The following is a 142,689-nucleotide window of genomic DNA, read 5'->3' on the forward strand; positions in this document are numbered from 1 at the left end:
GAGGCGGGGCTTGGTTCCTATTGCTTTTCTTTTCCCCCTTCCAAGCCCGCCCAGGGCCGAGTGGGCGGGGCTTCCCGCCGAGACACGCGCGGGAGGCAGGAGGGAGGGAAGGGGCGTGGCCCAGCCTCCCCACACAGAGTGGGCGTGGCTTCCTTCTCAGCTTCGCCCCGCCCCCTCCCGGGAGCCCGGCAGCGGCGGGTTGTTGTTCCCCGGGGCGGCCGCGCCTTTTGCTTGGGGGGGGGGTGTCCTCGAGGGGGGGCCCGAGGGAAAGTGGGGTGGGGTGGGGCGGTGGGTGAGACCAGTGAGAGGCTGTGTGTGTGTGTGTGTGTGTATCGGGAAGGGGGGAGTTCTTTGTAGGAGAGGAAGCATTAAAAATTGGGGGGGGGGAGGGAGGGAAATAGTCCTGCATGCGGGGGGAGGGGCGCCTCTAAAATATGCAGATTTCGGCCTTCATTAAGGCACCCCCCAGCCAGCTTGGTTAGCTCCTTGGTGGGGGTTTCATCCTCTCTTCCCCCCCCTTTCCAACACCCCACAACAGCCCTGCAGGGAAGGGAGGACGAGGCCCCTCCCCCACTCCCTCCCTCCCCTCCCAAATTTTAGGAGCGCCCCTCCCCCCTCCTCGAGGGTGGCCCTTCCCTCCTCCGGGGGGGTGCTGGGGGTGGGAGGAAGTGAGGAGCCCCGACGGCAGCCAGAAGCATCCCTCCCCCTGCAGGTGTGCGTGTGCACGCGCGTGTGTTGTGCAGAGGTGCGGGTGCAGCGCCGCTTGCACGCGCTTGTGATCGGCCGCCCCCTTCCTTTCCTTGCCCCGCTTGCTGGCCTTCCGTCCGGTGGAGTGGCCATGGGAGACGGCCGGGAGGAGGAGGAGGAGGTCGGGGACGTGAACTCGAACCTGCTGCTCATCAGCCCCTCCAGCACGGGGGACGCGGAGCTGGACCGGGCGGTCCGGCAGTGGCTCACCTGGGACAAGGTGGGTACCGACCTGCCCGCTCTTGGGGGGGGAGAGGGGGACCCCCACCTTCTCTGCACTAGGATGCCCACCCAAAGCCTTGCAGGATTCTGCCCTTTCGGGGAAAAACCTCGGTGGGTGGGTGGGTGGGTGCCCCTGGGTAGAGCTGTCAGGGAGGGAGAAGGATGATGGCTAGCTGCGCAGGCGGGTGGGTGGTGGTGCAGAAGGCGTTGCTGGGTGCTGGAGAGGGGTGCGGGGGGGGGTGTCTGGCCAGCGTCGATGGTGCTAAGTGCCGAAACCCATGCCTGGGTGGAAATGCTGGCCGGAGGAAAGACATCTGAAAGAAATCTTGGTGTTTTTTTCCCCTTTGCAGGGCAGGGGGGATTTTGGGCAGGAGGTCTGAAGGATGTCAAATGTGCCAGGAACCTCCCTGAAATATATATGCAGTATTTGAATATATGTTTGTGTATTACCCCCCCAACCCAATTGTCCATCACCTTTCTTCCCTTTCCACCTGTCTATTGTATTGCCAAGCGTTTCCAGCGGGTGACCGTCGTGCATCGGTGATCGATCCATCTCTCAAAATCGTACAGTTTCTGGGAGTGCTAGGAAGCGTGTCTGCCATTGGTATGGGCACCTCTTTCTCGGCCAGATTAGCCAGGGTCTCCTTGCTGGGGCTTCAGAGGACAACGGAAGGCTTGCCCCTCCTGCTCTCAGCCCCTCCGGGTTTCAACACCTATGTCTTGCTATCCCAAAACATGCACAGGGATGCTGAGCGTAAAGCATCGTGACGCATCGGATCAGCGCTAAGCGCAAGGAGCAGTCAGTCGAGGGAAAGGGATTCAGCCAGCTGGATCCTTAACCTTTCTCTGTTCCAAAATTCAATATTTACAGCAGAGAGCAGCTCAGCCTTTTCGGTTTCAACGCTCTTCACCTACTTTCTCCGGAGAGCCGTTTTTGGCCTTAAGCTCCCCATAAATTCTTTTGACAAAACAGAGCATTTTCAGAATTCCACGCTATTGGCAACTCGCCCTTTCTGGCTTGTTTTGAAAAAAACGCTTCCCTTTTGGGAGGGGCGAAAACCGGGTTTGCTTTTATTTCCTTTTATGTTTTGGTTCCCACAGGGAAGTTGCTTTAGACCAGCATCAGTTTAGTTTTCTCCTTAGTTACTGGTAATGTTTATATGCTTTGGCGAGCAACACCAGATCTAATTCTCTATATTTTCTCCCCTGTCCTTTCCTTTCTTGGTGAGGTCATAGAGAGCTGGACTAGCATTCTGACGTGAGACAAGGCGAGACCTTTCTGAAAGACACCAGTGTGCAATTCTGAAATGAATTCTGGAATTATTGGTCAGTGGGGCAGTTATTTTTAAAGCAACTTTTATTTTTAGCGCTAAGACAACACCAGGAAGCAAATGTTTAAAAACTTTTCACCTACCAGCTATATTAAGCAGGATGGAAGACATCTTAATAGCGTTGTATTTTTAAGTAAGCCCTGAAGATAGCAGTTTGTGATCTTATTGCAACATAACAAATAATGGTGTAATTGGTTTTGGCAAAGACAGGCCTGATGAGTTAATACACATTAAATCCACCCGCTAAGAGGTACTGATGAGAGAACATTTTGTCTGCTTTGTAAAAGAATATTAATATGTTTTCCTTAAATAGCTGGGATAATACAAATTCTGGACACGTTTGTAGGAAAGAAAGATGCTTTTCCAAAAGATGCATCTTGGTGTTGAGAATATACGTTCTTTATTTTGTATAGCACTATTATCTAATTGTTTAAATTACGGTGTCTGCATGCTATAATTTTCAGAACTGAGCATTCAGAACTGATGTAGATGGCATACTCCATAAGCTGTTGTTTAATACTTGCAAAAACAGCGCCAGAGCCTTCTCATGTAAAGTTAAAATTAATTCCACCCGTGTTCTGTATTTTTTAAAAAATTCTAACCATGAGTATACTTTATTATTTGGGTAGTCTGCTGATGTTGCAGCTTAGCTTCTCGGCTATTTTAGGCAGCAATTCTTTCTGGGGTGGGATATAACAAATGATTAATAATATATGCTACCAACTGTAGCGGTAGGGATAAGAAATTGAAAACGTTGCCTGCGTATGAGAGAGGATGTGAATCTCACCACTGCTTGCTGTTGGAGGAGCTAAAGTGAGGGTGGGGGGGAAAGCAGAGAGTTTTCTCATGTAAAGTGCTTGCATGAAATCTCAAAAGGATTTTTCCAGGAATTTTTGGGTCATTTTTAAAAGGCATAGTGGTCCCTTTGCAGAGTGGCATCTTTCCTGGGAGGAATCCCCTAGGAAAGGAGAGGAGAAATCCCAACCTGTGCAGGATTGTTCCAGCTCTAGTTGCAGAGTGGCACCTCTCCTGTGTAGGACCTGCCAAAAACATTTTTTTTTACCTGTGCAGAATTCAGCAGCTTCCCATGCAGAACGACAGGCCAAAACTTCCTTTTTCTTTGGAGAAGACATTTTTCTATATTCCTTGTTATGGATTTGCCTTGAGGTTCTAAGAGGTCCCAAATAGCTAGAACCGCAACCCCCATCAGGGCCGAAATGCTTTTGATTCATAGGGTTAAGGTCACGGAAAAAGTGACAAAATGGGACTCAAGAGGCCTGGGTTCGAATCCTCTCATCCCTGTAGAAAGTCAATGGGGATAAAACCCATAAAACTGCACCTTTAATGTCTCACTTACCTTAAAAGCCCTGTTAAGGTTGCTATGAGTCAGTTTTGACTTGACAACACATAACGTAACAAGCATTTTATTGCTGTCGGTGGCTTCCGGCATTTTTTTCTGAGAAAAGCTCCCTGACATTTTTCCTGTAGCAGTTGGTTGGTTTTCTGCTCCCCCTTTCTCCCAAGGTGGGGACCCCAGACAGCTTACAAAAGCCAACAATCTAAAAATCGAAAATCCAGAGTGCTGCCTATGTCTTGTGTTTAAGTCTATTGTAGTATGTACTTATAACTGTTTTTTAAACTATCCTATTAACCTGTTTTGAGGCCCACTTCTGTGAGAAAAGTACCATATAAATGTACAATAAATTAAGAACTGCTGGATCGCTCAGTGGTCTGCCTATGTTGGGAGTTCGATTCCCCGCTGGGCCTCTGACAGTGTCCGGACTCAATGACCGAGCTCTGCCGTTCTAGGAGGCTGATGATAAATTCATTTCTGCTTTATGCAGTAGAATTTTTGGTGCTGAACTTTCCATTCTGTTGAAACAGGCCAGAGCTTTCTGTGCTTAGCTCAAGGCTGCTGTGGGTGAAGGTCTTTAGGGCTGGATCCAGCCAAGTGCATGTAGCCTGCTTTGTCGCTTACTTCTGATAAAGGTACCGCGGACAGTAGATCTACACCCCTGGCGCTCTCCGTGATCTCCTGGGACGCCGCTGGGTGGACAGGATCCCTCCCCAATCAACGGAACTCATCTCTGCTGTTCAGGGGGATGTGTCACGTTCCTTGTCTTGCTCTCCTGCAAATAGTAGATGGGTGTTTACTGGATCCTTCATGAGCCCCGCTGAGCAGGAAAGGGATAAACAGAGGCTGTAAATTAAGGTTAGGACTGTGCTTTAAAATGTTCCATGTGTTTTGTGTAGTCTTGCTCTAGAGCAGTGGATCCCAACCTTGGGCCTCCAGATGTTCTTAGACTGCAATTCCCAGAAGCCTTCACTATTAACTGTGCCAGCCAGGATTTCTGGGAACTGTAGTCCAAGAACATCTGGGTTATCCAAGGTTGGGAACTACTGCTGTAGAGGTAACTAAGGCCATGTGAATGAAATGTGTATCTACGCTTGGAATAGGCCAGTGCAGAATGGAGAGAGACTGGGTTTATTTTTATATATATATACAGCGGTGCCTTGCACAACGAATGCCTCACACAACGATGAATTCACACGATGGCTTTTTTTGAAAAATTTGCCGCCTCACACAACGATGTTTCCTATGGGGAATTTTCGCACAACGATTTTGGGACCATGCTTCGCACAACGATTGCGTTTTGGGTCCCCTGTTTCACTGAACGATGTTTGCAAAAAAGAGCAGGAAAGGTGGCTGTTAACAGTTTTAAATGCTTGGGATCATTGAAGCACCTTCTAATACGGGTGCACACCTGATTTGGCTTTGATCTGAGTCTTCGTTAATTTATGGTGAATATTTTTGTGCCCCATAGGAAACAATGGAGCTGTCAGATTTTGACAGCTGTCAAAAGTTGGTGGGGGGGAAAATTCAGCAAAAATTAACGAAAAGTGAGATCAAAGCCAAATTAAGTTTGCACCCGTTTTAGAAGGTGCAGAAGCTGTTCCAAGCATTTAAAACTGTTTTTGACCCTTTTATGACACACTTAAATTTGCAAAAATTGACTTCGCTAAACCATTAAAATGCATTGGAAAGGCTGCAATGCATTTGAATGGAGGAAACATTGTTTCACACAACGATGTTTCCTATGGGGATTTTCACTGAACGATGGCAATCCGTTCCAATTGGAACGGATTAACCAGTTTCCAATGCATTCCTATGGGAAATGGTGTTTCGCAGAACGATGATTCACACAACGATGAATTTTTTGGAACCAATTAACATCGTGCGAGGCATCACCATTTTTGGAACCAATTAACATCGTTGTGCGAGGCACCACTGTATATATATATACAGTATATATATATATATAAAGAGAGATAGATGTGGATAGATAGATAGATAGATAGATAGATAGATAGATAGATAGATAGATAGATAGATAGATAGATAGATAGATAGATAGATAGATAGATAGATAGATAGATAGATAGATAGATGGATGGATAGATAGATAGATAGATAGATAGATATAGCCAAAGATCTTTGTTTGGAAAAACTGTATGCTTAGGCTACTTTGCTTTCTTGTCCTTTTTTTTAGCTTGCCTGCCTTTCAGATAAAACCCACAGTTTCAGCTACTGCCCTATCAGTTTCCTGCTGGTTTTATGTTCTGTATTGTTTTGATTATTCAGGCAAAATAATGTGGAATGCCGGCCTCTCATGAGAAGATAGCTTTCATGGAGGTGAGCTTGAGCTGGGAACAAGGTCCTTATGTAAGAAGCTAAGAAGAAGAACCCTGTGCTGGATCAGGCCCAGGGCCCCTCTAATCCATCTCCCTGTATCTCCCAGTGGCCCCAACCAGATGCCTTTGGGAGCACAGGAGACAACTACATCCCTGTCTCCTGATCTCCATCTTCTCCAGCATCTGGCCTTTGGAGGGACCTTCTTTTTTAATCCTGGAAATGATACATCCTCATCGTGGCTTGTCACCTGCGATGGGACGTTTTGTCCAGTAATCTGTCCAATCCCCTTTTCAAGGTCTCTAGGCCAGATGCTATCCCCACATCCTGTGGCAAGGAGTTCCGCAGGCTAACCACATGCTGGGTCAAGAAATATTCTGGGAAGAGATGGCTGTCTGCGTCCTGGGAATCAAACAGGGGAGTAGGTCAGTGAATATTTCTGTTGTGTCATGTGTTTTCCCGTGATGGTGCAGAAATCCCATTAGTTTGTGAGTGGCTCTTACAGGCTGCTTTAGTTGTGATGCATGATAATGGATAGGTACCATTCAGATGCATTATATACGTGCAGTCTAATGATATCTTTTCCTAGGTGCAAGAGTAGAAAAGCTCAAGGTTTTGATGTTTCTGAGGTGTTATTTAATCCATTTCTATCCTTCAGACCCTACGTAAAATGATAGATTGAACCCGTATTAGTCTTGCGGTGAAATAGAAAAAGTGTTATTTCTCAAAGGGGAAAATGAAAACTGGTTCAGACACGGTCTCCTTGAGACGACCTGAGTGACCGGCTTTCAAAGCCTTTTCTTGCTATAATCTAAAGCAGCCTAACTAGAAAAGTTTTCCATTGACTGGCGTCTGACGGGAGAGACTTGACCTGTGTATATATATGTGCTTTTGTTTGTACACTCTATTCTTGTAGGCTGGCGCATGGAGAGAAAGGGCCCGTTTACTGCTTCCAGTGGAAAACTAATTTAATCGCCTTGCAAGTGAGCTCGGAGATTCGGGGCTGTTCGGTAGTTAAAATGATGATGATTTTGTCTGGCAGACAGATCAATGAATAACTCCCTGGCTTGTTCTCTCCTTGGCATATGACTCTCCGAAAGGCAAATCGAGTTCTGTAGTGAGATTTGAAAGCAAAGGTATGGGGTTTGACGTCCCCCCCACCCACAAAAACATGATGACAGCATTATTTTCAGAGACTTTATTACTGACTCAACTGTCCAAGTGCTTGGAGATAGTCTAGAATAGCACGTTTTCAGGGATAACTTAGATGCATGTATTGTTATTCACGGTTTTAGCCACTGAAGGTGTGTGTGTGTGTTTGTTTCCTAGAAATAAATAGCTGGTTTCTGCGCCCTTCACCATTGGAACAGTAGAAGAGATGCGTCTTTTGCTTGCCCTGCTGTGCTAGTTTAATTGGAGCAAGGGGGGTTTTCTGTTTGCACGAATGTTCATGCTATCCGTAGCTATAGGGTCGCTATATATTTATTTTCTGTTTCAAGCAAATTAAGGGAAGTTGTGAGAGTTGTACGTTTCATATTTCCCTGTGTATCTCATTATAGAGTTGTCCTGTTACAAGGATGGGAGAATCTTTGGCCCTCCTGGCATTTTGGACTTCATCTCCCGGAAGTCTCAGCCAAGAGGCCCGATGGTAAAAAATTATGGGAACTGGAATTCAGAAATCAAAAAGGTCACTAATTGTTCACTAACAGCCAACTGGATAATCTGGATGTTGCATGTTGGTTAAATGATGTGATGGGGAGGGGGGAAATATCCCTGTCATTTTCCTCAATCGCTTCTTGCTCTTTCTGGAGAATCCCTGTACAGGAAAAGTGTTATTCCTGCACAGGACTAAAGATTCTCTGCAGCATTGTGTTCCTTCTACCTGTTTCAAAGGGATCCTATGCATGAAAGATGCTGTTCTCTGCAGGAATTGTCCAAACCCTTGGCCTGATGGCATTTCTTCCTTCAAAAACATGCCAGTGAAACGTCCAGGAAATCCTGTGAAATTTCTTGGGGTAAAAAAAGTCTGACGGAGAAATTTTGCTATGTGATGAAAAGGATGATTTCTCCTCGAGGGCGAAAGCTGCAAAATGAACACAGGTGTTACACATCCTGCACAGGCATCTTTTTCGCTAGAAAATTTTCTGGCCATAAAAACACAAAAACTACTCTCTTTGAAGTTCCGGGTGCTTAAGACTTTTCCCGTATTTAATGAACCATAACTGGGAGAAGGTGAACCTAATTTACAGTACATTAAATTCTAAAGCTCGTAGGTTTGTGGATAATTGGGCAACGAGGGCTGAGCCAGTAAATCAAGGGCATTCTGTTAAAAGGATTAGATCTTATTGGAACACTCGGGGTTGTTTTGCTGGATGCAAAGCAATGTTCATCTAGTCAAATGACAGAGGTCTTGTTGGGATTATCCAGTAGACCTACCTTGTAATTAAAAGCTTGTGATTTTAAAGTAAATCTCTTAGTCATCAGAGTATGACAGGACTTTAAAAACTGTGTACTTGTTCTTTTCTGTTATACTTGGTAATGCATGGCATAATCCTTCTTTATTGTTTCTTATTCTCTCTCAGAGCTCTGAATTGGCAGCTGTTTCAGGCTTGTGAGTTCTGCCCCCAGGATTGGAAACTTTCCAAATTATGGAAAGGTACAGGTTTTCGTGATCTTTATCAGCCGTTGTTCCTGAGTGAATCAATCCTTTTGGCGATTTAAAGTACAAATACAATCAAACAAACCCTTTCAGAGATCTCATCGATTAAATAAACTTGTAGTATCAAGTGCCCTGTTTCGTGTTTAAAAGATAGGATTAAATGCCTGAAGGACACCCTCGTCACTTGGGGCGGATTATGAGACGGGCGCCAACTGTAGTACAAACCAGAAAAAAACAGCGAATTGGGCTGATTCGTGCTTCGGTTCACAACCGAGTTCGGGGATCCTGTTTTGACAAAGCAACATGAAGTGCCAAACTCCACCCCCCCCGGGTGCTTCGTTTTGCTTTGGCAAAAACGATGCCCCCTTCTGTTGGGTCCTGCCGCCATGTGTCGGAGACGGTGGGCCGGCTTCCTTTCCAGGAGCTGGGCTTGCTACCTCCGTCCATGCGCCAGCTGCCCAGTGGATCAGGGCGCATGCACAGAGAAGCAGCGCCCAGGCTCCTGGTGGAGAAGCCACTGTGGCAGCCCGACAGAAGCAGGTAGCTCCCTCCATAGGGCACAAACTGAAAACCAAACCGTGAATTGGTTCGATTTTCTAGTTCGTTTGCAGTTATTCGTGACACACCACAAACGATTACAAACCATCCTTTTCCAGGTTCGTGGCCCTCTCTTAATGGTGAACCTCTGATTTTTGGGGAGACAAGTAATTTCCAGAATGGAAATGGTGTTGTGGAGTGCAGGAGCTGAGCTGAAAAAGCTGTGTGTGTGGTTATGCGTTACGTGATGAAGGCGATGGAGGTGTGTGAGGAGAGGGCCTCTGAGCTCGTGTGCTTGGCGGGACTTGCAGCGTTGCGGGCAGGGAGGCGGGAGCCTTGGTGAGGGAACAGGGCACCGTTACGTGGAGTTAAGAGAATGACCCCGACAGTCTCCGTACCGTGCGCCCCTATTTCAGCGGAAACTCAGATTCACTTCATTTGGGCTTACTCTCAGAAGGTTGTGGTTGAAATCTCTTCCATAGGCTGCATTTTGTTGTGAATTCATGGCCTGGCGTAATGGAAAGTGACACTAGCGCAAATGGGCCTCGCAACCAGGAATGGCGCCGGGCCGTTGTGCCGTCAGTGGTGCAAACCCTTGCACAATGCGTTGAGGATGACAGTTCCTCCTCAGATGTTTATTTATTTATTTGATTTGTATCCCGCCCATCTGGTCTATACGGCCACCTCCATGGGTGACTTCCATGGGCGGAACCACAAGCTGCAGAGTGGTGTGGCAGGATTTTTGTCCATGTTTGTAAATGTTTTCGGCTTACAAAGCCCGACACCGTTCGGGGCCAGACTGTCTTGAGAGTCCACATCTTCTTCTGTAAAGACCTCCTCTGGTTTTTAGATTCTGAAGTGCTGGAAGAGCTGTGTGTAGTCGGCACTCGGGTGAGGTTCGTTCGGTTGTGGTGTAGAGGAAGGTGGTGCAAAATGCTTTTCCCATGGATGTCAAGCATGCCCCCCTTTTTAAAATGTATTTATTTATTTTATTTATATCCCACCTATCTGGTCTTACGACCCTAAGACAGGGTGTTTTCTGACATCAGTTTCAAGACTGATCTGGTGATTTAGACATTTCGTTATCTCTGTACAGTGTTTGAGTCAACAGTTTTGAATGGATACAAGTGGTTTATCACTTTTTAAACCTATTGATAGATATTTATTGCAAGCCACGCCGGGATTTTCAGAATAACCACTAGTATGAAATGCTACGAATACCCACATTTTAACTGGGGGATGCATGCTTGTCTGATTATGACTGGACATCAAGGAGCGCATAAAAATAATCAAGTTCGCCTTGCTGGAATATTTTTAAGTCATTATTTCAATTAGGGTCGATTTAAGCAGTCCGTTCTGTTGTCGACATGGTGGCGCTGTGGGTTAAACCGCAGAAGCCTCTGTGATGCAAGATCAGATGACCCACCGTCGTAAGATCGAATCCCAACTCCTGCCAACCTGGCCGTCCGAAAGAATGTAAAAATGCGAGTCAATAAATAGGTACCACCTCAGTGAGAAGGTCACGGTGTTCCATGTCTAGTCGCGCTGGCCACATGTCTACAGAAACTGTCTACAGACAAAATGCTGGCTCTATAGCTTGGAAACGGGGATGAGCACAACGCCCTAGAGTCGGACATGACTGGACTCAGTGTCAAGTTCATTACCTTTCCCTCTGTTGTGAAAAGATTCAACACTGAAGCTGTGTGTGCGGGATTAGCTGTGCCATAAAAGCAGTGCAATGTCTGGCTGTCCAGAGCGCTTCCACGGCCATACTTCTTTAGCCTATTTTTTCCCCCTCTTGCTTCCAGTAATTTTTCCCCCCAGTGCTTCCTGAGTTTCCATGGGACTGACGGCTGTAATGGGCTCTCCATGGGGCAACCTCTGAAAGCGGTTCCGATAACTTCAGCTGGTTGCGCATGCTTGTCTCTGCCTCCGAGCAGATGTGAGCAGAGAGGATCATATTCAGCCGGTCCTGCTGTGGTCGGCAGTTGTGTTGCCATCTGGAGGCCATCCAAAGAGAGGGTGCCCATCTCTAAAGCCCTTTACAACCTTGTCATGCCTGCCTTTTATTCCTTTCCTCTCCAGATCAGGGATCAAAGTCCCACATAAATGTCCTTCCGTGAGAGGTCCTAGAACATAAGAGATGTAGAACGGGAGGGACATGGCCTCAGAGCTGAACCTCCAGGAGTTCCAAAGGCATGGTCCAAAGACAGTCAAGAACAGTCCAGGAACCCAAACCAGGGGTCCAGTAACACAGGGAACAGGTAGAGGAACTAGTAAACACATTGCCTACGGTCCCTTAAGAGTCTCGACTGAGTGTTTTTAAAGAACTGCTAGAGCCACCCTATCCAGCACTCAGCTGCAAATGTTTGGTAGCAAGAACGAAAACTTATTTCCAGAATTTGGCCTTTGGGTGGGAAAAAAAAACCTTCTCCCACGGAGACCCTTTCTCTCAAAGAAGCCTTCCTTAAGTAGTTAGAGTACCTAGCCCTCATCAAAATAGATTTTGACAGGTGCCCTGCCCCTGCGAGGCAGGACTAAGAGCCTAAAACCAGAAAACCTTTTCTTGGGCCTTCTGGATGGGATAGTGCCTTCCGTGTTCTCAGCTTTCATTGACTGGGTGGGGGTCCCAGCTCCCCCCCTCTTAATTCGGCCCCTGTGTTGTTGTTGTCTGCAGCCTGAGGCTCCTGGATCCCTGGGTTTCCAAAGTCTTTGGGGCTGCCCAGTTTCTCTTGACTTGGATCTCGAGTGTGGGATTCTGTTTGGAGTGGTCAAAGAAAGAAGAGGAGGAAAACTCCAATTTCTATCCCTGGTTTTGGAGATTGCTGACTGTTGGAGATCCCCAAGTATTTTTTCCTACCGTATTTTTCCATGTATAAGAGACCCCGTTTTCTAATGCAAGATTTCTTCAAAAAAAGTGTGTGTGTGTGTGGGGGTAAGCAGGAATCAAAGTGCTTTGATCCCTCCCCCCTCCTTACTTCCGTGTATAAGATGACCCTACATTTTTAATCTAAATGTTTTAGACAAAAGTATTGTCTTAGACACAGAAAAATACGGTACTTCCTAAATTGTTATTTTTTTTAAAAATTGGTATCCTTCCTGGGCACTAACCTCATTATGATGATGATGATGATGATGATGATGATGATGATGATGATGATGATGATGATGATGATGATGATGATGATTAGTGATTGAGTAGAAAAGCAATAGCTGCTTTCTCTTTATTATTTTAACGGACGCAAAATATGAGCGATAAATTATACGAAGCATGCATAGGAAGGGGGAAAAAAATAAGTGCATGCTGGCCGAAAGGGAGAGAGGAATGAAAAAAGAGAATTGTGTTATTTTTATAGGTTAAAAAATGTAGGGGAAAGGGAACATAATAGAAGTGCGTAACATTAAGTTTGATATTGAGAAACTTAGTAGGGAAACTTGAAGGGGCCGTCTGCTGAAGCCGAAGGCTGGATGGCTTAGGGCAGATTATTGTCACAAAAGAAAATATCTCCGGAGCTGCTCCCACTTGGGAGAATGAGTCAGTTCTTATATAGTCCGTGGATGTACAAAATAGAGTGCTCTTTACTCCGGTGTAAATTGGCCAATGTGGTTCGGCCCATCCGCCTCCTTCGTAGGTGTCTTTATTCGAATAAGTTCTTTTTTCGTTCGTTCGGTCTGTGACCAGCTTCGTTACATCGATTCGTTCATCATGGAGCTGGTCACAGGGCAAACGACAAGACAAAGAACTAATTAGAGCTTCATTAACATGCCCTTGAAGAAGACTGATGAGCTGAAACGCATGGAGCATTTTATCCTGGAATAAAGAGCGCTATTTTTTCCCCTACATTCTAGAACTACAGTTTCCTCTTTTTTCAACCTAATATTTCAGTGGATGTACCAGTTCCTCTCGTTATTTTCTGAAATATTATCAACAGCCATTCTAAAAAACGCCCTTTCCTGTGAGCGGGTCCATTTTCAGCTGCCTTTTTCATTGATATAAAATTAAAAGAAAATCTGCTAAAGGCATGGCAGAACCGATGGTTCTTCTTTGTAAAACCCAGCTAAAAAGAATCAGTTTCTTCCTCAAAGCTAAAGTCTTTGTGCTTCAAAGACAGCTATTGTGCACAAACGTATAGATGTTTACAGTTGTTAATGACTTCACTATTGCCAATATATTTAACTAATCAGCGTTTTGGAAGTTCGTTACTTGAGCGATTGATGCTGTTGTTGCTTAGGAATTTCATGACCTTGTCTGTCTCATTTTCCACTTATTTGTTACCCTGCAACCATATGCATTGTTTGTATAGACCTGTAAATCATAGAATCACAGAATAGTGAAGCTGGAAGGGGCCCCTGAGGCCATCAAGTCCAACCCCTTGCTTGTTGTTTAGTCGTTTAGTTGTGTCCGACTCTTCGTGACCCCATGGACCAGAGCACGCCAGGCCCTCCTGTCTTCCACTGCCTCCTGGAGTTGGGTCAAATTCATGTTGGTCACTTGACCCTGTCCAGCCATCTCATCCTTTGTTGTCCCCTTCTCCTCTTGCCTTCACACTTTCCCAACATCAGGGTCTTTTCCAGGGATTCTTCTCTTCTCATGAGATGGCCAAAGTACTGGAGCCTCAGCTTCAGGATCTGTCCTTCCAGGGAGCATTCAGGGTTGATTTCCTTCAAAATGGATAGGTTTGTTCTCTTTGCAGTCCAGGGGACTCTCAAGAGCCTCCTCCAGCACCACAATTCAAAAGCATCAATTCTTCAGCGGTCAGTTTTCTTTATGGTCCGGCTCTCACTTCCATACATCACTACAAGAAAAACCATAGCTTTGACTATTCTGACTTTTGTTGGCAAGGTGAGGTCTCTGCTTTTTAAGATGCTGTCGAGGTTTGTCGTCGCTTTCCTCCCAAGAAGAAGGCGTCTTTTAATTTTGGGGCTGCTGTCACCATCTGCAGTGATCATGGAGCCCAGGAAAATAAAATCTGTCACTGCCTCCATATCTTCCCCTTCTATTTCCCAGGAGGTGATGGGACCCGTGGCCATGATCTTCTTTTTTTTGATGTTGAGCTTCAGACCATTTTTTGCGCTCTCCTCTTTCACCCTCATTAAGAGGTTCCTTAATTCCTCCTCACTTTCTGCCATCAGAGTGGTATCATCTGCATATCGGAGGTTGTTAATATTTCTTCCGGCAGTCTTGATTCCAACTTGAGATTCCTCCAGTCCAGGCTTTCGCATGATGTATTCTGCATGTAAGTTGAATAAGCAGAGAGACAGTATACAGCCTTGTTGTACTCCTTTCCCAATTTTGAACCATTCACTGTTTCCGTATCCAGTTCTAACTGTTGCTTCCCGTCCCACGTATAGGTTTCTCAGGAGATAGACAAGGTGGTCAGGCACTCCCATTTCTTTAAGAACTTGACACAGTTTGCTGTGGTCCACACAGTCAAAGGCTTTTGCATAGTCAATGAAACAGAGGCAGGAATATAAATCAAAGGAGATGTTCCAGGTGGTTTTCCAATTTTCTCTTGAAGGCCTCCAGCGTTGGAGCGCTTGCCACCTCCTGAGGGCATGGGGTTCTGTTGCCGTACTGATGTTACTCCAAATATCTAAGAAAGGATAATGTAATCAACAAAAACTCACATTCAAATAATTCTGTTAGCTTTAAATGGTGTTATTATTCGTTTATTTTCATCATCCTTTTTTTGCAAAGATGTTTGTGAAAGGACATTTAACCTTCTCTTCTTGCATGCTCTATTTACTGAAGTAGAAAAAAACCCTCCCCCCCCCACCCCGTTGTGTGACTGATTTTACAAACTTTAATTTATTCTTCCTATGTTCCAAGTGGAGATTAGATTGGGAATTAAACAGCTTTTCTGCTGCAAGTTACTGGTCGGGCTGTATAGTAGGATGCTTACTGCTGATGATGCAAGCCTGTTTTATCAGGCTGTGGTGAGAAAGCAGCTAGAATTCCTTGATAATAGCAGAGTTCAGCCAAGGTTAATTTCTCGAGGCTTATGAATCATCCATCTGTCTCAAATCTCATTGTTCGCAACAGACCACATCTTCTAGAATTTAGTTTTCGAAGAGGTAGCCGCATTAGACTGTGCAAGCATCTCGGGCAAAAGCGAAAGAAGAGTAAAAAAATACAGAAGACAAAGACACTGGGCTGCTACCTTGACTCTTTTTGTTGTCTTTATTTTTATTTTTTTTATTTTGTTTTTGCCTGATCTTCCAGAAAGAAGCATAAGAATATTGGCATGCTATCTCAGGTGTTAGGAAATGGTGCTACCACCAAGGAGAGCAGTCACCTTCAACAGATGCAGAAAATACAGTTGTGCCCTGCTTAACGATTACCCCGTATAATGACGAATCCGCTTCACGATGTTTTTGCTATCGCAATTGCGATCGCAAAACGATGTTTTCAATGTTTTTTTCTCGCTTTGTGAAGATCCGTTCCCTGCTTCAGGAACTGATTCTTCGCATTACGACAATCAAAACTGATCGTCAGGTTTTCAAAATGGCCGCCGGGTGCTCAAAATGGCTCCCCACTGTGCTTAGGGACAGATTCCTCTGCAGGCACTGAAAATGGCTGCCCCTATGGAGGATTTTCACTGGATGGTGAGTTTTAATGCGTTTCAATGGGCTTTTTAAATTCGCTTTATGACATTTTCGCTCTACAGTGATTTTGCTGGAACGAATTAACGTCGTTAAGCGAGGCACCACTGTATAGCTGTACATAGCCAAGTATTGATAGGGAACACAGTTGCATGCAGTACTTGCTGGCTGTCATCGTAAAATCATTGTCATGGATTGATTGATGGATTGATTTACATATAGTACCTCCTATCTAGAACATGCCTACTCTGGGTGGTTTACGCTTTATATATGTTCTGATACAGCGAAGCACCCTGCAGCAGTTAAAAAAAGAGACTTAACCATTTTTGTTTGACACAGTTTTTTGTTGGCGTAGGGAGCGAAGGTTGGCAAAGCCCAGGAAAACGCACGCCAAATACATTTTTTAAAAAAGTCTGAAAGATGCTGCTTAAAACTTTCTGTTGTTTTTGTTGCCAAGGCTCCGGTGGCTTGTCTTCACAGTAAATCTTTTTGTATATTCAAAGTATTATTATTGTTTTAAAACCCCAAACCATACTTACTTGCGCAAGAGTTGCTTGTATGAGCCAAAGGGATTTTCCATGTGCACAATGCAAACTCTGTGCAAAACTGTATAACGTCATTCCCGCTGTCTTCCAGGAAATAAAAGGAAGGGTTCCTCTACTGTGATATTTTTTTCTTCCTCACTACTAGGGACTTGAAACAGGACTTGGGGAAAAATGGTTCTGGAGTCGTTGAGTTGGGGTCTTTAAGCCACTAGGTAATGGTGAATGAACGAAGAGAAACTTAAAGATCTTATTTTAAACCGTGGGAATGCGAGTGTGCAGAGCTTTGCAAAAGTGCCAAAAAGGTCTGGCTGGAAGCTGAAGATAACGAGCGTCTTAGGTCGTCTTAGCGCGCCAGACTGGCTCCCTGACTGGGAGGCTGTTTGGGGTGCTGGGTTTTTAATCGTTCTCTGCAATATCTGTTAGCAACAGGCCTCACTGTGCTGCATGTGATATATTTAGGAAACATAACCCATTGACTTGGGGGCATTTGCGCCGAAGGGGGTTCATCTTAAATGTCTCCGTGGTGGGTGTGGATGGTTGAATGGAGGTGAAACTTCCCCGGTGGTGCTGTTGCGAACCTTGACCCATCCTAAGGGAACTCTTCTTCTCCTGTTCGGCTGATCCGAACGGCACCTGGACAACTGTGTCTCGGTTCGTCCGCCAGCTTTAGGATGATGAAGGCTCACAAGTCCAGACTCTGATGCTCTTTCCTTGCTTGTCCCAAGTCCGAAGCTCTCCCTTGACCTCTCCAGCTGCCTCGGTTGTTGGGGAGCCCATCTGCAGCCTATCCGTAGGGTTATTAGAGTCATTCCTTCCGGTCACCCTGAATTGTACAGAAGCTAGAATGAGAAAGACTCGGGATCTGTGCCATTGCGTAGAAAATAAATGCCACCGATCTTGTACGAATGATCCGTTCGGTTAGACCGAGGGTCCCCGGTAGTCAGACCTTCTTTCTAATTGCCAGGTCCCTCCCTGTTGAAGCACAAAGGCAGAATTCTCTCTTTTTGCTCTGAAATTTGAATGCTCTGAAGAATACAGTGGTGCCCCTCTTGACGACGATAATCCGTTCCAGCAAAATCACTGTAGAGCAAAATCGTCAAGCGAAAAAAAAACATTGAAATGCATTGAAAACTGGTCAATGCGTTCCAATGGGGGAAATACCTCACCATCCAGCCAAGATCCTCCATGGGGCGGCCATTTTCCGGTGCCTATATAGCGAAGAATTCATCCTGAACGCAGTGGGGAGCCATTTTGAAAACCTGATGATCAGCAGTTTTTGATCGTCGTTAAGCGAAAAATCGGTTCCCAAAACAGGGAACAGATTGTCGTCAAACAAAAATTGCCCATAAAATCATCGTTTTGCTATTGCCGTCAAGCGATTTTGTGCATTAACGAGGTAATCGTCAAGCGGGGCACCACTGTAATTGCTCTGAACATGAAGTGAATTTTTTTAAAAAAAGACAATCAGATAAACTACTGACGAGGAGTATCAAATCAAAAAGCAGGGGTGCGATGCTGAAAAGTTTGGGAATTGCTCATGGAAAGAGGAGGTCCGACGGGCAATTTCTCAAGGAAGGATTTGTCAGACATGGTAGGTTTTCACTTGCAGGCTGGGTTGGAAGAAATGCTAGAGAAGCGTTTTCTGTCACGTAGAAACTTCTGTGATTCTCCTCATGCCCCCCCTTCTCTCTCAGTTTGAGACTGAAAGGTTCTTGCGCTTGAAAACTCTGCCTTCTCAATGCATGAATGAGCCACGCCCGTCCCCAACACACCAACCCCTATGATCGCTGAGATTGTTAAAACAATCAGGTGCTGTCACATCAGTCCTGACAAAACCTTTGCAGGGTTTTCTAGGTAAAGAGTACTTGGAAGTGGTTTCCCCCTTCCCGTCTTCTGGGGGTATTTTTATTAATTATTTATTTGTTGGATTTCTATCCCGCCTGTCTAGACCAAAGGTCTGCTCTGGGCGGTTTACAAATTTAAAAACAATAATACCAAAACCTAGGTAGCCCTGGGACTGCGGTGCAGCTGGCCCCAAGGCCACCCAGGCTGGTTCTTCTCCTGGGAGGCCCAGTGGGGGGAATCGAACACCCAGCCCCTGGCTCTGCAGACCTGAAACCACGGAGCTATCCAGAATGTTCCCTGTGCATTAACTGTGCTCAGATAATTTGGATTTGAATCTGCCTCGGCTGGGCTTGACAATCTTGCTTGCCAACCATTTGATTGGATGAGATTGTGGCTCAAGGCTATTACAGTGGAATGTATAGAAATGGGACTAGACTTGGCCAGTGCACAGGGTTCAGATCCTGAAGGAGCTTGTGGCGCAGTGATTAAACTGCAGCACTGCATTGAAGACTCCGCTCACAACCTGTATTCAGTCCCTGGCAGGGCTCAGGTAGCCGGCTCAAGGTTGAGTCAGTCTTCCATCCTTCCAAGGTCAGTAAATTGAGTATCCAGCTCATGGGAGGGGAGATGATAATGTGTAGCCTGCATAATTAAATTGTAAACCACCCAGAGAGCATTTTAAGCGCTATAGGTGGCATAGAAGCAGCCTGTTTTGCTTTTTGCTTTCCTTTTCTGCAGTTCCATAAAGCACGTCTTAGAAGGGAGTGTGAAGCCTTAACCCTCACCACGATCTCTCAAGGCGTTCTCTAACATGCTTTGCCCTGTCGGCTTGATCTGGACCCTGAAGAACTTGGAACATTTCACCATGGGCTGAGTTTCCTTCTGAAATATGTGATATTCCAGCCCGCGAGCTGCTGCTTTCCGTCTCTTGGAACCTAGATGTTGGCTGACCTCTTTGTGTTAAATGTCAGCGTTGCTCTTTCACCCCTGAGGTTTTGGATTGCATTGCCTTTTTTTAAACCTCTGCTCCGGAGTTCGGTTTACCGGGTGTGCTGTGGAGCGTAGCCGGAGAGCCAGACCGCAGTCCGTTAAGACGTCATGTTGGCTCACCGACTAAATTTGCAGTCAAGATTAGTTTTGTTTATGAGGCAGTACAAATTGCACATCACCGCGTTCTGTGCTCTCAAGCCCGTGGCTCCAAATTCTGGCTGAAACTTGAAAGCATTTGTTAAAAAATGCAATTTGCAAGGTTCTCGGGCTGTGATGATATCTTTCTTCCATTTAGAGAATTTTGCTGTTTAATGTGTACCAGGCTTTCTGGAGTTTTTCCCTGGCTCGGAAAAGGTTCTGTCTTGTGTTTAGCATTTAAGGACTACGACTGGAACCCTGTCATGGTAGTAGAGCGGTGTGGCAGAAGTGCCGTTCGGTGCTCGGAGGAGAGTTATGCACAGACATGTTCTAATAATCTGATCAGTGGAATTTAAATGTGTCAGTTGTTCAGATAATATCTTCAGTGAGAAATTAGGCAAGGGTAAAACAGTCGGGAAAGGTGGGAAATTAGAGAGCAGCTGACAAGCGTCCGCTTTTGGAATTAATGGCACATACCGTATTTTTCTATGTATAAGATGCCCCCATGTATAAGACCCCCCCTTTTCTAACCCAAAATTAAGAAATCTAAGTGGGGCTTAGCAAGTGGAGGGGAAATCATGGATCAAAGCGCTGCAGGATCGCTTTGATCCCTGCTTTCCCCTCCATTTGCTTTTGCTCTCTCTTCAGCTTACTTCCATGTATAAGACTACCGTCAATTTTTAGTCTAAAGATTTTAGACAAAAGTATAGTCTTATACACAGAAAAAATACGGTACCTTCTCAGGGTCCATACTTTGAGGTGTGCACAGACAGGGTTCTGTGGGGAACCTGAATTCTCTGCCAGCATCGCCTTCAGTAACAAAGGTCTTAATTTCTTGATAGAAGATGTACACAGTAGGGCTGTAATGTTTATGTCGTTGTCATGTGCCGTCAAGTGAACCCTGATTTATGGCGACCCTTTGAATGAGCAAATCTCCAAAATCCCCTGTCTTTAACAGGCCTGCTCAGCCCTTGCAAACACAACCCTGTGGCTTCCTTCAGGGAGTCAGTCCATCTCCTATTGGGTCCTCCTCTTCCCTTGCTGCCTTTCATCTTTCCCAGCATGATTGCTTCTTCCAGATAATCCTGCCTTCTCAGGAGGTGCCCAAACCACGGTGGCTTTGATCTCAACATTGTTGCCTCCTGAGAGAATTCAGAATGGGACCCACTTGTTTCTCTTTCTCGCCATCCAGGGTACAGTGGTGCCTCGCTTAACGACGATAATCCATTCCAGGAAAATCACTGTTAAGCGAAAACATCGTAATGCGAAAAAAACACATTGAAATGCATTGAAACCCCTTCAATGCATTCCAGTGGGGGCAAAACACACGGTGTGGCGAAGATCCTCCATATGGCAGCCATTTTCGCTGCCTGTCTTGCGAGGAATCCATCCCAGAAAACAGTGGGGAGCCATTTTGTTTACCCGGTGGCCATTTTGAAACTGCCGATCAGCTGTTTAAAAAAAGTTGTTTTGCGAAGAATCGGTTCCCGAAGCAGGGAACCGATCATCGCAAAGCGAAAAAACCATAATGCGGTTTCGTCGTAATGCGGGGCAATCATAAAGCGAGGCACGACTGTATCCTGAAAGCTGTCCTCCAGCCCCACATTTCAAGCAAACCAATATTTTTCCTGTCCCCTTTCTCAAACTGTCCAGCTTTTACGCCCGTGCACGGTGATCAGAAATGCAAGAGTGTGGACGATCTTGGCTTTCGTCTCCAGCGACGCCTCCATACATGGGATGAGCTTTTCCGACATTCCTCATCACATGCTGTTGTTTTGCGTGATTTCTCCTGCGCCGTGACCTCCCGTCCTGCTCCAAAGCCACATGTAAAATGCTGAGCCTCAGAGGTCCACTCCTTTTACGGGGCACTTTGCCAAATAATTCGGCTCCATGAAATCTAAAATCCAAAATGCATTAAAAAGAGAAGCAGCTTGGAACAGATTTTTTTTTTTTAAGATGCAAACCAAGCTAACGGGGGCAGCTCTCTCTTGATTTGCCGGAGTGAGTCAAGTCATGTCCCTTGAGTGATCTTTGTACAAGAAAATAGAAAAAGGATCTCGTCTCATTTGAATTACAGGAACGTGGCAGAGGAAAGGCTGGGGGGGGGGTACCAGCCTCCCTGTTCATTTGCATCGGTTGTGCATTGGTTGACTCCATGCATGGGGAATATACAGTTCCCCAACCTCTGTGTTCTTTACCTATTGTATTAGCTATAGGATATAAAAATAAATCTTTTATCTCTTTCAGAAACTCTCAGGTCAGCTTTCTTAACAGCCAGGACTACTTGATACATAAAATAAACCTTGGATAAATCAGAGAGAGCGAGACAGAGGGAGCCCTGGGTTTCCGATATCTTTTGTCAACGAACAGAGCCAAGATAACACTTTCCAGATAATCCAGTGACTTAGATTTGCTCGTTGGCATGGATAACTTATTACATCAAAGAACCGTTGAGATTAATGACTGCATATTAAGCAGCAGAGGTGTGTGGTCCAAATGTGGAAGAGGTCAGTATTTTTATTGACACTACTAAAAATCAAACATTCGGTACAAGCTGAATTCCAGCCAGGTGGCACCAGGGGTGAGGCATATAAAAACACAGATATCCCCACTGGTTGAAACCAGCTCTTGGCTCACCTCAAATCAGATACGCCCGGCAGATCTCTGCCATGACTGTTTTGGGTATAATTTTCTACCCGATGTCTGCTGAAATGAAATTTTACTCCCCACAACGGGCTGGATGTTTGATTCTTAGTGGTCCAAATAAAGATGTTGTTTCCTCTTTTATATTTGGAAGGCACATTAAAAGGGACTCAGCGTTCAGCATCTTGTGTTAACAGTTCTAGTTTGTAGTGAGATGATGTCGGATCGTTCCAGGTTTTGACACGGACTTCATTTATGATTATATTTGTTTATTAGGAATTATTTGTGTTTTGACTGCTCTTTGGTCAAGGAAGGTTCCTGCAGAAGCTTATAATGGTCTCCTTGCTAGTTGGTAACATTTAAGGTGTATGTTTGCTTGAAGGGTTCCTCAAGTGTCTAGTTTTATATCATACTTATCGGTCCTCCGATAGCTCGGTGGTTTAAGGCATCGGCTGGGAGTTCGAGTCCCCCCAGCCTCCTTGACAGCCGCCTAGAGTGGTCCTGACCTGACCAGATAGGCGGGATATAAATGAAATAAATAAAAATAAAATTAAAAATAGACCTCTCAAGCGCTCCTCCAACAGATCTGTGTGCATCGTAATTTCAGTCCTTGCTTTCAGTTTTCCCATCGTTCGGGCCATTTGTTTGGTGTGTGGTAATTAAACGGGCTTCAGTTTTGAACATGTGGAAATATTACAAAAAGACAGGGTGTCTTTGCACAGAATTATAAAAGGGGAAGGAGAAGGTCTTCCGGATAAGAGGATGTGGCTTTGAGGTGTTTGTTTGACCACCTCCAGAAAGATCCTGCTTCAATAATCATGATTTTAGTGTCTTTGGGGCAAAGCTGCATCATAGCTTGTTTTCCTCCCATACAGTGTGTTTGAACGTTTCTTTTTGCAGATTGTCATGGTGGAGGTTGCCGTCTGAAAGCCGTGGCTCCGAGGGGCTTCTCTGCTGGATAGCTCAGTGGTTTAAGGCATCGGCTGGGACTTCGATTCCCCCCAGCCTCCTTGACAGGGGCTGGATTCGGTAATCCATTGATTTCCTTCTAGCTCCGCAGTTCTAAGATGACGATTTTTGTTATTATTATTATTATTGTATTGGACAGATAGCTGCTTGATTTCCTGGTTCTCGGGCTTTAACTTTTTTTTCCTTTGCAAAATACACTCAGAAACGGCAGGTTCTGTCACCAAATTAATTCTGAAGGAAAACAGGTCCCGCGTTCTGTGGTCTGGACGGACATCGGGGTGTTATCTCCTAGACACCTTGAATCCTGCTTTATTTATCTGAGGCCATTGGGTATGTTTAGCCTGGGCAGAAGATGGCTCCGAGGTGATACGATAGCCGTCTTCAAATTTCTTAAGGGCTTGTCACATGGGAGGTGGAGTAAACTTGTTTTCTGTTGCTCCGAAGGATCGGACCTGAACCGATTCCAATTGCAAGGAAGGAGGAGATTCCAATTAAATATTAGGAAGAGGTTCCCGAGGGCAGGAGCTGATTTAGCATTGGAACCACCTCTCTTCGAAGGCGGTGAATTTGCCTTCCTTGGAGATTTTGAAAGGGAGAGATGACATCTGGCAGGGACGCTGGAGCGATGGATTCCTGCACTGGCAGGGAGTTGGACTCAGTTGCTCTTGGGATACTTTCCAATACTACCGTTCTGTGATTCTAATTCAGATCTCAGTAGACAGCAGCCACAGACTTAAAATTAGCATCAAACAATGGTCAGGATGAGCAAACGTCTGCATGGCAAGCAGGTACAACCCAGTAGCTCTGTGCTGAAATTTAGTACGTCTCGCGTTTAATATTCATTGAAGCTGGCCTGCGGAAATATTTGACACGTCTGTTATATCATTTTGGAACTTACTAGAGCATACACTGTTCTTCACAAAGTTAATGGAAAGAAGAGTTTCTTTTTAAATAAAAAAAGCATATGGGAGGACGCAAGACTAGGATATTTGTCGTTCTCTAGAGAGATCTAAAAAAGGTTCCCGACATTGCACTTCATGGAAGCACAGAACTATAGAGCTGGAAGGGGATCCCCAGGGATCATCTAGTCTCACCCGCTGCCAAAGCAAGACATCCATACCTAAGGCCTCTCTAACTGGTGGCCATCCAGCTTGTGTTTAAACACCTCCAATCATCCTCTGAGCCAATCCATTCCATTGCTGAACAGCTCTTACTGTCAATATGTTCTTCTTCATGTTAAGACCAAATCTCCTTGCTCATATTTTCAGTCCATTAGAATCCTCTGGAGCTGAAAGAACAAGCTTTCTCCCTCTTTCACCTGACTGCTCTTCAGGTATTGGAAGGTGGCTATCACATCTTCTGTCAAGTCTTCTCAGGTATTGGAAGATGGCTGTCACATCCTCTGTCAAGTATTTAAGCTGAATACGTCCCTCTCCCTACGCCACTCCTCATAGGGCTTGGTTTCCTGATTGTCCATTCTGGTTGTCCTCCTCTGGACCTGATCAATATCCTTCTTAAATTGTGGTAATCAGAACTGGGCACAGTATTTCAGGTGAGGTTTGACTAAAAAAGAGGTACTAGTGGATCCGGACACTGTTCTCTGATGATGCAACCCAGTATTTCATTGGAACCCCCCCTCCTTTTGCTACCACATTACCCTGTTAACTCGAATTAAAGCTTTGGTCCTAGATTCCTAGATTCTTTTCCCTTGTGCTCTTGTCAAGCCAGCCATCCCCTGTCTTATATTTCTACCTCTGGTTCCTTCTGCCTAAATGCAGAGCTTTAAAATTTTCCCCATAGAAGCTCTGTTTTGCCCCAGTTTCTTCAATGGGTTTAAGCCGTCTTGACTCCCGATGCTGTCTTCTGGAATAGGAGCTAATCCCTCTCAGTTTGGTCACAGGCTCTCTAGAAGGGAGGCATCGGCTTGTGGCTGCCCAGCCCTGATTTTGATCTTTATGCCGCTTTAAACATGTCGTCTGCTTTCTTTACAGAATCCTAAAACGAGAGGGCAAATCGAAGACCTTCTACAAAATGGAAGGAACAAGGAGCTCCGGGACCGTCTGTGCCGCAGGCTTACCTTCGGGACGGCCGGGCTGCGCTCTGCCATGGGCGCCGGCTTCTGTCGCATCAATGACCTGACCGTGATCCAGTCGACCCAGGTGGGCTGCTTCTCCATGAAGTCCTCTTGCTAACCTTGTATAAACTGACTGTTTCAATTTTTTGCTACTAAACCCATCCACAGTACAGGCGAGAAGTCGTTATTCACACAGTGACATCTGTGGGCCATATACAGTGGTGCCCCGCATAGCGACGTTAATCCGTTCCGGATTAATCGTCGCTATGAGGAAACATCGCTAAACGGAACGGAAAAAGCATTGGGTTCCTATGGAGCCCAAACTCACCGTTCAGCGAAGTTCCTCCATAGCACCGCCATTTTCGCGTCCTCGGTAAGCGAGGGAAGGGTGCGAAAACACTTGCGGCGGCCATTTTGGGTGCCCGGTGGCCATTTTGGAACCGCCGATCAGCTGTTTAAAAAACCATCGCAATGCGATGTTTTACCCATTAAAACATCACAATGCGATCATCTTCGAAAAGGCACAACCCAAAAGGACAGGAGGATAGGAAAGGTTGGTGGGGCTGGAGAAAAACAGGAAAAAAAACTGCCGTGGTCTCAACTATCTGGGTGGACGCTTAGGACACATCCAGGCAAGGGGACATTGGAGTTGCCAGAAGGTGCTTGTGTTCAGTGCGATCTGTTGCATCTCTCACTTGAGCGATCTTTCCGTTCCCATTGATTGCTCCTTTTCAGAGCCCTGCGGAGGGTTTTCTCTCTCTTAGACATACAAAATCACACATTCTGCTGTTATAGTAGGTGCCCTGCTGTATATAAATAGAGCCTCTCGTTTATGTTTTTAATTACTTCCCCTTTGCTGGGATCGTGAACATCTTAAGACGTTCATTTAGGAGCGCTTCCCAGTTAAATTGTCAGCCGTGAAAGTGTTTGTGAAGAAGTCCTCCGAGGGCCCCCCTTCTCCGAATTGTTCGGCTGCGAGTGGAAGCAGTTTTCTTCTAAGAAACTTTCTCTTCCTGTTTCAAGAAGCAAGCCCTTCATGTTCCTGTCTGTGGGGCCGAGGAAGCAGCTGGAGCCCTCCGCGCTTCCTGCTCGGAGCAGTTGTGTTGACTGTGGAGCTGTTCATGCTCCGGCCGCCTGCGGGGGCACGTGCTGCCTTTGTGTTTTGGTCTGCGGGAAGCACGTGGAAACTTTGGATTGGCTGATAAGGAGGAATACGCTTTCTTGGCAGGAAAGTTCAGTTCCAGGCGCTCGGGAGTTGCTATGCCTTTGTACTGTATTGCTCGCTTTGCGGTTATGTTCTGTACTTGCGGTCGTTTGGCTGGGTAACTCATTTTGCTTGCATAAATAAGCGTCTTCTGACCTTTGGCTGAATCCAGATTTGTTCCGGAACTGTGAAGGTTCTTGTGGATATTTGCTTGTTAGTGTTCTGCTAATTCTTTCTCATTTCTATTTTGAGTTCGGAAAACTGGTTGCAGGGCTATATTGCTGGCTTTCAATCAAAGCTGACTTGCTCCCTCATCCCACGTTTTTGCATCGATGGCTAGAGATGAGACGAAGGTGGGCTAGCCTACATTTGTCACTCTGTGGAGCCACAAACTGTGTAGGCATCGTTCTGTCTCGAAAGACAATGGTCACATGCTCTGAATGGAGGACTTGGAAGAGAGTCTAGTGTGGCTGAGAAGGCCAATTCGAGAGTGACAGTCCCTTCCACACAGAAGACAAATACAATCTGTACCCCATCTAGCTCTCTTCCACATTGAAGACAAATACCATCTGCCCCCTGTCCAGCTCCTTGATTTTGCTGGTTTCGGGACGGCCTCTTGGCCTCGGCCTGCTGGACAAGAGTCTCTTCAAATTGGGAGAGGCCATGATACACCGCCTACCTCCAGGCTGAACGCTCAGACGTCGAGGTTTCCCATCTGTTGAGGTCAATTCCTAAGGCCTTCACATCCCGCTTGCAGGATTCCTTGGATCGCAACTGTGGTCTCCCTCTGGGACGATTTCCCTGCACTCATTCTCCATACAGGAGGTCTTTTGGAATCTGACCATCAGCCATTCTCACGGCATGCCCGAGCCAACGTAGATGTCGCTGTTTCAGTAATATATATGTACATGATAAAAAATTCCAGCTCATTCCAGGACTACTCTGTTTGGAACTTTGTCCTGCCAGGTGATACCAAAAATCCGTCGGAGGCAACGCATATGGAAGGTGTTCAGCTTCCTCTCCTGCCATGCACAAAGGGTCCAGGACTCACTTCAGTCCAGGAGTGTACTCAGCCACAACCTGCAGACCAAGAAAAGGACCTGCCTGCCTTTTCTACCTCCCACTGATTCCAGGGAAAGAACAGGACCAAATATCATCTGCCTGCAGGCGGGCCCCCCTCCCTGCATTCCCAAGCCGACTCTCTAGCAGCTTCACATCAGCATCAAAGAGCAATGAGGGGCAATGAGCCTCTCTTACGACCTTCTCAAGCTTAAATATCCCGGGGACTGAGAAGGGCTGCTGTCAGGAGGTGGTTTTTTACAAAGGGTCGACCCTTGTCTTGCTGTGTCCCCAACTCTAGCCATGGCCAACCTCCAGGGCAATCCGCATGTATGCATTTCAGATCTCTCTCGTTCTCTTTCCCTGTTTGACTGGAACAAGTCGGCCACGAGAGTGACTGATCTACGGGTGCTCCCATCCGGCTGAGGCCCGATTGCCGTGGTTTAGGAAATGGGTTTCATCCAGACACGCTTGCAGTTTGTTGACTGCCAGCTGATCCACCGCGTTGTCCTCAAAGAGGATGTTAGTGAACCAGGGAGTGACTGTCGAAAACCTCAGGGTGCAGGAAAAGTTCTCATGGTGCTACTCCTGGCAGGCCAGGGATTCGAGCGCATGAGCGTCTCCCTAAGAGCTCTGTGGGTCTTTATAAACCTCTAGGGGAAATATCAGAAGCCTGTGTTCATCGCAGCTGGCATTTATCCTGTTTAAGGGTTAATTCCAGAATTAAACCAGAGAATATTTCATGGTTGCAATAAACTCAGGCAACACCAGCTTCTCCTAATTCTACAAGTTTTTAAAAACCTATATGGCTTCTTTGTTCCCTAAGCACAAAAATGAATCAGCATTGTTGTAAAACATCTGAAAGTCTTACAGCTTTGAAAATTTAAAAGCAAAAATGCTTTAAAATATATGAAAAACTTACTTATTCATTTAATATGCTAGCTTTTTCCCCATAGGGGTACCCAAGGCAGCTGGCTCACAACAATTAAACATAAAACCATAATAACAAGTTAAAAATGCCCAATAAAACTCTATATTAAAAAACCATTAAAGATTGGTCAGGATTAAAAACAATTTGGGGAAAAGGTTTAAAAAGCAGCAAGCAAATACTTAAGTCAGAATTCAATCCATGGGATGGGAGCATAAAAAAAGGACAGTAAAATGCCAAAAATGATGTTTTAGTTGCATTCTAAAAATTCAAGTGTTTATAGCCTGAAAAGGCACATTTAAAAAAAACGAAAGGCAGAGAATACATCTCTAAAAATATCAGTTGTTAAAATTAAAAATCTATTACGTGTATTTATTTAAAATATTTTTTACCCCATCTTTCTTCTTAAAAAGGAACCAAGGGTCATTTTATAATGAAAATAAAAGGTGTTATTTAGCCTTTTAGCATATCTAGACACCTATGAAAATTACGGTATTAAGTAATGTTCTCCACCAGCCAAGCCACTTTGTGCTAGTTTGCATCGGTGGAGGGAAATCCATGCAGATTGTTGTTGGAATCTGGTGCATGCGCCGTATTGTGGAGTATCATAACAATGTGTTGGATGTTGCTGTTCCTACCATGGCTTCTTTAGTCATTATTTATAGTCTTTTTTTTCCTTCATTGACTATCAGCAGTCCTTCCTGCAGGTCTAGGGGCCTGGTAGAGCAATGAAAAAAAATTAATATGAAATTCTCTGCACTTTGTGTACAGCTCCAGGGGCCTGCAACTCAGAATCTGGCAGGCTGCCCCTTGATGTTAAAACATCCTTATCTTGCAAAGCCTGGAGGAATTAAGGCTTGCACCTTTAAAGCTTTTGGTGCACCAGAATCTTGGAAGACCAGAGAGTGTAAGCGATCAGTCCTGCATCCTTTCATTATGCTTTGTTGACATTTTGTGAAACAAGTTTAACAGCCAGGAGCGTTATTGTACCCCGACCTTGCTTCACTGGAGAGCTGGCTATTTGTTTTGCAATAACTTTCTATCCTTCAAGCTTCAGTTTTGAAAACACTTTCGCTTTCAAGCCTTTGGGCATGTTTAGACTTGAGAAAAGAAGACTCAAGGCTTCAAATATTTGAAGAGCTGTCGTCCAGAGGAGGGGCAGGATCTGTTCTCCATCATCCCAGAGCGCAGGACATGTCATCATGAGCTCAAGCAACAGGAAGCCAGATTTCGGTTGAATATCAGGAAAAACTTCCTAACTGTTAGAGCAGTACGACAGTGGAACCATTGACCTGGGGAGTTGGCGAATGCTCCAACCCTGGAGGCATTCAAGAGAAATTTTGATCATCACCTGGCAGATACGCTTTGATTTAGATTCCTGCACTGAGCAGGGGGTTGGGCTCCATGGCCTTAGAGGCCCCTTCCATCTTCACTTTTCTGTGAGTCTATGATTTTTCCACACACCTTGTAATTATTTTAACACTTTATACCGGTGGTTCCCAACCTTGAGTCCCCAGATGTTCTTGGATGACAACTTACAGAAATCTTGGTCAGCAGAGCCTAGTGGTAAAGACTTCTGGAAGTCTTCTGGAAGAACATCCGGGGACCTAAGGTTGGGAACCACTGCTCTACACATGCAAAATTTCACTTCTGGACACTCCTTGCTTGACCCTCAGTGCCACCCCATCCAACAGAAAATAACTGATGGTCACTCTCTTAGACCCACCCAACTCCCCTCCAGCTAGCTTTTATTCAAGGTGGTTAAGAAGATAAAACACAAGAGATGACATGCAAAAAAGCTTATTTTCTGTGTCCTGTTGATGTTACTGGTATAATGTTGGACTAGATGGTTGGCGTGGTGGCGCTGCGGGATTAAACCACAGAAGCCTCTGTCCTGCAAGGTCAGAAGACCAGCCGTCGTAAGATCGAATCCATGTGACAGAGGAAGCTCCCATCGCTTGTCCCAGCTCCTGCCAACCTAGCCAGCCGTTCGAAAGCATGTAGAAATGCGAGTAGATAAATAGGGACCACCTTGGTGGGAAGGTCATGGCGTTCCATGTCTAGTCGCGCTGGCCACATGACCACGAAAACTGTCTTCAGGCAAACGCTGGCTCTACGGCTTGGAAACGGGGATGAGCACCACGCCCTAGAGTCGGACACGACTGGAATCAATGTCAAGGGGAACCTTTACCTTTACCTAGATGGTGGAAATCTGGAGGAGGGTTGTCAGCTGGTGGACGTCAGCCATCCATATCGTTGCCGTGAGTTGGGAACCTGATTGTACATATCATTGCAAAGCACCCTGGACGGTCGTTTGCATCCTACATTTCATACCGTATTTTTACTTTTCGAGCACTCCACCAAGTAGTTGTACCTGACGAGGGCAGCCCACGATCATCCAGAAGTCAGCCTGGTTATGTTTCTGTGAAAAAACAGAAGTGCCATGAAATAGTTACCGAAACAGAACAACTCCGTCCCTTAACGAAACCCAGCTAAATCCAAGTTGCAGTCAGCATTGACAATGAAAAAGGCTGCGTAGTGCGGAGTTACGGAGGATCGGATCAGCATGCGAACGGGCCGGTCAGCAGTCTCGTGACCGAGATTTGTGCTGGCCAAGGGGCCAGGCAGGCGCTTGATCAGCATTCGGATTTTGAGCTCCTGTCGGGGTTGATCTCATGCTGAGTCAGAGAGGACCCGGCTTACAGGGCATGTGCGAACAGCCACGCCAGGCCGGTGGGAAACGGAAAGGCTGTCTTTCTATTGCAGACCCAAAGTGTGAAGCAGGAACCATGCTAAGGCTTCAGGGGTGTTCAACATGAAATGGGCCCTATTAGAAAGGTGGACGAGGGAATGGAATAGAAAGGAAGGGAAAAGTAGAAAAATGACCAAATTTGATTATTGAAAAAAAAGATTGAAATCGGAGGAAAAGACAGAAAGAAAGAGAACTGTAAGTCAAATATATAAATTATTAATGCAAGCGGAACAGGGTACACAAGGATTAAAAATGCAATGGCAATATGATCTGGATTAAGAAGTACGTAATAGGTGAAGAATGGGATAAAATATGCGATCAAAGAATTATGAAGAACATGTCAGTAAGGATAGAAATGGGCACAAAACTACCAGTTCATGCCGGTTTGTACTTCGGACCAGCAGGTGATTGGCGCTTCCAGGTCCCGCCTCTTCCGGTGGGCACCCACTCAAGAGGCAGCCCCCCCACTTCCCTGCGCCACCAACTCTGGGTGTTGCCTCTGAGTGGGTGCTCACCGGAAGAGGCGGGACCGGGAAGCGCCAATCACCTGTTTGTCTGAAGTACGAACCGGCACGAACTGGTGGTTCGTGCCCATGTCTTATCACTAGATTGGATGACGTTAAGAGGGTGTTAGACACATTCCTGATGGTGCAGAAAGAGATGTAAAATTTCCAAAAATTTCCATTTTTCCCTGAAGAAAACTGTCTCTCCCCCTTCCCCCCACTTTTCCACCCCAAACACTTCTAATGTTTTTCTAGGTGGGAAAAATATTTCCCCTTTGTTTGTTTTTTTCCTGGGGAAAACAATGGGAAATTTCAGTTTTTTCCCCATTTTTTTTTTTTTTGAAAAGTGGGTGTTTTCAAAAATTTTCCATCTGTACACTAGATGTAGAATGGCTTCTAGCTGAAGATGATTTTGCATGTGCACAATTTTATCTCTCTGCCTGCAAGTTGTGCATGACCTGAGGTTGAAGCAGGAACTTTTTAAATCTCTGGCAATGTGCTGGCGACAGCATTTCCATTAAGCTGGTGGAGCCATGGAACAAGATACCGGCCATGGATTTACTGCTTTTCTGCACCCTTGGAAAAAAAAAAAAGAGGCATAAGAGATAAAACACTCTTCAAAACAACGAGGAGGCCCGTCCTTTAAGTACAGATTTAAGACATTATTTGAAAGCAGCTTTTAAGACCAATTTGACACCTGGAAGGCCATGGGGAATCGTAGCCAATTGGCTGTCGGCTGGCAAGGGAAGAGGTTTGGCACCACCATGGCTGGTCCTCAGGCGGAAGTTCCACGGTAGAGCTGCTGCAACCCAAAAAGGCCCTGTCTCACCCTGGACTCCCCTGCTGAGCCCATCAGGATGTCGGGATCCTCAACGGGGCGACAGGTTAAGGAGATGTGGTGGCAGACAAGCCCCTCTGAGATTTTTCAAAGAGATGTCCTGGCCCCAAAGCCATTTAGGGCTTTGTGAATCAAGAACAGCATCTTTCTGAACCAACTTCAAATTCTGACGTGCATCCTGAACCTGAGATATTGGTTCAACTGGTGCTGCTGGTTGTTGATTCCAAATAGCTACCAAACAAAGCGCCATCAGGACAGTTCCAACGGACAGCCATCCATTCAGTGTTTTCTAGCTGTAAAATACTCAGAAGTGGCTTCCCCTATGGAGGATCTTCGCTGGACGAGCAGGTATTTCCCCCCATTGGAAAGCACTGACCGGTTTTCAATGCATTTCAGTGGGTTTCCCCCCCGCTTGATGACGATTTCGCTTAACAGCGATTTGCCTGGAACGCATTATCGTCGTCAAGCGCGGCACCACTGTGCAAGAAAATTGTCTTGATCTAGAGTTCCTGTGTTCTCATGCTTAATCCTTCAAATCATCTTAGTTACTAGGCACAGAAAAGACGCCTACAAGCTTGCTTCCAAGAAACATTTCAAAATCTTCATAGTGTGACCAAGAGAGGTACGACCTATAAGACTGTAACATCATTGTAATTGATATTCAGAACACACGTTAATTAATGTAGCTAGTGCTTCAGTTTGCACCATGCTTTCTGCATAGATTTGATTTTTTTTAAACCTTTCTTCCCAAAATGCAGCTCACAACAGTTTTTCTATTGTTTATGAAGTCTATGCAGATGTACGAATGCACGGGGATCTTGCTTTCTAATTACACCCATGGTCTACATTTCTCTCTCTTTCTTGGGTGTGTGTGTGATTTAAATCAATATGCTTGTGCACGCTGCAAGTTGCCAGCCTGAAATATTTTTCAGGGTTAATGGCGGAATAACAACAAGGTGGCCGGCTCCTTTCATGGGGAAGTCCTGGCACCGAGCACTCCAACACACGGGCTGGACCAGCTCTAAATTATTGTCGAAAAGCACTGTATTGTACCCTCTCCTGATACTGCTGAATAAAGAATCAAAGAGGGCTAAATACGGCTTGTGTGTCTGATGATCAGGGGAGGCCCCACCACCCTCACAGATGCATTTGGTGGGGACATGGGAGAGGGCCTTCCCTGTGGCTGCTCCCAGAGACTTTGGAACTCCCTCCCACTGGAGGCCAGCCTGGCCCCCGTCTTGGCTCTCCTTCCGCAAGCAGATGAAAGACCTTTCTCTTCAGGCAGGCTTTTTTAATTGACTGCCTGCCTGAGTGGGTTTATTGAAATGCACTTGTTTACAATGTGTTTCAGGGCTGATTTTATTTGCTGTTTTCAATAACTTGTTTACTTCTTTCTTAAACTTTTAAATATTGTATATTCCTGTCTTAGCTTTTCAATATCGTCTTTTCAATGATACAAGCTGCCTTGGGTCCTTTTTTGAAAGGTGATAAGGTGGGATAAAAACATTTTAAATGAACAAACAAATCAGGGTATGCCATTGGAATGTGAGCAGGTGTGTGTGTGGGAAAATGTCTCAAAATCAGAGCAAACAGCCGACATCTGTACACGCCGGTTCTGTTTTTGTTTTGCTGCAGGGGATGTATAAATACCTTGAGAAATGCTTTTCAGACTTCAAGCAACGAGGTTTCGTTGTCGGATACGACACCCGAGGCCAGGTGGCCAGCAGCTGTAGCAGCATAAGGTAGGACTTCGGTCCAGGTGGAAAACACTGGTCAGAAGAAAAAGGCCAGTCTCTCCTGTAGAGTCAGATTTTATAATTTGAGGACGAAAAAAGGTGGAAGATATACACTGAAAATAAGACCTAACCTGAAAATAAGCCCTAGTGTGATTTTTCAGGATGCTCGTCATAGAAGCCCTACCCAAAAAATAAGCCCCAGTGAAGTGAAACCCCGACCACCTCCACTCTTGTGCAGCAACCAGAAGAAATTGGCATGACTGTATTTGAATCTATGTAGATGGTTTTATATGACAAAAATGAAACATCCCCTGAAAATAAGCCCCAAAGCGTTTTTTGGAGCAAAAATTAATAGAAGACCCTGTCTTATTTTCGGGGAAACACGGTCGCTGCCTGAAACCGAGTGTTACAGAGAGCCTTGGACCCATTTCTGTTTTCGGTCCCTTGTTCAGACATGTATCTGATGCTTCCCATGGCACTTAGATCTGTCACAGTGGCCTGCCTCTTTTCACCCAGGCAAATGTAAACATCATTTAATGAACCGTTTTATACTCTGATGCTGTTACATCAAAGCTAAAGACATATAAGACCCCAGTATCTGTGGGGGATTAGTTCCAAGCGCCCCCCATGGATGCTGAAAAACATTGAAATAATGAATCCTATACATTGGGACGTGGGTGGCGCTGTGGGTTAAACCGCAGAAGCCTGTGTGCTGCAAGGTCAGAAGACCAGCAGTCGTAAGATCGAATCCACGAGACGGGTGAACTCCCATCGCTCCTCCCAGCTCCTGCCAACCTAGCCGTTCGAAAGCATATAAAAATGAGAGTAGATAAATAGGTACCACCTCGATGGGAAGGTCACGGCATTCCGTGTCTAGTCGTACTGGCCACGTGACCATGGAAACTGTCTACAGACAAATGCTGGCTCTACGGCTTGGAGACGAGGATGAGCGCCGCGCCTGTCCTAGAGTCGGACACGACCGGACTCAATGTCAAGGGGAACATTTACCTTTACTTTTACCTTTACCTTTATACATTGCATGGTCTCTGGCTCCCTCTAGTGCCCAGTTCTTTGAAATAAACCCTAGAAATACAGTGGTGGCTTGCATAACGAGCGCACCGTTTAACGACGAATCCGCATAGCGATCTATTTTTTTAGATCGCTAATGCGATCGCATTGTGATGTTTTAATGGGCAAAACATCCAATTGCGATGATCGGTAAGCGTTTCGCTTACCGATCTTTGCATTGCAATGTTTCTAAAACAGCTGATCAGCGGTTCCAAAATGGCCGCCAGGTGCCCAAAATGGCCACCGCAACCATTTTTGCGCCCTGCCCTTGGTAAAATGGGCGCGAAAATGGCGGCGCTATGGAGGATCTTTGCTGAACGGTGAGTTTGGGCCCCATAGGAACGCATTAAACCAAGTTTAATGCGTTTCTATGGGGTTTTTCGATTCGTTTAGCGATTTCTGCATAGCGACAATTAGTCCGGAACTGATTAACGTCGCTATGCAGGGCACCACTGTACATATAAATACTACATATTTGGGGGTTTTTTTATTTAGTATTTTCAGGCATGGATAAGTGAATCAGTGGACACCGATCCCAGGGATAGGGGAGGTCCTTTTGTCATTTACCCTTCATGCGAAGAAGCTCCTTCTAACCCTCCAAGCCGTTTTGTGACAGAAAGTGGCTTGGTCATTAGGAGAGCTGTGTAAAATAAAAAGTTTCTGCACCTTATTGTATTTTTCTTTTTTTCTCTGGTATCATGCTCAGAATGTTTTCGTGGCTTAGGACTTGGGGGGGGGGAAGTGGCACTGGGCAGTCAGGCCACGTCATCGTTCCTTCTGTTTCGTAGGCTTGCCAAGCTGACGGCGGCTGTCCTGCTGGCTAAGGGCGTCCCGGTCTACTTGTTCTCCAGATACGTGCCGACTCCATTTGTGGTAGGTGCCTGGCGCTTCATTACCTCTCCATTTCTAGGCAGCAGGCTCTAAAAAAAACAGGTGCATTGCGAAATGTTTTGCAACCCAGTTGTGGGACGACTTAAATGAAGATTCTGCATGCTGAGCTGGCTTGCTATAAGGCCAGCATCTTCATGTGCCAATGAAGCTGGGGTGGGCTTCATGGTCTCTTATCAGAGCAAATGTCTGTCCGCCATGCGATTGGTCAGATGATACAGTAAGACGCCTGTATCCATGGGGATCGGTTCCAACCCCCTCTACCGTGGATGCTTTAAAAATGTGAATTACGGAAAACACTATTTCAAGAATGAACCCTATAGATGGCATGCTCTCTGCCTCCCTCAAATGGCTAGTCCTGGGAATGGCTTCATGGAAATATATTTCTCAAGAAAGCGCTATACATAACATGGTCTCTGCCTCCTTCTAGTTATTTATTATATTTATATCCTGCCTGTCTGGTCATTGCGAGCACTCTAGGTGACTTACAGACACGTAATACAACAAAAAATAATAAAAAAAGAGTTATTACATTAAATAGCCAATACTTCAAGATGTGAAAGAAAAAATGAAAGATAAATCACAAAAAAGAGGAAAGAATCAGATATTAACTGGAGGGGAAGGCCTGCCTGAACATCCATGTTTTTAAAAATACCCAGTGAGGAGGCCCTGCGAATCTCTGGGAGCAGATTGTTCCAGAGGCGAGGAGCCACCACCGAGAAGGCCCGGTTTCTTGTTTTTTCTTTCCAGGCCTCCCTCTGCGCCAGGCTCCTCAGCCTCACCTCTTGACTCGCTCGAGTGGCACGGGTAGAACTTGTTGGGAATAGGCGTTCCGCCAAGTATCGAGGCCCTAAACCGTTTAGGGCTTTGTACGTAAACCTGAAGACTTTGAAGTCGATGCGGAACCAAATGGGCAGCCAGTGCAGTGCGGCCAGAGTGGGCGAGATATGTTGGTATTTTCTCGCTCCACTAAGGAGTCTGACCGCCACATTCTGCACCACCTGCACCACTCTAGTGGCCAGATCTAGTGACTTCCTTGTTAGAAATACATATTTATGGAAGGTTTCTTGTAATATATTCACGAAGGCTTTCACGGCCAGGATCTAATGGTGTTTGTGGGTTTTTCGGGCTCTTTGGCCGTGTTCTGAAGGTTGTTCTTCCTGACGTTTCGCTAGTCTCTGTGGCCATGGGCATCTTCAAAGGACAGGAGACGGAACTCTGGCTGTGCTCTGGTGCAGTTTGTGGGATAGTTGAGTATTTATAGCTGTGGGATCAGCTCTTTGTCCTTTTCAGGAGATTGGGTGACTATGGTGATCATCTCTCCCCCTTATCACAATACACCCACAACAAAAAAAAAAAACCACGCTGATCACCATAATTACCTCGTCTCCTGAAGAGGACAAAAAGCTGATCCCACAGCAGCAAATACTCATCCATCCTACAAAACTGCACCAGAGCAGAGACAAGAGTTCTGACTCCTGTCCTCTGAAGATGCCGGCCACAGAGACTAGCAAAACGTTAGGAAGAAAAAACTTAGGAACACAGCCAAACTACCTGGAAAACCCACAACAACCATTTCTTGTAATGGTTTAAATATTTTCAGACCATGAATAAGCAAATCAGTGGATACTGGTCCCGTGGATAAAGGAGTCCTTCTGTATATTCTATAGCTAGTGAGTGTTTTCTGCTAGAGTAGGAATACATTCCTTGTGTCCCTGTTTTAAAGCTGGTCTTGCTGCTGTTTGCAAGTCAGATGTGTTTTATGCCCGCTGAAGTCTTCATGACCCCTTGCAGTAATAATTTATATTCTCATTAGAAATTGAAGAAATAGCACGGTGAAAGAAGAGCATTTACTGGAAAAGCCTGAGGACTATGCCTGCTCTTCTCCAGTTGCTGCTCTTTGTGTCCGTTTACTTCTGAACTCGTGAGAAGTTAAAATCAGGGCTTGTGATTAAGAAAGATGAAGAGACCTGCCATCCCGAGAAGACCTTTGGTCTAGATGGGCGGGGTAGAAACCCAATAGAATAAAATAAATAAAAATAAGTTAAGAAAACTGCCTGGCTGGGCGCTCCCCGCAAACTTCCAGACTCCTGTTCTAGGTTTGCAGCCCTGTGTGCCGTATGGCTTGCTGCTTTTAAAAGTCATCGTCAGGCAGCGTGGAGTGAGGTCTGCACTGATTGCTAGAGTTCAGCCAAAGCCTTGCTTTTGAGATGCCTAAAGTTCCTAGTCCTTGGGGGGCCTGAGCCGACAGCGGAGGAATACACACACAAGACTGTTTGAAAATCCAAGCACCTGGGCAAACTTCTGCCTTATCCCCACGCGCTGCCGTCGTGCAGCTTCTGCGTAACTGCGCTCTCAGAAGGATGCTGAGATCACATTCGTACACCTACGAACGATGGCCTTGAGTTCCCAAACATTTGTAGCAATTGTGTATGGATTTTGCCTGCCAAGAAGAGGCTCCTTCTGGAATGTCTTAAAAAGCCTGCTTTTAGCCTAGCAGCTGTTGCTCATTCAAGGCAGTTATTAGTGACTCTTGATCTTTAAAAAGGTCGTACGGAATGGTGGTTAGTTTATTTTTATTTGCTTTTATTTGCAATCATTCCGAAGCTTCAGTGTTTTACATCCAGTCATCTTAACGTTCTCCTTTTATCAGTTGTATGAATACGTGGCGTGTCTTTTTTCTTTCTTTCTTCCCCTTTCCGAGGGGTGCTTTCAGAACCCCTGGCAAGCTAGAAGAAACATGATTTTTGTCTTGCAGCCCTACGCCGTTCAGCAGCTCGGAGCGGTAGCGGGTGTGATGATCACAGCTTCCCACAACCGGAAGGAAGACAACGGATACAAGGTTTGTGTAGAGAGCTGGTTTCTAACAATGAGAAAGTCTCGAAGGAGAAATGCTTCAATCCGAGGGAGCGCATCGGCCCTTCCCAACCTGATTCGTGCCCAAACAAGGGCACCCGGATTGGTGTTCAACCCAGCCTGTGCTGTTTTGGGAACAGCGTGACCTGGTCCCGGGGGGGCGTCCATGCACCTATCTTGGATCTCCACGAAAACCCCACACTCTCCCCCTTGCAGATCTCCTTGTATCGCAGCTGTGGTCTCCCTCTGGGGCGCTTTCCCTGCACTCATTCTCCATCCAGGAGATCTTTCGGAATCCGACCGTCAGCCATTCTCACGACATGCCCAACAATACCTGTCAATCCTTCTGTAATTTTGATAGACGGTGCCTGATGTTTTTGAATCATTATGGTCATCATCTCAGAACTGTATAGCTGTAAGGGACCCTATAGATCCTCTAGGCTGCCGTGCTATTTATGAGGAAATGGGGCTTTTGGGTGAGAGCCAATGAAAATGCGTGCATTCATTTTCGTGTCTTCTGTTGCTTTCCAGAAGAGAGCTTTGGAAATGCTAAAAGAGGCATCTTGATGAATGAGAGGGACAAAGGCCAATGGCGCTTCCCTCGTTAGTCGCCTTCACTGTCCCCCATATGTACGTTAATTCAACTTGCCTAGATGGTTTAGCAGCCTGCAGGCTGGTTATTCCCCCCTCTCCTTGTCTAGCCGCTGCTGTGGGCCTCCTGTGTGTTGAATATTGATGTGCTAGGAGTGGATGTGCGGCTGCCTAGTGCACAGAGCGAAACGTAAAGGCTGCCTTCTAGAAGAGTCACCGGGGCGCTGAACTCTCCTGACACCCCCACCCCCTCCTGCTTTAGGTGTACTGGGAAAACGGTGCTCAGATCACGTCGCCCCACGATAAGGAGATCCTGAAATGCATCGAAGAGTGCGTTGAGCCCTGGTCGGATTCCTGGAACGAGAATCTGGTGGAGAGCAGCCCTCTGGCCCAGGACCCTCTGCAGCAGATCTGCGCAAGCTACATGGAGGACCTGAAAAAGATCTGTTACCACAGGTGAGGAGCATCCAAAAAAAAAAAAAAAAAAAGGAAACAGGCAAGCATTCCGGTCAAGCGGGTTGGGATGCGCGGGGAGGTTTTGGGTTGAAGAAGGCTGGAGAGATGAGGCAAGGGCTTCCCTGATCGGCCTGGGTTTTACAAGCTGCCCCTTTAATAACTGTGTTGTTTCCCCTGTAGGGAGCTGAATGCAAAGACTCGTCTGAAATTTGTTCACACGTCTTTCCACGGCGTTGGGCATGATTACGTGCAGCTGGCGTTCCAGGCCTTCGGCTTCCAGCCGCCCATTCCGGTCCCCGAACAAAAAGATCCGGATCCAGACTTTTCCACGGTGAAGTGCCCAAACCCAGAAGAAGGGGAATCTGTGCTGGTAAGTGAGTCGGGGGACTTTGGCCCTCCTTTTGCGTGGGCCCACGAGGTTGCCTTTCTTGCACCTGTTGTGGAAGCAGGATGAGGCCTCCTTCCGTCTCGAGAGACGAGGGTCACGTGCTCTGAATAGAAGACTTGGAACAGCATCTGGTGTGGCTGAGGAGGCCATTTCGAGAGGGACCATTCCTTCCACACTGAAGACAAACACAATCTGTCCCCTGCCCAGCTCCCTGATTTTGCTGCTTTCAGGACGGCCTCTTGGCCTCAGCCTGCTGGACAAGGGTCTCTTCAAATTGGGAGAGGCCGTGATGCACCGCCTGCCTCTAGGCTGAGTGCTCAGAGGTCAGGGTTTCCCATCTGTTGAGAAAATCTATTCCTAAGGCCTTCAGATCCCGCTTGCAGATCTCCTTGTATCGCAGCTGGGGTCTCCCTCTGGGGCGATTTCCCTGCACTCATTTTCCATCCAGGAGATCTTTTGGAGTCCGACCATCAGCCATTCTTACAACATGCCCAAGCCAACATAGATGTTGCTGTTTCTGTAATGTATACATGCTATAAATTCCAGCTCGTTCTAGGACTGCTCTATCTGGAACTTGGTCCTGCCAGGTGATACCCAAAATGCATCAGAGGCAACGCATATGGAAGGTGTTCAGCTTCCTCTCCTGCCATGCACAAAGGGTCCAGGACTCACTGCAGGGCAGGACTGTGGCTCTATAGACCTGGATCTTGGTATATCTGCCGTCAACTTTTTATTAAGCCATGCTCTCTTTGTGAGTCCAGAGAACATGGTAGCTGCTTTGCCAATGCGTTTATCCAGCTCGACATCTAGGGAGAGAATGTCAGAGATGGTTGAGCCAAGGTACACAAAGTCATGAACAACCTCCAATTCTTGTGTGGAGATGGTAATCGAGGGAGGTGGATCCACGCCCTGGCCCATGACTTGTGTTTTCTTCAGGCTAATTGTTAGTCCAAAGTCTTGGCAGGCCTTGCTGAAACGATTCATGAGTTGTTGGATGTCTTCAGCAGAGTGGGCAACAATGGCTGCATCATCTGCGAAGAGGAGGTCCCGCATGCATTTCAGTTGGACTTTGGTCTTCGCTCTCAGTCTAGACTAGAGAGATTTTAAAAGGTTAGCTTAGGCGGAATTTGGACTAAAGATGGGCATGAATCACAGTTCGTTTTTCTGGCCGAACAGCTGATCTGTGGTTTTGTGCCCTGCCGCCTCCGGTGGATGCCCAATGGAGGGGGCAGGGGGCCGAACCGCAGATCCACTGTTTTGGCAGGAAACGAACTACACTGAACCTCCAGACCGATGGTTCGTGCCCATCTCTAGTTTGGACCCAATGACCCTTAAGGTCTTGTTTCTACTACTGCAGGATCGACGAATCCTGTAGCCAGAGCACGTTGGCTTTAATCAGAGAGGTTGAATCCGACAGACTGCTTTGCCCTGATTAAAAGGAATCTATGGCTTCTTGCAGGACCTGTCTTTGCGTCTGGCGGAAAAAGAAGGGGCCCGGGTGGTGGTCGCTACCGATCCCGACGCTGACCGGCTTGCTGTGGCGGAACGCCAGGAGAAGTAAGTGGCAGATTCTTCGCTGAAACCCCGGGGGGGGGGGGGAAGGAATTAGAAAGAAAGAAACGAACAAGAACAAGAACCTCGTTCCTGCTCGTGTCTCTTGCGTTGTGCTCTTTGGTCCTTGTGAATCTTTCTGTGCTTAAGTCGATGCGTTTAAATAAACCGGTAAGGTAGGAAAAAGGACCTTTATGTGCTTTGGCACTAAAAATGTAGGTCGCTTCCATTGCTTCAAGTATTTCGGGAATTAAGGTGTTGGAAAGGAGAGTCCAGTCCTCAAATTGCAGTTCGGGCTAAGAGTACGGTAGGACCCTCTTTTTCACTGGATCGGTATCCGCGGACTCACTTATCTGAGACTATTAAATAAAAAAATCCATGGTGTGTTGACTGGAACGAGCCACGAGAGGGAGCCAGAGACCATGTTCTATACCAGTGATGGTGAACCTTTTTGAGCCCAAGTGCCCAAACTGCAACACGGAACCGACTTAATTTATTTCAAAGTGCCAACACTGCAATTAAAATTGAATACTGTGGTGCCTTGCTTAACAGGCGCCCCGTTTAATGAAGAAACCGCATAGTGATTAAGTTTTTGCGATCGCAAAAGCGATCGCATTGCGATGTTCCCTAAGGGAAAAAATCGCTTTGCGATGATCAGCTCGCTGTTTCGCTTACCGATCAAAGCATAGCGATGATTTTCCAACAGTTGATCGGCGGTTCCAAAATGGCCACCACGTTAAAAAAATGGCCGCCCGCTGTGTTTAGGGACGGATTCCTCGCTTACTGGGCAGCGAAAATGACCACCGTATGGAGGATCTTCGCTTTAAGGTGAGTTTTTTCCCCATAGGAACGCATTGAAGGGGTTTCAATGCATTCCTATGGGCTTTTAAAAATCGCATAGCGACGAAATTGCTTTGCAGTGATTTTTGCTGCACAGATTAACGTCGCTATGCGAGACACCACTGTACTGAGTTTTTACTTTAGAAAAAACAACCCTGCAAGAATTAAATGCTTGGGTTTTTTCCTCAGGGGTGGTATTAACAGAGAAATACCAGTCCTCCAACCCCTTTCCCCATCGGATTAGATTAGTAATGGCCACAGTTGCACCCCTCTGCTGGACCACTGCACCAGCAGAGAGGAGTGCCAAAATCCAGGATCGGAGGATGGATAAGTATTTCTCAATGGCAACTTATGGGTCACGTGCCCACAGAGAGGGCTCTGCATGCCAGTTGTGGCATACGTGCCATAGGTTCGCCATCATTGTTCTATACAGTGTCGTGTTCACACCTTCCAGTACTGTTTTCCTACACATCTTGCAGAGTGGCTGGTACTCGTTTATTCCCCCTCCTCTGACTCGCCCTCCTTCACTCTCTTAATTCCCTCCCCCCCCCATTCTAGGGAAGTGGCTGTTCTTTCAGTTCTACTCCGTGTAGAGCCGTTTGCAAATTTGCTCCAGGCGAGTGTGTTTGTGAGTGTTTTCAAGGACCTCCTGAACACATCATCTGTGGCCAAATGCCATTTTCCGGGGAGTAGAAAAAGGTGCCCTGAGCAGGCAGATTGTCCGCTCCTTCCTTGCTTCAGAGAGACAGGAAGGAAGGAAGCCAAGTTTAGGTGGAATATCATGAAAAGCTTCCTAACCGTTCAAGAGTGGGAGGCGGTGAGGGCTCCAACGCTGGAGGCCTTCAAGAGGAAAAAAAAATGGGACAATCCCTCCGCCCGATCTACTTGGATTGGGATTCCTGCCTTGGAACAGGAGGGTTGGACTGGATGGCCTTAGAGGTCCCCTTCCCACTCCACGATTCTAGGATTCTCGTGGCCGTTCCTGTTCCTTTGGCTCTCTCTTGACGCTTGTCCTCCTCTTTCTGCAGCGGCGACTGGAAGGTCTTCAGCGGCAACGAACTGGCAGCTTTGTTCGGCTGGTGGATGTTTACCTGCTGGAAGCAGAACTGTCCCAAAGAGGCCAACGTCAAGGATGTTTACATGATGGCAACCACAGTCTCTTCGAAGATCCTGAAGGCCATTGCGGTCCGGGAAGGGTTTCACTTTGAAGTAAGGGATCCGTAGCGTCTTCTCCCCTCCTTTCCGCCGAACCTCCGCACGCAAGCGTGGAGCCGCACTCTTGGCTCCACTGCAGATGGGCGCCTTTTCTGTCTTTGTGGCTGAGCCCAGATGCACTCTGCGGTTCTTTTTTGCTAGCTCTGGCTGCCCTCTGCAGAGCCTCCGGGAGCCCAGCGGCAGTGCGGCCCCTTCCAGAGAGAATCTGTCCTTCTGCTCCTCTCCGCTTTTCACTTTCAGCCTTCCCTTGCAGTGTGATTGATCTCTTGCATGCCTTTGGTTAACCATTATCCATGACAGTCAGAATCCTGTTGGCTGTTTATGTATGTCTAAGAGAAAACATGGACATGACTACCTTGCTAGCTAGCCACAGTGATTTTCCATATATTCTCTTCCACCCATGTAAGTAACTAGTAAGATTTTGGCCTACTAGCCTTTGCAACATGCATACAGCAATCAATTGGTTTTCTTAAGGTGCCTTTTCTCTTGGTTGAGATGTGGAGTTGGAAAATTGACACACACACACACACACACACACACACACACACACACACACACACACACACACACACACACACACACACACACACACACACACACACACACACACACACACACACACACACACACACACACACACACACACACACACACACACACACCCCCATTATCATCATCATTATTATAGAAAAATGCAAATATAAAATTCTTGGGCAATTCTTTCTGGACTTCCAGGGCCAATTGTTTTTCAGCCAGAGAGCTGTCATGAATGTATCTGTGACCCGTGAGCCCATTTTATAATATGTTTTTAAGAATGGACCTTTTTTTCATCCATGGACTCCAGAAGTGGTCATTCTTTCTCAACCAGCCGTAAGGGCTAGTTTGAGTTAGGGAGACATTGGCCCAACCAATGGAATCTATGACTCCGGTTTCCTCCATTGACAATAATTCCATACCATCAAGTCGCTTCCAAGTTATGGCCACCCGTTTCCAAGGTTTCCTAGGCAGAGAGAGAGAGAGGACTCGGAGGGGGTTTCCCCTTCCTTTCTTCCAGGATTGCCCTGGGACCACCAGTGGCCCGAGGCCACCCCAGCTGGCTCTTCTCTCTGAAGGTGCACCGTGGGGGAATCGAACTCCCAACCTCTGGCTCTCACCACCAGGTGCCCAGCTCATTGAGCTATCCAGCCAGCGGTGATGCAACAATTAGGCTTGGATAAAAAAAAAAGCATGTTGCTCTGCCCGCTCTCTCCCCTTAGCCCTACTGGCAGCCGGGTGGCCCCTGGAGGGTCAGCCCCAAGGAAATGGGGACGGTTGAACTGAAAAGCATTTCCCACTCAAGTGGTTGGGAGTTCCTCTGCTCTGACTTCGAAGGAGTCTGGCTTCTATGCGGGCTTGGGCTGGGCCGTAGCCGTTCTCGGGCCCTGCAGCATTTCACCTCCGTTGGCGCAAGAGCCTGTTACCAGAAGGCCTCCGGGAGAGCAAGACCCATTGTGAAATCGGCTTGGCAGTCTCTGCCATATCATGAGAGTATTCTGTATTTAGAGGAGGCGCCTTGTTCCCTTGCTCGTTTCAGGACACCCTCCCTGGCTTCAAGTGGATCGGCAGCCGAGTGAAGGACCTGCTGGACAAGGGGAAGGAAGTGCTCTTAGCCTTTGAAGAATCCATCGGTAAGCAGGCCGACAGACAGACCCGGGTGGCGGGCTCTTCCTCGTGCCCTCTGTGAATCACCCACCCTGGGTGATTTGCGCCTGCGTGGAGCCTCATCGGAAGATTCTGGAGCTTCTGCGGTAGCAGTGAACACATTAGAATAAGGCCCCCTCCCCACCTGTAGAAGGACCTTGGCGCCAAGCGTCCATAGCTCTAGAATCTTCCGATGAGGCTCCGTGCAGCCGCGAATCACCCAGGGTGTGAATCACGGAGGTTCCCTCGAAGAACTACGACGACAGGTGGGTAACCTGTCGTTCTTCTTCGGAGACCATTCAAGACGGCAAGGGGTGAATTGCTCCCAGCATTTTAAGCCCAAACGGAGCGGAACTTTTAATGGAGTTAGCTCTGAACGCCCCTCCCTTCCCTTTGCGTAGCTCTTAGTACGAGAGCTGAGCTCGGGTGACAACTCCCAGAATCCCCCGGGAAGCATGCTTGGTGGCCATGCTGCTTGGGGGAATTCTGGGAGTTGTAGTCCAGAAGCACAGAGCAGCATAGCTGTACTTAAGGTCCTTCCGCTTTCTTATTTTGGTTACTGTGAGCCTTCAGAAAGGCTCTTTATGGAGAAGAAAGGTGCCATCTAGTGGGAAACTCTTGCGAGTTCTTCTGTTGGAGGCAGAAGCCGAAGGCACGCCTAGTTAAACCTGGTCTGCCTTAGGGAGGGAGCCATGTCGAAGCAGGGGCTCCTGTTCCTTTGCCAGATAGAAGGCAGGTCTGCATGCCAGATCTATGCCTGCACTCCCCCCCAAAAAAAACAACCCCAACTGGCTGGCACTCCAACAATATGGCTGCTTCCTTCAGACTGTTCTTTCCCCAGAGCTGTTCTGCATGGTTCAGTTTCTGAATGGTTATGTTTGGTGGCAAGCTGCAGAAAGGATAAGAATCACAAAAATCATAGACTTTTAGAACTAGAGAGGATCTCAAGAAGGATAAAGCCCAAGTTCCCGCGAAGAAGAAAAATTTGCAGCTAAAGCATCTCTAACAACCAACCTCTATGTAAAAGTCTTCAGTGGAGGACAGACCCTGGGCTTCTGAGGTAGTTTGTTCCATTGTGGAACAGCTCTGACTTCCAGAAACATCTTCCTAATGTTTACTTGGAATTTTCCTTCCTGCAAATTGAAGCCATTTGTTTGCATCTTACACGCCCAGGCCTCAGGAAACAAGCCCATTCTATCCTTCACATGACAGATTATCGTATCGTCTTCTCTTCTCTACCCAGCAGTCCCAAACATTCCTCACAGAATCTGGGTTTTAGATCATAGAATCAGAGAACCATAAAAAAGTGAAGTTGGAAGGGGCCTGTGAGGCCATCCAGTCCAACCCCCTGCTCAATGCACGGATACAATCCAAGCAGATCTGCCAGGGGATGGTCCAAGTTTTTCTTGAATGCCTTCAGTGCCCAGATCTTTCATCCTCTTGGCCTCGCCTCTAGACCATTCCGGTTGGTCGATATCCTTACCTGTTTCGGTAATGCCCGTTAAATCACATTTGCCTTCCTGCGTTAAGAGTTCAAGCTTATCTTAAACACAAAATAGAAATAATAAGTTTTTTTTTAAAAAATACAAAAACGTGGTGGGACCTTAAAGACTAACTTATAATTTTTAATGTGAGCTTTTGTGTACAAGGCCACTTCCTCAGACTTAAGAGGAAGAGATCTAACATGGCAAATATTGATAGATGGCATTGAAATATAAAATACAGAGATTGTGGTTGGTTGGTAAGAAAGTCAGTGGATGTGACAATGTGGAGACACCGTCTTTGATACGCCGGTCTTTAATTGATGCTCGTGCGATAAAGAATATGAGAACTTCTGTCATAAAACAACAATGGTAGAGTAACATGAATGTTAATTAGATGGGCTGTTTACTCATCTTAGCAAAATCAGGGAGCTGGACAGGGGACAGATTGTATTTGTCTTCAGTGTGGAAGGGATTGTCATTCTCGAATTGGCCTTTTCAGCCACACTAGACGCTGTTCCAAGTCCTCCATTCAGAGCACGTCACCATAGGCTCTCAAGATGGAAGGATGCCTGCTTACTCATCTTGTTCGTTTCCTACCCTCTGTGCAGAGACATTCAAAGCTCTTTTAAAATATTTGTATACCCACTGTTTTTAGCTTTTATATAGGGTCTTTTAATTGTTGTAAGCTGCCTTGGGTCCTTTTAAGGAGAAGGGCGAGGTAAAAAATATTTTAAATAGATTAGATTATGCATCCTTCCATCTCGAGAGATGATGGTCACGTGCTCTGAATGGAGGACTTGGAACAGCATCTGGAGTGGCTGAGTAGACCATCCCTTCCACACTAAAGACAAAGACCATCTGTCCCCTGTCCAGCTCCCTGGTTTTGCTGCTTCCGGGACTGCCTCTTGGCGTCGGCCTGATGGACGAGGGTCTCTTCAAACTGGGAGAGGCCGTGCTGCACCTCCTGCCTCCAGGCTGAACGGTTAGACGTCAAGGTTTCCCATCTGTTGAGGTCCATTCCTAAGGCCTTCAGATCCCGCTTGCAGATCTCTTTGTATTGCAGCTGGGGCCTCCCTCTGGGGCGATTTCCCTGCACTTGTTCTCCATACATACACTCAGAGGTCAAGGTTTCCCAACAAAGCTGCCTTCTAGAAATAGATGAACGACATGTACTGTGATAAAATGCTGGTTCTGAGAACGGATTGTGCTCCTGTTTGCAGGCTTCATGTGTGGGACGTCGGTGTTGGATAAAGACGGTGTAAGCGCAGCCGTGGTAATCGCCGAAATGGCAGCCTATCTAGACACCAAGAACCAAACGCTGGCCCAGCAGTTAACAGAGATATTTAAAACGTAAGTCAGGATACGTGAATGAGAGAAACTGAAAAGAGAACTTGGCATCATAACGATTCTGTGAGGTAGGCGAGACGGTGGCGCTCTGCATTGTATGAATGCCGTGGGACTGGAGAGAAGGCCGTGGGTTGGGGGGAGCCTAACCGACGGAAGCAGAATCTCGGTAAGGAGCATACGCTGGGAGGAGATGGGTTCCGGAGTCTTGGAAATGGGTGGTTGCCCTGTTTTGAAAGGGATTGGAAGCTGATGGTGGTTGTTTCTTTCGGGCTGTTTGGCTGTTTTCTGAAGGTTGTTCTTCCTAACGTTTCGCCACTCTCTGTGGCCGGCCTCTTCAGAGGTCAGGAGTCAGGACACTGTCTGTGTTCCAGCTCTGGCTGAACAGCCGTCTCCCAAGCTATATTTATAGCTATATACCTGGTACAGGAATACAAGACTGCTAATGCAGTCTTCAGCTGCCTCAACAGGAATTTAGTGTACTCTGCCACCTCAAAATCCAGAAAGAGCTAAGGACCATATTCTATTTTGTATAAGTAAAAGAACTGGCTTTGAAGAGTAGGTTGGGGGTTAATATGTATGTTTCCTGTGTTTTTGAGGGGCCTGAGGGATAAGATAACCAGGGAAAAAGTCATTGAGGTCATAGACTTATAGAGATTCTGGTTGGCTGAATATTACCCCTTTGATGGTGGTCATTGTGACAAACCCAGACCTACTGGGATATGCCACAGTTTAACTAAGCTGCCACCAACCATTCCCTATAAGAAGTCACACAGACCAGGGATGGATTTTTAACAAATAAAGGAATAAGGTTTATTTACATAACACACAGGGAAAATAAAATGATCAAGTGGATAAGATACAGTAACGTGGCTTAGTCTCAATCATACATACACACAGTTTGGTTCACACAGAACACTTAACTTGAAGCACAGACCCTGAACCTATCAGTTCTGGCTAACCATACAGACACCTGAACCTATCAGGTTGGTACTGACTGACACACAGTAGTACCCTGTCTGACACACAGACTCCCACTCAAGCTTCTTCTCTCAGCTCTTCTCCAGCTTCTCCTAAACTTCTCCACACAGGATCCCCATATATATACAGTACAGCCCCTCCTCCTGATGTCCCGCCTTCCACTCCCCATAGGATGGAACTTTCCCTCCAAACCCATGACAGACAGGTAACATCAGTGCTGTATGTAACACCTCCCCTCTTTATAAGTTGTTTTGTAGGGGGAAAGCTAAGGTGCTTTTCACCAAAAAACAACCTGGATAAAACACACAAAAACAGTTATACATACAATATCATACTTACTTATACTTACACTCTAAGTGAAACATTTACCATTTACAATACATCCAGTTACCTTTATTCATACAAACCAAGCATGTTTAATAAACAAGTACATTTAACCTTTGGTCACCAAAATATATACATAGTCCATGTTCCTTCGCCGTCTTCATTCTTCGGGTCTTCTTGACAAGGCGTCAGCAACACAGTTCACTGACCCTCTGACCACCTTCACTTCAAAGTCATAGTCTTGCAGGTTTAAAGCCCACCTCATAAGTTTGCTATTGTGGGTTTTCATTGTCTTTAACCATTGCAGTGGTGAATGGTCAGTGCACAGAATAAAATGTCTTCCCCAGATGTAAGGCTTGGCCTTCTGGATCGCGTAGACTATGGCCAGGCACTCCTTCTCCACTGTTGCCAAATGTCTCTCACCTTTCTGGAGTTTCCTACTCAGGTAGGACACTGGATGCTGGTCACCATTTTCATCCTCCTGGCAAAGAACTGCTCCTACCCCGCTGTTAGACGCATCGGTGTATATGATGAACTCCCGGTCGAAGTCTGGAGCACGCAGCACTGGATAGTTGATGAGGGCCTCCTTCAACCTCTGGAACGCCTCCTCACAGTCGCTGGTCCACGGGATGCGGTCATCAGTCTTCTTCCTCGTCAGATCGGTCAGCGGAGTCGCTATCTCGCTAAACCTCGGGATGAACTTTCTGTAGTAGCCCACCAACCCAAGAAATGATTTGACTTTTTTCTTGGTGTTGGGCCGGGGCCAATCACGAACTGCTTCTATCTTGGCCTCTAGGGGTTTGATCACTCTTCCCCCTACCATGTGACCCAAGTATTTTATTTCTGGGCTACCCAGCTGCAGTTTGTTCTCTCTGCAGGGCCTAAGCCAAAGCACTTCCTCCCCTGGGTCAAAGTGCCTCTCTCTAGCTTTGTGGTCATACCATGTTTTCTGTCTGACCTTCTGAGCTTGCAGGTTTTCTGCTGCTAGCTCTAGGTTTCTCTTTAGGTCATTCATCAAGGTGTCTATGTATGTCACTACGTCTTGTGGGTCATCCTGGGTGATCTGCTCCCAATTTTGTTTGATGAAATCAAGGGGCCCTTTCACCCTTCTCCCAAATAAAAGTTCAAACGGACTGAACCCGGTACTGGCTTGTGGCACTGATCGATAAGCAAACAAAAGGGACTGCAGCTTCTGGTCCCAATTGTTTGGATTCTCTGCCAAGTAAGCCCTAATCATGCGCATTAGAGTCCCATTGAACTTCTCAGTTAACCCATTACTTTCAGGGTGATAGGCAGTGGTTTCCTTGTGCTTAATTCCACAGATTTGCCATAAGCGTTTCATGAGCTTCGATGTGAACGATGCGCCCAAATCTGTGATTATTTCTGAGGCAAATCCCATCCTGGACATATACCCCACCAAGGCATCTGCCACTGTGTTAGTTTCAATGTTAGTCAAGGGTATGGCTTCAGGGTACCTCGTGGCATGGTCCACAGTGGTGAGAATGAACCTGTTCCCCCTCTTTGTGGCCTTGGGCAAAGGTCCCACAATATCCACCCCTATGCATTTGAACGGAGTGTCAATCACAGGCAAAGGGCACAACTTTGCTTTGGTCCTGTCGCGGCTATTCCCCTGCCTTTGACACACATCACATTGTTTACAGAACTCTTTGATCTGCTTCCCTATTTCAGGCCAGTAAAAATTCTGTGTGATTCTCTGCTGTGTTTTGTTCACCCCTAAGTGCGCAGCAAACATGTCAGAGTGCCCCCTTTGTAAGATCATGGGGCGATACTTTTCAGGTACCACTAGCTGACTTCTGATCCCATCTCCCCCTTTTGAGATATTCCTCAGGGTCTCTCTATATAAGATTCCCTTTCTCTCACAAAATCTCACTGGGGTCTCAGGTGTTAGCTGGGCATCTGTCACCTGTTCAAAACACTTTTGGAGAGTGGCGTCTGCCTTTTGCTCTTGGCCAAATCGGCTGTCTGTGGTCAAGGTTTCCACCTCAGCTTCTGAACTCCCCCCACCTGCTTCCGTCTCGGGCTCATCATTACCCCCCTGAACTGTCCCCGTGGTGGCTTGTGAACGTGTAATCACTAGCACCCGTTTCACATGTTCAGCCAGGTCATTTCCCACGAGCACGGCTGCTGGCAGAGTCGATGAAATCGCTAGCCGCCAAACTCCCCTCCAGCTTTGAAAGTTCATAGGTACCTCAGCTATTGGCAGCGAGATCACCTGTCCCTCAATCCCTGCCACCTTTATGCTCTCATTCGGGATTATATACTCCCTAGGAATAATATCTGGATGGCACAGGGTCACCTGGGAACAAGTATCCCTTAACCCCCGATACTGATGGTCAAGTATTCCTACGTCCACCCCTGCTGTTTCAAACAACTGAGAATCTGTTCTCACAAGTAAGCAGCGCCTGACCTCCACAAGAGGACCATTTTCCTCAGCCTGATCAGCAGATGTAACTGTTCCAGATTGAGTAGCCATGGCAACAGGCTCCCTCAGTGACAAGGAGCTTTGCTCTTTCTGGACACAGAACACAGCTTTTGGCTTGGTTCCACTCGAATCATGAGGCACATTTCCTTTTAGCTGCTTTAATTTCTCACACTCTGAGATTAGATGGCCCTTTCCTTGACAGAAATAACATTTTCTGCTGTATTTGGAGTCTTTCTCATCTGGTTTTGGTTTTCCCTCCAAAATCTGAGGTCTTGGTTTCATGTCTGAGCGCTTCCCTTCACCATGGGCCCCTCCCCCTTGCTGGCTTTTCCCTGGTCCCTGAGAGTACTTGCTGTAGGTTTCTTTAGGTTTCCCCATCGATTTCCCCTCACCCAAGGGCTTTCTTATTTGGGAAATAAAATCTGCGATCTCGGCTGCTTCTGCCACAGATTTCGGTTTCCTTTTCCTCACCTGGAACTTCAGTTCCCCATGCAGGACTGAATAGAACTGTTCCAGCGCTATCAGGTCTTTGAGCTGCTGGTAGGTCTCTGTTCCCTCCTGAGATAGCCATTTCTCGAGCAGCCTCACCAATTGGGCCCCCACTTGGGTAAAAGTCTGCTCTGGTTTCTTGGTGAGTGACCTGAATCTCTGCCTCAGCTGTTCCGCATTTATCCCATGTCTGGCAAACACCAGTTTTTTAAACTCAGAGAAGTCTTTTAGCAGCTCCTCTGGCATCTCTGCATAGACTTCTGCCAGGCTGCCACTGATTAAAGATCGCATTATGGTCATCTTCTCAGTTTCCCTTACTGAGAAGTCCACAAACGCTCTTTCCACGAGGGAAAAGAACACCTCAGGGCAATCTCCCTTGTGGTACACAGGGAATTTCTTCAGGTCAGCTTTAGACAATTGGCCCCCCTCAGAATCCCTATTGTTATTATTGTTCTGATTCATCAGTTCCAATCTTCTTAACTCAAACGCCATCCTTTCCTTTTCCAGAGCAATTTTCTCTCTCTCTAATCTTTCTTCTTTTTCCATTCTCTCTATTTCAAATTGCCTTTGTTTCTCTCTTTCCCTTTGCTCCATTTCAAATTGCCTTTCCCTTCCCTCCCTTCTTTCTCTCTCTAATCTTTCCTCCATTTCCCTCACCCTCAGTTCATGCTGTTGGGCTAGGAGTATTTTCCTGAGTTCTGGGTTCTGTTCTCCTGTGCTGTCACCCTGCACTGAGCCAAATTCATCCTCAGAACCTTGGTCTACCTGGGGGTCTTTCACTTCACCCATTTCTGCCATTTGGCTTCGAGTCAAGGGCATAATCCCCCCCCAGAACAGGCTGCTTTCAAAAGTCAAGCCTCAAAATAAAGCGACCACTTTTTTTTTCCTCTCTTTTGCCTCAGAACCAGCCTTCTATAGATTGCTGCTGTTCTTCAGCACTAACTTGCAACTGTTGCAAGCCGGAGTCCACCCCCCTCTGCTAGGCCTCTCAGCAGACAGGCTAGATCAGTGGTTCTTAACCTTTGTTACTTGGATGCTTTTGAACTGCAACTCCCAGAAACCCCAGTCAGGACAGCTGGTGGTGAAGGCTTCTGGGAGTTGCTGTCCAAAACTCCTGAGTAACCCAAGGTTAAGAACCAGTGGGCTAGATCACTGCTACTTCACACAGTTTTGCCTCAGCTTTTTTCCCGCCAAAACAGGTTGCCTCAGAGCTCCCTAATCTAGTCCCCAGTTGGCACGTTCTTCCACTAGCGCACCTCCCCGTGAGGTCCGCCTAGAAGATTACCTACGCGCCCTCAGATTGTCCCTGACTAGACCCCCCTTGCTCTGGGCACACTTGCCAAGGCTTTGCTGGACCACTGGACAACTGGACCAGTCGTATCCCACACGCTGGACACCAATCAATGTGACAAACCCAGACCTACTGGGATATGCCCCACTTTCACTAAGCTGCCACCAACCATTCCCTATAAGAAGTCACACAGACCAGGGATGGATTTTTAACAAATAAAGGAATAAGGTTTATTTACATAACACACAGGGAAAATAAAATGATCAAGTGGATAAGATACAGTAACGTGGCTTAGTCTCAATCATACATACACACAGTTTGGTTCACACAGAACACTTAACTTGAAGCACAGACCCTGAACCTATCAGTTCTGGCTAACCATACAGACACCTGAACCTATCAGGTTGGTACTGACTGACACACAGTAGTACCCTGTCTGACACACAGACTCCCACACCAGCTTCTTCTCTCAGCTCTTCTCCAGCTTCTCCTAAACTTCTCCACACAGGATCCCCATATATATACAGTACAGCCCCTCCTCCTGATGTCCCGCCTTCCACTCCCCATAGGATGGAACTTTCCCTCCAAACCCATGACAGACAGGTAACATCAGTGCTGTATGTAACAGTCATGATTTAGCTTTCTGTAGTTCCCCTAAGGACCGAATCCAGGTGTAACAAAGCCTTCCATTTCTAACTTTATCCTGTCTTTTTTTGCAGGTACGGCTACCACTTTTCCAAGACCTCTTACTTCCTCTGTTACGATCCTCCTACGATCAAGAAGATCTTTGACCGGCTTCGGAACTTTGACGGACCTCATTCGTACCCTGCCTTTTGTGGCGCTTACAGTATTTTGGACATCCGGGATGTGACCACCGGGTATGACAGCAGCCGGCCGAACAAGAAGTCGGTGAGTCGTGTGGCTCTCCGTGGGGAAGGGCTGCCAGCCGTGCAGCCACCTTTGGGGTGAAGCCTTCCGCCCCCATTCAGCCTTGCCCCTTGAGTCTAAAATGGGCAGATTGCGTAAATTGGCATTAAACGGGTTGGCATTTCATGAATCTCTGAAGGGACCACAGCCCCCACCGGTTGCGTGAAACTTCAGCAGCTGCACTAAAGGCACTGGAAATGGCCTGAAGAGGCTCCTTTTTTTTCTAAATAGGAGGGCCCTAGAAGCCCTTTTGCTCCATTGAGCTCAAAGCGTACCTGTTCCTCTCTACAGGTGAGCTCTTCGGAAGCAGAACTCACCTGTGCACGGGGCTAGTTGGTTGGTCTCCCTCCTGCATCAGTAGTGGCCCCGTGCCTCTCTGAACCATTTTATGGCTTTTAAAAATATATATAAATGTCTGTTTTAAGAAGCTGAATGCGATCACGTTCCTTATTCTCTGAAATGGCTTTGCAACCTTGCTGTTGATCAGTGCTGTTCACAACAGCGCCTGCAGGTCCCTGGGTGGCCACTAAAATGCCTATGGTGGCTATCTAGTAAAATTGGCAACCTGGATGTTCTTCTTATGGTCCAGAGCAAACCTATAGATTCCTGGCTACAAAGGTATAGATTACTCAACGTAACCAGTCGTGGCCAGAATCCTATTAACACAGGAATGCTGGTATGGAAAGCGTCAGGAAACTTCAGCAGATTCAAAACATGGCAGCCGGATTGTTAACTGGGGCTGGTCACGAGGCTCCTGTTCCAGCAGCTCCACTGGTGGATGTTTATGCGGGCTTTAACCTATGAAGCCCTTTAGGGTCCAATCTGTCTAAAAGTCTATATTTCCCTCTTATGAGCCTACCTGGGCATTCGGATGATCAGGGGAGGCCTTTCTCTCGGTCCCTGCACCTTCACGGGTCCATCTGGTGGGGACACAAGAGAGGGGCCTTCTCTGTGGCCACTCCCAGAGACTCTGGAACTCCCTCCCACTGGAGGCCAGCCTGGCCCCATCTCAGCTCTCCTTCCGCAAGCAGGCAAATAAGTCCTTTCTCTTCAGGCAAGCTTCCCCTCAGTGATTGTCTGCCTGAGTGGGTTTTCTTTTAAATGGATCACTGTCCTTGGCTGCTTTGAATGTGTTTTGGTGTTGCTTATGTTTTTTTTTTTTTAGTACAGTATTTGTTTGATCTTTTTTAGCATTTGTATACTCCCTGTGTTTCACTTTAAAGACGGTCTCCTATTGATGTAAGCCACCTTAGGTCCGTTTAATGAGAAAGGTGGAGCGAAAATATTATCACTCAGTCAACTAGATGGAATAAGTTGCAGTGGTGAATTGCTGCTCCTTAACAAATTGATGCTTGTATTGATAATCGCACATCAATTTGACAGCGTGTGATGAAGAATACAGGCATCAATCAACTTCTTATCTCAGAGTAGTTAGGATTCTGTAACCTAATGCTGTTTGGGGTGAAAAATAAGATTCTGTTCAATCATACCACTGGAACCAACTTAGTTCAGAGCGGGTGTGTGGACACGTATCGGGGCGGGACAGAATGAAGAAGGAGGTGGAGATGTGAATGTCTGGACTCAAGATCCTGCTGTTTGTGGGTTGTTGTTTTTTTGTAACAGGTGCTGCCTGTGAGTAAAAACAGCCAGATGATCACCTTCACCTTTCAAAATGGCTGTGTTGCCACCCTTCGGACAAGTGGCACTGAACCAAAGATCAAATACTACGCAGAGATGTGTGCACCCCCTGAACAGAGGTGAGAAACTGTTTCTCTCTCCCCCCCCAATGTCTGAGAGAGTCAAGTTCTGTGCCTGTCACAGATCCAACGAATTACAGTGGTGCCTCGCAAGACGGGCGCTCCATTTAATGACGAATCCGCATTACAATGAGGTTTTTGCAATCGTAAAAGCAATTGCAAAACGATGTTTTGAATGGGGGAATTTCGCTGCTCGATTTTCGCTTCCCTACGATCAAAACAGCTGATCGTCGGGTTTTCAAAATGGCTGCCGGGTGCTCAAAATGGCTCCCCGCTGTGTTTAGGAGCCATTTTTCGCTGCACAGGTACCCGAAAATGGCTGCCCCTGTGGAGGATCTTTGCTGGACAGTGAGTTCTTAGCCGATTGGAATGCATTAACCAGGTTTTAGTGTGTTTCAATGGCTTTTTAATGTTCGCTTTACGACGTTTTCGTTCTACAGCGATTTCGCTAGAACGAATTAACGTCGTAATGCGAGGCACCAGTGTATAGATTTGAGCCTTAAGAAAAGGCATTGCAGATGCCTTAAAGAAAAGGTCTGTAATGCTGTTTGATCCAGGCACTGCCACTGATAAGAGTACCATATCTATTAAAAAAACCCTCCCTAAGGCAAGGGAACACACCATGATCTAGTGCAGTGGTTCTTAACCTTTGTTACTCGGATGCTTTTGAACTGCAACTCCCAGAAACCCCAGTCAGCACAGTTGGTGGTGAAGGCTTCTGGGAGTTGCAGTCCAAAACTCCTGAGTAACCCAAGGTTAAGAACCAGTGATCTAGTGGACAGAGCGATGAGCTAAAACTCAGGAGACTTGTGTTCGAATCCCTGCTCAGCCATGGAAGTTCACTGAGGGAATGGAACTGAAAAAACGATTCCTTAACTGCCTCACTTACCTAGAAAAACCACACTAGTGTTGCTTTAAGTTGGATTGGGCATGATGGCGCAGAGCAAAAGACTGGGAGATGAATCCCGTTGGCGCTTCTTTTCTGTTCATTTTTGGAAGTCACTGGAAGTCAAAACCACCCAAGAAATCCCACATGGGATTCGTGTGGCACGTCTTTTTACTTTGCTGTGGCTTCTAGGAGAAGGAAAACTCTGATTCCAAACCTCCAGTGCCTTGTGGATATATCCACCAATGGAAAAGGCTTCAGGAGTTAACCTCTAGGCAAAATCCGGAGCTGGAGTCCCGGAGGCAGCTCGTGTCGTTCTGGCAACTCCTGTGACGTTGCTGGAACCAGTTGTATTGGCTCTTGCCTCTCCGTTGGACCATTTCAGCAATGTGGAGAGGGGGGATCTGCTGCTTGGGTAACAGCCTATCCTCCATATTACTTTACCCAGGCTTCATGCTCTGGAGAGGACACTCCTCAATTCAGAGCATGTTACCATAGTCTCTCGAGACTGAAGGATGCCTATGGGTGGTTCTGGGTGTGTGTGTGAAACTTATACAGGCTACGTATGGCCATTCGGACCCAAAGGTGACTTAATGTGGTCTCTTCCTGACCCTTAGCAGCCCTGTGGGGTGGGTTAGTTGAGCAGATGAGAATGTCATTGCGGTTTTTTTGTCATCAGAGTTTACTAAAATTCAAATTCGGGGGGGGGGGCAGCATCATCGACAGGTGTGCCCGGCCTTAGGCGAGGGGTTTGCGTGACTAGCCTAGAATCAGCTGGCCAGCAAGCGGCTCTTCCTGAACATGATGGAAGGCCAGGGGCTAAAGGCCAGCACTCCCACCTGCGACGGGAGGGTAAGCGGTGACCGTTGTCTCGTTCGCCTTGTATTTAGTGCAAAAGGTTTACGCTGGCCATGGCTGAAGTGCTTGGGTCATCCTGGCCACACTAGTCTGCTGGAGCGTTTCCCAAAATGGACCTTTCATGCTGCTGAGGCCGGTGAAAAGATGCAGAATGTGGGAGCCCTTTGGCGTTAGAAGCAGGCCAAGCCCCCTTTTTTTCCTCCTGACTCTTCTCCCGGACTCCTTGTGAAGCCAAGCGGTGTGAAGCAGCCGTGTTGGGTAGCCAAGAAGCCGTGGGGAGAGTGAGAAGGAATGGAATCCCGTCGCAGTGTTTGTCCTCAGAGAGAAAACAGATCTTCTCGATCACGGCGGGACCTTTTCCTAACCTCCTCTTTCCTGCTCTTTAGTGACATCGCTTTCCTGGAAGAGGACCTGCAGAAACTCATTGACGCCCTCATTGAGAATTTTCTGGAGCCCAGTAAGAATGGACTGATCTGGCGCTCCGTGTAGCCGCCGGCTCCTCCCACCTTTGGGTGATGACGCAGAAGTCACTTCCATGCACTGTGTCCCATGGAACAAAGGAACCAAGATGATTACTCCCGTTTGCATTAATTTAATATGTGTGTGTGTGTGTGTGTGTATGTGTTCCCTAGACAGCCTACCTATAGGAAAGCGGTCTTCTTTTGTCAGCATTATATCCTAAAAGGGTCAGCTGATTACCAAACAGACTTCCAGAGGATGATGAGTTCCTCCAGGTATGGCTGAAGCTAAAAGGAAAGGCTGGGCGCAGGCTGAAAAACTCCGCCAGGAGCTGATGCCCCAGCTTCTTTTGAAAAAAAGAGCAAATACAATTATTATTATTTTTTCTCCTGTGGGTTCCATCTTGTAGGTCCAGATATCTAGAGTCTGGGACGCTTGGAGGTTCTTGTCAGCTGGAAAGCTCTCAGGGGTGAGAAAGCTTGGAGTCTGAGGCTGACGGAGAGCCCTGCTTCTTTAGAGCTGTTATAAGCGTCGGTGAGCCTGTCCTCTTGGAAGTCTTAATTTTATTCAGCCTGTTTAGTAGAGTTCCGTGAATTAGGACTTTCTAGTTTGGTCCCCGTTGTTCAGTGGTCCTTATCTATTTAAACCTCTTTCTATTCTGAAAAGTGCTCTTTGTACGTCGAGTTCTCGCCCTGTCTCTACGCTTTACGCTGAAGCTGGCATAGCCGTTAAAGGAGAATGGCATGGTGTGCGAGTGCAGGTTTAATGGGTCTTGAAATGGGCCTAATGGCCCAATTCATGCTCCGTTTGCCCCTCAAAGGACTGCTCTCTCCTGGGCTTCCTGGCGGCCAGGGAACAAGACTGTGTCCTGGGGTTTTATGCTTAGAGAGGTACCGAAGACTTTTGGGGTGGCTGAATGTGATTCTGCCAATTGTGCCCTCAGTTGCCTGAATTAAAACACCTCCAAACACTTCAGCTTTTAGCTAATTAATAGAAGACCATTTTAAAATGGGCTTCCTTATATCACACCCTGGGGAGAGACTCCTTTGCATACGGCTTCTTCATCCTTTCTTCTCCTCTAGCAGTGGTTAACATTCTGCAGTAATTAATCAGACCGGCCATGGGTACTGTTAATTGCTTGTCTGCATAAAGAACTGGGCTCCGTTAGTTCTTCTGAAAGAGTCTGTCCCTGCAGGGTGTGTCGGAGCTGAACCTGGCCACACACGCTTATTAAGCCTGCACTTTACGCTGTCATACTGCACCGACCTTTGCGAAGTGCCATGGTCTTGCCATGCTGCAGAGTGAGAGCCAAAGCTTTCCAAACAAATTGGGGGTGAAGATTCCTTTGGAGGGTTGGGGTTGGCCGCCAACCTCCAGAAGTGAGGACAGGCTGTGCGAATCCCAGCAAGCTGGAAACCCACCACCTCCTCAGCCTTCCAAGTTGCGGAGAGCCCGGCTGCACTGGGAGACAGGACATCAAGGGTGGATTGCTAGATGCCTTCTCCTGTGTGAAAGGCAAGGAGACCATCAGGTGCCCCTGGTAAGGGGGATTTGAGATGGCAAGCAGTGCTAGAGCACAGAGATTTATCATCCCAGAGAGCGAAGCCCGGGTTGCTGACATGAACCGACGGGGCAGATCTTTGCAAAAGAGAGAGCTCCCCTCCCCTTCCCAGTCTGGTAACCAGATGAGTTTCCAAATCCAGAAGCTTCTTTCAGTGCTTGTGGCTGAGCAGAGAGCAGAAACCACGTTGGAGGCCATAGAGTTTAGCTTTGCTGTTCTTGTTTGACTGTCCCTTCTTTCTTCCCCTTCTTTCTTACACCCTTTTTGGGCTGGATCTCATAAAATCGTCTAGGTGACCTCTGTACTGACGGCCCAGCTACTGATGGACCCAAGAACAAGCCATTCAGAGCTTGCCTTTCACCTGTAACAGTAAGCCAGGATTTGCAGGCTTATGTGTCTGGCTGTGAAGGAGCAGCCTGCCAGCTTACTGGTTCTTCCCTTTGCAGAAATAAGGGAAACAAACAAAGGATAAAAGACTTCACATGGACATTCGAGCCTGGACTCCTGGTTTGCTCCCAGGCAAGGCAACGTGGTTGATTCTTGGCTTCTTTGGGAACCAGGACGTTTTCGTTCAGCTCCACTTCTCTGTCTTTTGGGAGCCGAGAGCCTGGAGCCCAGCGTTGAGTGTGATGTAATGTTTTCAACTTTCCTGATTCTGGTGGTGTTGTGGGTTTTTCAGGCTCTTTGGCCGTGTCCTGAAGGCTGTTCTTCCTGACGTTTCACCAGTCTCTGTGGCCGGCATCATCAGAGGACTGGAATAGGAACTCTGTCCATGCTCTGTTTCTACTCCAGTCCTCTGAAGATGCCCATGGCCACAGAGACTGGCAAAACGTCAGTTAGAACAACCTTTAGAACACGGCCAAAGAGCCCGAAAAACCCACAACCACCATCGGATCCCGGCCGTGAAAGCCTTCGAGAATTTACGTTTCCTGATTCTCTCCACCCAGGCTAGCCTGGAGATGCTGGCTTATTGTTCCATGTAAATTCAGCCGAATTTTCTTGTCCCTCTAGATGGAGATTTTGTGGGGAAGGAGGAGCCGATGCTGTAGCATATATTTTTTTTTAAGTACTTTAGTCGTATCTGAATGTATGTGGGTAACCGGAAATCGCTTGTATTGCACGAAACTCTTGGGGCACCGTTCGCCAGGAACGTCCCCTTGAAAATCCAGTGTGGGTGTGTGCCAGGGATATTCGTGACAGATTTTGTCCTTGCTGCACATGCAATATTTATTTATTCTTTGTGTTTTTATTTAATGATAAACGCCTTCCAGACTGTGCATACATTTGAGTATGATAGATTGAATGCCAAAACTTTTTTTCCCCCTTTATCGTTTGTATCGCTGCTCTATCTGTGCTGGGAGGCACCCAAAGATGTTCGAAGGAAAAGCTTGGCGTTCCATTGTCCTTTAAAAACCCAGTTCTCCCACGTGTGAAAAAAATGTTCCTTTTAAGTCCAGAAGGAGCAGAATCCCAAGGCCTTAAGAATCATCCTGAGTCTTTGGCTCATCTTGAAAAGAACCGTGTCCGGTGTGAGAAATGTAAGAGCGGAGGCTTTTTAAAAAGGATTCCCAAATTCCTTCTTTTTAAGAGGATAGCTAAGCAGGGGTGACTCAGGTCCTCTCCTTTTGTCTAGAGGGCACTTTTGTGTTTCTTGGAGTAACAAACCGATGGGCAAAATACTACAGTGAGAGAGAAAAAAGAAAGCGGCTTCAGTTTGGTTTGGCATCCCAAGAAGGGGAAGGGTTTAACCACAAGCCGTGAGCGGCAGTATGGGCGTCTTCTCACGTGAAAATTCATTCGATTTTGGTCAAGGGTGCTGTTAATTCTCTCTCTCCATACACACACCCCGCATGCCCTGGCTATCCCTCATTTCTTCAACTCTTTTTTTAAAATTTTTTTTATTTAAAACATAAACATTTCTTCATCTCTGAGAGGTCACCCCTCCCGTCTCTCACTGACCGGGCCTGGAGTCCAGGCAGCCATATTTCTATCCATGTGATGGCAGCAGGATGCAATACAGGGCATGGTTTGAAAATGTGGTTTTCGACTTCCCTGTTGCCTTTTGCTTCGCCATGTAGGTTGGGACAGAACACTTTTGTGGGACCGTTGATTGGATTGTTTCAGAAGAACAAAACAAAACTAAAAAAACAAACCACTCCCACCCCTTAGTGCAATTATTTATTTAAGCTTCTCCCCCCTTTTTTGTACTGTTAAAAGTGGCTTTTGTCTCATTCATTTGCATCGCCTCATCCCTGTTGACCTTTGTGTGCAGGTTTAAGAAAAAAGACTTCAAAAAAGATCCATCCATCACGCTAGCAAGTTGGAAATGTTTCCGATACACGCCTTGGCTATTCGCTGTCCTTCAGCATAACTTGGAATAAGGGCAAGAATTGTCTTCCCTTACGCGATGGTGTGAGGGCAATCTTATGCGCGTTCTCCACCACCCACGAGCTGACTGTCACGGCATTCAGGCTTGTCCCTATGCTGCAGAACTGGGCATAGAGAGAGGTTGTGCCACTTATCCCATGACGAGGAGCTGGCAGGAAGGGGAGGGGAGAAACAGCTGTCCAGCGGCTCACACCCGGGTTTTACTCCCTTTTGATGTTTGGTCCATGCAGTGCTCCTCCCCACCCACTGAGAAAACATCTCAAGGATCTTAACTCGGCTGTGGCCATCAGTGACGACCAAGGTCTTCGAGATGGGGGAAGAGCCGCCTTTTCCTCCCCCCCCGGTCCGCCTTTGCAAAAGCCGCCATCCGGTTTCTGTGGCCAGTGTAGATTCTCTCTCTTCTAGGGCGTAGTGCCGTAGGCAGGGGATAGCCATCCGTGGAGCCCCTTCCTATGCACGCGAGGTTCTCCCATCCGCAAGGGTAGAAGGAGAACACGCTTTCTCGCGGGCGACCGATGAGCGTCGCTGGGGGGTCTTGAGTCGTCACATGTCATGCAAATGATGGTCTGGAACGGGCAGGCCCTACCTGGCCTTCCATCCAGATTCCTTCCCTAACCTGTGACTCCTTGTTAGAAAGGGGTAGGACCTCCTAACTTGGGAACCGAATGGAGGAGGTGTCATTGGGCCTGCTCTTTCAACGGGAAACGTGCCTTGGGTTTCCCTGGGCACCTCCCGTGCCGCTAGCAGGCTGTACGTTGGCACAGAGGGGAAGGTGTGGCACGTTCCCAGGATAATAAATAAACAGATAAATAAACGACGCCTCCCCCAGGTTGGAAAAGGGATCCTTGCTTTCCTCTGGTGTGTGTTTGGCAGCTTCTGCACCCAGGTGGCCGCCTGCTGCCTTCCACCGAGTTTTCTTTTCAGGATGAGCGAATTCCCAGGGCGGTCCCCCCTCTTGGCCTGCTCTTTCGTGAAATCTTAAAAGAGTGGTATAAGCGGAGTGCCTTTCCTTTCTTTTTGCCTTTCCTTTCCTTTAAAACGAGCTTTTCTGCCTCAGAGACAGTGGGTGTTATTGTTAAATTGTGGACTGAAATTTTTGCACTTTTATTCCGTTGGACGTCTTTCTGTGTCTGGATTTATGATGTGCATTTAGTTGGAAGAGATGTTACGTTAATAAAACATTTTCTTCATAGCGTCGTGCTTCCATGTTTTGGGTGTTCAGGATTTTCAAGGGGGTGGCACAGCGCATCATTTCAGGGGCTACTCTTGGCAGCTGGGGCAAAATGGGCAAAAAAAACTGCAGACAAAAAGTAGATTGTATTAATTACATCTTTTGTTGCAGAGGTTTTTGGTATGCAATAAAAGTACAGCGATCAACGGAAGAATAGCTGCAGTTTTCCACAGCCCACCTCTATCTCATTAACTGGTGCTTTAAAGAGTTAACTCAGATTGAGACATTTGTAGGAGAAAGAGTAAAAATTCTTTTTTACTCACACTTGCTTGAAATTACAGACTTGTAATTGTATCTGATTTCTTTACTGCACACATACTTAGCAACCTGCTGAACTGATCAACAGCAAACAACCGCTTCCAACCGACAAAATAGAGGGTGGGGGGAGCACTCAGCAGAGAAATGGGCCTCTCTTTGAATTCAAATATTGGAAAGAACAAGTGATTTAGGAATAGATGGACAGTCATCTCAGCCCAGAAAGGTCCCTCCTGGTCGCACAAACTACAGACAGCATGGAAAGTGTTGCAAACAAAACTCTTAACATCTTTAGCATTGTGTGTGACTACTAAAAAATTACATAAAAGATTTAAGGAAAAAATGCATACATTTATGCATGTAGGGATGTTTTGCACATGCTTTTGTTTGAATCATTGAGTACAACTGGCATAATTTATTTCTGCTTTGTTATGCTGAGGAATGATGCCCCGGCCACTGGAAATTGCACTGATGTTTCTGTTTTTATTCTGCAATGCTTTGCCTTTTGGGCTTGCTCTTGGTGGCTGCTTGTCCAAGTGCCCGCATGCTGATCCTTCAGACCCGAGGCCACCTGCCTCTGAAATCCAGTCACCCAGGGACGCAAACACGAGACCGCGATCAATGGCTCTTCTGTCTTGACTTTTGAGCTTCCGGTTGCGGCCTCTGCTTGGCCACGGTGAGAAAGAGGATGCCGGATTATGTCGGCTTTTGTTCCGGCCCAACATGGTGGTTTTCAAATCTTTTGGGGAAGCTGCTTTGTTGCAAGTCAGCCGTTAACCCGGTTAGCTTATGACCATTTGCAACCCTGCCTGGCAGCAGTTGTCAAGAGGTTCACCTGAAGCTTGGGAAAGTTACATTTTTATTTTTTATGTTTTGGATCACAGGTGCCAGAAATCCCCAACTGGCATGACTTGCTTTGATTCCTACGTCCGATAATATGGTTTGACAACGGTTGCCGGTCAGGGCTAGACTTTCCTTTTAAGACTCTGGACACCAATATGTAGACGTCCTTTTGGGTTTCACCGGAAACAACAAGGCTACACCTATTTCTCCTTTGCTTTTGCCTGGTGGCTGAGTCCTCCGACTTGGGAGTCTCATCTCCCGGCACCATCCCTTGTTTCCTTCAGAATCTCTCATTGTAAGGTTTTTGAGAGATACCCGAAAAGGGATTTACCCTTGTCTTCTTCCGTACTATATGAATAAGAGTAAGCTTGAGTGTCACCGCTCTTGTGTGTGACGGATCTTCTCCCAGTGTTTTATCTTCCACACCTGCTTCTCCCCTTTAGTTGCCCCCTCCAAATAGCACTCTGCCTCCATCACTATTAGGATTACCCGTTCTTTCAGGCTGAAAAAGAGAGAGAGAACCTCTGTTCATACTTTATAATCTGTGCAGTGCAGAACCAGCTCAAAACAAGCCAGAAATTGTGTGTGGGGGGGGGACCCACACCAAAACAACGACAGGGCCTCATCTTTTCAGTAATGCCGTTTAAATCACCCAAAAACAAATCAGAAAAAGGAGGTCTTTGCCTAGATTCATTCGCAATTCCTAGCAATCGGCAGCTGGTGTCACTGTAACCTAACTGGATGTCACAGAACCGGCTCTCGGGTGTCGGAGAGTTGAAAGATCTTCCTCAACTGAAGCCTCTACTTCAGAGTAACCTGGAGTTGGAAGGGGCCCTCAAAAGACGTCTTACTCAGTGCAGGAATTTAGCTCAAAGAAGGTAAGTCCAGTCGTCTCTCCCGGGGTCGTGGGTTTCATTGTCAAACTGCTCTAACTGTTCAGAATTTTTTTTTCCTGATCATCTGCCTAAATCTGGCTTAGAATCATTGAATTGGAAGGGGTCTCGAAGGCCATCAGGGTCAACGCCTCGCTCAGTGCAGGAATCCAAATCAAAGCAGATGGGACGGACGACTGTCTAAATTTCTTGAATGCCTCCAGCGCTGGAGCGCTCCCCCCAAGAGAGGGCCTTCTCGGTGGCAGCTCCCAGCATGAGGGACGCGCTCCCTCAGGAGATCCGCCGGGCCCTCTCCCTTTGATCCTTCCACTGGCAGCTGAAGACCTGCCTCTTCAGGCTTGCTTTAAATAATTCCAACTGAGTTCCTGGTTTCTTGGTTTGTTGTTCTAAATGTGTTTTGATTTTTTAAAAAATACTTTAAAATGTATTACATGTTTTTTAATTATTATTGCATGTTGATTTTTTTTTGGTAACCTGCAGTTTATTGTGTTTTTAATGTCACTTGTTCTAGCATTGTGAGTCAACTTGGATCGGATCCCCTCACCAGGGGAAAGGCAGCCTGAGGATAATTGTCTGTCTGTCTGCCTGTCTGTCTGTCTGTCTGTCTGTCTCTCTCTCTCTCTCTCTCTCTCTCTCTCTGCCTGTCTGTCTGTCTGCCTGCCTGCCTGCCTGCTTGCTTGCTTGCTGCACAGTGGGGAAAATATAGTTTGATCCACCATGCATTCTCGGTTTATCAAATGGGGCTTCTCTGGCGAATCGCAGTAGCCATCCCTATGACAATATCCAGGAGTCAGCCAGGACAGAGAGCTCTGTTGGATAAGCCGAAGCTGCCTTAACAAGGTGCTAATTGGCTGTAGAGTTTCATGCGATAGGTCAGTTTTTCCATCCGAGCCAGTCTCCATATTCGATTTTGAAATCTTTGCAAGGACAAACTCGATAGAGGTGAAATAAAACAAGATAAAATTACAGAAGGATGGTATCCCTTGCTCGCCTCTGGTGCAGGAGATCAAACGGAAAATAGGCTGAAATGATGGTTAGTCTGAATAACTAAAGTTAGAAGTAAAACATATATACATCTTTAAATATTTCTATACTATAGATAAAATTATTGGAAGTGTAGTGTATTTATAGATAATTACTCTTGTTATTTGATTAGAGGATTGTAACTTATATAAATAATAAAAAATAAAAAGGTGCTAATTGGCAATTCCTGCCTCTCACTTTTTATTTATTTCGTTCTCTTTAGTGTCCTAGTAAAACTCTGTCCCACCACTGAGCTGACACTTAAAAAGACCTGGAGATTAGGACCATTCAGTTAAGGGCATCTGACGCACGTCCACGAGCACCTCTTTGCGTTGGATCAGGCGACCACTCTGTTCAGACCCCATTCGGGATCTGCCTTTTGCCCTCCCCTTCTCCTCTTTCCCAGACCCTTCTCTGTCCACCCCTTACAAGCTTGCCAAGAGGGCAGCTTCCTTTCATTGCTGGGAAAGGCTTTCCGGTGACCGCCCTGTCCTCTCCTTGCTGAGTGCGTGCTTTGAGCAAAGGCTGCAGCTCTGATTTCGTTAATGAACTAATCCATGCATCTGTTCCCTTTGGAACGATGGAGGGCGACCTGCTGCCAGAGGCAGGCGAGGAGAACAGCCAACGGGTGGGTGTCCTTGAGAGATGGCAGGGCCCCCACTTTCCATGCGGGGTGCCTTTCAAAGCCCTTTCACCTTGTGGGGAGAAGAAGCTCCTTGATCGGAGTGGGGGGGGGGAAAGGATACTGTGATGAAGCAGCTTCTGCATCCAGCTTCCTGAGAAGCAGACGTCAAGAGATTTAGATCCTGCTGTTTGGAACGAGCTGATCCCAGCTGACATGCAACCAGATTGTTAAATAACAACCCGGTCAACCTGGCGGAATATAGGCCACTATTCTGACATCATTAAGGTAGCTGATTCGCCTCGCTGTCATTCCGAGGGCAGAGCCGGGTTATCTAATGATGGCCTTCTGGTTAACCCTTTCCCCTTTCCCGTCTCCTTTATCGCCTTTATGTAAAGTGCGGCCAATAAGCATCCGTGTCGGTCTTTGTTTCATTCTTTTCGCAACAGGATTTTGTCATGCTGGGTCAGAGGAGAACGAAGAAAGGGATCCACGAGGAAGTGCCGACGGCTGCCGGTTTCATTGTGATGCTGCTTCTGGCTGCTTTGGGGGGAAAGGGGGGAGAGGAGGTGACATATTCATCGCTAGAAGGCCAAACGCCCATGCAGGTGAGGCAGTAAAGAAGTAAGTAGCAGGTGGTGTAGACAGCCATGTACCTCTGAACAGTATGAAGGGCTGCCACTGGTGCTTTGCTCTGGATGGAGACCTGCTTCCCCATGTACAAATAGCGCTGCTACAGTTGTGGCCAAAAATATTGGGCACCCTTGCAATTCTGTCCGAATGTTGTGTTACCTCTTCGTTTATTTGGTTTGTGTTTCTGGGTGGGATTGTATCAGATTTGACTTCGCTTCTCTGGTTTCTTGTGTGGTTCTGACGGAAGCCAAAGAAATGAACCGGTGAGTATGAAAACATTGGCGACGGCAACCTTTTTCTGAGAGAAGGGTTGCCTTTTCGGACAGAATTGCAAGGGTGCCCAATATTTTTGGGCATGCTTGTATACGCACTGTGCTGGGCAAGACACATCACTTTATGCCTCTCCTTATTCAGTAGGGGAAACGAAGACCCTCCCAATGCACCAATGTGTTTGAGAAAAGGAAATCTGTCTGCAACATTCTATGGATGATGTTGACGTCCCATCATCGTGACACCATCAACTGGTGTTTTAGGAGCACATGAAGCTAAAGACATCTCTTGGTGGTAAGAAAGATCCAAACTACATTTAAGGGTGTTGAGTGTGTGTGTGAAGGACAGGGGTGTGTAATTTTTTTTTTGCTCTGAAACCACAGGTGAAGGCTGCACATAGAATCATAGGAAAGTGAAGTTGGAAGGGGGCCTACAAGACCATCAGGTCCAACCCTTGTTCAAAGCAGGAATACCATCCAAGCAGATCTGCCAGGGGATTATCTAAGTTGTAGACACATGCAAGTGTACACACACTCAGGTGCATAAATGCACGTGTAGTAGAACACACCGACGAACCTTCATTCGTTTTTCTTTGAATGGCAGGGTCTGGCTCCTGGGGGGGGGGAAGGAGGGTTCAAGGCTAAAGGTTCTCTCTCCAACCTATTGCTGCTGCTTACTACCATTATGACATGAAGGAACCAGACTGTGGGGGTGGGAGGAGTGGTTTGGCAGGATAAGGAGCCAGGGGGGCTGTATGGGAGGCCTCCTGGCATCCATGGGTTGTACACCTGAACACGAGGGGCGAGGAGAAGCAGCCGAAGGAAAGGTCAGCCCTCAAGACATCATGAAACAGACACCTGATTCGATGGCCTTCTAGTTGGGGATCATGAGCTAAAGGGGGTGAGCTGCAGACGTTCTGGAAGATGGAGGTTGGACGTGGCTTTAAAGGAAACGGGGAGGAAGATGGAAAGAGTGCTTCTCTCATGTTGGCATTCTGGGAAAGAGTCCCAGGCTTCATAGGCAACCATCAGGAGGATCTGAGTCACTGCCTACGTGGAGTAAATGTCAGTCTCCGGACAAGTCTGTTGTGAGGTGTGGGAGTGGAGAGCGATGTGGCGAGATGCCCGGTTATCCTGAAGTCTCCAAAAGTGCTACAGATGTGGAGTCATCCGTTTGCTCAGTTGGGTGGATCCATGGTGAGAGTCACCCGAAGGCAGCTCTTCTTGCAGGCCAAGGTGAGGCATCGGTCATGGATGCCAGAAGGGATGGGAAGCCACACAGCTGTGGCATGGGAGAGAAGGCACCCCAGGGATCATGACATCTCCAGAACTTTTGTGGGCTGCGTAGCCTTGTCCGTCTGTCCCATCCGAGACCTCAAAAGCCAACGGCTTTTATGGGACACAAGCTTTCATGGACCGCAGTGGTGTCTGGTGGATGGGTTAGTTCTTTAAGGCGCTGTGCAAATCTTTTGTTGTTGTTGTTTTTCCAACAAATTGAGTGACGGGGGGTGGGGAAATGAAGGGTGAGGGCAGCCGTGAGAGGCACCAGAAGGGGACAAAAGATGGCCAGACTGCAGAAGTCAAGCATCCCCCAAGCATCAGATGAGCATCAGCTGAGACGGGCTGCTCTGAAAAGAGCAGGGGATGGGCTTTCTTCCTCCCTCGATGCATCCCAAAAAGTGTCTGTGTGTATGTGTGCGTGTGTGGCATGGATATTCCCAGCTGTGCTGCTCTCTCTCTCTGCACCTCACCAACCTCTGCCTTTGGACAGCCATGGCAACCTTCCCTGGTTGGTCGGGGGGGGGGGCTCTGCCTCCCATCCCCTCCCTGACATCTGGTCCCCTTCCTTCAGTGCCCTCAAGCGATGGCCTCCTTTTATGTCCCAAATTTCCAGATGAGGAAACCTGACCAGCTGGCTGGGAGAGCCGAAAGACAGAAGCGGCGGTGGCCTTTTGTGTCGGCTGGGCAGCTTTTTCACGTTTAGATGAACTCCAGATTTTGTGGGAATTCCCGGACGCGGCCGTAGAGGGATTCACGGAAACCTGAGTCTCAAGAAATGCGTTCTGCATGGTGTCGTGCTTTGATTGTTTTCTGCACCCGTTTTTCCCTGCCCACCATGGAAGTCGAGGGCGGGAGATCTATTCTGGATCTGGTGGAAGAGGGGTATTTGGCTGTTGGCGTTAGGCAGTTGCAGCTTTTGTACCTAAAATGCCAGAAGATGGGATGCTGCCGTGGAATGGCTTCAGGATGATGTGCATCTTTGTTTTATTAAGAAGAGGTTGCCGTGGTCTGTGCTAGTATATCAGGCAAAAACAAAAGCAAAATAAAATCTAAAGAAGACATTCTGGCTGCATTTTATGTCTGAGCAACTGAAGTGGTCCATGAAAGCTCAAATTAGAATATAGCCATTGGTCTTCCAAGGTACCACCACATTTTTTATTATATAATTTTTTTATAATTTTATTATAAATTAAATAAATAAATAAATAATTTTTTGAATTCTTTATATTTTTATTATTTTCTTTTTGCCTCCTATGTTTGTTGGTTGTTATCTTTCCCACTCCTCTCTCCCCACAGCATACACACATCTCACAATTGGTCCCGAGGGGCCTGAGCCCAAGGACATTACAAAGGTGCCACTTCCTGTGACTGGATTTCCACCTAGAGCTTTTCCCATTGAAAGATGAAGGAATGGCACAATTTTCAACCAAGCATCCTAGATCTGGAAACAAGAGGGACACCAACCAACCGACCAGCCAACCGACCAACCAGCCAGCCAGCCAACCGACCGACCGACCGACCGACCGACCGACCGACCGACCGACCGACCGACCGACCGACCGACCGACCGACCGACCAACCAACCAACCAACCAACCAACCTATCATGTATGTCTCCCTTTCTGCTTCCAGGCAATCAAACTGAACCAGAGGTTCCTGGACTGCAACTCCCAGAAACACCGGCCAGCACAGCAGGTGGTGAAGTCTTCTGGGTATTGCAGTCCAAGAACATCTGGGTTTAACCAAGGTTTGGAACCAGTGAAATGGACAACTTATTGCATGTTTGTATGTATTGTTCCTGGGTTCCTCCTCTCTCCTCCCTACCACGACTGTTCTCCTCCCCCCCCAGGGCAGGCAGAGGATGGGAGCCCAAAAGGTTCCTGCATCAAGTTCCCGGAGTGACATGGGAGGTAGCCCTTAGCCCAGGAGCGGTTGCCCTGCCTTCTTCTCTCTCTTCCAAAATGGTCAGCCAGTGGCTCTTTCCCCAAGACCTTGACATCGCTGATGTAGGCGTGCGTGGGATGGATTGTCAAGTTTCGTTCTATAGCTCTGCTGGTCAGGATTTGGTGGGCAACGTGTGGGTCTCCGGCACCATTCCTCCCCTCATTAGAGCCATGCCGCTTAGAACAGTGGTTCCCAACCTTGGAATTCCAGATGTTCTTGGAATAAAACTCCCAGAAGCCTTCACCCCTGGCTGTGCTGGCCGGGATTTCTGGGAGTTGCAGTCCAAGAACATCTGGGGACCCAACCACTGGGTTACAGCCATGGGACCCGATGTCCAGCAACACCTGGAGGACCACATGCAGCTTCTCTCTGGACCAACTGATCGGTGAGATCCATAGTGGTTCTGTGGTTGCATGGTGCAGGCAAGTTGAATTTTGAGAAGCCCCATGAACACTGAATCACAACAGCTGCTGCTGCTTCTTCCTGCCCCATCTCCCTGGAGTCAAATGACCTGCTTTTCAAAAGCTCTGCATTAATCAAATAAAACCACCCTATCGGCTTGCAAACTTTAATCTCTCCCCCCCCTCCACCACCCCACCATTAACCCTGAAAACATTGACAGATGCTCTTTTGGTCGATTAAGAGGATCCTTCCTGAATAAAGCACAGCTGTAAAAAAAAATGAAAAGGAACTAAGAGATGCAGGAGGGACGGTGGTGTCATCTATGCAGTTTGGCTCGGTTTCATTTTTGGAGTACGGTTTGCAGAACTGGGACCGTGAACCTGATCCGTGAGTTCCAGCAAGAGCAGGCATCAGCAGTCCTGTGAGATTAAAACTGTCTGTGTGGCTGATGAATAACCCGGGCTAGAGCACAAACCTATTTCAAAGAGGAGAAAACCTGATGTCTATAAATCCAGGAAAGAATGAAAAGTTTAATTAAAACATAGTGCAGGGGGGAACATTTGTAAGTCTCCCCAAGGCAGGCTTGTTCGCCAAAACTCACGGAAGGAAAAGATTTTCCCAAACCGGTCCTTTTCCGTCAGATTTCCAGCGAGTCTCTTGATGCTATATTACGCTTCTTAGCTTTCTCATTAGTCAGAGTGAGGAATGATATTATATCTTGGTGGCTTGGGAAAATAAGAGTGAACCCAACCACCATCAAAAAAGGTCACAGAATTTATCTTTCCTGGAAATAAACAGGGCGAAATGGCTCCCTGATTATTTCCGTGCACAAACAGGCTGCTAAATGACAAAGCTTTAATACCCTATTGCTATCTTCTGATGGCTCGGCTCATTTTTTAAAAATGGTGTAACATAGTTTATAAAAACGACAGCCCTCGTGTTCAAGTCTACTGTATTATGTAGGAAGAAGTCAGAGAAAGAAGGAAAAAAGGAAGCCTAAGAGTACAAAGCTAAATGTAGATCTGGAAAAGAAAGGGAAGATGTTCACGGGATCTGTTCAGGGTATCCTTTTGCAGATCACTTGTTCTCTACTGAGCTCACTCACTCTAATTTCCCTTGAATAATTGCATCTGAATCGAATGGGACCTCTGAGCTATGATTCACCAGGAAGTCCCAGCTTATTCTCAGTGGCATAGATCAGGATGGAGGCTTCTTATCACACTACGGGGAACAACCGACAGACCTGGCAACAGGGATTTTGTGTCATCAGCAACAGCGTTGTGACTGGCCAGTAGTACTGATCATGCCATTGTGGTGTGATTCGTACTCTCAGTCCTTTCCATCTGCAGTCCCCGTCTTCCTTCCCCAGTTGGGATAATTTTTATGCATAAATATGTGGATAAACCCTTTGAGCCTCTGATGAAGCGAGCGGTGAAGTCCTCAAGAGTCACGTTAGAATGCATTTGTTTGCCTTAAGGCCTCAACAATTCAGGAACACGGAGAAGGCAGCTGAGTTCAGGCGGGAATCTCCCAGGTACGTTTGGGTCGTTTTCGTACGTCGCGGTCCTCTCCGGGCTGCGTAGGCGCAAAACCAACTGTGGCATGAAGCCGGTTTGTCGACATTCTGTCCCAGAGATCCGCTGTGGATGTGGCTGGCGGAAATAGCTGTTCCCAGAGGATAAGCCTTGATTCCTCCGCTTGGATATAAAGCGAAGCAAAAGCAAAGCGTGTTGCTTATATACCACCCCATAGTGCTTCAAGCACACTCTGGGCTACACATTGCCTCCCCAGCAAGCTGGGTACTCATTTTACCAACCTCGGAAGGAGAGAAGGCTGAGTCAACCTTGAGCCGGCGGAGAGAAAGATCGAGGTGGAATCGTTCAATTGGATCACGCAGCTTTTGTGATTATTTATTTATTCTTAAACCCTGCAGCTTCTGCTGGGCATTTGTTTAGAAAAGCCTATACAAGGAGACTTAGTCTTGGATTCAGTCCAGGAAGAATTCTCCCCCAATAAGAAGCAAAAAGGGTACTTTTTTTTTTTTTTTGCTTGTTCAGCAGTTATGGGGTGACAATCCATTCCAATCACAGAAGGGGAAGATATGGAGGCAGGGACAGATTTTACTTTCTTTCACTCCATGATTACTGCAGAGGGGGACAGCAGCCACGAAATTAAAAGACGCCTGCTTCTTGGGAGGAAAGCGATGACAAACCTCGACAGCATCTTAAAAATCAGAAAATCACCTTGCCAACAAAGGTCCGCATAGTCAAAATTATGGTCTTTCCAGTAGCAATGTATGGAAGTGAGAGCTGGACCATGAAGAAGGCTGACCGCCGAAGAATTGATGCCTTTGAATTGTGGTGCTGGAGGAGGCTCTTGAGAGTCCCCTGGACTGCAAGGAGAACAAACCTATCCGTTCTGAAGGAAATCAACCCTGAGTGCTCCCTGGAAGTACAGATCCTGAAGCTGAGGCTCCAGTACTCCATCTCATGAGGAGAGAAGACTCCCTGGAAAAGACCCTGATGTTGGGAAAATGTGAGGGCAAGAGGAGAAGGGGACTACAGAGGACGAGATGGTTGGACAGGGTCATTGAAGCGACCAACATGAATTTGACCCAACTCCGGGAGGCAGTGGAAGACAGGAGGGCCTGGCATGCTCTGGTCCATGGGATCACGAAGAGTCGGACACGGCTTAACGACTAAACAACAAAATAGAATCACAGAATAACAGAGTTAGAAGGGGTCTCTAAGGCCATCAAGTCCAACACCCTACACAATGCAGGAATCTAAATCAAAGCAGACCTGACAAACAGTTGTCCAATTTTCTCTTGAATGCCTCCAGCGTTGGAGTGCTCATCACATCCCAACATCATTGGCTCTGTCATCAAACTGCTCTAACAGTTGGGAAGTTTTTCCTAATCTTCAGACGAAATCTGGCTTTCCGTAGCTTGAGGCCCATTATTATGTGTCCTGCAGACTGGGACGATTAAGAACAGATCCTGCCCCTCCTCTGTATGACTACTTTTCAATTATTTGAAAAGTGCTATTCTATCTCCCCTCAATCTTCCTTTCTCAAGGCTAAACATGCCCAGTTCTTGAAGTCTTTCCTCCTAGGACTTGGTTTATATTGCCTCTGTTTGGATCAGTCACAATCTGCTCTTGAATCCCAAAATCTGTGATGCTGGCAGTAGCTTCTCAGGCCTGTTTCTAAACAAGGCCCCCACAAATTGGTCTTAAACTTCGTAATGAAGGAAAATTAAATGGCTGTCATGTTAAACAGGAGTGATACCTCAAAAAAAATTTAAAACCATGTTTTAAAAGTACGGTAATGTTAAAATGCTCCTTTGAAACCTTATTCTTCAGACGGAGCAGATGGGGAGCCGTGGGGAATCAAACTCCCAACCTCTGGCTCTGCAGCCAGATGCCAAAACCACTGAAATATATATTATAAAAGCAAATTTCATCAGCAGGTTGTTTTATATTTATTACATCAGGATGATGTATATATACCATCATGGCATTGTTAAGATGAAGAGAGGTATAACATTGGTTTTTAATTTATAATAATAAACGTGAAAACATCTAGCGTGCTTTGGTCCACTAGCAGGCTGTACATAAATCTCGTAATGCTGGGTTTTGCCTTGACGTGTGATCAATGCCACATCTCCTCTGACAAACTGAATTTTCTAGGATGGTCTGGTTGTTGAATGAAATTGAAAACCCCACAATTCAGCAGTGAAGGCTCATTTTTAAAAAAATGAATTACTCCTTCCAAGGCTTGCACTTACGTCAAACCTGTGAGGGATCGTGACTCCAAGGATGTGTGATTTGTGACCTCCGGGAAGCCATACAGAAAGTTGTGAATTTATTCGGCTGATCATATTTGTCGTTTGGGTGTCCTACTAGAAGGACAGAAGCCTTGATGTGAAGGCTGCACCAGGAGATGGGGGAAGATGTCTTTCTGGTCCAAGCAGGCTGTCCTGATGAAGATCTAAACTCTGCTGCCAAAATAACACATATCCACTGTTTCTGCTTCTGATCCTCTGTTGTTTTTCGGTGCTATCTTAGGGGGGGACAAAGAACCGGGTTGCATTTATTCCATTTATGTGTGTCATTGGTACCAGAGGTGGTGTGTGAAGCCAAAGTTAGAAGCTTTACCTTTTAAAGTTTGCTACTGCTTCTCATTGTAATGTGTGTGTGGGGGGTAGGGTGATCTGTTGTTTTAACAGGTTGCAAAGTTTAGCTATGGTTTTTCCTGTCGTGATGTATGGAAGTGAGAGCTGGACCATCAAGAAGGCTGACCGCCGAAGAATTAATGCCTTTGAATTGTGGTGCTGGAGGAGGCTCTTGAGAGTCCCCTGGACTGCAAGGAGAACAAACCTATCAGTTCTAAAGGAAATCAACCCTGAGTGCTCCCTGGAAGGACAGATCCTGAAGCTGAGGCTCCAGTACTTTGGCCATCTCATGAGAAGAAAAGAGTCCTTGGAAAAAACCCTGATGTTAGGAAAGTGTGACGGCAAGAGGAGAAGGGGACGACCGAGGATGAGATGGCTGGACAGTGTCTGCGAAGTAACCAACATGAACCTGACACAACTCCGGGAGGCAGTAGAAGACAGGAGGGCCTGGCGTGCTCTGGTCCATGGGGTCACGAAGAGTCGGACACGACTAAACAACTAAACACACACACAAAGTTTAGCAAATAACTCACCCACTGCAATGCTTGGGTAGCAGAGTTTTGAATTTCTGGTGAAGTTCCCTTTTGCTACTCGTTAGAATTATAGAGGAGAATAGCTACCAGATTTTCCTGTGTGACTGCCATTCAGTCCAACAGAGGTGTGGAAAGTATCAGTGGAACGAGAGAACATTTCCTTGGCCGTGATCAGTTTGAAAACTGATTGTTTCGGACGAGAAGGCCATGAATGCCTTAGTCAGCAGAGTTTGTCAGGTTACAAAGTCCGCTGACGTACGCACCTGAACCTCCTCAATGAGTCGTATAGAACTTTATAGACCTCCAGGGAAAAATCGGAAGCCGATGTTCATCACAGCTGGCATATATTTCAAAAGAGGATAACTGCAGTGTGTCCCAGAGGAATATGTTCCACCTGGTGTCATCCTTTCTTCTTCTGAATATCCTTTTAATTTATTTGCCCCAGGCAAGACAGATCGAATCCAAGGTCCAAAAAAGTTTCTACTTTTCTTCTCTTTATCCTGTGGGTATATGCAAGCTGATATAAATGAGCATAGGGCTGTATATCTACTGAATATGCAAAAATAAACTTACCTATAAAAACCCAAGACAGTCTTATAGGAATAAGAATATGAAAACCTGGGGGACTCAACAAAAAGATTAGCAACTATTCGAATCGAAGCATTAAAAACACTGACAAAAATTGATAGGGTGCTTTAAAAGTGTGAGCGTAAAACGTAAATTGTAATAATAAAAAGCTCCATGGGCAAAGAATAAAAGTATGACAAAGACATGTTCTCTAAGTTGTACATGTTTAACTCTCAAATAGGTCACATCAATGTGAGACTCTTGCATAGTGGGGGCAGCAGACAAGTCAAACAAACAAACAAACAAACAAACAAACAAACAAATAAATATCTTTAAAATGTATATAAGTACAATGCTATGCTAGAGCAGAAGCAATATTTATCCTAACCCCCAGCCGTTTTCTCCCTTCTGTTGTGTTTTGGGGTTGCTTATGTTTTATAGTATAGTAATTAATTGATCCTTTTAAATATTTGTACTCTCAGTGTTGTTAGCTTTAAACACTGCCTTTTAATGATGTAGGCCGCCTGAGGTCCTTGTAAAGGGGAAATGAAAAGAAAAATTTTTAATAGGATTTTCTATCGTTCCTACAGATCTTGTAGGAGTGATGGAGAAACTGGCTAACTGCCATTATGTTTTTTAAATCCTTGTTTTGACTATCCAGTTTTGCAGACTTACTTACTTACTGAAGCTTACTTAGTAACCTATAGGTATAAGCCCCTATAAGTGGGCCGTAGTTTGGGGACCTCCCCACCCTAGACCAACAAAACCTTATAACATCAAGGGCCTAGACTATTGCAGTACTGGACTATTATGATCACCATCGGCAAAGGTTGGGGGATCATGGGAGACGTACTCCAAGAACATCTGCAGGGCCACGGATTGCCCCGCACCTTCAGCAAAGCAACCCATCCTGGCTGTACCTTTTTAATAGCAGCCAATGTGGCAGAAGGGGGACTATAAGAGAAGCATTTTGCCTGTATGTACTTCAGACAGAGTACAACGTGGCGGAGGTGTGTAGTCATTTTGGGGGAGGCGAGTGAGTCTTGGGAAAAGCGCACATCCTGACAGACAGACCGGAGTGTCTTTCCGCTTCGTTTTGGTCCCAGAACGTCCAGCTTCCCAGCCCTATGCGGGTGATGGAGCGAAAGGGATGGTTCGTGCAGACCAGGATGGGGAGAGAGCGACGCCTTATCGTAAAGTTTCAAGAAGAGTCGTTCCCCTCCGTTCACCACCTCCGTTGGTTCCCAGTCCCTGGACCTGCTGCCCAGCCAGCTGCCATGAACAGATATTTACATCATCCTGCCGTTTCCGGCAATGCCACCTTGCTCAAGGTGAGCCCCAAATCATGCTGGTGGCCATATGTCGTTTACCGAAGGCCCCATCGCAGGAGCCGTGGAAGCGGAAGCAATCGGCCCAGGAATCCTGGACTCCTTCCCCTGCAAGCTGTTTTCCAGAGGGAGGTCTATTTATCACAGAAGACAAATCGCAGCTGTCTTCTTAAGGAACCTTGAAGGCACCTTAGATAGAAACGCACCAGTTTCACGACGTGAGTTTACTTCTCTGGTCACTTAAAATCCAATATTCGAAAACCCGCTCGTTCTTCCATGCTTCGTATCAGAGCGTTGCACAATTCAGAACCTGGGATGTACAGGAAATATAGGAAAAATCAAAAACCAATGAAAATATCAAAGACATTCAGACTGTTTTTGGCCAGAAGCTGTCAGAGCTTGAGATGTGAGCAGAAACATTTCCTCAACTCCAGCCTCCATCCAGGGGTTCAACATCTGTGGAGTGAGTGGCGTCGATGCTATTCCAGGGAAACCCTTCTGGAAGTGAAGGACTGGCCAGCTGCACACATGGGCTACATGCCCAGGGGTGCCCGAGTGAATTCACAATGGTTGCCCACTTTGGGGGGAGGCTCCTTCTATATCCCCCTAATACCTGATTCTTATTTAATTAATTAAATTGTTGTTGTTTAGTCATTAAGTCGTGTCCGAGTCTTTGTGACACCATGGAAAAGAGCACGCCAGGCCCTCCTGTCTTCCACTCCCTCCCCGAGTTTGGTCGCTCCAGAATCCCCATCACGGATGGCTGCCTTGTCATGGCGAAAGGGCTTGAGTAATTCAGAGAAGGGGTATGGGCTATGCTGTGCATGGACACCCAAGATGGACAGGTCATCGTGGGGACTTCTGACTCAACGCGATCCACCTGGAGCAGAAACTGGCAAGCCTCTCCGGTATCTTTGCCAAGAATACCCCATGAACAGAAACAATTAAAATACTTTACTTACTTACTTACTTACTTACTTACTTACTTACTTACTTACTTACTTAATGGATTAATTAATTAATTAATTAATGGATTAATGGATTAATGGATTAATTAATTAAATGTATTTAATTAAATTTCTTAATTTAATTAATTTAACTCAATACATTTATTTATTTATTTATTTATTTATTTAGCCACCTCGGGTTCTTTTTAAGGAGAAAGGCTAGATAAAGGTGTTTTAAACAAAGAAATATAAATGAATTATTTCAAATATTTTTACCCCGCCTTTCTCTTTGAAAGGACCCATTCCACCACAGAGTGGTTTAGCAATCCATGGGCCGTGTCTAAAAACGAAGAATCAGAGTGAGGTCTGTGTTGCAGTTTGGTGGGTAATCATTTTCGTTGACATTATTTTCAACCTCATGTGTTGCCTTTAAGAGGTTTGGATGGGAGGGACCTTTCCTGGGCTGGGCTGACTGTCATTCACTCCAGCAGACGCCTACTGTACCTCCCCCTGCCTCTGACTTTGAAGAGAGAGCCATGCCTCTCTGCCTTAAAGCATTCTCCCTTCCTTTCCCAGTTTGCTGTCAGTTAGTATGCAGCCATGTAGCCAGTTTAGGTCTGTTCCTGTAACCGGTCATTTTCCTACAATATGCTTTTTAAAAATCTGTTCAGAACTGTGAGTAAATGGAACCTTTTATTCTTTCTCTTACCAGTGTCTCAGAGTGGGTTACTGAGACTGTAAGTGCCAGTTGATGAGACAACCAAAAAGAGGTGGTTTACTCTGGGGAGACCTGCTCTGTAGATCTGCTCTGTAGGTCCCTGCACTCTCTGCTGTGTAATTAGAAGATTTTAAGCAATACTTCACAGTCTGCCAAGACTTCCTTAGAAGTCCCTTGCATGGAGTAGAAATGGTACATGGCACATCCCTTCTCCCATGTCAAAATTTCCTCGCTCAGTGAGCAGTGCCTTCAAGCCACAAGCCTTCCTGAATTACCTCCATTGACTCTGAGAGAACACGGTTCAAGCCTAGCCAAGAAGTCCTCTTTTCAGCCGGCCAACGCCTTCACCTCGATCTTACGTGGAATCTGCCAATGCCCTTTCACTTTGCTGGTGGTCTGGTTTCAAGAGCAAAGGGCATCATCCTATCCGGCTCGGGTTTTGGACTAGCTGTCTAATTTTACGCCTCTTTGCCCGAGGAGGACGTGTTGCACAGAATTTTAAAGCGCAGCCTGTTTGCTAACTTTTTAGTGATCTAATAAAGCCCAATGGGCCCCTCAGGTCGGAAGGCATCCAACGTGCTACTGAGGAAGAGCAGAGGACAAGTACAGGTAGCTCCAGAGCTAATGAGGTGGTTGGGCCAAAGCCGAAAGCTGCGGACGTGCCTGGAAGTGAAAGGAAAATCCAATGCTGCAAAGAAAAATACTGCATTGGAACATGGAATGTAAGAAATCAACCCCGAGTGCTCCCTGGAAGGACAGATCCTGAAGCTGAGGCTCCAATCCTCTGGCCATCTCACGAGAAGAGAAGATTCCCTGGAAAAGACCCTGATGTTGGGAAAGTGTGAAGGCAAGAGAAGAAGGGGACGACAGAGGACAAGATGGTTGGACAGGGTCATCGAAGCAACCAACATGAATCTGACCCAACTCCGGGAGGCAGTGGAAGACAGGAGGGCCTGGCGTGCTCTGGTCCATGGGGTCACGAAGAGTCGGACACGACTTAACGTCTAAACAAACAACAAAATAAAGCCCAAGCCCAGGATTTGATTTCTATTAATAGATCGGAACACTACTTTTTTCCCCCTTATCTGTTTTGGCCACACTTATCCACAGATAACACCTCCCTCTTAGGGTTGCCAACTTTTTTCCCCTCCTTCTGCTCCTGTGACTGACTTGATGCTTGGCCTGTAAAAAATGGAGGCGGGGATGCTTTCTCTACATTGCCCTAAGGACAACCTTCACTTGCTAAATTTGTTTGAAACAGAAAAACCAAGAAAAGCCCATGACCGCCTCTCCCCTGAGCCCTAAAGAGCAATGGAGAAGAGTGAATCCATTGGGCTTCTGGAGGATAGTTTCACGACACGATGCATCTGCCACAGCCTTTCGTGTCCTTCTGCGTTTTGATGACCCAAGGTGGAGTTTGGGGGGGGGGAATATTTTTGGAGGGGAACCACAATTCCCAGAACCTCTAGCCAGCATGGGCTATGGTCAGGCTACCTGGGGATCATGGGAGCTGTAGTTTAAAAAGTAATTTTTTTTTCAAGTTATGGATGGAATCATGACTGCTTCAGATGAAGGGGAGAGAAGGGATTCTTCGTTTTCACATTTCCACTGTGCCTTCCTTTTAATCACTGGTGTTATCAGAGCTTACCGGCAGGAGTGGAAATAGAAAATTGTCACTCATGTTGATGTACGTGTCTCAGAAGACAGGGACAGAAATCCTGCGTCTAACCTTGCTTCCCTGCTTAAGTAGAAGTGTATGGTTTATAGGAAAGGTGGCTCTTTCTGACTTTTGCGCTCTGTCGCAAGCCGGGTGAGTTCAGCCTGGCTACACGAGGGCCCAGTTTTCTCATGATGGTTTCATCGAATCAGGATGCTCACTGGTCTGAATGGGCAGGAAAAAAGCTTCTTGTTTTCTGGTGGATTTTGTCTCCTTTGAGCTATCAGAGAGAAAGCTCAAGCCTGACCCTTTGAAAATAGCTCAGTCCAAGTTAAGTAAAGCTACAAACTGTTCCAGAGTTTTGGAATTTGGTTAAAAATAAACCTCCAGCTGTGCAGCAAAAATGCAGGGACTTACAGGGCAGAATTAGCTTCCAGCCTCTCCAGAGTACCCTGTCCCTTTGTTTTCATCTACTGGCACTTACAGTCTCAATAACTCACTCTGGGACACTGGTAAGTGAAAGAATAAGAGGCTTCATTTACCCACACTTAAACAAATCAAAAACAGCACACTGTACAGAAATGACGGCTTACAGGAACAGGCCCCAACAGACTCATTGCAGACTACATTTACATAACTGCACTAATTGCTAAATGCATAATAGCCTAAAGACCACAAGGGAGAGAAAAGGACACTTAAGTGGAGAGGCGGGGCTCTCTTTGAAATCCGAAGCAAGGAAGGAACGATTGGCTACTGCTGGATTGACTGACAGTCACCCCAGCCCAGAAAGGTTCCTCCCGGCCAAAGCTACTGGAGGCAGCATACGAGGTTGGAGCAACTCCCACCCAAACTGCTAAATTGTCTGTTGAATCTTCTAATTCTCCAAGGATGAGATCCATTATCAGATGGGGGAGCCATGAAAGATATCTCAGGAAGCGCCTGAAACTGAATGATGTCGAAGGCTGCTGCTATTTTGATTTTTAATTCTGAGGGTGGGGATTTTATTTTATTGTGTTTTGTTTTTATTTGTTTGAAACAGCTGCCTCTGTGAGTTAGACAGCTTGGTTGGCAGCCCAGGGAATGGGAAAGGATGATGTGAGCAGACAGACGGAGGGAGGGAAGGACAGAAGGAGGGAGGAGATGAAGGGCCTCCGTCTGGTCCGTGAGCCATCTTTACCCAAATCCACTCCGTTCTGGTTCCCCAGCACCAAGATAAGAGCTGCCACACTCTGAAATTCAGTTTTTCATCTGGCAAGGCAGCTGTGTGTGGCGAAGCCCCGTTAGCCTCATTCATTCCACCGGGAAAGGAAAGGAAACTGTTTGCAAAATATTCAGAGCCAGGATTTTATTTCTAAATGCGCACAGCAAAAATGAGTAAGAAGACGGTTCACAGCAGACATCCTGCTTACAGGTCAGTTCTCCCAGAACAACAGATCCCATTCCCATCCAGCAGTTCATATAGGTTCGCACATGCTTGCTTTGGGTTTGTGCATGAGGCAGGAGGGAGCGTTCGGTCTTAACAGCCCAGCTTTGTAGAGCCATAGAATCCTAGAAAGATGGAGTCGGAAGGGACCTCTAAGGCCATCAAGTCCAACCCCCTGCTCAAAGCAGGAACCCACATCAAAGCAGATCCAACAGATAGTTGTCTGTTTTTTTCTTAAAGGCCTCTAGCGCTGCAGCACTCACCACCTCCCGAGGCCATTAATTCCATAATCACATTGCTCTAACAGTTAAGAAGTTTTCCCCCCCGATATTCAGCCTGAATCTGACTTCCTGTAGCTTGTACCCATTATTACCTGTCTTCTACTCAGGAATGATTGAGAACAGCTCCTGCCCCTCCTCTGTATGACTACCTTTCAAGTATTTGAAAAGTGTTCTCCTTTCTCCCCTCTGTCTTCTTTTCTCAAGGCTAAATAGTTCCTGTTATTTCATTCTTCCTTCCTAGGGCTTGGTTTCCAGCCCCCTGATCATCCTCCTTGTTGCCCTCCTCTGAACTTGCTCCAGTTTGTTAGCATCCTTCTTAAAGTGTGGTGTCCGGAACTGGACACAATGTTCAAGGTGAGGCCTAACCAATGCCAAATAGAGGGGAATGCGTACCTCATGGGTTTTGGAAATTAGACATCTGTTAATGCATGCTAAAATCACATTGGCCTTTTTTGCAGCCACTTCGCACGGCTGGCTCATATTCAGCTTTTGATCTATAACAATTCCGATATCCTTCTCATTCAGAGTATTATTCAGCCAAGCTGTTCATCCAAAGAACTGGTGATGTCTTGCACATGTGAGCAGTAGAGGAGACCAAATAATACCCCAGTGCTGGAAATGGCAACTCCCACAGCAAAAGAGAGGCGTAGGGTCAGGTGGGAGCAGGAATAGTGCCTTAATAATACAGAAACATGCATGGATCCTGTGGATCAAGTGAAGAAGGAGGGGTCTGTTTATTTTTCAAATCCACTTCCAGAACTTGGGGCTGGCTTTGCGCTGTGACTCTTCCCAAACAAATTATAGGCACCCCACAATCTGAAGAGGGGATTTTTTACGTGCTGAAGATGTCTGATTGTTACAGCACAAACTTTCCACACCTACCGTACTCTGCAAATTAGCATGCTTGCACTGTGATTGGTCATGGTGAGGTAAGCACAAGCATCATTTGCAAATGGGATGGCTCCATCACGAGGGCCTCCTGAAACATGTCTCTAGAAGAACACTAACAGGTTTCCGGCTTCTAAGGTAAAGGTTCCCCGTGACATTGAGTCCAGTCATGTCTGACTCTAGGGCATGGTACTCATCCCTGTCTCCAAGCTGTAGAGCCAGTGTTTTGTCTGAAGACAGTTTCCGTGGTCACATGGCCAGCACGACTAGATATGGAACACTGTGACCTTCCCACCAAGGTGGTACCTATTTATCAACTCACATTTTTACATGCTTTTGAACTGCTAGGTTGGCGAGGAGCTGGGACAAGCGATGGGAGCTCCCTCGGTCGCATGGATTCGATCTTACAACGGCTGGTCTTCTGACCTTGCAGCACAGAGGCTTCGTGGTTTAACCCGCAGTGCCACCACATCCCTATTTCCAGCTCCTACAGACAAGCTATCTGTAATATGGTCGTGGACGTGGGGCTGGTTTCTCAGGGGTCAGAGCCTGCTCGTGTGTTTTCTTAGGACGTTGGAAAAGATAAAACGCGAGAAGTCTTCCTGTGAGAAAGGAAGACCCACTCAGCTCCAATGGCAGCAGGGATTTGGGACGTACCTGGAAGGTTTTCATCACTGCCTTTTCACCTGCCGTGCTGGTTTTTTTTGTCTCCTGAGACAATTCAGTCCTAAATAGGCAGCTTCTTAAATTCAACCTGAAATGGCCTTGTGTGAAGAATGAAAACCAGCCATGGGAAACCGCAATTTTGAGCAGAGGAGTGAGAAGGAGGCTTAATCCTCAGTCCCTGTTCTTTTGCTCTCACACAGAACTTCTCAAGGCTGTTTTTGATTTTTTTTAAAAAACACCCTGGGCTGTATTTTACATGTTTTTCTGAGTTCTATTCCTTTGTTATCTTTTCTTAGAACTCAGAATCAAATGCTGTCACATCTTCTTTCTTTTTCAAGGCCAGGGAAGAGAGCAGGACACAGTCTGTCAAACGTGGCTGCAAGGTAGACCAGCAAATAGAGAGTGTGTCTTTGTGTGTGGTAAATTGCACTAGAGTAGGCCCATTGGAGCAAGGAGGATTTGGCGAGTCCACTCTTCCGCAAGTGCCATTGATTCAAAGGGACTGGCTCTGTTGGCAACTCGCTGTGCTAGAGCAAGTCACGCTAGAGTAGGCCTATTTGAATCAATAGAACTGATTGATGACTTAATTTGGGGGGGGGGTCTAGTCTGGTGCGATTAACTATGGTGAGCGACAGGGTGTTGGCCAGGGGGTTTTGCTCCCGGATCTGAGAAGATTTCACGGTCCAACCTGCGCTAGCTGTCTGGGTCTAAACCAAAAGAAAAAGAAACAACTAAGAATTTATTTATTTATTTATTTATTTATTTATTTATTTATTTATTTATTTATTTATTTATTTATTTATTTATTTATTTATTTATTTATTTATTTATATCCCACCTATCTGGTGTATGGAAGTGAGAGCTGGACCATAAAGAAGGCTGACCGCCGAAGAACGGATGCTTTTGAATTATGGTGCTGGAGGAGGCTCTTGAGAGTCCCCTGGACTGCAAGGAGAACAAACCTATCTGTTCTGAAGGAAATCAACCCTGAGTGCCGCTGGAAGGACAGATCCTGAAGCTGAGGCTCCAATGCTTTGGCCATCTCATGAGAAGAGAAGACTCCCTGGAAAAGCCCCTGATGTTGGGAAAGAGTGAAGGCAAGAGGAGAGAAGGGGACGACAGAGGACGAGATGGTTGGACAGGGTCACTGAAGAGACCAACGTGAATTTGACCCATCTCCGGGAGGCAGGAGGGCCTGGTGTGTTCTGGTCCATGGGGTCATGAAGAGTCGGACACGGCTTAACGACTAAACAACAACAAGACAGTTTTTGATTTGGGTCCCCCCCCCAGCAGACAATATCTTCGAGTGTAGTGCAAGGATGGAAAACACATATTTTGCCCCCCCTCCACCATTGCTGGATCATAAGGGTGCCTTGGACCAATGGGCCGTGGAGGCAAACGTATGGAGGGTGGGGTGGGACCTATCCTCTCACCCTGATGTAAAGCTAAACAAGGACCCCGGATGCAACGAACAGCCCTTGAGATCCCAGAGAGGACATGACGACTGGGCATCCGGATTTTGCAGTGAGGCCGGGCTCAGGAAGCTTTATTTAGTCTTTAAAAGGGGCACCAGGCCTAGTTTTATTTATTTTACAGCTATGGATTAACACAGCGACACTTCTGGAAATTAGTACCCCCAAAACTTTGGTCCTGTGCAACTTTCTGAGACGGATGTCTCCTTTTTAAGGGTCAAGTCAGCCTTGTAGTCCAAAAAACATGTATGGGTATGAAAGCTGTACAGGAAACCAGTGGGTTTGTTTGAAATGTGGTGCTGGAGCAGAGCTTTCTGGATTCCCTTGACTGCCAGAAAGACGGACAAGTGGATGCTAGATCAAATCAATCCTGAATGGTCTCTGGAGGCAATAACATTGAAATTGAGGCTGTCCTACTTTGGGCATCTCTTGAGAAGGCAGGATTTTCTGGAAAAGACAATAATTTTGGGAAAGGTGGAAGGCAGCAGGAAAAGAGGAAGACCCAATATGAGGTGGAGTGATTCCCTCAAGGAAGCCACAGGATTGGATTTGCAAGAGCTGGGCGGGGTTGTTGAAGACATGTTGGAGGTCCCTCTTTCATTTGGCCACCATGAGTCAGAGTTGAGTTTTGCCAAGTTTTCTGCTTGTGGGCTCAGTTATCCAGCTAACTGGGCCTAGAATCAGGACCTCGGCTTTGTGACAAAGGCCTGGCTGGGTCACTGCGGCAAAACGTCTTTTAATACATTCATGGCCTTTTGTCCTTCAAGTTGGCTTATGGGTGGGTGGGTGGGGTGTGTTTGCAGGCCCTTATTTCTGACCACAATGATTTGGCACAAACTCATCCCAGCAGAACTACACAGCTTTGCTACACTAGAGGAAACCTTTCAAAATCACCCAGCTCGTCCTCATGACTTTAATGGACGGTTTTTGAAGAAGGTGGCCTCAAATGCCCGGCATTGAACGAGAAGCACCTCAAAGCAACAAAGACTTGAATCCTGGATTCCACTTGAAAGGTGAGTTTGAAGTAGACCAGAGACTTGAAACAGCGAATTCCACGCAGGTGCAGGATGTTCTCCCCCGTCACAGAATTGCAGAAGGCACCCCACGTTCATCATCTAGCCCAGTGGTTCCCAACCGTGGGTCCTCAGATGTTTTCAGGCTAAAATTCCCAGAAACTGTGCTGGTCCTCCTTTCTAGGGAAATGTGGTGTTTATGATTTGTGCCCTTCTCTAGTGCCTAGATAACAGGGAGGTGTTGGGAGCTATAATCCCAAAAAGGAACTTCTCCGAGTTCTCCCTTAGGGACCTTTGTGCACACACACAAAATAGCAGTTCAGCAGCCTGGCTGTCCCCCCCCCCCTTGCACCCGTGCCATGCATTACCCAAGAGTTATGGCGCACCTCATGGGCTTGGTCAGGTTCTCCACTCAGGTGGGCACTGCCTTTGGGTTGAATCTGGTTTTGTCCCTGAAGTGAGATAAATCTGCCCTGATACTAGCTCTGCAAATAACATGTAGACGTTGGGGTGGGTTATCTGAAGGTCCTGGGGGCCCCCGTTCCTGGCCTCCTGTCCAGCCTCCGTGGTGGAAATCCTTGGGAAGATGGGTTATTCTGGGCTACTCCACTCTCATGTTTTCTCTTCCTCCCGAGCAGGTGGCCTGTAGTCTCACCCTCCCCTTCCAGGTATCCCACTGTTCACCCAAAGATGCCTTGACTCACCTGTGCAGGTGAGGGATTTCCTCCCCACTCGACTCGTCCATTTATGCAGCCCCTGTTTTCCTGCAGCTTCTTCCTTGCAAAACCAACAAAGAATGAACCTCTTTCTTGGCATTTCAGCCAAGAGATACTGCAAGTTGTTATCCCCCCCCCCAAAGATGAACTTTTCCGGGGTCTGAGCCTGAGCAATTTTAACTAGGGGTAAACACCAATCCATGCGACCATGTCCACAGTCACTGCCACGGATTCAAATCCTTTCTCCTGTCCTTCAGGATGAAAGGGTCGTAGTAATGGGAAAATCCAACTTTTAGCACCCTGTGCTTTTTACCCTGTGTGATGTAGTCGATAGACTGTGATGGGTTAGGACTTCTGGGGGGGGGGGGGGGCTGGGTGCGAATCCTTGCTAGACCATGAAAGCTCACAGGATGGTGATGCAGAGCAGGTAAAGCCACTCGTAAGGTATCTTACTTTCCTTGAAAGCCCTATAAGGGTTGCTATAAGTTGGTTCTGATGTGATGGCACATAATTCTCTCTCTCTCTCTCTCTCTCTCTCTCTCTCTCTCTCTCTCTGTGTGTGTGTGTGTGTGTGTGTGAGTCAGGTGGTTCAAAGGGGTCAATGTGGATCACAGACACACATTAAATAATGTCATAACACATGGCTTTTCCTGGAAGACAGCTGCATCTCTCTGTTGCAGCCCAACACACAAAGAATGCTGTAGAGCTTCGGAGGCTCCCCAGTTAGATCTGCATTAAAGCTTTCACGGACCGCAGGCTGCATCATCAGAGAGGCATCCGTGGTGTTCTCTCCAAAGCCCATTCCACGGGCCTCCTAGAAATGAAACTTATCCTTATGTGTTTCCTATTCCTTCCCCCAGTGCTTATGCAGCGTGCTTTCCTGGAGGATTTATCCGGCAGATCGGATTTTTCCATCTCCCCTGCTTACAGAAGTTACTCCCTCTAAAATAAAGCTTCCAGAATCACTTTACTCAGAATAGCCAGAGGCCATGCTGTCTTGAAGGGACTCCAGGAGCTGTAGTTTTAAATGGAGGGATTTCTCTAAACTCTAAGGGTCAAATATGCTCCTCAGTTTCTGCTGCCTCTCTCCTCCATGGCTGGACTCTACTCAAATCAACCTTCTCAAAGGTTGAAGTCATTGTTCAAAGCCTTCCTTGTACCTCCCCCCAGACCAACTGGTAGTAAAAAGAGGTCCCGGCTAGATAGTCCCTTTCCTGGGCAACTAAAATATCATTCCAAAGGTAGGTTACTAATCTCCGATTACCCACTAGGTGTATTGGACCTCATCCTTGCCATCCTTCAGAAGAGCCCTAAAGTCAAACTTTCTCTAAACTGTCTTCCTCTTTAATTGAACTACCGGATGGAACTTGTTTTGTTTGTGTTTGTTATCGATCTCTGTGCCGCTTGGCTGGTTTTAATTTTACGGACGGCACCTTTTGGGTTTGGTTTTAATTTTGGCTATTGATGTTTTATTAAATGTAACAAAGACAAAGCCGGCACAAAAGTAATAACAGAAAGTCTTCCGGTACCCTAAAGGCTCACCCTTTCAGCACAGAGGGCTGTACATCACCACCTCAGACACTCAGAATGTTTTCTTATTACGGTACCCGGCCCTGCAAGAGAATTTCCGGAGGGCAAGGCTATCCAGGCCTGCTAATCACGATGGCTGAGCTTTATATTAGTACCTCTGGCACCAGAGGCAAGATGCTGGGGAAAGCAAAGGAGCAAACAATGCTGCTCCAAGACCCTGGTTGTGACTTCTGGTGGGGCAGCAGGATAGTGGCCTAACTCATAGGGACTTCCTTCCTTCCTTCATCAGCTCCTTCCTTCCTTCTATCCATCCATCATCAGCTTCTTTCCTTCTATCCATCATCAGCTCCTTCCTTCCTTCCTTCCTTCCTTCCTTCCTTCCTTCCTTCCTTCCTTCCTTCCTTCCTTCCATATGAAAGATTCAGGAATCCAAAAGAAAGGTTAACAGTTTTTATATGTAATTAATAGTTTTGTAGATTCAGCAGAGGTCCTTCTGAGGCTTCTGCTGAGTCCCCAGCCTTGGGGTGCACTATTTGGGAAACCCCTGGTCTAGCTGATTCTTAGCCCTTGGAAGGATTCGTAGTTTCTTTTTTAGCAGCACTGCTTGCACTCAGCCAGGAGGTGGAGGAGACGCTTCACGCGGGTCTCCTGAGCACTGCTAAGCAAAAACAGCCTTCTACCTCAGCTACAAAGTTTGGATGGGGAAAACAACTCAAACATATATATTTTTTATTTCAGTTTTCAGAATCCTCAAGCCAGTAAAAAAAAAAGTCATTTCCCCAAGTCTGAGTTGAAGAGTACCATTCCAAAGCAGCAAAATATTTACAACTGATTTGACATATCGTTTTAACTTGCAAACAGGCCTTTCTGCGCATGTGTTAGAAGAAGTCAAAACGGCACCTCTCTGGGCCACTCCAGCAGCTGGTGCACACTCATCCTCAGGCATGCTAGCATGTGGACCGGCTCTGGAATTATAAAATGTGTCTACCTGAATACATCTTATGTAGAATAATGAGATGGCCATGCATGACTGAGCCACATTTGTCAGGCACTGCACGGATAGGATGCCGAGAGACACCGCTAATGAGGAAGTGCAGCTAAAACTCCACAAAAGCCTCTCCTCGTGTGGGCAAAAATCAATGATTCAGAAGAAGAAAAATCAAGGATCAAGAAGTGGTGATGCACTGTCCGAGCGTCCTCCGAACCTGGCTGGCAGAAGAAGATAATGCTTCCGAGCATGTTCAAAGTGCTTCTGCCTAACCATTCAGCAACCACAGCCAGCCCTTTCCCCATCTCTGAGTTTTGTATTTTCTACCGCCTCCTGTTTTTCTCTTTTTCTTGAGCCCTTTCTGTGGGTTTTCTTTGCCCCCCCTTTCTCTGCCTCCCTCCTGCCTTCTCCTCCCAGCCCAGATTTCACATACAGGCATACCTCCCTCCCCCCCCCCGCTCTACCATTCCATTTTCCTTCAGCAAAATAAAACTCCCGGTCTGACAGCACTCGTGCAGCACGTCTGCACTTGTCAGACAGCAAAGGGGCAGGTTAGAGAACTGCTGTGACATCACAGCATCCCAGCAAATAGCAGGGAGAGAAGGACGAAGCATGCAGATCACCTTGGGCAATAATCCCATGTGGGCCTCTTTTTGCCATGTCTCTTTGTTACAGGATACTTTGATTTCATGGAAACACAAGAACGGCTTTGTAGGATGAACCAGTCGCCCTCTACTTGGCCTCTGCCAGCATTTAGCGAGTGACTGCCGAACATTTCCCAGCCACTGCATGGAAAAGTTACATTTTGGACAAGCCCCTCAAAAGTTATATTTTGGACAGGCTCCCCTAACAAGCATGGCCCCTGTAATTCCTCCAACCCCTTGAATTAAGCCTCAATTCTACTGCAAACAAGATAATGCTAATGAGGCACTTTAGTAATAATAATAATAATAATACCCTGTTTCTGCAAAAATAAGACAGGGTCTTATATTAATTTTACCTCCCAAAAACACATTGGGGCTTACTTTCAGGGGATGTTTTATTTTACACTCATGTCATCTTCTGGTTCCTGCACCAAGGCAGATGGCGGGTTTTCACTTCACTGGGGCTTATTTTTGGGTTAGGGCTTCTATGATGAGCATCCTGAAAAACCCTCCCAGGGCTTATTTTCAGGTTAGCTCTTATTTTCGGGGAAAAAGGGTAGGTTGGCCTCCTGCCCACTATCTTTCCACTGGCAGGCAAAGATCTTTTTATTTAGACAGGCCTTTGGCCAAAGACCAGGGTCTTTTCAAGACCTTGCATTTCTTCTTGTTGTTTTTGATGACGATGGTCATCATCCTCACCACCAGATGTCATCGTCAATTCCAACCTATAGCAACTCTTTCCAGATTTAAGAAGCTCCCAAGGGAACAGAGGCTCTGCCCTTGTGGATCTGATGAGATAGAATCTATGGAGCCTATGATGCTCAGATGTAACAGGCATAACAAGATTCGAGGAAAATATATTATATCTCTCTTAAAAGACATGACAAGCCAATTGGACTCGGACTACTGTAACCAATTGTTACTTGATCAAAATCGGACTACTACCGAACTGGTAGCGAAATTTTGGGCGGCATGCCATAGTAGCCAGAATAGCTAGCCAAATCCTTAAACATTGGTCATATTGTTATATTCGTAGTTTTATTGCTTTTTGTTTATTTGATTTGGCTTTTTGCAGTATATGCCAGTACTTGAAGCTCTGCATTCAATTTTGTTTTATGTATGGCTTACAATAAAGTATGCTATGTTATGTTAATTCTTTCCAGGGTTTTCCAGGTACAGAGTATTCAAAAATGGTTTGCCCTCCCCTTTTTCCGGGGGTGCCTGATGACCACCCTGCAGCTGGCCCAAGGCCATACAGGCTGGCTTTCCTTCTGCGATGCACACTGCGGGATCAAAGCCCCACTTTTAAACTGTATTAGTTCAGTGATTCTAAAGCGTGATAATCTAAGACTGTTCTAATGTTGTCATGTACTATATATATAAAGAAGCTGGAACTGTCTTTTTAAAATTTATGTTGCAGCAGCCTTGAATCCTGCAACAGGGAGAAGGACAGGGCATAAATGAAATCAATCAATCAATCCATCATCAAATACATGATCATGATTTACGCCTGCAAACCTCCCAGAGACATACGACTGTCCATTATTCAAGTGGGAGCGCTAGTAATAGGTGACTCCTCTTAAGTCTTCTTGCATGTAAACTGGGAACTTGTCTTGAACCCCACTTCTTTGATAAATCTCTCCTCTCCTCCAGGGGAAAAAAAAGAGGTCCCTATAAATCTACTTCCTTGCTGCAGCTTTGCACTGAGCTCCTCGTTTCTGGATCAAAATCTAGTTTTATGCCCAAATCAAGACCTCATTAAAGGCTTCTGGTGGGGAGCCTGCGATGCGATGCGGGAATGACGCCTCGGGAGGAAACACAATAGCACTAAACTCCACCTCAAGAGCAAATAAACACAGCAAAGCAAGGAGAAGGAATAAATGATGTCAGATCCCTCATTTGGCAACAAGAAAAAAAATGCCAAACCACCCCAGCTAAACTGCGTACTTTCCCTAGAGATTTGTTCTGCCTGGATCAGTCCTTTAAAAAGTTGTTCTTGTACTTATAGACAGAAGAAAAATCTGCACCCGATGATTATGTTGTGGGAAGAGGGTGTGGAGCTTGATTCTGTGACTCTTTGACAGGGGCTGGACTCTATGGTCCTTAGAGGTCCCTTCCAGCTCTGCCGTTCTAAGAGGATGATGACCAAAGGTTGGAAAGTCGCCCAAGTCAGAGGCTCCTTTGTGCTCAAATTAAAACATGGAGCAATGCGGAAACACAAAGCCAGCCATTTCTCGGTCGGGTGCTATCCCTTCCCAACACTGCACTGCTGATTTATTGGTCTCATGATGCGAACAAATAAAGTCTGTCTTTTTTTTTTTCAAAAAAAAAAAAAAAAGCAAGCGCACAGAATGCTCCACCCGACAGGATTCATTCCCGTGGCCTGCCTCTCCAGCTGGGAACTCCAAGGGCATCTGGGTTGGCACTGAGGGCTTTCCGAAGGCCGTCAAGTGCTATTTATGCCCTCCCTCCCTCCAGACTTGCAAAAATCTCTGCCAATATTTCAAACAAATGTTGGAAATGCAAAAAATCAGGAAGGAACTTATTACCATGCATGGAGGACATGTGACATAGCAAGAAATTACTGGATTAAAATTCATACATGGATTCAGCAAACGTCTAAGCAAGAAATAGAATCTAAACCAAAAATTTTCTTGTTGGGATGAATAACAAATAATATAAACACGCAAAGCTACTATCTAATATCACAAGCTCTGACAGCAGCTAGTTTAACACGGGCACAGGTCTGGAAAGAGGGAGATCCGCTAAAGGACGACATGATTATCCAAAAAAAAAAAAAAAATTAGAATGTGCAGAAATGGAAAGACTAACAAAGAGACTAAAAGGGACAAGAAAAACCAATTTATTACCAAAGCTGGAACCTATTCTATGAATGGTGGAAAATAAAAGTTTTGTAATAAATAGAAAGCAAATGAATAATATGGAGAAGATCTTGCCGAAAGAAATGTATGACTAAATAAGACTGTTTGTAGGCTAAGCGTTATAATATGTATTGTTTTTAGATATAGATATATGCATACATATATAGGATGTCATTTTTGTATATTTGTAAGTTATATGTTGAAAAATATTTTTTTTAAAAAAAGTGGCATTTATGCTAACCAGGGCGAAGTCTGTTCAAGCCGAGGTCAGAGGCTGTGGTTCTCCTACCCAGATTGAAGAAGGTGGCTTTGGGCCGGGCTCAAATAGCTTTGGAAAAACGGTCCTTACAATACGAAAGGAAAGAGAGAATCCGGGGGGGGGGGGGGAGAAGGATTCAAAGTGTCTCGTCTCATTTGCCGGTCCATTAGTTCTCCTCTCCGGACAAACGATCTGGACCAGCCTGGCCCGTGGGAAACGCAACAACCCCTTAACCCTAACCAGGCACCTTCTCTTGCTCTCCCTCCCCTTGCAACAACAACAAAAAATTCATCACAAACTGAAACAAAGGAACAGAGTCACTAGCTGAAGATGAAGTCTAATGGAGTATTTTAAGACTGGTGGGAATGATTTGACGATGATATCACTGCCCCCCCCCGCCCCAAAACCCATGAATTATTGAAGGCTGCCTTTAACAACCAAGTCTTTGGGATGCCATTACTATTCATATTTTATTTTTATTTTCATTTTTTCCCTTTTTCTTATTAAAATTACCATATTGTTATACGTCTTGCCATGTGGGGGGTCTTTGAGATTTGTAAGGTCTAACTGGTAAACTGCCAAGAGGAGTGTGTGCAGTAATGGGGCAGTGTATCAATCAATCAATCAATCAATCAATCAATCAATCAATCAGTTGGGGTACTTTCTGGGACCCGCGTGGAGTGCTGCAGAGGGAGACGAGGCGAGGAAAGCCTGGTTCTACAAGCAGAAGCTGACTCACATAAAGTTGGATATATCAATGTTTGCATTGAACAGAGAGGAGTTATTCCTTGGGTTTGTGAAGGTGTGGAGCTTTGTGTTTTTGGATAACCACTCCCCAAGGGAACTTCTGGGAGCAGCAGTCCAGAAACATAAACCTGCACGGTTTTAATTCTCACCATAATTCTGATGGAATCCAGGGAAGATCGGCAGATGTCAGCACCTCCTGGCTAGCGCCCCTGCCGTCCTGAACATACTGCCACTCACAGCCACCGGGATGGTGCTGCAGCTGGTTGAGAGTTCTTTTTGGGACTACAGCTCCCATCCTTTCCCAGCCACTATGGCAGCATTTTGAAGCATCAAAGCTAGCTTTATAAACGGTTTGGTTCATACTTTAAAAAATGAACACCTATATCCACAAGCATACACAGCTGTTCCAACAGAGCATTGCCATGTTGCCTCGCCAATGAACTTCTAAGAAAACCTGGAAGCAATAAAGTTCACAGCAGCCAAGAGTATTCTGAAATTATTGCAATTAAGCTTTATAGAAAAAATACAATGCAAATTTAGAGATGCACATTTCCAGTGTCGTTGCTCTAGGCGGAGACTAACGGCAGCCCTGGGCAGGACAGGAAGGATCGCCAGCCAGATGCACAATCGAGAATTTGAGAGAGTTACTTTTTTCTTGTACAAAGACTCCCAGAAGCCCCAGGATTTGTTGTGCAAAAATAAAAGCAACTTCTGGTGCAAGAAACCCAGGCATCTGGATGGCAGGGCTTCTGCCCCGTCCCAAGCCACCCTAACAGGCACTGTTCTAAAGCGAACCTGCAGAATTGAGGACTAAATGGAGCACTTCTGGCCCAATATAAAAAATCAGCAAAAGAGCCCTAATCTAAGTTGTCTGTAATATTTCACAACTGGGAAACTGGGTGTTTCTGCATGCTTCAGAAACAGACTGGCAAGCGTTGCCTGGCGGAGGAGAGGGTAATACGTTATCCTTATATATTTGCATTCTCTTGTGTTTGCAAAGAACACTGTCCCACGGATTTTGTTGAAGAGAACCTAAAAAAACACACCACATTTCAGGTCCTCTGCAAATTTCCTGCAGAAATGGTCAGCTCGGAGCGCTAGGAGAAGGCAGGCCATTTCAATAAGATGCCGTAAAAGCATATTGTCCCCCCACTCCCCACCCTTGTTGCATCCAGGTGGAGGAGGGAGAGGTAAGGGTGGGGGAGCCAGGTAAGAGGCAGCCGGTTGAAAAAGGGGAAACTCACCCCAAAGGGATGACTTTGGTCCAGGAGGCCTCCAGCAGTTCAAGGCAAGAGTCCGACCCCCCAGCTTCTGCCAAGGGAATCTGGTTCCACCAGAGGGAAGGGTTTTGTACACAGGAAGAAGGAAACCAAGGAGATTCTTGCAGTTATAGGTTCAGAGTTTGTCCTGTTCCCCAACATGAAAAAGGTGATTTTCCTATATGGGCCTCCCGTCCTTCAACAAGAAAGGCTACAGTTGCCGGGAGTGAAGACTATGGCGGTAGAAAAACGGAAGACCCATTGATGATGATGATTTTTTGTCCTTTGTCTCATAAACTCCAGGAGCACCCGGGCTCTCTCTCTGTGTGTTTTTAAAAAGGCAACAAACCCCCCCATTAGAAATCCACATCCTTTGGAGATGATCTCCTCCCGTCCATGGTTGTGCTGGGTTCCAGAAGAGCAGGCAGGCCGGGCAGAGCTGCTAATTTCTTGACGGGGAGCAAAGGTCAATTTCAACAGGACGGTTCAAAAGCAAGTCTTTCATGTTGGACCTGAAGGTGCTAATCTTCTAGGAGGACTGCAGTCATGTTGAGGGGGGTAGGTGGGGCTGGGGGGGGGAGGAAATAGTTTAGAAATGGGCCAAAACAAGTATTCACTGGGCAGGGACCCCAGGCCGGCTGTGGGAAACGATGGTTTCTCTACATGCATTCTCTATGGAGCTCAGAGATCTGTTGGGAGAAAGATCCTTAAATCCTTCATTCTAGAAAATGCTACATTAGAAGGTTCCTCAACTCCTTAAAACTTATAGAGCTTTTTTTGGGGGGGGGGGAAGGTAAGGTTGCAGCTAGTAGGAAGAGAAGGCACCCCCTAGATTTGCTTTGGCAACAGTGGGGGAATCTGGGGGTGAGCACTTATTTTCTTTTTTCAAAGGGCACCACTTGTTCTTTGCAAGTATTGAGCCCCCACCCCACCCCACTGGCTTCCAAACAGATGCATCCATCACGTTGCCCGAAACTCATTTTAGATCAGGCAACAACATGCACTGCTTCTTAAAAATCAACGCAGTTCCAAATTCTAGGCATTGGTTATGAAGCCCTTCGTTCGGTGGGACGAGTTCCTTCCAGAACCTAATTTCCCTGTTTCATTCAGACATCCACTTTCCTGTTACTGTTTTTTTTTAAAGCCTTGCTTGGTTCCATCAAGCTTGCTTTCCAGATGTCTCTAGCTTAGTACAGGCTCTCTTTCCTTGAGGGCACCCTGTGGGGGCTAAGTATCCTTTGCTACAGGCTGGGAAACTTACTCTTTTGGGGGACAAGAACTCACAAAATCTTCTGGACACCCCGGTCCATGCCTTTGCTGAGTGGGAAAATCCAGGCGCTCCCGTCCAGGATGTAATGGCAGCAGTGGGGCATAGAGACGAATCTGTGGATATTTTGGAGCTATCTGAAAATATAGGAAGTCTGGGGGTCCCCTAGTGCGGTGGTCCTCATCTCATGGTGCATGCACCACGTGTGGGACACAGAAATATTTTAGGTGGAACACACAGAGTTTTCCTGACCATTACTCCAGGTTTCCTCTCCTGAAATCCTCAAGTCTGATGTTGGCTTAATGAGACCTCAGCCCTTCATTTGTGACTCATCTGCATATTTATATTCAACCATTACTGCAGCTGTAAACTTTCCTGAATGGCATGGTGGTAACTTTCTACTGCTCGGATAATTCCCCCACCCCCACTTTTTGCTTGCACTGATGGCTGACACATTGCCACAGTTTAAAGAGGAAAAAAATCTTAAAACTTACCCTTGAGGACAAATACAATACAGAGTGTCTGTCAACAAGAATTGTTCAGAGAAACTAAGCTTTGTGGTTCCCATACTGGTGAGGGGGGTGCGCGCTCATCCTTGCTAGTGCAACCGGTGGGATCTAAGACATGAAAAGGAGACAGAATGCAGAAATGCCCCCAGTTTATGAATGATGGGGCACCTGCCACACAACGGTAGGTGCCAAGGTGAAGTGATGACCGGGGGGGGGGGGAAGCACACTGTGAAATCCGCCCATGGCTTGCTCCCTTCCCTCTGCTTTAAACAGGGTCTGAGTGTTCCTTTGGAGCACCGGCTTTCAGCTGGAGATGTGGGACTCCCTGACTCATGAAAATGCCTCGGGGTGGCATAGGTAGGAGCCCCTTTTTGGCTGGCAGCAGGGGGAGGCTTTTAAGCACTGCCCTTGGGGAAATCTCCTGCATCCGTGGCCCTTTCCGGCTGAGGGGCAATGGGTTTTTTTTGGGGGGGGAGTGCCCTGAAAAGTCTGCTCCAGGTGGGGGTGCCCTAAAAAATCTGTCCAAGGAAGGGGGTGCCTTAAAAAGTCTGCCCAAGAAGGGGTGCCCCAAAAAGTGCCTTGGGGGGCGTCCAGGCCGGGGAGGAGGATGCCCGGGGCCCCGCCCTCAGAGGTCCCCCGGGGAGGCCCGCCGGGGGTCGCTATCCTGCTCGTAGCGGTAGTGGTAGCCCTCCATCTGGTCCCGGCAGGCCTCCCGCAGGTTGTTGAGCCACCGCTTGATGCCCTTGCGGTTGAGGTAGAGGACCATCAGGAAGACGAGGCCGATGAGGGCCAGGACGATGCCGAAGAAGACGTAGGAGGCCGTCTCCAGCGGCTCGTCGTCGGAGGCGCCGTCGTCGGGGGCCAGCAGGTCTCCCCCCAAGTCGTCCTCCTCGCCCGGGGGATAGTCGTGGTGGTGGTCGTCCTCCTTCCCGCAGTGGAGCTGCCGGGGCCGCAGGTGGCGCAGCGGCGTGTCGCGCAGGGCGGGCGGCGAGGCGCAGCGCAGGCTGCGCGCGTCCGGGGTGCGCCAGGTGGCGTTGCGGCGCCAGGCCAGGAGCGGCCGCAGGGAGGCGCACTCGCAGGCCAGCGGGTTGGGCGCCAGCTGGAGGCGCAGCCGGCGGAGCGCGGCCAGGGCCGGCAGCTGCTCGGCGCGCAGCGGGGCGCGCAGCGAGTTGTTGCGCGCGTCCAGCTCCTCCAGGGCCGGCGGCAGGAAGGCGGCGGGCGGCAGCTCGCGCAGCCCGTTGCCGCGCACCTCCAGGCGGGCCAGGGCGCTGGCGTTGGCCAGCCAGCCGCCGCGCAGCAGCCGCCCGCCCGCCGGCAGGGCCCCGTTGAGGCGCAGGGTGCGCAGGCGGGGGCAGGCGGCCAGGGCGCCGGCGGCCACGGCGCGCAGCGGGTTGTGGCTCAGGTCGAGGGTGGCCAGGGCCGGCAGGCCGGCGAAGGCCCCCTCCTCCAGCGCCTCGATGCCGTCGTGGGTCAGCACCAGCAGCGTCAGGTTCCCCAGCGGGCGCGCCGCAGCCTCCCCGCCGCTGCCCCCCGCCGCCCAGCCCCCGGCGAAGGCGGCCGCCCGCAGCACGGTCAGGTTGCCGCCCACGATGGAGAGGTTGCGCACGGCGGCCGGCAGCTCCCCCGGCGGCTCCCGCAGGCGCACGTAGCGGCACTGCACCGTGTCCGGGGTGCTGAAGCAGAAGCACGACGACGGGCAGCTGCCCCCCGCCTGCAGCAGCGACGGCAGCAGCAGCATCGCGGCCAGCAAGAGCAGCGGCGGCGGCCAAGACGCGCCGGCCATGCTATCCCCGCCGCCGCCGGGCCGGCATCCCCGCGGCGGCCGAGGCGGCGGGGCGGCCGCGCGCGGGGGAAGGCACCGAGGAGCCGCCGACGCCGCCGACGCCCGCCCGCCGGCCAGCTCCCGGGCCCGCTCCTCTCACGGCACCGGCGGGCTTCGACGGCGAGCCAAGCGTCCGCGGCGACAGGCTGCCGGAGCCGCGACACCGAGGAGGTGGAGGAGGAGAGGATGATGGAGGCGAGTCCGGAGAAAGCGTCCCGGCTCCTGACGGGGCTTGGCTTCGGCTCCCGGAGGCGGGGAGGAGGAGGAGGTGGAGGCGGCGAGGGGAGGGGAGGAGGGAGGGGCCCCGGGCGGCTTGCCCCGAAGGCGGCTCCCGGGACAAGAGCAGGCTGCTCGTGGCGCCGGAGGAGCCGGCCGGATCGCACCGCTTGGCTCTGGCTGGCAGTTGGGCGGGTGGGGGGGGCGCCTCGCCCGGACGGGGGGGAGGGAGGAAGGAGGGGAGAGGGCTGGCCGGGGCTTCGGGGGCGCACCCCTCCCCTCCAGGACAAGGCGGCCGTCGAGGGTGGCCCGATCGCCAAAGTCCTCCGTCCTGGGAAGAGAGAAAACATGGCGAGGATCGGGCGTGCCGGGGCGAGTTGGGGGAGGGGGAGAGAACCTGGAGAGGGCGGGGGGGGCAAGAAGAAAGGGGCCCCCCGGGACTTTTGCAGAGGGCAAGGCACGCACCCCTCTCCCGCTGCCGGGTTGAGCGCGCGGGTGTGTGTGTGTTTGTGTCTCGGTATCCTCCGTTCCCCCGAGGAGGCTTGCTCGGTCCTGCCCTGGTCTCTACCAACCAGGGCGGAGTCGGGCCCGATCCTGCTTACCTTCCGGTCTCAGGTCGCGTTGGGTCAGCTCCGGGAGAAAGTCCTTTTAGATGCTCAGGGGAGGCCTCCCCCCTCCCCCGTGTGCTACCTGCTGTTTGTCACCCCAGGGAGGGGGTGAACCGGGGCCAGTGGTCTAGAAGGGGTGAGCCTAGGGGCACGTCTACCTCACAGGGCTGTTGTGCAGACGGGAGGCGGAGAACCCCCTGCCCTATCTTGAGCGCCTTAGTAGGGAAAGGTACCACCAGGTTGCCCGCTTTGGGTCCCAACGCAGCTCTTCCGGGGCGCTCTCCAGGGTGCTGAATCGACCCTCCCGTATTGGCTCCGTCCTCTGGGCAGCTTCTGGAAAGGCACAAAAAAGATGGGCTTGGCCTTAACAGTCCTGCGATGGGGCAGCCCCCGGCTTCTCCTCTTGGTGTGCCAAGACCCCCCTGCTCCCTTCTCCTGCCGGCAGGCCCCAGGGAACTCAATGGAACGACGACCGCAGCTTTGCAGTGAGTTTGGCCGCCAGCAGGACGGTAGTAGCTGGCTGGATAGCTCCGTGGTTTTAGGTCCCTGGCTGCAGATCCCGAGTTTTGGGAGTTTGGTTTCCCCACCGAACCTCCTGGGAGAAGAACCAGCCCGGGTGGCCGTGGGCCAGCTGCCCTCAGAGCCTATTCAGAAGGGGGGGAGAGAGAGTAGGCACCACTTTGGAGGATTCTCCACCTGGAAACCCCTGGAAAGGGTGACCATAAGGCAGAATGGACTTGGTGGCACATGATTATTAGCTGGCTAGATAGGTCAGTGAGCTAGGTCTCTGGCTGAAGAGCCAAAGGTTCGATTCCCCCACTGTGCCTCCTCAGGGAGAAGAGCCAGCCTGGGTGGCCTTGGTCCACCTTCACCTTGGTCTCAGACATGTCCCCAGAAGAAGGGGATGGGAAGCCAGTCCTGAGTCCTCTCAAAACCCTGTAAAGTGTTGCTAAAAGTTAGAACTGACTTGGTGCCACATGATGAGGATGATGGTAGCCAGAAGGAGCAGAGAGAGAGGCCTGGGCTAGCTCCCACCGGCGGCCACGATCCTGCTTGAGAGACATCTGACCCAAACTGTTCATCGTCCTTCCGTCCCCTGTGTCGCAACTGCACGGCGGGCTCGCTCTTTTCTTGCCCACCCTGGGTCTCTGCCTGAAACGTTGCACCTTATAATGAAATCTTATAAAGATTTCATCAGTGGCTTCTGAGGCTGTATTGTTAAGCAACACTCTTTGTGTGTGTGTGTGTGTGTGTGTGTGTGTGTCTGTCTGTCTGTCTGTCTGTCTGTCTGTCTGTCTGTCTGTCTGTCTGTCTGTCAAGAACAGTGGCCCTACAGGACTGGGGGCTGGGTATGTACATTTTGGCTTTCATGTTTAAAAATCTGCTTTTGCATGAGCTCCCATCATCTGTGATTTATTTATTTATCTCTTTTCTCCTTTGTTCCCGGTCGGGTCTGTTCTTCCTTTGCTTCCAATCCTGGGAAAAACGTCTTCCGTGCCCTTTTCTTTATCACGCTCCTCTGTTCTGCAGCCATCCTTAGCACCTACCAAGTCTTTCTCCTGCTCTTTAATTCATCAGATGCCCAAATGGGAACCCAGATGCTAACGGGACGTAAAATGTGTAAATCATGTGTAAAGCCATGCACTGGACCAAGAGATAGCCTGGGAATCTCCCTCTCTCTTTTTCTTTCAACCGCAGCTACCAGAAACTTTCATTTTTTGCCGGGGGGGGGGGATAATTTCCCAAGTTTCTGGGTCATCTGAGAACAGAGGCTATTTCTTAGCCATGCCTACCTCACAGGGCAGTTCTGGGACCCTTGGTAGTGGAGGGTGGGAATGACTAGAGGGAGAAGATGTAATACATAAATAAATAAAATAAATAAAATATTTAGGAGCTGAGAAGGAGCCCCTCGCCTCAGGGTTGCTTGTGCATAAAAATGGGAGCCACTGGGGTAGGATGAACTTGATCTGTAAACAGCTTAATGGGTGTAAGTGATAATACTTTTTATTTCATGTCTTTGGAGTGTTTTGTGCACAGGACTGGTCTAATCCAGGACAGACAGGCTAGGCTGCAGGGCATTCAGGAAATCCAGTCTTCCCAAATAAAACACACACACACCATTTGCCAATAAGGAAAGAGTAGGATTCTGCACACCAGAAGCACCATTTTTTCCAGCAGTTGGCTGAATCTTACGGATTACTCACGTCTCCTCCAGGTGATAACCTCTGGCCACCTCCAGTTTTAGAAAACGAAACCAGGGTCCTGGGAGAAGCAAGTTGTCATGGATAAAACAGTTGGTTTTAATGGCCGAGCAACGCAGAAAAACATACCTTATAGAAGCTATTCCATCAACAAGCAACCTCAAAAGTACAGAAAATATGAAAATGACAAAGTAAGGCAAGGAATTAAAAGAAGATGAAAGCAAGATCGGGTCATTGTCGTTCCCATAGTAATTTCAGCAACTGGAGTTGCTCCAGAAACTTTGGTTACCTGTTTAAAAGAATTGCCAATAGATGTTAATTTGCTTCCTGATAAATTTAAACATCAGTGATTTTGAAAACATATCATCTCACTCGGACATTTTTAGGACTTGAGTCCTTCATGCACCAGCAATGGAAAGAAGTAAGTGTATGCAGTGTCATAATGATATTACTGATGACGACAACACCACCACCATCAAACATCATCACCAACAACAACAATAACAAATCATGGTTTAATATATATGCTGTTGTCAGTATTGCTGGTTTTGGTTTTTTGCATATATTGCCAGGTGTTTTTTTTTAACCATCAGAGCTACAAAAAACGGCAATACAAGGAACAGCATAAAACATGACACCAATATTTAGCCGATACTCAGATTTTCGGTTTAAATTTTGTTATGTAATACCAGTTAAAGATTTTGCCTTGCATTTTCAAACTGAATAACAATAATTGTTGTCGTTGCTACGTTGAAAGTGTTTGCACATTGCTAACTCTTTTTTTTTTAATGACCTCTCCTTTTGGGGTTTCTGCAAGAATGAGCATGCAAAATGTGCAAGAGAGGACATCCGGGCCCCCGAGCATTCCCCTCCTGTCGAAGAGACGGTTGTGAATCACCTCCGTCCCTGTCCGAGGGAAATCTTTCTTCTGTGATTGAGGGGAATGCAGCAGCTGGCCCTGAAAATAGCCGCCTCCCTTGTTCTCTCTTCCTCCCCAAATAGTCTTGCTCCATGAATTATTCAAGTGGCTTCTAATAGAATCTGGAGTGGTGGAGCTCTTAGCAAAATGCAGTTGTGATTGACTCGAGCCAGAAAATGTCGCAGTCGGATCTATCCCGCTCCCCTACCGCCAGCCCCCAACACCCATGGAGACTTTTCTTAGCCTGGTGAACATTAATGGCTGCCTTTGACACCCTTCCGAGTGCCCCGGTCTAGCTGATGGGTGCCAGGTTGGGAAGGGAAGCTTCTCATCCACTAAAGGGCTAGTGACTTTGCAGCAGGAGATCCTTTACATATCGTATTTTTTCCGTGTATAAGACTATACTTTTGTCTAAAATCTTTAGACTAAGAATTGAGGGTCGTCTTATACACGGAAGTAAGATGAGGAGAGAACAAAAACAAGTGGAGGGGAAAGCAGGGATCAAAGCGATCCTGCAGAGCTTTGATCCCTGCTTTCCCCTCCACTTGCTAATCCCCACTTAGATTTCTTAATTTTGGGTTAGAAAAGTGGGGTGCGTCTTATACATGGGGGTGTCTTATACACGGAAAAATGTGGTACATTCTTTTCATTAAAATTAGGGTGGGCAACCACGCTCCTCTGGATGGTTCTGAACTGCAACCCCCGGAACCCCCAGATTCGTAGGCCAAACAAAACAGAAATGACCACAGAGGGCCACATTTATTCCTCTCTTTCTTTAAAAACTTAGATGAATGGATCACTGAGTGGTTGAGGGATCTGGCTGCGGAGCCAGAGGTGGGAGTTTGATTCCCCCATCTGGCCTCTCTGGGAGAAGAGCCAGCCTGGGTGGCCTTGGGCCAGCTGCACACCGTCTAAGGGCTTCTGCAGAAGAAGCGGATGGGGGAACCACTTTTGAGTGCTCTGTACCTGGAAACGGTTACCATGAGTGGGTGGTTTGGGACCAGTGACTCTGATTCTTAGCTTGATCTACCTCACAAGGCTGTTGTGAGGGTACAGTAAGGAGTAAGGAAGCTGCCCATGCTGGTTTGAGCACACCGATGAAATGCTGAGATAGGTAACAAAATAAATCAAGACAGAACTAATTTTTTTTTTTAAAAAAGCAATGTAGATCAATCAAAGATTGGGATAGTTACTACTTTAGACTACAACTCCCAGGTTGCCCACAAACAGCCACTTGACCTTGCTGGGTGCGGATTTTGGGGGGCACTGTCGTCCAAGGCACATATCCCAAATCTGAAGCCTCTGGCTCTTTCCACATCTTGTGGCAGGCAGTTTCACAGGTTCAAATTGCTTATCATGCGAAGGCGTGCTTCTCTTTCTCTCTTTGCTGCTTGTTTCTTTCTCCCCTGAGGGAATCCCAAGGTAGAATGCCCCTTAATAAGGAGCACCTATTTTTAGCTGCCAGTCATGAAATAATTTTGGGGAAGAAACAGGGCTATTTTTGGTGGCCTGCCTGCTGGCTTTGAATCAATGCCCAGCTTCTTTTAAGAACTACGCCTCGGTGGCAGATAGAGGGAACTAGGGGATGGAAACAGCAAGGAGATTGAATTTGTCCGTGGTTCCCAATCCGGTGTGGGTGCATGTACAGTAGCCAAGAGAGCTTAGAAAACCACACCTGAATGCAGAGGAGATCTGGGGGGGGGGTGAGGAAGGGAGGATGGGGGAATGCCAGAGAAGGGAGGTGGCCAGTTTCTGCACCTCTCACGTGCATGCCAAAGTTGCTTGGAGTCATTTGTTGGAAGCTGCATTTTTTAAAAAGGGTAATAAGAACAACCTCTCTTTTTCTTTTTCCTCCCCGTTTTTGTGTTTGGCTCCAGTCTGATTGTTCCCTGAGTGGCCTTTTTCAAACAGACTCTCCCCCTTTTCATTACTGCCCAGCAGGAAGCGGTGCGGCCTTTGAGGATGATAGGTAGCTGGCAAGCGAGAGCTCAGGGCTACCAAAAACCCCACATCACTTCCCTCCTGCATTAAATCATCCTTCCAAGGGCAGCCGGGATGTCTGACTTTGCACGCATTAGTAAAAAAGAGGAGCCAGGCAGCTCTAAGAGGATGATCATGAGATCTGTCTTAGGGCTGAGGGGAGAGAATGGGGAAAAAAGTTTGTTGAATCATCCACTTCTAGGAGGGACTAGAGGATGTTGCAAATGGGTTGGTTGGCTGGAGAAAACAGAGGCTAACTTGCTTTCTTTGGTATTTGCTGAGCTTTGAGATTGCAGAACGATGCTTGGTAAACACAGTCAGGTCACCGTGCTATGCCTGAAGTTCAAAATCCGAAGATCAAGAGCTTTCCAAAAGAAAGGGAAGGCAATGCACAGGCAAGGTTGTGGAAGAGAATATATCCAGAGGTCAGGCTGAACATTAGTGCTCCGCATTGAGAGCATCATTCTAAGGTTTAGGTGGTGAATAGACGGTTAATTCTCCCTCCAGCTTTACCGTGGTTGGGTGGGAAAATGGATCCTGAATTTTTGTTGTTTAGTTGTTAAGTCGTGTCTGACTCTCGTGTGGAGGTCATTTCGTCTGTTTACTTGGAGTAGAAGTTAAGGTATAAGAAAAGTGCTTCAACATGCCCATGTTTTGAGTGAGGATGGGCGGGTTAATCAATGATATGTATTTCTTCCCTTTAGTGCTTTAAGTTGCAACTGCAGATGTTTGCTTTAAACAAAAGGATTCCTCCCTCCCTCCCTCCCTCCCTCCCTCCTCTTCCTTCCTTCCTTCCTTCCTTCCTTCCTTCCTTCCTTCCTTCCTTCCTTCCTTCCTTCCTTCCTTCCTTCCTTCCTTCCTTCCTTCCTTCCTTCCTTCCTTCCTCCCTCCCTCCCTCCCTCCCTCCCTCCCTCCTCTTCCTTCCTTCCTTCCTTCCTTCCTTCCTTCCTTCCTTCCTTCCTTCCTTCCTTCCTTCCTTCCTTCCTTCCTTCCTTCCTTCCTTCCTTCCTTCCTTCCTTCCTTCCTTCCTTCCTTCCTTCCTCCCTCCCTCCCTCCCTCCCTCCCTCCTCTTCCTTCCTTCCTTCCTTCCTTCCTCCCTCCCTCCCTCCCTCCCTTCCTTCCTCCCTCCCTCCCTCCCTCCTCTTCCTTCCTTCCTTCCTTCCTTCCTTCCTTCCTTCCTCCCTCCCTCCCTCCCTTCCTTCCTCCCTCCCTCCCTCCTCTTCCTTCCTTCCTTCCTTCCTTCCTCCCTCCCTCCCTCCCTCCCTCCCTCCCTCCCTCCCTCCCTCCCTCCCTCCCTCCTCTTCCTTCCTTCCTTCCTTCCTTCCTTCCTTCCTTCCTTCCTTCCTTCCTTCCTTCCTTCCTTCCTTCCTTCCTTCCTTCCTTCCTTCCTCCCTCCCTCCCTCCCTCCCTCCCTCCTCTTCCTTCCTTCCTTCCTTCCTTCCTTCCTTCCTTCCTTCCTTCCTTCCTTCCTTCCTTCCTTCCTTCCTTCCTTCCTTCCTTCCTTCCTTCCTTCCTTCCTTCCTTCCTATCTCTGTATGTGGTAAGAATAATGGTCCTCCCACTATGTGGCGGCAGCTACTGCTTGCGTTCTTTTACGTTTCACTGGCACTTTGTAACCAGAGCAAATATTGGAAAAGTACTGTACTTCTCAAATGCAAATACAAGAGAGTGCAGTTGCTGTTTATGTCCTGCCAGCGGTTGACTTGCTATAAGCAAATTTATGGCCACATTTTTAGGCGAACAGAATACTGGACTAAACAAACCCCTGGTCTGGTACAAAAGGCTATTTATATATCGCTAACCAAATGATTTGTTCGTGAGACGCAGGATGCCTTTCTTCGTACTCCCGGCTTGCGTTTTGCATTCCACCAGCATCACCTCAGCCCTTTATCTCCGATTTCCCTCCCCCAACTTAGAGGAAAAGGCTCACGGTGCCCAGGAGGGAGAGGAACCTGACTATTAATAAATTAAGTGACTTGATGCCTCTTTTTGTAATTGGAGATCTTTGACCCCATGCATCCTCTACCATTACAGCATTGAAGGAGGGGCATGCAGAATTAGCACACTTCCATTACATGCAAACACCTCCTTCTGTCTGAAGGCTCAGGTCACTTTCTTGGCCAAGCAGCCCAGCGCAATAGATACAAATTGGCCAGAGTGGAGATTGGATGGGAAGCCCCAGGCCCCAGGTGAGAGCTGGACCATCAAGAAGGCCGACCGCCGAAGAATTGATGCTTTTGTATTGTGGTACTGGAGGAGACTCAAGAGTCCCCTGGACCGCAAAGAGAACAAACCTATCCATTTTGAAGGAAATCAACCCCGAGTGCTCATTGGAAGGACAGATCCTGAGGCTGAGGCTCCAATACTTCGGCCACCTCATGAGAAGAGAAGACTCTCTGGAAAAGACCCTGATGTTGGGAAAGTGTGAAGGCAAGAGGAGAAGGGGATGACAGAGGACGAGGTGGTTGGACAGGGTCACCGAAAGCGACCAACACGACTTTGACCCAACTCCGGGAGGCAGTTGAAGACAGGAGGGCTTGGCGTGCTCTGGTCCATGGGGGTCACGAAGAGTCGGACACGACTAAACAACCAAACAAAAACAACCAGGCCCCGCCCTGATGGTCTACTTGCCCCACGGTAGGTCAGTGGGGCAAGAGGGGGGGCTACATGGGCAGCCTCCAGAAGAGTCCTTTTGGTGACCCCCCACTGGAGAGTTTCTCCACTCAGCTTAATTAAGTGGTCAGGAACAGTGGTGGGCCTACCTGTTTGAGGTCCTGAAGCTTGAACTCTTACGGGGGCCCCTTTGCAACTAGCAATAGGGTTGGGGGAGCCCCTGTTTCCCCCTTCGGTGGCGTTGTTCCATGGCAGATCGCCACAGTTTTTGAACAGTCGCTTCTGGGCCCCTCCAGAATTACGGGCCGTGAAACCTAAGCATCATTAGTTTCATAGGACATCTGCCCCTGATCAGGAACCCTTTGAGGTTCCTTTTCACACCCCAGAGTCAACCTGTCAATCCCTTTCTTCTATCCCAACCAGAGGACATCCAGATTTTTGCCCCTATACCTGCCCCCTTTAATTATTGGCTGCCTTTAAGGATAGAACCTTCCCAGATGAGCATAATAAAAATAAACTAGACAAAACCCCATGCCCAGCCACCAGGCATTCATGAAATGCACCCTCTTGCTCTTCATTCATAGGAACAGAGCCTGGGAAATAATGTTCTATGGGACTACGAATCCTATAATCCCCCCCCCCAGACAGTAGGGCAATCTCAGGTGTACCAGCTGATACAAAGGGTCTTTGTATCAGCTGGTACACTCTTCTTTTTAATTTGTAAAAATGGTAAGGAAGGCCTCCCCGGCTGACTCAATAAAGAGAAGGGTGAGAACTTGGTCGGCCAGCAAAATTTGGAGTCGATGACGCTCCATCTGCCAGGTAGAGCTGGGATAAGTTGGGAATAGCCCATTGATTGATCAAGTTGATTTGTATCCTAACACCCAAAGGGCTCTTTTAGCCCCATTGGATCAGCTGCCCTTGTAAGTCTGCCACTTGATGGTTATCATGCGGGACATACATGCATCGCTTCAGGGCCCGCAGTTGCCGGGGAAGATTGCTTGGAATTAAAGAGTTCCTGCTTTAATCCTGTGGCTTACCCAACTCACGTGCAATGAGACTGATAACAGTAGAGTGGATGCTGAAAACCATGGATAATAGCAAACACTGTACATAGTATGATAAAATTTTAAAAATCCAGAAAACAGTATTTTCACATGTCTTACCAGAATTGGCTGGTAGAGGGAGCCAGAGACCATGCTATGAAGAATTGTAGCATGGTCTCTGGTGCCCTCTAGTGGCCAGTTCTGGTAAATACATAATGAAAATACTTATTTTTCAGTTTTATAAAAATATTTTAATGTTTTGAGACCGCAGATAAGTGAAACCACTGATCCTGATCCTGCTGATACAGGGTTGCTCTGGGTGAGCTCTGGAATTGTGGCAGAAACTCTTTATTGCCCACATTCTTCCCCATTGGGGAAGCCATCACGTTTACACAGGTGTAATTACTCAGATTTTGGACCATGGGTGAGTAATGACTACCCCTGTGTAATCAGAGAATATCGTGTTAGTGGGGTGCCAGGAATGGGGTTCGAGCAATGGGTGGGCCACCACTGCACATTGTCCCTCCCTGCCATAGAAGGCGTGCAGTCATCGTGCAACCTTTAAAGGAGGCACTTGTGCTATGAGTGATTCGAAAGCGCTAACATTCTGCACACTCTTCTGTTTCAAAAATAAACCTCCTCCTCTCTTTTAAACGGTGGCAGTTCCTAAGAAACCCATCTTCCCCCCACAGCAGATCCATAAAAAGGACTCGGTGATTCCCTGACAAGTACTCAGTGGAAAACGAAACGTGCAGAAAGCAATCTTTATTTATTTATTTATTTATTTATTTATTTATTTATTTATTTATTTATTTATTTATTTATTTATTTATTTATTTGATTTATATCCCGCCCATCTGGTATAATTATACCACTCTGAGCGGCTGACAATCAGTACAGCTTCTAGAGGAATGCAGGGCAGAGGTGTGCACCCCCCCTCCCCACACACACACACACCAAAGGCGTTAATGGGATTTTACAGCCGGAAGGGTCTTTTTACTGGTGCAATCTTGCAGAAAGTGCATTGGGTTGTGTCAGGTTTATTATAACACAGACACACACGAGGGGTTATGCCGGGAAATGATTCCACCGGATGCTGTCCAGGTGATGCCAAAGTAAGATTTGCAGCAAGGTGGGGGAGGCTCCAGATAAGTCGCCTTGTTAGAACACTGAGTAGTTTAGGTGGGTTTGGGGAAAGTTACTCTTTGGGCTAGTCTTCCCAGAAATCTTTGGCCCGCATGGCGGTTGCAGTCTGAAACTCTGGGACCTATGGACCAAATGGTACCCTTTTTCAGATTGGATTTTAGGCCACTGTAGTAAGGGAGACAGAACCATGCCAGAATGTAGGAAGCTGCCTTTTGCTCTGCTGGAGTATTTGCATCCTAGCATGATGCCTTTAGTAGGTGCGGCAGGGAGGGACCTTTCTGGCCCGGGAGTGACTGTCAATCTTTCCAGCACTAACCTATTTGAATTCAAAGAGAGCCCCCGCCTCTCTGCTCAGTGCTTTCCCCCTCTTTGTCTTCTGTTGAAAGCAGTTAGTCTGTTGAGGTCTGTTGTTGAAAGCAGCCACGTCGGTCAGTCTTGCTGTTCAGTCTGTTCACAACTGTAAATAAAGAAAATGCTTTTTCATTCTTTCTCTTACGAATGTTTCAGAGTGAGTTATTGAGACCGTAAGCGCCAGTTAATGAAAAAAATAGTTCAAAACTTGAACTATTCTGCTCTCTAAAATCCCTGCCACATAGCTAGAGGAATTTAACCAGAAGGTCAAAACTCAACAACATACTCAGCCAGATTCTTGGTCCAGTATTACCAGCATGGCCTGGCAGTGGTGGATCTTTCCAACTTTGGAGGTTATGCATGTGAAACATGTGCAATGAAACCACTGTCCCAAGTAAATGATCTGTTAAGGGCCTTTTCGTCGGCCTTGCTACCAGGGCCCAACAGTTGGCAATCCACCTTCGGCTGGAGGCTCCCTAGGTTGTCTGTGACATCACGGCAACTCTGCCAACGGCAGACAGGGAAGTCGTAAGCGGGCTTTGCTAAACTGCAGTCCCTCTTGTCTCGGCTTCAAGCTGTTGCACAGGTGTGTGTGTGTCTTGTTGTGTTGCAGAGTTTTGAATTTCTGGTAAAATTCCTTGTACAAAGCAGTAGAAGTACAGAGATTCATGGGGAGAGTAGCTTCGAGTTCTCCAGCGTCCACCCCTTTCTCATCAACTACTCCTTAACATTCTCAATGACTTACTCTGAGGCATTTGTAGGAGAAAGGATAAAAATGTTTCCTGACTCCCAGTTGTGGGCGGACCAACAGCAAGCAAAACAAACACAGCGTCCAACAGAAAACTGACTTCCACAGACTCAAGAAAGGTGCGGAGAGGTCGGGGTTCTCCTTGAATCCAGAGCCAGCAAGGAACAAATGGTTAGTGGTGGAGAGATGGACAGTCACCCCCAGCCCAGAAAGGCCCCTCCCAGCCAAACATACTAAAGGCAGCCTGCAAAAAAGTCCAACATGTTATTTAGTCCTCAAACTCTGGCAAGCAGATGGTCCCTGGCTTGCTAGATTTTTTATGCTGGTTTTTATGCTGATCTTGGAAAGCTACAGAGGGAACTCCAATCTGGCGAACAGAGCCAGCGCCCAGGGCCTGTGGTTTTTAATGAAGGGTTCCCACGCCATTTCCTCCCACAATGGCTGAACGCCAAGCGACGTGGGTGAGGGTGGGGAGTTGGAGTGATTCCCCGTTCTGCGCTTCACGCCAAAATGTAGGCATTATGATAAAATTCGATTTGCTTCATCACTTCTCCTTGTGTTCAAAAATGACATTTTTAGCCAGTGCGATGATATTGTTCAGAGAACGTGTTGGTCACAGGGACGTCGGAGAGCTGGGTTCGGATTCCAACTCGCCAGCCAGGAGGTCTCCGCAAAGGCGGGTGAAATGTCTCAGGGCAGACAGAGGTTGGATGGAGCACCTCCTGGCCTTTGGCTGGCATCTTTGCCCCCCCTCCTGGTTTTCCTGCCCAATGATCTCCCGGAAGGGAGCCTGACTTTTGCCTTTTCCTCTGTCTGGCAGCCGGAGTTATGGACCCTCAGATCATTTCTACCACTATCGGTCAACAAGGGAAGGGCTGAGGGAGGGACGATGGAGAGCGTGGTCACGTGGAAACATTACTGGCAAACAATATGTGGGAATTGGATTGCTGTGGGTGTATTTTTTTTAAAAAAACAGATCATTGCACAAAGACCTCCCCCTTCTTCTCCTGTCAGACGAGGGATATGATCATGGCTTCTCAGAGGTGGGATGCTATGGATCTGGACCGTGATCTTCCATTGTGTCCCTACCAGCCTCCTAAACATTTCAGTCACAAAGTGGTTTTCCTTGCTGTAGGTTGTTCCTCCTCCACTCCAGTTTGAATGATCAGCTGGAACAACCTCTCCTTTTTGGAGAGTGACCAAAACATTCAAGCTTTATGAAATTTATAGCTTAAAATGATTGTGCCCTGTGTATTTTATGATTTCTTGGTCGTTATTCATTCTATTTAGTGCTTCTTTGTTAATCACCCTCTTGATCCAATACATTCTTTACACCTTGAGCTAAACCTACATTTCTATTGTCTTATCTTTTTTATGCTATCACGTGTTGAAGTCCATGGTTCCCTCCCAGCCTCCTCTGCTCTTCTCCATGAGAGTAACAGTAAGAAGCTGTGGATCTATATTTGTGTGTAGGCCTGGAAAAGGGCCATGGGGCTGGAGCAAATGTCTGCTGGTGGCATTCCTGGCCATATGCCATGCCATGAGCCGCTCGTTAACAAGTGGCAAGAGACCAACTGAGATCTTTAATATTTCCCTTATGGTGTGTATGATGAATAGCTGTTTCTTTACTTTTTTGGAAAAAAAATTTGAGTAGACAGAAAGTTGTCTCAGGTTGACTCCAGGTTCACACTCTGGCACTTTGTACTGACCGAATTTCTTGTTTGCACAGAAGTGTTGAATTATCCTGGGCAGGTGTCTTGCAAGTGTCCATACAGCAGAAGATAAAATTAGGTGTGTTACGTCACCCATAAAGAAGGTTGACAGCCAAAGAACGGATGCTTTTGAATTGTGGTGCTGGAGGAGGCTCTTGAGAGTCCCCTGGACTGCAAGGAGAACAAACCTATCCATTCTAAAGGAAATCAACCCTGAGTGCTCCCTGGAAGGACAGATCCTGAAGCTGAGGTGTAACATACAGCACTGATGGTACCTGTCTGTCATGGGTTTGGAGGGAAAGTTCCATCCTATGGGGAGTGGAAGGCGGGACATCAGGGGGAGGAGCTGTACTGTATATATATTTGGAGCTGATGTGGGGAGAAGCTGGAGTGGGAGTCTGTGTGTCAGACTGAGTACAACTGTGTGTCAGTTTGTACATACCTGATAGGTTCAGGTTTCTTTATAGGTAGCCAGAACTGATAGGTTCAGGGTCTGTGCTTTACTTTAAAGGGTTCTGTGGGAACCAAACTGTTATATGTATATGTTTGGGACTTTGCCACGTTACAGTATCTTATTTACTTGATCTTTTTATTTACCCTGTTTGTTATTTAAATAAACCTTGTTCTTTTATTTGTTAAAATCCATTCCTGGTCTGTGTGACTTCTTATAGGGAATGGTTGGTGGCAGCATAGTTATAGGGTGATATATCCCAGTAGGTCTGGGGTTGTCACATTGAGGCTCCAATACTTTGGCCATCTCATGAGAAGAGAAGACTCCCTGGGAAAGACCCTGATGTTAGAAAAGTGTGACGGCAAGAGGAGAAGGGGACAACAGAGGATGAGATGGTTGGACAGGGTCATCGAAGCGACCAACGTGAATCTGACCCAACTCCAGGAGGCAGTGGAAGACAGGAGGGGGCCTGGCGTGCTCTGGTCCATGGGGTCACGAAGAGCTGGACACGACTTGTGACAAACCCAGACCTACTGGGATATGTCACACAGTTACACTAAGCTGCCACCAACCATTCCCTTTAAGAAGTCACACAGACCAGGGATGGATTTTTAAACAATAAAAAGAGTAAGGTTTATTTAAATACAAACAGGGTAAATAAAACAATCAGGTGAATAGATAAAGTAACGTGGCTTAGATTCACTCAGACATACATACAGTTTGGTTCACACAGAACCTTAACTTAAAGCACAGACCCTGAACCTATCAGTTCTGGCTAACCAACAGACCCCTGAACCTATCAGGTTGGTACTCTGACACACAGTAGTACCCTGTCTGACACACAGACTCCCACAACAGCTTCTTCTTCCCAGCTGCTGCTTCGTCACAACCCAGTGTCTCTCAGCATCTCTCACAGTGTCTCCCTTCACCACACAGGCATCACATATTTATACAGTACAGCCCCTCCTCCTGATGTCCCGCCTTCCACTCCCCATAGGATGGAACTTTCCCTCCAAACCCATGACAGACAGGTAACATCAGTGCTGTTATGTAACACCTCCCCTCTTTATAAGTTGTTTTGTAGGGGGAAAGCTAAGGTGCTTTTCACCAAAAAACAACCTTGATAAAACACACAACAACAGTTATACATACCATATTATACTTACTCATACTTACATTCTAAGTTAACCATAGCAATTATGCATTTTAACATTTACCATATACATTACATCAATTTACCTTTATTCATACAAACCAAATTCAAAACCAGGTACATTTAACTTTTGTCATCATATATACACATAGTCCATGTTCTTTCGCCGTCTTCATTCTTCAGGTCTTCTTGATAAGGCGTCAGCAACACAGTTCACTGACCCTCTGACCACCTTCACTTCAAAGTCATAGTCCTGTAGGTTTAAAGCCCACCTCATAAGTTTGCTATTGTGGGTTTTCATTGACTTTAACCATTGCAATGGTGAATGGTCAGTACACAGAATAAAATGTCTTCCCCAGATGTAAGGCTTGGCCTTCTGGATCGCGTAGACTATGGCCAAACACTCCTTCTCCACGGTTGCCAAGTGTCTCTCACCTTTTTGAAGTTTCCTACTCAGGTAGGACACTGGATGCTGGTCACCATTCTCATCCTCCTGGCACAGAACTGCTCCTACCCCGCTGTTAGACGCATCTGTGTAGATGATGAACTCCCGGTCGAAGTCTGGAGCGCGCAGCACAGGATAGTTGATTAACGCCTCCTTCAACCTCTGGAACGCCGCCTCACAGTCGCTGGTCCACGGGATGCGGTCATCAGCCGTCTTCCTCGTCAGATCGGTCAGCGGAGCCGCAATCTCGCTAAACCTCGGGATGAACTTTCTGTAGTAGCCCACCAACCCAAGAAATGATTTGACTTTTTTCTTGGTGTTGGGTCTAGGCCAATCACGAACTGCTTCTATTTTGGCCTCCAGGGGTTTTATCATTCCTCCCCCTACCATGTGACCCAAGTATTTTATTTCTGGGCTACCCAGCTGACACTTGCTGGCCTTTACTGTTAGCCCTGCTGCACTTAACCTCTGCAGCACTAACTCCAGGTGTATCAGGTGATCTTCCCAGGTATTACTGAAGATCCCTATGTCGTCAATGTAGGCCACTGTAAAGTCACTGAGCCCTGCCAAGGTCTGGTCCATCAGCCTTTGGAATGTGGCTGGTGCATTTCTGAGACCAAAGCTCAGGACTCGAAACTCATAGAGACCAAAAGGGCTGCAAAAGGCAGTCTTTTCTTGATCCCTGGGATCAATTCTTAATTGCCAATATCCCTTTACCAGGTCCAATGATGAGATGAACCGACAACCCCCTATGGTTTCAATCAGGTTGTCTAGCCTGGGCATTGGGTAGGCATCAGGAGTGGTTACACGGTTTAATTTCCTGTAATCGACACAAAACCTAATGCTCCCATCAGGCTTGTCCACAAGGACTATCGGAGAGGACCAAGGACTAGAAGAGGGGACGATTATGTTCTCCCTCAGCATCTCGTCCAGCTCCTTCCGCACCTTGTCCCTATAGGGTCCCGTTACTCGGTATGGGGATACTGCCTGCGGGGGTGCATCCCCTGTTTGGATCCGATGCATCACTCCCTTCACTATCCCCGGCTTGTTGGAAAACACCTGTTGATATTTACTAAGCAGCATTTTTAGTTCTTGCTGCTGGTCTTGGGTGAGTGCAGGACTGATCTTTACCTCCTCTGGGTTGTATTTTACTTCCCCTCTACCCTCCCAGAAGGGTAATTCAGCTTCCTCACTCTCAGCTGCTTTTATCGCGAATAAAACCCTCTGTTCCCCTCTGTAGTAGGGTTTTAGGGCATTCACATGAACCACCCTCCTTGCTTGGTTCTCCTCCTGCTCTATTAGGTAGTTCAGGTCTGACATCTTGGAAATGACCCTATATGGTCCTGCCCATTTGAGCTGCAGTTTATTCTCTCTGCAGGGCCTAAGCCAAAGCACTTCCTCCCCTGGGTCAAAGTGCCTCTCTCTAGCTTTGTGGTCATACCATGTTTTCTGTCTGACCTTCTGAGCTTGCAGGTTTTCTGCTGCCAGCTCTAAATTTCTCTTTAGGTCATTCATCAAGGTGTCTATGTAAGTCACAACGTCTTGTGGGTCATCCTGGGTGATCTGCTCCCAATTTTGTTTGATCAAATCAAGGGGCCCTTTCACCCCTAAGTGTGCAGCAAACATGTCAGAGTGACCCCTTTGTAAGATCATGGGGCGATACTTTTCAGGTACCACTAGCTGACTTCTGATCCCATCTCCCCCTTTTGAGATATTCCTCAGGGTTTCTCTATATAAAATCCCCTTTTCCTCCAGAAATCTCACTGGGGTTTCAGGTGTTAGCTGGGCGTCAGTCACCTGTTCAAAACACTTTTGGAGAGTGGCGTCTGCCTTTTGCTCCTGTCCAAATCTGCTGTCCGTGGTTAAGGTTTCCACCACAGCTTCTGAACTCCCCTCTGCTTCCGTCTCTGGCTCATCATTACCCCCCTGAACTGTCCCTGTGGTGGCTTGTGAGCGTGTAATCACGAGCACCCGTTTCACATGTTCAGCCAGGTCATTTCCCACGAGCACGGCTGCTGGCAGAGTCGATGAAATCGCTAGCCGCCAAGCTCCCCTCCAGCCTTGAAAGTTGACAGGTACCTCTGCTACTGGCAGAGAGATTACCTGCCCCTCAATCCCTGCCACCTTCATGCTCTCATTTGGGATTATAAACTCCCTAGGGATGATATCTGGATGGCACAGGGTTACCTGGGAACAAGTGTCCCGCAGCCCCCTATACTGACGGTCAAGTATTCCTACGTCCACCCCTGCTGTCTCAAACAACTGAGAATCTGTTTTCACCAGCAAGCAGCGCTTTACCTCCACCAGAGGACCATTTTCCTCAGCCTGATCAGCAGAGATAGCTGTTCCAGACTGAGTAGCCATGGCAACAGGCTCCCTCAGTGACACTGAGCTTTGCTCTTTCTGGACACAGAACACAGCTTTTGGCTTGGTCCCACTAGAATTCTGAGGCACCATTCCTTTTAGCTGCTTTAATTTCTCACACTCTGAGATTAGATGACCCTTTCCCTGACAGAAATAACATTTTCTGGGGTATTTTGATTCTCTCTCATCTTGTTTTGGTTTTCCCTCCAAAATCTGAGGTCTTTGTTTCATGTCTGAGGGCTTCCCTTCACCATGGGCCCCTCCCCCTTGCTGGCTTTTCCCTGGTCCCTGAGAGTACTTGCTGTAGGTTTCTTTGGGTTTACCTACAGATTTCCCCTCACCCAAGGGCTTTCTTATTTGGGAAATAAAATCTGCGATCTCTGCGGCTGCTGCCACAGATTTCGGTTTCCTTTCCCTCACCTGGAATTTCAATTCCCCATGCAGGACTGAATAGAACTGTTCCAGGGCTATCAAGTCTTTAAGCTGTTCATAGGTCTCTGTCCCCTCCTGCGATAGCCATTTCTCAAGCAGCCTCACCAATTGGGCCCCCACTTGGGTAAAAGTCTGTTCTGGCTTCTTGGTTAGGGACCTGAATCTTTGTCTCAGCTGCTCTGCATTTATCCCATGTCTGGCAAACACCAGTTTTTTAAACTCTGCAAAATCTTTCATCAGTTCCTCAGGCATCTCGGCATAAACCTCAGCCAGGCTACCACTGATTAAAGATCGCATGATGGTCATCTTCTCAGTTTCCCTCACTGAGAAGTCCACAAACGCTCTTTCCACTAAGGAAAAGAACACCTCAGGACAATCTCCCTTGTGGTACACAGGGAATTTCTTCAGGTCAGCCTTAGACAATTGGCCTCCCTCAGAATCCCTATTGTTATTATTATTCTTGTTCAACAGTTCCAATTTTCTTAATTCAAACGCCATTTTCTCTCTCTCCATTCTTTCTTCCCTCTCCATTCTCTCTATTTCAAACTGCCTCTGCCTTTCCCGTTCCCTTTCTTCTCTTTCCCTTTCCTCCATTTCAAATTGCCTCATCCTCAGTTCATGCTGTTGGGCTATGAGCAATTTTCTAAGTTCTGGGTTCTGCTCTCCTGTGCTGTCACCCTGCACTGAGCCAAATTCATCCTCAGAACCTTGGTCAATCTGGGGGTCTTTCACTTCACTCATGTCTGCTACTTTGCTTCGAGTCAAGGGCATAATCCCCCCTCAGAACAGGCTGCTTTAAAAGTCAAGCCTCAAAATAAAACGACCACTTTTTTTTCCTTCTTGCCTCAGAACCAGCTCTCCCTAGAGATTGCTGCTGTTCTTCAGCACTAACTTGCAACAGTATCGAGTCAGAGCCTACCCCCCTCTGCTGGGCCTCTCAGCTGGCAAGCTAGCTCACTGTTACTACGCAGTTTTGCCTCAGCTTTTTCCCGCCAAAACTAGGCTGCCTCAGAGCACCTTAATCTAAGTCTCCCCAGTTGGCACGTTCTTCCACTAGTGCACCTCCCCGTGAGGTACACCTAGAAGATTACCTACGCGCCTCAGACTGTCCCTGACTAGACCCCCCTTGCTCTGGGCACTCTTGCCAAGGCTTTGCTGGACCGCTGGACAACTGGACCAGTCGTATCCCACACGCTGGACACCAATCAATGTGACAAACCCAGACCTACTGGGATATGTCACACCGTTACACTAAGCTGCCACCAACCATTCCCTATAAGAAGTCACACAGACCAGGGATGGATTTTTAAACAATAAAAAGAATAAGGTTTATTTTAAATACACACAGGGATAATAAAATGATTAGGTGAATAAAACAAAGTAACGTGGCTTATTCTCACTCATACAAGCATACAGTTTGGTTCACCCAGAACCCTTAACTTAAAGCACAGACCCTGAACCTATCAGTTCTGGCTAACCAACAGACACCTGAACCTATCAGGTTGGTACTCTGACACACAGTAGTACCCTGTCTGACACACAGACTCCCACAACAGCTTCTTCTTCCCAGCTGCTGCTTCGTCACAACCCAGTGTCTCACAGTGTCTCTCAGTGTGTCTCACAGTATCCCTCTCTCACCACACAGGCATCACATATTTATACAGTACAGCCCCTCCTCCTGATGTCCCGCCTTCCACTCCCCATAGGATGGAACTTTCCCTCCAAACCCATGACAGACAGGTAACATCAGTGCTGTATGTAACAGGATTTTTAAACAATAAAAAGAATAAGGTTTATTTTAAATACACACAGGGAAAAATAAACAATCAGGTGAATAAAATAAAGTAACGTGGCTTATTCTCACTCATACACACACACAGTTTGGTTCACCCAGAACCCTTAACTTGAAGCACAGACCCTGAACCTATCAGTTCTGGCTAACCAACAGACACCTGAACCTATCAGGTTGGTACTCTGACACACAGTAGTACCCTGTCTGACACACAGACTCCCACAACAGCTTCTTCTTCCCAGCTGCTGCTTCGTCACATCCCAGTGTCTCTCAGTATCTTTCAGTGTGTGTCAGAGTACCAACCTGATAGGTTCAGGTGTCTGTTGGTTAGCCAGAACTGATAGGTTCAGGGTCTGTGCTTCAAGTTAAGGGTTCTGGGTGAACCAAACTGTGTGTGTGTATGAGTGAGAATAAGCCACGTTACTTTATTTTATTCACCTGATTGTTTATTTTTCCCTGTGTGTATTTAAAATAAACCTTATTCTTTTTATTGTTTAAAAATCCATCCCTGGTCTGTGTGACTTCTTAAAGGGAATGGTTGGTGGCAGCTTAGTGTAACTGTGTGACATATCCCAGTAGGTCTGGGTTTGTCACATTGATTGGTGGCAGCGGTGGGATACGACTGGTCCAGTTGTCCAGTGGTCCAGCAAAGCCTTGGCACGGGTGCCCAGAGCAAGGGGGGTCTAGTCAGGGACAGTCTGAGGCGTGTAGGTAATCTTCTAGGTGTACCTCACGGGGAGGTGCGCTAGTAGAAGAACGTGCCAACTGGGGAGACTTAGATTAAGGTGCTCTGAGGCAGCCTAGTTTTGGCGGGAAAAAGCTGAGGCAAAACTGCGTAGTAACAGTGATCTAGCTTGCCAGCTGAGAGGCCCAGCAGAGGGGGGTAGGCTCTGACTCGATACTGTTGCAAGCTAAGTGCTGAAGAACAGCAGCAATCTCTAGGGAGAGCTGGTTCTGAGGCAAGAAGGAAAAAAGTGGTCGTTTTATTTTGAGGCTTGACTTTTTAAAGCAGCCTGTTCTGAGGGGGGGGTTATGCCCTTGACTCGAAGCCAAGTAGCAGAAATGAGTGAAGTGAAAGACCCCCAGATTGACCAAGGTTCTGAGGATGAATTTGGCTCAGTGCAGGGTGATAGCACAGGAGAGCAGAACCCAGAACTTAGAAAATTGCTCATAGCCCAACAGCATGAACTGAGGATGAGGCAATTTGAAATGGAGGAAAGGGAAAGAGAAGAAAGATTAGAGAGAGAAAGAAGGGAGGAAAGGGAGAAACAGAGACAATTTGAATTGGCATTGGAGAGAGAGAAAATGGCGTTTGAATTAAGAAAACTGGAACTAATGAACCAGAACAATAATAACAATAGGGATTCTGAGGGAGGCCAATTGTCTAAGGCTGACCTGAAGAAATTCCCTGTGTACCACAAGGGAGATTGTCCTGAGGTGTTCTTTTCCTTAGTGGAAAGAGCGTTTGTGGACTTCTCAGTGAGGGAAACTGAGAAGATGACCATCATGCGGTCTTTAATCAGTGGTAGCCTGGCTGAGGTTTATGCCGAGATGCCTGAGGAACTGATGAAAGATTTTGCAGAGTTTAAAAAACTGGTGTTTGCCAGACATGGGATAAATGCAGAGCAGCTGAGACAAAGATTTAGGTCCCTCACAAAAAAACCAGAACAGACTTTTACCCAAGTGGGGGCCCAATTGGTGAGGCTGCTTGAGAAATGGCTATCGCAGGAGGGGACAGAGAACTTTCAACAGCTTAAAGACTTGATAGCACTGGAACAGTTCTATTCAGTCCTGCAGGGGGAATTGAAATTCCAGGTGAGGGAAAGGAAACCGAAATCTGTGGCAGCAGCCGCAGAGATCGCAGATTTTATTTCTCAAATAAGAAAGCCCTTGGGTGAGGGGAAATCTGTAGGTAAACCCAAAGAAACCTACAGCAAGTACTCTCAGGGACCAGGGAAAAGCCAGCAAGGGGGAGGGGCCCATGGTGAAGGGAAGCCCTCAGACATGAAACTAAGACCTCAGATTTTGGAGGGAAAACCAAAACAAGATGAGAGAGAATCAAAATACACGCTAGGAGATGCTGAGAGACACTGGGTTGTGACGAAGCAGCAGCTGGGAAGAAGAAGCTGTTGTGGGAGTCTGTGTGTCAGACAGGGTACTACTGTGTGTCAGAGTACCAACCTGATAGGTTCAGGTGTCTGTTGGTTAGCCAGAACTGATAGGTTCAGGGTCTGTGCTTCAAGTTAAGGGTTCTGGGTGAACCAAACTGTATGCTTGTATGAGTGAGAATAAGCCACGTTACTTTATTTATTCACCTGATTGTTTTATTTTTCCATGTGTGTATTTAAATAAACCTTATTCTTTTTATTGTTTAAAAATCCATCCCTGGTCTGTGTGACTTCTTATAGGGAATGGTTGGTGGCAGCTTAGTGTAACTGTGTGGCAGATCCCAGTAGGTCTGGGTTTGTCACATTGATTGGTGGCAGCGGTGGAGAAGGGGACAACAGAGGATGAGATGGTTGGACAGGGTCATCGAAGCGACCAACGTGAATCTGACCCAACTCCAGGAGGCAGTGGAAGACAGGAGGGGGCCTGGCGTGCTCTGGTCCATGGGGTCACGAAGAGCTGGACACGACTAAACAACAACAAAGTGTTACATCACACCCTTTTCTGCCATTATCCCCATGCTCTTTCCTGCCAGCCCCGCCCCCTTTTGTTCCATTTTACAGAGTGACATTGCACTGAATGAACAAGACACAGCTTGTGCTGAAATACAGCTGCATCACTTACCTGATGTAGCGCTACACTAGTAGTTCATCGAAGCGACCAACATGACTTTGACCCAACTCTGGGAGGCAGTGGAAGACAGGAGGGCCTGGCGTGCTCTGGTCCATGGGGTCACGAAGAGTTGGACACGGCTAAACGACTAAACAACAAAAAGTAATTCTTGAACAATGTTTGTTTTCATTTTTTAATTATTATTATTATTTATGTAATTAAAGCAAAACTACAATACAAAATACTAGAAAATGAAAAGGAATTTTAAAAAAAGAAAAAAATAGCCCAAAATAAGCCCTCCCCTCCCCCCTTCAGAGGACCAAGATTCCAATCTCCTTTGGATCCCAGATTCCCCAGGTTTCTGGTGAGCCTTGAGAAAGATAATAAACATAAAACATTTTGCCCAAAATTTTTGTCTTTTCCTGAGCCCAGACATATATTAAGTCATAACCTTGTTTCACATAGTCTCTTGGTTGTTTATGTAGTGCTTCTGAAAGTGCATCTAATTCTGTGATATCCAGCAGTTTCTTTAGGAACTCCTCCATCGTAGGTGTTTCTTCACTTTTCCGTTTTTGGGCCCAGAGTAACTTAGCCGCTACGAGTATATACATTACACAATATTTGGTTTTCTTATCAGTAATTTCCGACATAATATTTAACGGTGCTATTTCAGGCTTAAAATTTAATTTCTGTTGAATTATTTCTTTTATTATTTCCCAGTGTTTGTTTTTAGGGAGGGGTTGACCGGAGAGATCTGAGCTTCAAGGAATTAATGCGGAACCATCACTACCTGCCCCCCCGCTACATCATCCTCAGTGTGATCAGGACATGCCTCACAACTGATAGAGGTACTCACACAACTCAGAAAGTGAAAGGAAACAATTTAAGTAGAAACACTGCAGGCCAACTAACTAACCGACCAACCGGCCAGGCTTTGCCAACCAAGCAAAATGTGCCAAATAATCATGGAAAATGTGCTTCTAGCAAGTGAATTTTGCTGGCTTGTCGCTGCCTCCTCTCCCTGGGGGTAGATCACAGAGAGATACATATCAGCTCATTAAGGAGCCAACGCTTCAAGATTGGCCTTGTTTTCGGAGTGTGAGTTCAGTGCGGTCTTTGCGCACCTCAGCTTAATCTTAGTTACTTGTTTGGGAAGATTTTGTTCCACTGCAATTAGAACCTTACCTTGCACTTTTTACGCAGAAGTCATTTTTTTTTCTTGGAATTCGGTGAGACGAGCAGCAGAATCAGAAGCGTACGATAGAAGTCAAAACAGAGAGATAGCCTGGAGCAGCTTCTTTAAGAGGAACAGTATAATACGCAGGAAAAATGTCAGATTCCCCTTGAGAAGGCATGTCACGCAGTCCTGCTTGTTCTCTGTTCTACAGTAGAACACTGAAGGGTTTTTATCGTACGGCAAAGATTTCTGGACTTTAATAAGTTTCCATTTAAAAAGACAGAAACATATGATACGTGGACTTATCACGGGAAGGGGGGGGAAAAGGGTTTCTTGGATTGGGAGGTTAGCCAACCGGGCCAGCTGTTATGGGAAGAACATTGTTCTTTCTGTGTGATTCAGAGCTTGGACGGCTGGGGGATTCTGGGACTTGTAATCCAAAACAATAACTTTTCGAAGCCCTGACATGATAATTCCCAGGTTCAGACTATCCAGAGAGATGCAAGTAACAATAACAGGTAACAAGTGAATTTATCAGTATTCTAGTACTGGAATAAGGATGTACTTGAAAGGTTGATTTTTTTGGGTGGTAGAAAGGAAGATAAGAACTCGGGCAAGTTGTTGTAGAGTTTTGGATTTTTTAATTACATTTCTCTAGCTGTGCAACAGGTGCAGGAGTTTTATAGAGCAGAATTAGCTTCAATTTTTTCAGATTAGTCTATCCTTTTGTTCCTCTGTGATTAGAACCCTTGGTCTAGATGGGTGGGATAATAAAAACCTAATTAATTTTCTCATCAACTGGCACTTACCATCTCAATAGTTCACTCCAAGACATTAGTAAGAGAAAAAGTAAAAATGGTTTCATTACTTACAACTGAACAGATCAAACAGCAAACGGACAAACACAACTGCTTTCAGCAAAAGACTTTGACTGTCTATAGACTGCCAACAGACAACAGAGAGAGCAAAGAGACACTGAACAGAGAGGGAGGGGCTCTCTTTCAATTCAGAGGCAGGAGGGAGTCGTGGGTTAGTGCTGACCGTCAACCCTGCCCAGAAGGGTCCCTCCCAGCCAAACCTACTAAAGGCAGCCTACGAGGTTGCAAATACTCCAGCACAAGCTTTGTCCTGTTTTAGAGTGCCTCTATCATCTTTGTCCCACAGAAAAAGTATCCCTGACTCTCGGATTCCAGCTTTCTCTATCCTTAAGGAGCACTGCTACTTCATTAAAAAGTTGTGCAGTTTCTTTAAAGGAAAAGCAAGGGAGGATAAATACAATGATACTGCATAAGACCCCCTCCCATGCCTAGGGAAGCCACAAATGTTGGTCAAGCTACTGAAACGGCACCTTTTTTCTTTAAAGATCTCTTTATCTTGATCTAGAGCTAAGCGTAGCTTAGTGGGTTGGAGTGCCGGACTGTGTGTCTGTCTGTCTTCTCATCTTCTACACCAGCCACGGATTTGAAGCGCGGCCTAGGTGTCTCCTGCTGCAAACCACACAGTTCTCACTTTTTGCTTTTGTCGGGTTCCTCGGAGGTTCGCCACACAGAGCAGACCCACTTTCCACGGGTGGCGCAGGAAAGAGATGAAAGAAATGACGAGCTCGTTTGAGCCTCTTTCAGTGGCTCATTCGCCTGGCTGTGCACAGAGAATGGAAGGCAAGGTCAGAAGGCAGGGTTGGCCTTCTCTGCTTCTGTTCTCCCCACAAGGCAGATCTCAGCGTTTTGTCCGTAGAAAGTTTCCGTGGTCACGTGGCCAGCACGACTAGACATGGAACACTCTAACCTTCCCACCGAGGTGGTACCTATTTATTGACTCACATTTTTTACATGCTTTTGAACGGCTAGGTTGGCAGGAGCTGGGACAAGCGATGGGAGCTCCCTCGGTCGCATGGATTCGATCTTACGATGGCTGGTCTTCCGACCTTGCAGCACAGAGGCGTCTGCAGTTTAACCCGCAGCGCCACGCTGTTCCCTAACATGGTAGACCTTAACATTAAGTGTAGTATCCCGTGCAGGGGCACACACTTTCTCTGGCATGGGTCCAGGTACCTCTCAAGAAGGCACTAGGTCAAGTAATTAAAAAAAACAGAGAGAGAGAGGTGGTGGGGAGGGAAACAATGTATACCTGGAGGGAGGCAGTCCGGAACCCTTTTATTATTGTGACCCACCCACTCAAAACCCCCATCTTTTTTTTCTCTCTTTTTGCTTTATACAATGGAAGCACATTAAGAAAAAAAAACATAGCTGGGGGAGGAATTAGTAGCAGGTGGTGAAGCTCTCCCAAAAGCAGAGGGCTGCATTCCCCATGGGCTTGTGAAAACAAGAGGGTGGTTGGGGGCTTTATCAGAGGCATGCTGTCCACACCTCTGCTTTTAAAGTTGCTACAAACATGACATTGGCTTTCATGGCAGGTCGATCAAGTCCGTGGAGTCGGCAGGTCCTGGTGGCCCGCAGGCCAGTTTTCTTTCCAAGGACCCACCAGGGGCTGCGTGACACCCTCGACAGGTGGGGGGGAAATGAACCATCTAACAGATCTGGGGGATGAACGTCTGGTTTTCTGTTTATTTTATTTTATTTCTAAAGCTTATAGACTCCCCAACCTAATGGGAACATTGCTCAGAGTGGTTTACATAATGAGGGGAACCAGAATACTAAACCAGCTGGAACAATAAAAGGAAATCACAAATCATAATACCATAAACTAAAAAAGGACAGGGGAGGGGGGCTGCAGAGTTTTTAAAAAGTCATGTTGTGATTCTTTCTTTCTTTCTTTCTTTCTTTCTTTCTTTCTTTCTTTCTTTCTTTCTCTTCCTTCCTTCCTTCCTTCCTTCCTTCCTTCCTTCCTTCCTTCCTTCCTTCCTTCCTTCCTTCCTTCCTTCCTTCCTTCCTTCCTTCCTTCCTTCCTTCCTTCCTTCCTTCCTTCCTTCCTTCCTTCTATCCATCATCAGCTCCTTCCTTCCTTCGTTTTCCACCTCATTTAGTGCAAAGTGCAAGAGGCATGTACTTATAAAAATAAGAAGTGGAGCGTGAGGCATATAAACAAACAGAACAAATTGGGAAAAAACACATTAGGCAGGGTTGCCAAATACCCCCCCCCCCATAAAGCAGTGTGTTCAAAAGTCTTTCAAATGTGGGGGCCGGGGCGGAACCAGGCACAGCTCCGTCTGAAGCTGGCTCCCAAGTGTTGGTGGTGCCACCTCAGAGAAGGCCCTCTTTCTGGTGGATGATTTCCTGGCTTCCTTTGGGGTGGCTACTCAGAGGAGCCTGGCCTGGGAGGACCTGATGGAGCCCGCAGATTGCTCTGGGGAAAGATGTTCTGACAGGTTTGTCTGTTTTGCTTTCATTTTTTTAAGATTAAAAAAGGGGAGCACCATGAGAGCGGAACTTTGCCCCCCGACTTAAAGAGGGACCCTTGAGGTCTTGTGTTTATCTTTCATAAAGGCAAGAACTCCCTCCCTGCTCTTTTCATATCTTTAATCCTGCTTTGAACGCTGTTCCTGAGCAGATGGTAGCAGTTTCTAGGGCCAGCCTTTCCGGCTGCCTCAGTTTCCCCCTCCTTTCTTGATCTCTTTATAGCAGTAGGAAAACATAGACATTGAAAACCTTTTGCGGGATCCTGCTAGAAATCAGGAGCTAGAAGCTAAATATAGAACCTGTGCAGAAGTCAAATCTTGACACTAAATGCCAGGTATTAAAATTTGATGGGGTTATTGTCAGAATTTTGCATGGATGGGTTCGGCAGCCCGAATTCCCTTCCTCAGCATTGCGTTCGGAGGCTTTAAGAGAGGCTTTAAGACACCCGGAGGGGAGAGGGAGGGAGTCCAGCAGAAAAACGGCACCTTTCCCCTTTTGCATGGGAAGTCTCTCTCCCCTCTCCCAGCCCCGGCTTAAAGCAGATTTTTCACTCCAATGGACTTTTTTTGCAAGTTCCTGGCAGGTGTTCTCAGCACATTCATTGCCCAGAGCAAACATTTTGCCGATTATCAAAAGACATATCCTTCCAACGTGGCTGGGTCAGCATTATGGAACGCTTCTAGGACTTCAGATCAGCCCTCCCCTTCCTATTTGAGACAGTCTGTCCCAGCTGGGAACAGAACTTCAGACTTCTCTGGAAAGATGGGAGATTTCTGCTGGGGTCCTTGACACCTTGATGTTTAGAGATGTTTAGAGCAGGACCATAAAGAAAGCTGGCTGCAAAAGAATGGATGCTTTTGAATTGTGGTGCTGGAGGAGGCTCTTGAGAGTCCCCTGGACTGCAAGGAGAACAAACCTATCCGTTCTGAAGGAAATCAACCCTGAGTGCTCACTGGAAGGACAGATCCTGAAGCTGAGGCTCCAATACTTTGGCCACCTCATGAGAAGAGAAGACTCCCTGGAAAAGACCCTGAAGTTGGGAAAGTGTGAAGGCAAAAGGAGAAGGGGATGACAGAGGACGAAATGGTTGGACAGGGTCATTGAAGGGACCAACATGACTTTGTCCAAACTCCGGGAGGCAGTGGAAGACAGGAGGGCCTGGCGTGCTCTGGTCGGTGGGGTCACGAAGAGTCGGACATGAGTTAACGATTAAACAACAACAGCAGAGATGTTGACGCCTTGATGTTTAGAGATGAGGCAACCTACGTGCGGTCAATCTGTGACAGAGGTGCTGCATTACCACACTACGCCAGGGGCGTAATGGTGAAGTGAACTGCCCAGAGATTAAACCAAACAGACACTGTTGTGGTGTTGAAAATATTATTTACATTAAAGTCCATATATACAGGGGTAAATACAGCTTCTCTTGGTCTTTATACAGTCCTGGTCATTCACAGTAGTTCTTCAGTTAGCAATGGTAAATTACAGTTTTCAGTAACCAAAGATTGTTACCAATGTAAATAGTCCAGCATCCACGAAGTCTTCTCCTCTTACCACGGAGATAGTCTTCTCCCAGGATCTTCTCCTTGCAATATGGCAAGTCTTCATCCAACGATGCAGAATATACAGCTCTCAGCAACACGATCACCAGCAACACAACAGTACAACCACCCAAACTATCCAACAGCCCAACTACCCAAACTACCCAAACTATCCAACAGCCCAACTACCCAAACTACCCAACAGTTTGTCTCTGTAAGCTTGGCTAGCTTTATTCTTAGTTTCTCCAATCAAATTGGTTGTCCCACAGCTGCCTCAATTAACTCAGCTGTGCTCCTTTGTTACATGTTGCTTACTAAATCTGATCCTGTAACAACTTATCCACTGAATTGCAATGAACAATTCCCTAGGTTGACTTTGAGACCTGTCAATCTCCTCCAATTGTTTATAGCAATTCTGTTACATACATTGTACATTGCCTTGAACATATACAGAGTTCTTTTTTACATTCACATACATACTTTATATCATTCCCAACATTTCACATGCTTTGTTATGTTTAGTTGGCCCCAATACTTTTGTTAAACAATCAGCTTTGTTATTTTCTGTTCCACAGTATACCAGTTCAATTAAACCATTTTCTATACTTTGCTTTACATTTTGGTACCTGATATCTGTGTGTTTAGATCTGCTTTTTACATTTGGTGAGTTTGCCATTTGTATGGCAGCTTGATTATCTTCAAAAACCTTTATTTGTGATTTTATATTCACACCCAGATCTTGTGCCAATTGTTTATAGAATACTAGATCTGTACACAATTCAGATAATGCTGCATACTCAGATTCGGCAGAAGACAACGATATAAATTTCTGTCTAGCTGTCTTCCAGCTTATCAAACTTCCTCCCAAATGCACAGTCATGCCTGATGTTGATCGTCTGGTTGTTAAATCACTACCATAATTTGCATCGGCATAAGCAGTGATAGACAGTTCTCCCACTGGTTCTAAATTTAGCCTTTTATTTTGTGCCTCTTTTAAATACCTAAGTACTCTTTTTGCTGATTGCCAGTGCCTTTCATTCGGCTTGCTCACGTTCCTAGATAGCAGGTTTACAGCTATAGAGATGTCTGGCCTTGACCATCTGCTCAAATATAGTAAGCTGCCTACCAATGATCTATATACATCAATATCACAATCTGGGCCACTAATATCTTCTTTCTCGAACTCTATGTTCATTGGAGTTGCTGCACCTTTACAATCCTCCATCTTATACTGTTTTAGGAGTTTTAATATTTTACTCTTTTGGGCTATTTTAAATCCTTTCTTACTTCTTTCTATTTCTACTCCTAAGTAGTTACTTATTTCTCCTAAATCTCTCAATTTGTAGTGTTTCTTTAACATTTGGATTATTTCTTCAGCCTCTTTCTTACCTTTGGTAAATATGGCTAGATCATCCACAAATACTAATATTATAGCTTGTGTTCTCTCATTTATGAATAAACAAGGGTCAGCCTTTCCTTGCACAAAACCATTATCTTTTAAAGTTTTAGTTAAATGTTGGTTCCATTCATGGCCACTTTGTCTGAGACCATATAGACTTTTTTTCAATATCCAGCATTTACCTTCACTTTCAATTCCTGGTGGAATTTCCATATAAATTATGTGTTTCAGGTCAGCATATAAATAGGCTGTTTCTATATCAACATGCCTGGTCATGAGATTATGCTTGGCTGCATAGGTTAAAGCAAATCTCAATGTCTCTGGTCTTAGAGCCGGTGCAAAAACTTGATCATAGTCGTTTGAAGTTTGTGCATATCCTTTTGCCACTAACCTTGCTCTATACCTCACATTACCATCGGCATCCACCTTCCTTTTAAATACCCATCTGGAACCAATTATTTTTGATTTTTCAGGCAGTTTCACCTCCTCATAAACTTTCAGTTGTTTTAATGAATTTAACTCCTTCTCCATTGCCTCTTTCCATTTTATTTGTTCTTTCTCAGGCATATTACATATGTCATCATATGTCTCTGGTTCAGCCACATTGAGACAGTAATAGGTCTCAGGCTTGTACCTGTCTGGAGTTTTTCTCTCTCTGCTAGACCTCCTAGGTAATTCTCTGTCCTCCTCGAGAGTTTCCCTCCTTTCTGAGTTGGATGGAATGTCTTTGTCAGTTTGCATTTCCTCAGGTTCTACCTCTCCTTTAATTTCTTGCTCTGTTTGTGAGTCACTTTCATCTGCACTATCTTCACTACTTTCATTCAATTTAATTATTGTTTCTGGGGGTTTGCATATTTTGTCCCAGTTACTGTGCTCATTAAAAGAAGCACTGCTACTTATTACAAGTTTGTTGGTATTTGGCAACCCAAACCTAAATGCTCTCCTATTTTGCTGATATCCAAGGAAATACATCAACCTGGCTTTCTTCTCTCCCTTTCTCCTTATTTCTTTTGGGATGTGAACCCATGCAGGAGATCCAAATACGTGTAAAAATTTTAAATTTGGTTTTCTCCCAGTCCAAACTGTGTAGGGTATGTTGTTTATTCCACTGTGCCAAAGAATATTAATATAAAAATTCGCACAAAGTGTAGCTTCACCCCAATATTTCTCTGATAGATTACTCCCCCTAATCATTGCCTCAGCCATGTTCTGCAGAGTTTGGCCCCTTCTTTCAATAAAGGCATTCTGAGTAGGTGTATAGGGAGCGGCTCTCCTGTGAGTAATGCCATTTTTCTTTAATATTGCTTGAAATTTGGCATTTGTAAACTCTGTTCCATTGTCAGTTTGTACCACCTTAACCTTTTTCCCTGTTTTACGCTCTACAAATTTGAGCCATTTTTCAAACTCTACATGTACTGCACTTTTATCTTTCATAAGATAACAGTATCCAAACCTGGACTTTTGGTCTTGGATAGAGAGAATGTATCTAGCTCCTCCTAATGATGCACTTTTGGGTCCAATTACATCAATTGACACCAAATCTAATATATTTTTTGCTTGTACATCACTATGTTTCATTATAGGAGCTTTCTTACTCTTGGCTAATTGGCATGCTTGACAATTCACATATTCATTACATTGTTTTAGATTAACTCCTACTGAGTTTTCAATTGTTTTTCTAAGTGTTTTGTAGTTTGCATGTCCAAGTCTTTGATGCCATAAATGAATACAATCTTTGTGTATACATTTGTTCTCATAGACATTGTTAGCCTTAGTACAGTTTAGTCTATATAAATTATTTCTAGCATAGCAATTCAATTTTTCATTGTTCTTGCTAGTTATTATACATTTACTCTCATAGAAAGTGCTAACAAACCCATTCTTTGCTAATGAACTCACAGAAAGTAAATTATGCTTCAAATTTGGAACATGTAAAACATCTATTGGTCTAGCAATATAAGGTAATTTCACTTTACCTTTTCCCAGTACCTTAGCACTAACACCATTTGCTAAGCATACTTGTTGGTTGGATACAGGTTGGTAGTTAAATATTAGCTGTTTGCTCTTACACATGCTGGCAGTTGCTCCTGAGTCGACAATCCACTCTTCACCCTGTTCAGAGTTATAAATTTCCTCAGTCAGGCTTAGTGTTTCTCTCTTGCGTCTGGTTTGTTTTTCTTTTCCTTTCTTAAATTTACAGTCTTTCATCAGATGTTTTCTTGAGCCACAGGAAAAACAGCGTTTTCCAGAATGAATGCTTGCAGCTGTGTCCCCCTCCTCCTCACTTTCTTTCAGCTTATCACGTTGATTAGTGAGTTTGGAGTCTCGGAGCTGTTTGTTATCTTTTCTCTTTTGTTCCTCTTCCAACAGTTTGCTCGTTATATTAATTACTGTTAGCTCTGCTTGAGGAAGAATTTCTAAATTGGTCACCAGCTGATCATATGACTCATCTAATGAAGACAGGATAATAAATGCTTCTTGTATTTCTGTAAATGTGATGTTCTTTTCCCGTAAGTCCATCAACATTGACTTCATTGCCTCTAAATGTTGAAGCATACACCCTCCAGCTTTCAGTCTAGTTCGAAAAAGTTTCCTGGCAATTTGAATCTGGCTTCCAACGTTATCTCTTACGAAGAGTCTCCTTAAATCCTCCCATGCCTTCTTTGCTGAGTTTTGGCCTCTCAGGTGGATAAGAAGACGGTCTTCTAGAGTTAACCCAATAATAGCCAGAGCTTTAAAATTTAGTACTCTTTTTTCTTCATCTAGAACTGCTGGGGGATTTTCTACAATGTCCCATAATGCTTCCTTTTGCAATAACAACTGAACCTTCTGCTGCCAAGTTGCATAATTTTCCCCATTCAACTTTTTTATGCACAGTCCAGCCATAGACATTTCGTTGGCCATTTTCACCACAGACTGTAGCCCACACTACTTGGCTCTCTATGTTCAGCAGTTTCTTCAATAACTTCTTAAATTTATACCTGGATGCAGTCTGGTGCGCTGTCTGGGCCCATAACCAATTGACAGAGGTGCTGCGTTACCAGACTACGCCAGGGGCGTAATGGTGAAGTGAACTGCCCAGAGATTAAACCAAACAGACACTGTTGTGGTGTTGAAAATATTATTTACATTAAAGTCCATATATACAGGGGTAAATACAGCTTCTCTTGGTCTTTATACAGTCCTGGTCATTCACAGTAGTTCTTCAGTTAGCAATGGTAAATTACAGTTTTCAGTAACCAAAGATTGTTACCAATGTAAATAGTCCAGCATCCACGAAGTCTTCTCCTCTTACCACGGAGATAGTCTTCTCCCAGGATCTTCTCCTTGCAATATGGCAAGTCTTCATCCAACGATGCAGAATATACAGCTCTCAGCAACACGATCACCAGCAACACAACAGTACAACCACCCAAACTATCCAACAGCCCAACTACCCAAACTACCCAAACTATCCAACAGCCCAACTACCCAAACTACCCAACAGTTTGTCTCTGTAAGCTTGGCTAGCTTTATTCTTAGTTTCTCCAATCAAATTGGTTGTCCCACAGCTGCCTCAATTAACTCAGCTGTGCTCCTTTGTTACATGTTGCTTACTAAATCTGATCCTGTAACAACTTATCCACTGAATTGCAATGAACAATTCCCTAGGTTGACTTTGAGACCTGTCAATCTGCCTCCAACCCATGGCCACACCATGAAGGAGCCATCTTTCCAAAATGTCCAGTTCTGAACTGCCCTGCTCAGCTCTTGCAAACACAAGTCTGAGAAGCGAGAAGACTCAAAGCTTCTGCTTATAGTCAGCCTTCCTGAAGCAGGTGCTGGGGGGTGGCTGGGCATGAACCTAAGCAATGAAGGGAACGGCCGCTGCAGCCGGTTCTCCAACCGAAGGGGCAGTGAGCAGGATCAGATCCCTCTGGGCCATCTTTTAGAGCCAATCGCCTGCAGACGCCACTTTCAAAGAGAAGGGATTTAAAAAAATATTGGAGGCTTGGAGTGTCGGTGTCGATGAGCACGGATGCACCCTTTGTTTTTGTGTAAAACCTCTTGAGTGAGAGCCATCTCCCAAAAACCGAGAGCTCCATCAATGATAAATGGCCAAGACAGTGTTCAGATAAGCTTTCAGAAAAGGTTGCCATCCACAGAGAAGTTACTGGGTGTCACATACAGCACTGATGGTACCTGTCTGTCATGGGTTTGGAGGGAAAGTTCCATCCTATGGGGAGTGGAAGGCGGGACATCAGGGGGGAGGAGCTGTACTGTGTATATATTTGGAGCTTGTGTGGAGAGTTGGAGTTGGAGTCTGTGTGTCAGACTGGGTACAACTGTTTGTCAGTTAGTACCTACCTGATAGGTTCAGGTTTCTATCTAGGTAGCCAGAACTGATAGGTTCAGGGTCTGTGCGTTACCTTAAAGTGTTCTGTGGGAACCAAGCTGTTGTATGTGTGTGTTTGGGGCTATGCCACGTTACAGTTTCCTATTTATTTGATTCTTTTATTTACCCTGTTTGTTGTTTCAATAAACCTTGTTCTTTTGTTTATTAAAATCCATTCCTGGTCTGTGTGACTCCTTATAGGGAATGGTTGGTGGCAGCATAATTACATGGTGGGATACTCCAGTAGGTCTGGGGTTGCCACATTGATTGGTGTCCAGCGTGTGGGATACGACTGGTCCAGTTGTCCAGTGGTCCAGCAAAGCCTTGGCAAGTGTGCCCAGAGCAAGGGGGGTCTAGTCAGGGAAAATCTGAGGGCGCGTAGGTAATCTTCTAGGCTTACCTCACGGGGAGGTAGGCTAGTGGAAGAACGTGCAAACTCAGATTGGGGGGACTAGATTAGGGAGCTCTGAGGCAACCTGTTTTGGCGGGAAAGGGCTGAGGCAAAACTGTGTGAAGTAACAGTGATCTAGCCTGTCTGCTGAGAGGCCTAGCAGAGGATTCTGTCTGGCAACAGTTGCAAGTTGGTGCTGAAGGGACAGCAGCAGTCTATAGAAGGCTGTTTCTGAGGCAAAAGGAAAAAAGTCATCGTTTTATTTTGAGGCTTGACTTTTGAAAGCAGCCTGTTCTGGGGGGGGATTATGCCCTTGACTCGAAGCCAAATGGCAGAAATGGGGGAAGTGAGAGAACCACAGGGAGAACGAGGTTCTGAGGAGGAATTTGGCTCAGTGCAGGATGAAAGCACGGGAGAACTGACCTCAGAACTCAGAAGAATGCTCCTAGCCCAACAGCATGAGCTAAGGGTGAGGGAGATGGAGGAAAGGGAAAGAGAGAAATAAAGACAATTTGAAATAGAGAGAGAGAGAATGGAAAAAGAAGAAAGATTAGAGAGAGAAAGAATGGCGTTTGAAAGGGAAGAGAAACAGGAAAGGGAGAAACAAAGACAATTTGAGTTAGAAAAAATGGCGTTTGAGCTGAAGAAGCTGGAAATAATAAGTAGAAATGGGAATAACAATAATAATGAGGGGAACCCAGGGAATGGGGAAGGCAGCCTGTCTAAAACTGACCTGAAGAAATTCCCTGTGTACCACAAGGGAGATTGCCCTGAGGTGTTCTTTTCCCTCGTGGAAAGAGCGTTTGTGGACTTCTCAGTAAGGGAAACTGAGAAGATGACCATTATGCGATCTTTGATCAGTGGCAGCCTGGCAGAAGTCTATGCAGAGATGCCAGTGGAACTGCTGAAGGACTTCGCTGAGTTTAAAAAACTGGTGTTTGCCCGACATGGGATAAATGCTGAACAGCTGAGGCAAAGATTCAGGTCACTCACAAAAAAACCAGAGCAGACTTTTACCCAAGTGGGGGCCCAACTGGTGAGGTTGCTAGAGAAATGGCTGTCTCAGGAGGGGACAGAGACCTTCCAGCAGCTCAAAGACCTGATAGCGCTGGAACAATTTTATTCAGTCCTGCATGGGGAACTAAAGTTCCATGTGAGGGAGAGGAAACCTAAATCGGTGACAGAAGCGGCAGAGATCGCAGATTTTATTTCCCAAATAAGGAAGCCCTTAGGTGCTGGGGGAAAATCTGTGGGTAAGCCCAAAGAAACCTACAGCAGGTACTCTCAGGGACCAGGGAAAAACCAGCAAGGGGGAGGGGCCCATGTTGAAGGGAAGCCCTCAGACATGAAACCACCAAGACCTCAGATTTTGGAGGGAAAACCAAAACCAGATGAGAAAGACTCCAAGTACAGCAGAAAATGTTATTTCTGTCAAGGAAAGGGCCATCTAATCTCAGAGTGTGAGAAATTAAAGCAGCTAAAGGTAAATTTGCCTCATGATTTGAGTGGAACCAAGCCAAAAGCTGTGTTCTGTGTCCAGACAGAGCAAAGCTCCTTGCCACTGAGGGAGCCTGTTGCCATGGCTACTCAATCTGGACCAGTTACATCTGCTGATCAGGCTGGGGAAAATGGTCCTCTTGTGGAGGTCAAGCGCTGCTTACTAGTGAGGACAGATTCGCAATTGTTTGAGACCGCAGGGGTGGACGTAGGAATACTTGACCATCAGTATAGGGGGCTAAGGGATACTTGTTCTCAGGTGACCCTGTGCCATCCAGATATTATTCCTAGGGAGTATATAATCCCAAATGAGAGCCTGAAGGTGGCAGGGATTGAGGGGCAGGTGATCTCACTGCCAGTAGCTGAGGTACCTGTGAGCTTTCAAGGCTGGAGGGGAGTTTGGCGGCTAGCGATTTCATCGACTCTGCCAGCAGCCGTGCTCGTGGGAAATGACCTGGCTGAACATGTGAAACGGGTGCTAGTGATTACACGTTCACAAGCTACCACGGGGACAGTTCAGGGGGGTACTGAAGAGCCCGAGGTTGAAGCAGATGAAGGTAGTCCCAAAGCCGTGGCAGAAACCTTAACCACGGACAGCAAATTTGGCCAAGAGCAAAAGGCAGACGCCACTCTCCGAAAGTGTTTTGAAAAGGTGACAGACACCCAGCTAACACCTGAAACCCCAGCAAGATTTCGCGAGAAAAAGGGAATTTTATATAGGGAGACCCTGATGAATATCTCAAAAGGGGGAGATGGGATCAGAAGTCAGCTAGTGGTACCTGAAAAGTATCGCCCCATGATCTTACAAAGGGGGCACTCTGACATGTTTGCTGCGCACTTAGGGGTGAACAAAACACAGCAGAGAATCACACAAAATTTTTACTGGCCTGAAATAGGGAAGCAGATCAAGGAGTTCTGTAAACAATGTGATGTGTGTCAGAGGCAGGGGAATAACCGTGACAGGACCAAAGCCAAGTTGTGCCCTTTGCCTGTGATTGACACCCCGTTCAAATGTATAGGAGTGGATATTGTGGGACCTTTGCCCAAGGCCACAAAGAGGGGGAACAGGTTCATTCTCACCATTGTGGACCATGCCACGAGGTACCCCGAAGCCATACCCTTGACTAATATCGAAACTAACACAGTGGCAGATGCCTTGGTGGGGTATATGTCCAGGATGGGATTTGCCTCAGAAATCATCACAGATTTGGGCACATCGTTTACATCAAAGCTCATGAAACGGTTATGGCAAATCTGTGGAATTAAACACAAGGAAACCACTGCCTATCACCCCGAAAGTAATGGGTTGACGGAGAAGTTCAATGGGACTCTGATGCGCATGATTAGGGCTTACTTGGCAGAGAATCCAAACAGTTGGGACCAGAAGCTGCAATCCCTTTTGTTTGCTTATCGATCAGTGCCCCAAGCCAGTACCGGGTTCAGTCCGTTTGAACTTTTGTTTGGGAGAAAAGTAAAAGGTCCACTTGATTTAATCAAACAGAATTGGAAGCAGATCACCCAGGATGACCCACAAGATGTTGTGACGTACATAGACACTTTAATGAATGACTTGAAGAGAAACCTAGAGCTAGCAGCAGAAAACCTGCAAGCTCAGAAGGTCAGACAGAAAACCTGGTATGACCAGACAGCCAGGGAGAGGCACTTTAACCCAGGGGAGGAAGTGCTTTGGCTTAGGCCCTGCAAAGAGAACAAACTGCAGCTCAAATGGGCAGGACCATACAGGGTCATTTCCAAGATGTCAGATCTGAACTACCTTATAGAACAGGAGGAACACCAAGCACGGAGGGTGGTACATGTGAATGCCCTGAAACCCTACTACAGAGGGGAACAGAGGGTTTTATTTGCCATAAAAGCAGCTGAGAGTGAGGAAGCTGAATTACCTTTCTGGGAGGGTAGAGGGGAAGTGAAATACAACCCAGATGAGGTGAAGATTAGTCCTGCACTCACCCAAGACCAGCAGCAAGAACTAAAAGTGCTGCTCACGAAATATCATAAGGGTTTTTCAATTAAGCCGGGGATAGTGAAAGGAGTGATCAAACCCCTGGAGGCCAAGATAGAAGCCGTTCGTGATTGGCCCAGACCCAACACCAAGAAAAAAGTCAAATCATTTCTTGGGTTGGTGGGCTACTACAGAAAGTTCATCCCGAGGTTTAGCGAGATAGCGACTCCGCTGACCGATCTGACGCGGAAGAAGACTGATGACCGCATCCCGTGGACCAGCGACTGTGAGGAGGCGTTCCAGAGGTTGAAGGAGGCGCTCGTCCATTATCCAGTGCTGCGTGCTCCCGACTTCGACCGGGAGTTCATCATCTACACCGATGCGTCTAACAGCGGGGTAGGAGCAGTTCTTTGCCAGGAGGATGAAAATGGTGACCAGCATCCAGTGTCCTACCTGAGTAGGAAACTCCAGAAAGGTGAGAGACATTTGGCAACCGTGGAAAAGGAGTGCCTGGCCATAGTATACGCGATTCAGAAGGCCAAACCTTACATCTGGGGAAGACATTTTGTTCTGTGCACTGACCACTCACCACTGCAGTGGTTAAAGACAATGAAAACCCATAATAGTAAACTTATGAGGTGGGCTTTAAACCTGCAAGATTTTGACTTTGAAGTGAAGGTGGTCAGAGGGTCAATGAACTGTGTTGCTGACGCCTTGTCAAGAAGACCCGACGAGTGAAGACGGCGAAGAAACCATGGACTATGTATATTTTGGTGACCAAAAGTTAAAATGTACCTGTTTATTGAACAGGCTTGGTTTGTATTAATAAAGGTAACTTAATGTATTGCAAATATTAATGTTTAAAGTAAGTATGGGTTATGGGATTGTATGATATTGTATAACTGTTTTTATGTTTTGATCCTGGTTGTTTTTTTGGAGAAAAGCACTTTAGTTTTTCCCCTGCAAAACAACTTATAAAGAGGGGAGGTGTCACATACAGCACTGATGGTACCTGTCTGTCATGGGTTTGGAGGGAAAGTTCCATCCTATGGGGAGTGGAAGGCGGGACATCAGGGGGGAGGAGCTGTAGTGTATATATATTTGGAGCTTGTGTGGAGAGTTGGAGTTGGAGTCTGTGTGTCAGACTGGGTACAACTGTTTGTCAGTTAGTACCTACCTGATAGGTTCAGGTTTCTATCTAGGTAGCCAGAACTGATAGGTTCAGGGTCTGTGCGTTACCTTAAAGTGTTCTGTGGGAACCAAGCTGTTGTATGTGTGTGTTTGGGGCTATGCCACGTTACAGTTTCCTATTTACTTGATTCTTTTATTTACCCTGTTTGTTGTTTCAATAAACCTTGTTCTTTTGTTTATTAAAATCCATTCCTGGTCTGTGTGACTCCTTATAGGGAATGGTTGGTGGCAGCATAATTACATGGTGGGATACTCCAGTAGGTCTGGGGTTGCCACAAGAGAGAGGATGGCATTTGAGTTAAGAAAATTGGAAATGATGAATCAGAACAATAATAACAATAGAGATTCTGAGGGGGGCCAATTGTCTAAAACTGACCTGAAGAAATTCCCTGTGTACCACAAGGGAGATTGCCCTGAGGTGTTCTTTTCCCTCGTGGAAAGAGCGTTTGTGGACTTCTCAGTAAGGGAAACTGAGAAGATGACCATTATGCGATCTTTAATCAGTGGCAGCCTGGCAGAAGTCTATGCAGAGATGCCAGTGGAACTGCTGAAGGACTTCGCTGAGTTTAAAAAACTGGTGTTTGCCCGACATGGGATAAATGCGGAACAGCTGAGGCAAAGATTCAGGTCACTCACGAAAAAACCAGAGCAGACTTTTACCCAAGTGGGGGCCCAACTGGTGAGGCTGCTAGAGAAATGGCTATCTCAGGAGGGGACAGAGACCTTCCAGCAGCTCAAAGACCTGATAGCGCTGGAACAATTTTATTCAGTCCTGCATAGGGAACTAAAGTTCCATGTGAGGGAGAGGAAACCTAAATCGGTGACAGAAGCGGCAGAGATCGCAGATTTTATTTCCCAAATAAGGAAGCCCTTAGGTGCTGGGGGGAAATCTGTGGGTAAGCCCAAAGAAACCTACAGCAGGTACTCTCAGGGACCAGGGAAAATGAGCATGGATGCACCCTTTGTTTTTGTGTAAAACCTCTTGAGTGAGAGCCATCTCCCAAAAACCGAGAGCTCCATCAATGATAAATGGCCAAGACAGTGTTCAGATAAGCTTTCAGAAAAGGTTGCCATCCACAGAGAAGTTACTGGGGAACAAACGTGTTTAGTTTTCACTGAGGGAGAAGATTCTTCAGCTATACTGAGGGGGTGGGGGGTTAGAAAGAGGAATTGAACTCCAGGAGCATTTGATCATCCAAACAGAGGATCCGCATGTATGCACACGGGCACATGGGCACTCACAGACGTCCAGACTGATAGGCTGATGCCATGGAACTCGCTCACAGAAATAAAGCCTTTCAAAAGTAAACATATCATTGATAAATGTATGTGTTTCGAGCTCTCCCTCCAAGTGCAAGGGATTAAAACGAGGCTATTGTTGTTTAAACCTGTTATGGGAAGACAAGACGCATTTGAAGAGACACTGTTAAGAAAGTTGAAGAGAAGAGGAAATGAGGAAGATCAAATACAAGACAGATTGGCTGCCTAAAGGAAACCACAGGCATGAGTCCAGAAGAGCTAAGCTAAGAGGACAGGACATGAGAGAGTGCTCATTCATAGGGTTGCCATCAGTCAGAGGTGACTTGACAGCACGCAACAACAACAACAACACTTATCACTGCCCTCTTGCCCCTCTCTTATGCTGGCATCAAAATTCCTTTTAAAACACGTTTAGCAAGTGAAATAGCACAGCATTTGACCCGGCAGACATTTGAGTCAGTGCTGCTTCGGCATAGCGCTACAGTAGTACTGTAGTACTAAACTGGAGAAAAACCATTTAAGAACATCACATTTGGAATTGGCCATGCTGTTGTCATTGTTAGCAGTGCAGGCAGAAGGCAGGTAAAGGAATGGGGCTCACATGCCTGGCCTGCAGAGCAAAACACATTGCATACACATGGCGAACAATCACACTCCCTTGTAGGTGCCTCCAATGTTGTGGAGAAATATTCTAAAGGAACAGGGAGGAACCCAGCACAAGCGTGGGGGAAAGATCTGCCTAGCTGCTCTCAAAGATCTGTATTTAGACCACTATCTCATGGCTAGGCCATCTAGAATAGACACGTCGGCTCCATGGCATTTCCATGTCTTGACCCATCCTCTAGCAAGGGCGACTGTCGAACTGCGGTAGCCGAGGCTAGAAATAGGACCCTGGCTTTAGGGTTCAAAGCAAAAGAAAACAGAAGATGTATATACGGACAACCTAAATTATTTGAGAATGCCCAACTTTATGTCCAAATCAGAGCAGAGAAAGCTCACAAATTAAGCCTCGTGGCTCAGTGGTTTAACTGCAGCCCTGCAGTCAAGACTCTGCTCCTGACCTCAATTTGATCCTTGCAGGCGTAGGTGGTTGGGCTGGAGGTTGACTCAGTTGTCCTTCCTTCTGAGGTCACTAAAATGAATACCCAGAGAGTGCTTTAAGA

The 142,689-nt window shown here is 46.8% G+C and overlaps 2 protein-coding genes and 2 long non-coding RNA genes across 5 annotated transcripts; 1 reads left to right on the forward strand and 3 right to left on the reverse strand.

Moving 5' to 3' along the window:
- Positions 1–468: 468 nt before the first annotated feature.
- PGM2L1 (phosphoglucomutase 2 like 1) lies at positions 469–59,748 on the forward strand. The gene is made up of 14 exons (XM_020791878.3): positions 469–967; positions 24,912–25,079; positions 33,914–34,020; positions 35,871–35,955; positions 38,729–38,812; positions 39,680–39,873; positions 40,054–40,243; positions 41,721–41,818; positions 43,681–43,861; positions 45,441–45,534; positions 48,252–48,381; positions 54,623–54,812; positions 56,454–56,587; positions 58,718–59,748. Exons 1-14 carry the CDS (start codon positions 839–841, stop codon positions 58,818–58,820), a joined length of 1,887 nt encoding a protein of 628 aa, XP_020647537.3. The 5' UTR covers positions 469–838; the 3' UTR covers positions 58,821–59,748.
- A 36,305-nt stretch (positions 59,749–96,053) lies between these two features.
- TPBGL (trophoblast glycoprotein like) lies at positions 96,054–100,699 on the reverse strand. 2 transcript variants are annotated; one of them, XM_072993409.2, is made up of 2 exons: positions 98,588–100,699; positions 96,054–97,394 (listed from the first exon to the last, which is right to left on the reverse strand). In XM_072993409.2, exon 1 carries the CDS (start codon positions 100,383–100,385, stop codon positions 99,228–99,230), a length of 1,158 nt encoding a protein of 385 aa, XP_072849510.2. In that variant the 5' UTR covers positions 100,386–100,699; the 3' UTR covers positions 96,054–97,394; positions 98,588–99,227. The 2 variants fall into 2 exon arrangements, with proteins under 2 accessions (XP_072849510.2, XP_072849509.2); XM_072993408.2 differs by having other exon boundaries at positions 96,054–97,515.
- A 28,576-nt stretch (positions 100,700–129,275) lies between these two features.
- On the reverse strand, positions 129,276–131,664 carry LOC144588106 (uncharacterized). Its single transcript, XR_013543451.1, has 2 exons — positions 129,657–131,664; positions 129,276–129,622 (listed from the first exon to the last, which is right to left on the reverse strand). It is a non-coding gene; the product is annotated as an uncharacterized LOC144588106 (long non-coding RNA).
- Positions 131,665–133,956: 2,292 nt separating this feature from the next.
- On the reverse strand, positions 133,957–134,431 carry LOC144588107 (uncharacterized). Its single transcript, XR_013543452.1, has 2 exons — positions 134,338–134,431; positions 133,957–134,303 (listed from the first exon to the last, which is right to left on the reverse strand). It is a non-coding gene; the product is annotated as an uncharacterized LOC144588107 (long non-coding RNA).
- Positions 134,432–142,689: the final 8,258 nt, after the last annotated feature.

Source organism: Pogona vitticeps, chromosome 3, assembly GCF_051106095.1.
Source record: "Pogona vitticeps strain Pit_001003342236 chromosome 3, PviZW2.1, whole genome shotgun sequence".
NCBI classification, from domain to species: Eukaryota; Metazoa; Chordata; class Lepidosauria; order Squamata; family Agamidae; genus Pogona; species Pogona vitticeps.

Coding starts and splice junctions, on each gene's coding strand:
- TPBGL (XM_072993409.2), bottom strand. CDS start 100,385: ATGGCCGGCGCGTCTTGGCCGCCGCCGCTGCTCTTGCTGGCCGCGATG.
- PGM2L1 (XM_020791878.3), top strand. CDS start 839: ATGGGAGACGGCCGGGAGGAGGAGGAGGAGGTCGGGGACGTGAACTCG. Junction 25,080..33,913: donor CCGTGATCCAGTCGACCCAG/GTGGGCTGCTTC, acceptor GTTTTGCTGCAG/GGGATGTATAAATACCTTGA. Junction 45,535..48,251: donor AGCCTTTGAAGAATCCATCG/GTAAGCAGGCCG, acceptor TCCTGTTTGCAG/GCTTCATGTGTGGGACGTCG.